At 34.4% G+C, this 144,179-nt stretch overlaps 4 protein-coding genes and 4 long non-coding RNA genes across 17 annotated transcripts in view; 1 reads left to right on the top strand and 7 right to left on the bottom strand.

The window, feature by feature from the left end:
• Positions 1 to 3,995, top strand: part of LOC127858444 (uncharacterized) — a 15,701-nt gene extending 11,706 nt beyond the window's left edge. Inside the window, exons 3-6 of the mRNA XM_052395617.1 lie at positions 279 to 429; positions 722 to 833; positions 1,653 to 1,734; positions 2,683 to 3,995. Of these exons, the coding sequence (XP_052251577.1) occupies positions 279 to 429; positions 722 to 833; positions 1,653 to 1,734; positions 2,683 to 2,922 (585 nt within the window). The 3' untranslated portion in view covers positions 2,923 to 3,995. The remainder of the gene's footprint in view (positions 1 to 278; positions 430 to 721; positions 834 to 1,652; positions 1,735 to 2,682) is intronic.
• Positions 3,996 to 28,650: 24,655 nt separating this feature from the next.
• Positions 28,651 to 34,761, bottom strand: LOC127857561 (uncharacterized). Its single transcript, XR_008038473.1, has 4 exons — positions 34,321 to 34,761; positions 32,476 to 32,597; positions 30,897 to 31,062; positions 28,651 to 30,111 (listed from the first exon to the last, which is right to left on the bottom strand). It is a non-coding gene; the product is annotated as an uncharacterized LOC127857561 (long non-coding RNA).
• A 4,936-nt stretch (positions 34,762 to 39,697) lies between these two features.
• Positions 39,698 to 46,891, bottom strand: LOC127857562 (uncharacterized). The gene is made up of 3 exons (XR_008038474.1): positions 46,812 to 46,891; positions 44,656 to 44,777; positions 39,698 to 41,633 (listed from the first exon to the last, which is right to left on the bottom strand). It is a non-coding gene; the product is annotated as an uncharacterized LOC127857562 (long non-coding RNA).
• A 2,490-nt stretch (positions 46,892 to 49,381) lies between these two features.
• LOC127857557 (uncharacterized) lies at positions 49,382 to 60,762 on the bottom strand. 3 transcript variants are annotated; one of them, XM_052394002.1, is made up of 5 exons: positions 60,525 to 60,618; positions 58,859 to 58,980; positions 58,351 to 58,424; positions 57,213 to 57,378; positions 49,382 to 54,921 (listed from the first exon to the last, which is right to left on the bottom strand). In XM_052394002.1, exons 3-5 carry the CDS (start codon positions 58,402 to 58,404, stop codon positions 53,327 to 53,329), a joined length of 1,815 nt encoding a protein of 604 aa, XP_052249962.1. In that variant the 5' UTR covers positions 58,405 to 58,424; positions 58,859 to 58,980; positions 60,525 to 60,618; the 3' UTR covers positions 49,382 to 53,326. The 3 variants fall into 3 exon arrangements, with proteins under 3 accessions (XP_052249962.1, XP_052249960.1, XP_052249961.1); XM_052394000.1 differs by lacking the exons at positions 58,351 to 58,424; positions 60,525 to 60,618 and adding an exon at positions 60,685 to 60,762; XM_052394001.1 differs by lacking the exon at positions 58,351 to 58,424 and having other exon boundaries at positions 60,525 to 60,616.
• LOC127857556 (uncharacterized) lies at positions 49,382 to 92,888 on the bottom strand. Of its 3 annotated transcripts, none has more exons than XM_052393997.1 (6): positions 92,782 to 92,888; positions 91,092 to 91,213; positions 89,593 to 89,752; positions 86,685 to 88,169; positions 74,834 to 75,192; positions 49,382 to 53,215 (listed from the first exon to the last, which is right to left on the bottom strand). In XM_052393997.1, exons 2-5 carry the CDS (start codon positions 91,200 to 91,202, stop codon positions 74,945 to 74,947), a joined length of 2,004 nt encoding a protein of 667 aa, XP_052249957.1. In that variant the 5' UTR covers positions 91,203 to 91,213; positions 92,782 to 92,888; the 3' UTR covers positions 49,382 to 53,215; positions 74,834 to 74,944. The 3 variants fall into 3 exon arrangements, with proteins under 3 accessions (XP_052249957.1, XP_052249958.1, XP_052249959.1); XM_052393998.1 differs by having other exon boundaries at positions 74,834 to 76,284; positions 87,777 to 88,169; XM_052393999.1 differs by lacking the exons at positions 49,382 to 53,215; positions 74,834 to 75,192 and adding an exon at positions 76,305 to 76,517 and having other exon boundaries at positions 86,399 to 88,169.
• On the bottom strand, positions 49,382 to 111,538 carry LOC127857559 (uncharacterized). 5 transcript variants are annotated; one of them, XR_008038467.1, is made up of 2 exons: positions 111,287 to 111,538; positions 49,382 to 49,924 (listed from the first exon to the last, which is right to left on the bottom strand). It is a non-coding gene; the product is annotated as an uncharacterized LOC127857559 (long non-coding RNA). The 5 variants fall into 5 exon arrangements; XR_008038469.1 differs by having other exon boundaries at positions 111,295 to 111,538; XR_008038472.1 differs by lacking the exon at positions 111,287 to 111,538 and adding an exon at positions 111,142 to 111,280.
• LOC127857558 (uncharacterized) lies at positions 82,637 to 108,316 on the bottom strand. 2 transcript variants are annotated; one of them, XM_052394003.1, is made up of 5 exons: positions 108,178 to 108,316; positions 105,670 to 105,789; positions 102,989 to 103,166; positions 95,386 to 100,274; positions 82,637 to 83,215 (listed from the first exon to the last, which is right to left on the bottom strand). In XM_052394003.1, the coding sequence occupies exons 2-4, from the start codon at positions 105,778 to 105,780 to the stop codon at positions 98,701 to 98,703; spliced, it is 1,863 nt and encodes a 620-aa protein (XP_052249963.1). In that variant the 5' UTR covers positions 105,781 to 105,789; positions 108,178 to 108,316; the 3' UTR covers positions 82,637 to 83,215; positions 95,386 to 98,700. The 2 variants fall into 2 exon arrangements, with proteins under 2 accessions (XP_052249963.1, XP_052249964.1); XM_052394004.1 differs by having other exon boundaries at positions 105,670 to 105,780.
• Positions 111,539 to 119,933: 8,395 nt separating the features above from the next.
• LOC127858449 (uncharacterized) lies at positions 119,934 to 137,401 on the bottom strand. Its single transcript, XR_008038938.1, has 3 exons — positions 137,260 to 137,401; positions 121,442 to 121,563; positions 119,934 to 120,089 (listed from the first exon to the last, which is right to left on the bottom strand). It is a non-coding gene; the product is annotated as an uncharacterized LOC127858449 (long non-coding RNA).
• Between the last annotated feature and the right edge of the window lie 6,778 nt (positions 137,402 to 144,179).

The raw sequence follows: 144,179 nt of genomic DNA, 5'->3' as shown, positions 1-144,179 counted from the left end.
TGTCGCAAAACCCATTTAGATCGCATATGGGGAAGATTTTGTATCAATTTAAGGTCAAAATAATTAAATATTTTATTTTTGTTTTGTATCTAGAAATCAAAATGAAGATGGCTTAATGAAGTATTCGTATGTGTAAACTAGAACAATACTATAATAAGTGAAATCTATATAAATTTATGTAAATTGAGTTCTACTAAACAAAACTTGCATGTTAAAAATACTAGAAACTCTGACAAGATTAAAACAATGCCCATTGTTAAAAACATTTCATACTAAAGGTTTCAAGGTATGACGCTTCCGAGGTTGAGCGCCAGATGCAGGGTGAATTGTTCGACAAGTGGCAAGAGAACTGCGAGGTCGTCAAGAACACGATGATTCGATTCTCAAATATAAACGAATATCTAGACCATCTCCAGGAAGCATATGAAGGTATTTTGATTCTTATAGCCTTTATTCAGTGGAAACGTATGTCTTAAGTTATTAACAATCCATGGATAATTAAGTGCACAAAGGTATGAGATTTGCTTAAAAGGGCTCTTTTAAAGGATTGTCAACATTCAACATAAAACGAATTATGCAAAATTGAATCGATTTATTATTATTTCTTGCTGCTCAGTACCATTAAGACAAATATAGTAAATTAAGTTGTTCACAATAAGCAATCACTATGTGCATAAATGAGTCAGTTTCTGTAAGTTTATGAGATACATTACGATTTTAGGGATAGATGAACAAACCAGGAAAAAGATGAATGGTGTGTTGTTTTCCGAAGGAACATGGGAATACAAGATGATGGAATGGAAATTTAACAAGGGCGAGACCTCCAATGCCAGGTATAGTCGCCACGCTCAGGAAGAGCACACACATTTTATGTACTATAAAACCCCATCACAGAAAAATGTAAAGGAATGCACTGGAACCCGTCTGACTTTTCGGTCGTCAATTTCTTTTTCCATTCTTATATAAGAGATATGAACATACAACTCCATAGTCATATAGTTCCAAGGGAGGGAAAGTGAATTTCTCAGGATCCATTGTTATTGATAAATAATTGTATATGTATATATTCATGTATATCTCTATTCTAACATGCAAGGTTGATGCCCTTGAATAGTTTTTTAAACTATGCATTATCAAACATAATAGGTAAACATAATAGGTATCCAAACTTCAAATTTCGTTTTTGGCGCAAGTTGAGAGCTAATGAAGACTTATTGCCAATTGTTTTCATCATATTCAATTTATGTAAAAGCTATGTTAACTTTTTGAGAAGTGAAAATGGAACTTAAAAGCCAGGAGGCTCGCATTACAGGAAAGCGCAAACAATTAATAGATCTCGCGTCAGTAAAAGCACAATCATACAATCATGCATTATCAGCTTCACCCCTTCTAAATGAAACACATTCTCTAAAACCAAACTAGAATGTCACCTGATGTGATACATCGGCTGACAGGAGATATTTAAGACATTTACCGTTCCAGTAAGTGCCTCTAGGTATGTTAAACTGTTTACGATTTGTATTTATAGTTTCAAATTAAGGTATGCAACAACAAACAATGTGCATAATATTAAATATTTGAAAACAAGTTTTTTAGCCAAATCTTTGATAAATTATCAACAATGTGTTAACACACATTAATCCGTTATTCAGGTACGGAATGATCGCTTTCGGACGCTCGCCCGACGGGCAATTTGTGGACTGCATGTATGTCATGTACAGGATGGATTTCAAGGTAAACATTGGTTGAACGTCATTCTTCTTTCAGTAAGTCTTTTATTGACATAGACCTCCTAGCATGTTGTGTACGCAATGAAGTGACTTATCGGCTTTACTTTTCTTTATTAACTTTGCGGCGGTCCAAGTACCATACCCATCTTCCGCTGCGGACTATAGCGGACTTTCTTGCTAATTTAAATTGACCATGGATCCTGTCAAAACATATGCGCATTTTGTGTCATGTGTGTCTAAACAGGATAATATCAAAGCATTACCAGGACCTATGAGCGCTTACGTTTTAAACCCAAGTGGAATCATGTAACTAGAACTTGTAATAAAACTTGCACTTGATTACCGATGTCAATACCCTTTTTAGCATTTCTGTCTGTAATCCACATGGATTTGCTGATTTGGAAGCTATATAAATTGTTAAGCATTCGTATTGACTTTATATAATTATAAATAAAGTCACGTACTGGGAGGCCTTTGTTATTATGCATGTGTTAATACGGCTTAATTAAAACTAAAATGTTAATTCGTAAATATAGATTTTAAATCACACGCCTACAAGCAATATTCATCAATTCCCTGGAAAAAGTTTAAGTCATAATTCTATGTCCGAGATAAAAATATGTGCTTTGACAATTGATCAAATATGATCCTCAATAAGTATTTATATTCGGTCGTATCATTGAGACAACGTGAATCTTGTTCAATCCTTTTTGCCCTGCCTTCCTCGGACACGCAATGCTTTAATAATAAGCTGAGTCTTAAAACGTTTCTTGTTTAACGTTAAAACGTAGCATTTTATTTATATGGTGTCTGTGATTTAATTGGAAAGCTTATTTTTATATATTATTCAAAATACAGTTATGGATTCCTTCATTTAACATGTAATGCCATTCCGGACTGATTATAGTCGCTTATAATTGTTGCGTTGTTATGCTTTTTGATCTTGTTCTAGATCGCTCCAAAGAAGATTGTCAATAATGAAGAACACTCTTTGTTGTGGGGTCTAATAACCTGGACGACCTCATCCGAGAAAAACGAGGAGCGATCTCTGGGTTTAAGGACCATAGAGCAACTGAAGAATTTCTTTCGATGTAAGGCTATGGAAGGCTTCCGCGATAATGGTGTCATCGAGACAATCAACTATGTCAAGTCCATTGAAGATGCCGCAAACGACGATATTATCAAATCGTAAATTATGCAAACCTCTAAGACCAGAGAACAATCCATGTACAAAAATTGGATCGATTGTATCGAACGGATTTTATTTTTGCATTTTTGTTGAAGTCATCTATAATTTATTTAGTAGTTATTTTGTTATGGATTCAAAATACTCGATTACCAGTGAACTTGAATAGTTCTGATATTTAAATTTATATGTAATCACTCACAAAACGGACTTGTTGAACATCTTGATAAAAGTTTAAGGAAATCACTTACAATACTGGCTTTTATAGTATGTGCATTTATAAAGTGTTCCATTAAAGTGACTGATTTTCTGGAATTAATTGAGGTATTCATGAAAGACAAAGGTTCACACAATGTCGTATATGGGTCGTTTTGGAGCAAACCTGTTTAACTTATATTTAAATTCAACTTATTAACGATGGTTATATTGCGTGCTATAATATATATAATAGATAGATACTGTAAATCTGATAAGAATTTCATTTACATATCTTTATTTGAAAGATTTAATAATCGACACTAAAGAGCTCAATCGTAATAAAAGGTGCACAAGGTATAAGAAAATAATTAAGCACATTGGACTCACCGGTTTAAAATACTCAGAGCATTTTACATGGATAACATATCGACAGTTATTCGACTGTTACTGTTTTGTAAGTTCAATTTGTATTGTCAAAGATTTTAAGAGTAAGAATAGAAACTAATTAAATAATACAACTGTCGTTCCGAGTTTGCAGCCCATTATATGTGCATCGATGTAAAGATATAACACGTATGATACAAAGTATGTCCATGTTTTATGTTTGAACGATTAATCCTCGTATATACTATTTTGTTGTTTGTTTAAATGTTTAAGTGAAATATAAAAAAAACAGTGGTCATACTGATTTACATGCCACATAGTTAAATGTATTAATGTAGACATTTTTTATGTTATGTCATTTTAACGACCGGCACCGGATCGGTACCAGTGCAAGACTTGTACTCGTATTGGCGATGCGATCAGGAGGTACAATAGTACCTTTTACAGGAGGTACAATAGTACCTTTTACGTCTTCTTTTTGTGTGAAATAAAGAGTTGTGTCGGAACATTTTGCTATTGTCAATTCATTTATATTCATTTATATATTTGTTTTTATTAGATTAAAAAGGACATTGGTTTGCGATACATGCTTATAAAACATGTAACTCAAACCAACATGGCTCTAAAGCGCTACATTAATGACGATTTCGTGATAAAGTTCAATTTACACTTCGAAACCACGAATATGTCTAATCGGCTTATGGCAAAGCGACTGTCGCCTTGTATTACATTTAAGTTTAATTTGTATAGATTTCAGGTCCACTTATCAAATATTAGGGATATATTACTTCAACATTTTATTCCAAGTGTGTAAGCTACCGATAAATATAGAAAGTCAATCTCTGAAGAAAATTTTTCTTGGGGCATCCAATTGACATGACGCCTTATCTATGATCGCTCCGCCCACTTAATCACGTGGCTCAGCGGGTAGCAAACCTAGACAAGCTAACACCAAAATGGCTTCATTGCCTATATACTGCATGTAGATTAACGCGATATTCCGGATTACTTTTATGGACTTTTTGACACAATATGACACTTGTATAAGGGGTTTGTGTCAATTAGTTATTCTGTGAATGCAAAAAATATACGTTTATAGAGAACATCAGCTAATTATAACGGGTTTTTCGGTACATGACTAACGCTCTCAAACGCTTGCGCGCTGACCGAAATCGAACCTGTTATTACGTGTGATGTTGGTATTAGCAATAAATTAACACTTCTTCAACGGCATTAACCCATGTTATTTACGAAACATTTCCACTCGTGTATTTGACACGAAATAGCGCTTTAAAATGGGATTTCGGTGAAGTTTTACACGCTTTCTGACACCGAGTGTACCAAAATCCCACATGTTATTACGTATTAAAGTGATATTAATAATATTAAACATTGCTTTTGGGACATTTATCAATCACAATAATTGAAAGTGCAAGACAGAACAATAAGTTTGGTCATTGTCATATATATAGTAGCCTTGTATGAAGGGGAATTCAGTAAAGCTACCTATATCAGACGCTGGCGCAGGTACCGACTTCTCCAAAGTTCGGCATTTATTGGTTATATCAGTAATAATAAATCTTATTATGTGGCATTTATCGATTCGATTCGATTAAAATAAAAACATATAATCGTTTTCACTTGTTTCTGACACACACAAAACTCGATTTTTAACGGGGATTTCGTTAAGTTACGCAAAGTTGGTACCAATCTTTTCTATTATTCTACAAGCACACGTGATATAATTCATACTTAATAATGCGTAGTTATTTCTAACATAACATTTCAAGTTTTTAAATAAGTAAATGCTCCATAATGGTGATCTTGGTAATTCGACACATTGAAGCTTCCACTTGCTCTTGTCAAGACCGCATTTCCGCGTTTGAAATGGTATATATTTAATTAATCTAACTTATGGATACCGAATGTCAGAGTTACATATAACCTATTCACACCGTTTTTGCCTTATTTCATTTCCGGTTTTTTTCGAACAAATCAAACAAAACTCGTTGAAAAAAAAGAGAACTAGGCATTCGATCTCAAAGGTGGATTAAAAGCGTTCATTGGTGACATCACATGTCTGCACATGTGTAGATACCGTTATTAATATAATATATCACGTGTCACCTTCTAATAACCTGTATAATGGCAATAAAGTGCATTACTATCAGAGTAATAAAATACAGCACGAATTAGGCTTCATGCTGGGTTTTATTTCTCTTTAAGTAATGCAGATGAACATCGCTTCTGTATATTAATGACCTAGTAACTGATAAACTATTTAAAAAAAAACGTGAAATATTATGTGATAATCAGATCGATAACATAAACTATTTAAATCTGCTAGTATATCCGATAAAAATATATTATAATTGTCTTTGACAGTGTTGACGTTCAGTTGTTCGTGGTGACGACCGCGTGCATTTATACATCTCTTACACTTCTCAAGATATCTTTTCGGCTTAGGAAACGATATAAATTAAATGTCACCAACTAATCTTTCAGGATATCGATTGTCCGAGTTACATAGTCCCCATCGACACCGTTTAACCATTTTTAATCTACTTTTTTAAAGAGGAAAACTAAAGAAACTGGCTAAAGTAAAAGTGAACCTATACATAGCTTGTCTAGAAAATGGCGGACAGTGCGTTGCTAACTAACGTGCCCGATTAATCGATCGCTGATTGGTAGATCAGTTCTTAGATAAGAACTTGATTGACAGGCGGCGTCATGTCAATTGTGTAAGAGTGTCATCGAAAAATATAACAGTGTGTTAAGTCAGACTTGCTAAGCAAATACAATTTATTTTAAACATAAATATACATTTAATATAATGCACAATCATAGACTGTTAAGATGACTTTCAACCATAAATGAAATAAAACATAGATTATACAAATATATTAAAACAAAAGAATCTCAATTGAAAAACAGTTTTTACTATTTCTTAATGAAACAGAAAATAAACACTCGAGTGAATAGAAATTAAATATAGAAGTTTACTATTTCATACGTTTAATGCGAGATATTTTTACAAAATGTGTATATGAAACATATCTAAGAGAAATATTAAAAAAGTGTTTGCAAATCAGGCTACTGTATGCTTTATTTTACGATTGAAACCAAACTTTTATTCACACTTTCGATTGAATGTTATCTTAAAACCCACAGCTGCATCGGCGTAAATAATTTTACATTATCTGTTCATATAATTATTATTGCGCGGTATGTGAAAGTAATTTTTGGTACTGCATAGATGGCAAAGGAGACAATAGTCGTTATACGGGTAAAAGTCTTGTATTTCAGAAACGGTAATGTACAAGCAGTCAGAAATAAGCATACAAGCAGCATTTTTATTGCCATCCTTAATACATGTCTCCTATACGAATAGCAATAGTCAAGTTTATAAACAGTTCATTAATATCCATCCTGAGAAAGATTGGTAAACAAGAAGATATCTTTGTTTTAATGAAATGGGTACCTTAAAATAAGCATTCCATCAATTTTTTATCTCCACCCTGCCTCTGTTCCAAGCGCAAAAACATAAATACGACTGAATATCACTTAGTCAGAATTTCTTAACACACCTTGCTAAGTTTACGAGATTACTTTTATATTAAGGTCATTCAGCTGTGAGATATTAAGCGACATCCTCTCAGCAGTTTAAGAGGAGGTGAAAGCACACAAATCGGGACGGACGGATAAATGAATGAAGGGACGGACAAGTTCGATGCTTAATGCCTACCACGTGTAGCCGACACAAGGTATCAGGGAGTGCGTCTGGTGAGTCCATACAGAAAACCACTGCATTAAACTGTACAAAATCCTTTATGTGTATGCCACAGGATGCCTTTTTACACCATAACATATTTTTGAATATGTAAACGCACATCATTGGCCTACGCAGCCAGTTCATATCAGGAAGATCCCGAGATTCAGATACTGCTGAGTCAGACAGAGGAGTTGTACTTTTCCATTCTTAAGGGCGAGACGACGCAGAGGCTTCATGCTCTGAGATTTTGATCAAACTCCAGACAGCTACAGAGGAGAAGTATTATGAACTTGCCTAAACCACAAAGACAAGCCAATTATGGCTGAATTATCATGTAATGTTAAGCATGACAAGGATGTTGATCAACTGGTTGTTGAATGTTGGATTTGCATACAGTATCAAAAAAATTATTTCGTCTTTGCTGCAGCTGGGTAACTCACTTATGTGCGATCTGCTTATAACTATATTCAGCCAATGAGCAACCTTTATGAAACGCACCCAGAAGTTTATCGAGAGTTCGTTAATGGTTTTCACGTTTTTCGTATGAGAAATCAGTGCTGGGCTGGGCTAAGCAGTGATTTTGTCATTGAGAAAACATTGAGCAAACATTGATTAGGTCTCTAAAGAACACAGGTGGTCTCACTCGCGGCAGTGGGACCTTGCCTTTACTTAAAGTCAACAATATACAAGCTGACTGATCTAAACAAAATGCCTCTGATTTCTAGAAAATGCAGATAAAGATTACAACCTGCCAATTACACGCATTAAAGATATTTGTTTTGAAGATAAAACATGCTCTTAATTCCAATTACTAATATTTAAGCGTGTTATTATTCTACATAAGCCAAACACGAGAGTCTTTATCCTTTAATTTCAAGGAATTATAGTGTATACGAAATTAAATTCCTCTGTATTTGTTGCAATATTACGTTTTAAATGTACATGCATATAATTCAATGTGTGCAGATATTTACATTTGGTTACGTATAATATACACTTGATTGGACGTTAAACGTATTTTATCCCACTTTTACAGCGAAATCGGTTGATTAAAGCCCCGTTTATTAAATTTCATCTATAATCAACGGCAAGGCTATAATCAATGGCACGAAATGACGTCATCAACTGCCGAACCGGGACTACTTTTTCCCACGCACCTCGTCACCTGTATTTGCCAAGTGCATCAATAATAAAAACAATCTCAAATGTTTGTCAATCTTAATGACATTAAAACAAATACAAGTAGAAAAAACGTGTTTGTTGTCATTTATTGTCACTAAACTTCTAGTATTAGGTAAATTTAACACTATGTTACTTTTTCTTCTTTATATAAATGACTTACCTAAATCTATTACTTCTCAAATTCGCTTATTTGCAGATGGCACTGTCGTTTATCTAACAATCAACAATATGCATGACTGCCATACTCTACAAGAAGATCTAGATAAACTAATGAAATGGGAACATCTTTGGGACATGGAGTTCAACCCAAGTAAATGCCAAGTTTTAAACATAACCAGAAATAAATCAAAATTCTCTTTTAATTACAGACTCCATGGACAAATACTAGAAACTGTTGACAATGCAAAATACTTAGGCGTGGACATCTCAAAAGACCTTTCCTGGAACACCCATATAAATAGAATTAAAAATAACGCTAATGAATCTCTTGGTTTTCTACGCAGGAACATACAGACAAGAAATTCCAACATTCGCCAGCTGGCATAAAAGACAATAGTTAGACCACAGGTTGAATATGCTTACTTCCGTTTGGAGTCCTCACACTTTACAAAATATACAAACAATTGAAAATGTACAGCGTCGAGCAGTCCGCTGGGTCAAGCATAATTATCCTTCATATGACAGTGTCGCCTCCATGCAACATGAACTTGGTTGGCAGACCCTACAAGACAGACGAAATGACACTAAATTAATCATCTTTTTCAAAATTGTTCAAGGTTTAGTAGCCGTGCCGCTACCATCATATATCGAGCGACCCACCAGATTCACTCGTCACATGCACCCCCTCTCTTTCAGACAGATCCATACCACTGCAAATTATTATAAGTTTTCATTTTTCCCAAGTGCTATTGTGATGTGGAACAACCTCCCTGCCACTACAGTATTACATCCTGATCTTGAAGGGTTTAAGCGGTCTCTGCTTTCCCCTTCTGCCCCTTGAACTCCGAGAGACATGTTTTATCAGCTTTAAATTTAAATCACTTCACCATGCATGATTAATCGAACATACTTTTATCCTTTCTCACTTATTCACTTTAAACACTTTTATCCTGCACTGACTGCGCACCTGTCAATAATACCCGCAAGGGGAGTTAGACAGTATAGATAGATAGATAGATGTTGCAAAAAGGTTCTGTTGTTGTTGCTCCCCTTTGACGGAGTCAGTTCGAGTTGCTCCCCTTTGACTATAGAACACAATCGGCTGCGAAATAGTAAACCCCTCAAAATGCCTGAGGAATTTGACAAAGTCAATTTCTCATTAACTTGGGATGAATTAAATAATGAACATGAGCAACAAGCAACTGAAATGGAATTAACACTGAACCAGTTCCAGGAACAATATGGGTTTGATCCATCTATTTTGTTCACAAATGAAATCGAATTGACCATTGAGAATGAATCCAGCCCCAGTAGTAACGCACCATCCAGTAGCAATGTCTTCCCCCCAACTTTAGATCTGCATGAGAATAAAGAGTTCTTAGATATTAACCTCACTGATGCTGGTGATTTCATTGTCCAAAATGAAAATAAAAAGACTGTAGCGAAGACCTTGTCTGACATAAACAAATTTCAAAGGTTTCTAATGCTAAAAGCTGAATCAAAAGAAATCCACCACATAGAACCAACTCTTCTTGATAAGTATTTGGCCACTTTCCTGTTGTCCCTTAAAAGGTCAAATGGCACAGATTTTGAACCAAGCTCCCTCCGTGGCATCATTGCTAGTGTTGACAGGTACCTGAAACGACATCGCTATGGATGTTCAGTCATGACAGGGACTGGAGCCAAATTTGCACTCACAAGGGACACCTACAATGCAAAGAAAAAAAGTCTATAGAAACAGCTAAAATTGAGATGAACGGTTATAACTAAAAGAAATGTGGCAAAATAACATATGTAACAGAAAACGTATCATTTATGACAAAATTTGGAAAAAATCCCAAGTGTAGTCTGTACGAAACTAATACCCTGTCGACATAAAGTTGCAATTAATAAATACAAGTCGAAAAGTCACATTAAAAGTAATAATGTAAGCCTACGAAAGATAGAATACTAAAAAAAATAAATTTGAATTAAAAAATATAGTCGAAAAGTTAAATGAAATAGTATATTAAATATAAATCACCAATTTAGTGTATGGGAAACCGTCCTAGGGAGGCCCATCCGCTGAGTGATACCGACATCAATCTGCTCTGGGAGAAGGGGATCCTTGGCACCGAGTCTCAGAAGGCCTTGTTAAATACAATCTGGTTGAACAACTGCCTTCATTGTGGCTTGCGAGGAACAACGGAGCAATACAATTTGCGGTAAGAAACATTTTTAACACACAAACACAAAAAATATGTATCAATTTTTCTCATTATTTTTTCACCCCATTCACAAAGTACATCCGCTTCAACTTAAATGCTGTATTTTATTATTGTTCATTTCTGACATTAAATTAATATTCTTGTATTTCGGTAGGTGGGGAGACGTCCGCCTCCGTGTAGACTCGAATGGTGTCGAGTATCTCCAGTAGAACGAGCGGCAAACGAAAACGCGCACAGGAGAGAACATCGCTGACATAAGAAAAGTGTCTCCAAAGATGTTTGGCACTTCTGGACCAAGAAATCCGGTGTTAATTTACAAGCTGTACTCGAATATGCGTCTGATTTTTCTTCAGATCAGCACCCTTTCTACATGACAACACGCACAATTGACACTGCATCCCAGTGGTTCTTGCGTCAACAATTGGAAGTCAACAAGCTGGGTCAGATGCTGAAGGCCATGGCGGGGCTCGACATTAACTTTTGAAGCAACTTGTCCGGTCGGACAAGTAGACCAAAATTTCACATGTCCTGACCAAAACGCAACTTGTCCTGACCATTATATCTTATTCTACTCAGTACTTTGCAAAATAATGAAATATTACAAAATGCTCAAAACATAAAGACTTTAATCTTTCAAAATACACATGTTCATGTTAACATAGTTCTGGCCACCATAACTTTAAATGTCGCTTTTTATGATTTTTGACTGGCGCGACTTTATAGTTATGGACCAACCCCATTAGGAAAGTCAACCAGATATTCCCGAAAAGTTGACAGTTGACAAAGACCGGTCCAAAACAGCTTTTAAATGCAGTTGTTGGCCCAAATCAACCACTTGATTGGAAAGATTGACATTTTTCACATTTAACTGATATATTCTTACACAAAATACTATCTTAAACATTTTAAATGTATCTATTCTGCTCTTACATATCGAGAAAAACAGCGATGTGACTGACTTTCTTGAAATGCGAATCCCCCGAGATTTCACGGTCATATGACGTTTTTTCTATTTTTAGTAACAAACCATGTGCTCAAGTGTTTTCAAATTCAGAATGACATTTCCCGGTATTTTAATTATTCAGGCTTATTTTGTAAACAAATTGTAATGTCAATACAAAGTCAAAGTAAATATTATATAAAACTACCTGATTCACAATGAAATCAGTCTTATAATCCACCAGACGTAAGTTGTTAATCACAAATAATAGATTTCAGAAAACGAAAGTAATGTTTACAATTTCAGCATAAAATGTCAAGGTCGATCCGAAAGTATCCAAATGAAAACTCGTCACGTGACAAAGCGACAATGGCGTCAAAATTGTGAATTTCAGACTGATGAGAGTTATTTTCATCTATTGTAAGATGTATTTGAAACATTTGAACCTTAAAATATTCCCCGATGTAGTAATTTATATTCATTAACCAATATATGTAGAAATGTATCCAAGAAAATGAGCTTTCTTTGATTTATAGCGTGACATAAATATGTTACGACTCTGGTTGACTTTCGATACGGGGTTAGCTTCAGCGTACAGGTCTGTCAATACTATATAAACTGTACGCTGAAGTTTCTTTAGCTAATGTTAACATAGTTATAGGCAATTTCAATACAAAAAGAACTGACCAGAATAACAGGAAAACTCGAGATTGTTCATTTTTAAACATTATACAAAGCCATAATACCAGACAATAACATGTGTTTTGCCACCATAAAGCAGAAAATGTTCAAAGTGATGTATATGTACAGTACTGGACTGATATTTTAAACAACATTAACACAACTCACTGACCAAATGTTCCCTGAAAATGTCCCCTCGCCTTAGGCCATTTACAAAATAGGTCGTCACTACGGTAATTGTCTGTAAAATCAATGTGTACCGGTGTCCTTAAATGCATATTCTTTACAAGGGAGAATATTCTTGTTATCTTAGCAAAGAAACATGTTAAGGGTTGCTTCCCTTGTGAACTGTATGGTGTAGTATCAATGGAACTATCGAAATGCTTTGTCGTTTAAACTTAAACAAAATACAATCGAAAAAGTTTTGTAGTAACTCCACAGAAATAGATTTAAAGGCATTTTTCCTCATTAATTAAATTATAATGACGGATTGTCCCGTCGGACTAGCAAATTCTTTATTTACTTGTCTGGACTAACAATTTGGTTGTCCCGGACAGTCGGACTACCGTTAATGTCGAGCCCTGCATGGCAAAAGACGCTGGCTTTCCCGAGCACAAGAGAATAACAAACCGATCAGTTCGCACATTCCTGGTCCAAAAACTTGGAAATGCAAACATTCCACTGAAATCATGGCCATAACAGGGCACAAAATGTCCAGTCCATAACCAATTATTCCATCATATCTGTTGAACAGCATCAAAAGTGTTCCAACATTCTTGCTCAGTCCAGTAAATGTAACAACCAAACAGCTTCCTCTTGTTCACCTTCATGCACTGAAACTATGGTCGAAATGCAGCCTACACAACCACTGTCTACCGTTGAACAAGTTGATCTTGATGTTCGCCCCACCCAGTCACTTCACCAGCAAATGTCTTTCTCTCGTTCGAACAACTTTGCCTCACAATTCTTTGGTGCCACTTTCCACAATCAAAATTTTAATGTTAATAATTAGATTAAATCCAAGTTGTTATTGTTATTTCGTCACGAAATAACCACATATTACAATAAAGAAGCAAACATTTTGCACCTCGTGTTCTAGTTGATAGTTTGAACATCGAAAGTGAGTTGTGTGTGGTGTTAGGCTACGTTGTATACAAATGTAGTTCCTTGAATATAACAACTAAATGTTATATTGATGTTTTAAAACTTTTAGATTTGCAATTTAATATGAATAAAATTGTTATAAGTAACGCACGACTCTTTTTCACAGAACGATATTCTGATTTTTTTAAAATGACAATTTGATCAGCGGTTATTTTTGGAACGCAGAGTAAAACACTGACCTTGTTTACACTACAGTCATTATCAAAGTACGACAAACACTCATGAAAACTAATTTTGTTAAAATAAAAAGGTTTACTGAATAAAAAAGTGGGATAAATAGAATAATAGGTTAGTGTTGATTATACCAAGGCTCGTGCTTTTTGTTTTCTAAGCCTCGCATGATAAACCTGATCTATAATCAACACTAACCTATTATTCTATTTATCCCACTTTTTATATATGAATTTATGTATAACGTTCTTAATTTGCTCTAGCTCTTGTTAAACGTTATTGGAATAAGCAATGGTTTTGGCGTAAACACATCAAAGGTTAACATTGCCTTCCAAAAACGCCTTATCATATCACTTATATTGAGTTAGTGAAAAATAATAAACTTGTTAGTCATTTATTATGCAAAACATTATACCTTGTTAAACAGCCTACTGCTTCGGACCATATACAGTTTGTGGCTGCCTGGCTGGTCACTATAATGCCATAGGGACCTCAGTGGAGTTTACTATTTCTTATATTACACCGAAGAGTTTCCCCTTTACCATTGTACAGTGTTGTACAATTGTTTATGGTTTAAAAGAGATAAACTGAAGAATTTCGCAGAAATAATGACGTCATTTCGTTAAAAAATGACGTCATTTTACAGTAAACAGTGCAAATTTAGTGGTGTGTAACCCCGAACGGTCCATACACAAAAAATAGTGACCGGTCCATATACTATTAGGTTCCTCTATCGCATTTTACAGACTGAAACCGGTCATATAGATATAGAAGGACCAATATCTCTGAGGTGTAATATATAGAGTTAGTGAAAAATAATATTTTACTTGTTAGTAATATTTTGTTACATTGGTGGTTTTTCGTCGTTTGAAAGCAAAATCTTTTAATCAATGCTTCATGACTTTTTTGGATATGCTTTTAATTGTTTTGTTCCGTTTGTTTTTTTGGTCTACTTTCACTTATAGATTGGCCACGTAACCTTAAACAACAATAATTTTATCAGATGAAAAGCGATAACAACTACAATAATGTCGTACCGTAATGCAATTAAAATAACATATTATTTACATATTATATATATAAATCGAAAGTTTCAAATGATAAAGGGGACACAACACAATAGTTTTAAGAAAATACAGCAGTTATAGTACATCTCTACAAGGCACTATCTTATGAGAGTTTTTAGATATTAGAACCGTACACTGATAACTTTAACGACTGCCTACATGAGAAAAATATGTATAATTAGCACATCATTTCATCCAGTTAAATATATATATGACATATCAAATCAGCAAAAAGCTGACAATCTGTCTTCAAACATCTGGGTAAAAGTAAAACTTGCAAGCGAAGGCCAAAAACTGACCCAAGACGTAAAGCGTTCATCTGTTGAATTCTCCGCTCTGACATTTTCAGCTGACTCTTGTCTTTGGTCGACGTAATCCAATATCAGTTTTTCACTTGCACATTGAGACGAAGTATGCATGGGGACAGTGGATACTGGGATTTCGGTAACCGTCTGATGTTCTAACTTCACCAAGTTCGTTTTTATTGTTTGGTTTCATGTTCACATCAGTTCATTTGCTAATAGCAGTCGTACTTTTCTGCACGTTGTTATGATTGGTCTGTTCTTTGTTTAAAGCTTTCGGGTGGTCATTTAAATTCATTTGTTCGAGCATTCATTCATACCATAAGTGTCTGCTCCCAAGGTGTTACCCTCTGAAATTAGACAAGCATTCGTTGATATAAGGTACTCACCGGAATTCACAGCGCTACCACTTCCTTCAAAATCTGAAACAAAACTTTAACCATATTCGACTTCATCTTCCCCATTTTATCGGCATTTTTCGTGTCCCTCTTTCGGATTTTATTATTCAGTTTAACATCGTCTCGAATGTACCTTCGAGAAATTTAAAACACATTCCTGTCGTATAGTCTCAAAATGTTTAACGCCAATTTCAGTATCAAACTTGTTTTTATCGCATCCGATCGAAAAGAAAATTTCATCTTACTTTCTGCCTCTTTCTGTTCATCATTTGTAATCGTAGATTTTATTGTGATCTCACTTGAAGAAAATCTAATACGAGTTGCATAATTGTCGATATTTATTCCACTTTCTTTTGGGATGCCAACCTCTGAAAGCATTTGCGAAATTTGCTGTGGTCATTTAAGCGTAGTCGCGATAGAATCAAAATCCGTTCATTAATATGGATTGACTGGAACATTTTTTTTTATCGGCCATTCTTCAATTGGATTTTTCTTCTTTGCGAACTTCTTTATTTGTCAGTCTTGACGCGGAGCCAGTGTTTTCCTGGTGAATCGTATCTTCACTTGAATTATAATCTGGTATAAGTACAATATTCTATTCCTTTTCAATATGTTTCTTAACTGTACATTCTTCAACACAATCTTCATTTTCATAAGATATTTCCAAGTTAACAAAAACGATGCTTATATTCGGTGACCCATGTATCTTTAATGGTTCCATAGATAGTTATGTACCTTGCAGGTAATTTTGAAATTCTTGCGTGCTAGAAGCAGAACAGGAAGAGGATGTATCTTATGTTCTTATCAAACAAAATCATGACTGCTGATGATTAACATTAGAGGCTCCCGGAAGGGTACTAGGCGGAACACGATATTGGAAGTTAAGAACCGTGGTACTGCCTGTTACATATGGCTGGAAAGCAGTCGGATTCTGGTTTCTTGGCAAATCATAACTATAAAGATATATATGGTTATCCTCTGGAATATTTTGAGGTCCATTCCTGTATACATTACAGACATTTATCTGTTACATTTACCATGTATTAGCTTTTTCCAACTCGTAAAATGTTTATTGGCTTGTCATGGTGTCAGTTCTCATTTTGTCAGTTACTTCAGATACTCACTCTAAGAATGCTAAGTGTTTAGTCAGTTTGACAGTTCTGTGTATGTCCCCAAACCTCACAATTATAGTTTAGAATTGATGATACATATGCGTTAAAAAGATTTAACATGACATTTATAGGTACGTCCATATCTTTTGTTAAGTTGAACAAAGAATGCATCGCTTTTAAAGATTTGCCATACAATGTATTTGTTGCGGGTACAAAAGATCCACCGCTTGACATGACAATTCCCAGATAATTAAAATTATTCACAATTTCTAGTTCTTGACCTTTGTATGTCCATTTCAATGTTCTACTGATTGTACCTCCTTTCCGGAATACCATCACCTTAGTTTTTTCAATGTACACATATATAAACATCAGATTCTATATTAAAAAATAACGTATCTAGTTTAAGCCAAACAATACAATCAATATCATTTTTAGCATAGGTGCGTTTACGCACCTATGCTTATGGTATATACCACATTTCGAAAATCCACATCGATCGGTTGCCTTTTATGAAGCCTTACCTGATCAAAAATCAGACGAAATATCTATTTAATTTAGTATATGGTCATTCTTACAATTTTTTTGGGGGAACGTTTTTCTAACGTTTTCTTCCAAGAATATTGCTGACACCGTTTTTAGTGAATTTTTCTAAGACCGTTTTATGTTAAAAAATCTTCTTATAACCTAAAACAAATTTCGTTCGTAAAACAATTTTTTCTGCACTATAAATCTCAATCTCCTACGCAGTGGCCTCCCTTATACTAGAAGTTACTGACCGGGCGAAGCAAGGGAAGTAACTGCTGTGAGGAGTTTCTATAAAAAATCTGCATTCAGAAATCTGTATTCAGAACTCAATCTGTTGTGCACGTCTGCATCTAACGCTTACCACAAGTTTTACGACAAATTCTTGACGCAAACGAATAGGGTAGCGTCTATTTTCATTTGTGAAAAGAATAGTTCGATACAGATCTGTCCGTGCTTAAATTTTGAAAGGCTTGGGTAATTATTTTTCATAAGCGTTTCAAACACTGATGTAAATGGAAAGATTATCTATTTAAATAGTCGGTAATTGTTTGAAATTATTGATTTGAGAAATTCGCGGATGGCGATATCGAACTACATTATACCACGTGACGCCATTCTTCCCTGTATCTTGCACCTATGCTTTTAACGCCATCGGCGCTCTCGTTAACTAATGTTACACCTTTACGAATAGAGTCTTTTATATAAATTACAATACCACCACTCGAGCGTTTCGCTCTTCGGTGTTGTAAACGTCTATATGAGTTAATAGGTTTGCTATATCCTTCAAGATCTATGGTAGAGTCTTTATGTGTCCAAGTTTCAGTAAGACAAATGATATCGTGACAATTTAGAAAAGATAAAAACTTACTATCAGAGCATTTAAGCGCTGTTAGTCCTTCCACATTCCACGTGACAAATTTTATGACATTCTCACAAACGTCATATTCCTTATACAGTTGTTTGTTTATATACAGCTTGTCAATTTTGAGATATGCCTCCTTTCCCTCGGATCTCGCGTTTTTCATGATGGGTATGAGCCTTCGTCGGACATCCATTACTTCCCGTGGATACTGCTCGGATATTCCGAATGGGGTACCTTTAAGTTGTTTCGACTCCTTGCGGACCCTCTCCTTATCCGGGTAGTATGCGAATTTTGCAACAATAGGACGCACTTTATTCGGTTGATATCGTCCTATACGATGTGCCCTGTGCAACTTTATTTCAGATTGGTAAATAAATGTTGGGCTAACGTTTTTGGAAAATTTTACCGGTGAACTGATGTTTTCAGCAATATGACCGGTTAATTTGTTACATCTCTTTTTAATATTTCAGTTAATATTATGAAATTAATTTACATAATTAATTAATGTCTACATCAATACATATGCACAGTTATGACATTATATTTATTTGCTAAAAGTGTTCAATATTAGTGTTTTGTGGGATTGAGTATTGGTTGGTATTACATGATATGTTATGAAAGTCCGAAAAGATAGTATGCTAGGAATGGCAACGATTCTTATATGTACCTTGTTGCGGTTCTATCTCATTAGCTACATCGGTATTCCTACTCTGACGAAGGGTATATGCAGCTTGTTGTAAACCATCTGGACGACACTTGAGAGCTTCGAACAGTTTCTGAGCTGCCAAGCATCTGTAGTCATTATGTCAAATTTGGGCATATCTGATCAAGTCTTGAAAATAACAAAGACTTGTAAGCATCTTTACTAGACCGCAAAACCACACAATTTGTTTACTAAAGGAAATCTTACTAAAAAGTAATAAATAATGAATAAATATATAATACTTCGATAAAAACTTAAATGCTGCACACACTTAAGTTAACAAATTTATTTTGTAAATATTGGAGATGTGAGCTTTGATTTAAGAGATTTAGTTAGAATATAATACAAGAAAAATGATAACAAGAGTGACGACAAAGATGTACATCGTCCCTATTTATCTGTGAGTAAAAGGTGCGAGGACAGTTCCTAACAATAAGGTCTTTGTAAAAAAAAAAGTTGCCTGCTGTCATAAGTATTACATTTATGATTTGAAAATCGGACAAAGCAGATCAGACGCAAATTTTATAACACAAAGCCAAGTAAGCTTAACTTGATCACATCAAGCTTTATATGCCTCTAACTTCGCACCATAGTAACCACTACACCAATTTTCAAGAGCATTGTGCAGAAATAAATCTTATGTTACACTCCCCTATGGCATTGACCTTTGACCTGTTGACCTCAAAATCAATTGAAGCCATTCTTTCCTCCAAAGTAATTAGCATACCACTTAAAACGATTGTAGATGTAATTCTACATGAATCATTCAGAAACTCATGTTTCGATAAAGCTCATTTAAAAACATTTACCTGCGACATTGTGACCCTAAAATCATCTTCTTTTCCTCCCCTATATCATGAATACTTATTAGCATGATCACATATAAACGTTCCAAAACTACTTTCCAGTTACAAGCCACTGTGACCATGATCTTTGATTCAATGACCTCAAAATCAAATGGCATCATCCATTTAACCCAAGTAACACCTTCGACAATTTTCATGATAAAGGAACAAATCATTTACAACATATTAAGCGGAAACTAATATACTGCTACAAGACCTTGTGACCTTGGTCTTTGACATCGATCAATATCGATGGGCGTCATCATTTTCTCTCGAGTAACCATTATATTAATTCGAATAGTTATACGTCAAATTAAGCGTTCTCTTTAATACCGCGCAGAAACAAATCTTCAACGGACTGACCTCTCGGCTCATCTACCGACCAACCCATGCAGAGGTTCAAAGCAATATATCCATAAAGGCCGTAATAAATAGTATTACTCTATAAGCTGCAATATATGTAAAAGTCTGTAAGATATGTCCAATAAACTGAATTACGTGATGTTAATGTAGAACTATTCCAACGTTTGACAATTATCAAACTTCTGAATGTTAACATGGTTAAAAAACCAACAAATATTGCTGCTTTGACAATGAACCTTACATTTGAGTTGAATTATTATACGTGTACTAATATATCGCAATATGAAGGTAATATGTGCACACTGATTTTTTTTTATAAAGGACTCCTGTATAGTCTATTGTGTAACATTATGCACAAGCCTTGTTTTCTCCTAAAATATCTACATCCATACATCCACTGTTGATTAATTTCTTTCACTGCTTTTGTATATGGAGAAATTCAGTTTTGAAAAACCCCCAGCTCGTATCCGTCTGTTAATATAAAATCTACTTACCCTTGTATGGTCTGTCAGACATGTTATATTTTCCAACATTTCTACGGCATCAACCCTCTCCACAAAGCGAAGATAAATCTCTTCAAACAGTATTCTCCTTGACTCGTCCATCCTTCAAATAACCGAAAAGAAGATTGCAATTTTACATGTCAGATGTAACTATATTTCTTTTACAGTAATCACTAATCAGTAAACTCAAGATCTGGACCAGTCTCTGTGAAAGTCCGCCCATCATCAGACAAAGCAAGTAAAACTGCATGAGGCCTAACAATATTTGCGAGAATACTGGCTCTCATGACCAGTACACGTTGTTCATGTAATGTGCATATTTATAGTTTTCTTTGTTGTAAATTGGAATTTGGTTCTGTAATAGGAATACATCAAACCTTGTTTTAACTAGCGTTTTGGGGGCTTTTGCATAGGTGGTGGAGATATGGAGGACGCGTATTAGTGTAAAGCACCGGTAACCTCTGTTTTCTGACATTAAACCCAAATAATAATAGCGTCTTCTCTCTTGAGAAAGAAGAAAGCACATCCACTTAAATACGCGTTGCTTTTATACACTGTTTTAACAGCGGAATCATTATAATTATTATATGTAACGTTGGATTTCGACGATCAAGTCAAACTAGCATAAGACGAGTTGCGTTAAAAAAGTTTATTACATGTATTATACAATATTTCAGTCGTCGAGGTAAAGATTTGTCAGTTTTCCAATATACCTGTCGGTATACATGTCGGCTAGTGTGTAACTATCGACAATCCTTACCAAACGAAAGTAAACATAATACATTTTTTTCTGTATATATATTTATTTATATATATGTATACATATGATTACATATAACGTTAGAGACGCCTTTAGAATTCAAACATTCTTGCTAGTTTTGTCTCGATATAAAATATAGTGTTCATTGTATTTGCGAGAACAAAATATTCAATTGCTTTAATGAGTGTTATTGCTTTAAATCTCACCGACATTTCAATAATGTACAGTTATTAAAGTACCTAGCAAGTTATCTTATAATCGTGTAATACAGTTTTGAGAACATGCGCGTTACATCAATACTGTAGAGATCTTCATTGCATATTTATGAAATCAGTATTTCCTTACCTGTCTTTTTCAAATCGTAAGAGGGCGTGATATATCGAAAGTTCTCAGCCCAAATATTCCTCCTTCATTTGTGGCGTTTGAATGCGAAAGTACAAATACATATATGGTTTGATACGAAAAAATTAGTTGCCTGATAAGGCTTTACCAATGTTTGAGTTTATATCTATGGTCAAACATTAAACACGAAATGTCCTGAAAATGTTATAAACAGTTTTTTTTTTTACTCAAAAATCAACACTTCAACAACAAAAAACAACACAAAACAACAGCAAAAACGTTGATATCGATAAAAACCAAGAATTCGGTGATTCGTTGTTGAACGTTTTCATTAACGGACTGAATGAATTAATTAATAAAGTACATGAATTAATAAACCATCATTTTCGTGCCCATGACCTGTAAATGACGGAAATTAAATGTTCACGTGGTTCCTGTAACAGATATGTCCTAAATTAACACCACTGTCACTGGTTTGTCTCCGAAACAACTTTGGGTGTATGAGGATCTGTTTTGGTGAGATGAGAAGCGCATTACTCATGATTTCTTGGAATATTCAAGGATCTGCGGTCCTTACATGATGCGAGTTTAACACATGATCGGTTGTAATATTTAATGATCTGAGGTCCTTAGATGACGTGCGTTTACTCATGATTTGTTGGGATATTTGAAGGCGCAGTCCTAAGATAATGCTAGTTTTACTCATGATTTGTTGAAATATTAAAGTATCTATGTTTCTTAAATGACGAGCGTTTTATTCACGATTTGTTGGAATATTTTAGGATATCCGGTCATTAGATGATGCAAGTTTTACTCAAAATGTATTGGCGTATGTAAGGATCTAAGATCCTTAGAAGACGCGAGTTTTACTCATGTTATTTTTTTAAATATTTAAGTATCTGCGTTCATGAGAATATGCGAGTTTTAGACACGATTTGTTCCAATATGTAATGATCTGAGGTCCTTAGTTTATTCTAGTTTAACTCACGATTTATTGGAATATTTAGGGATATAATGTCCTTAGAAGACGCGAGTTTTACTAATGGTTAGCCGAAATATTTAAGCATCTGCATTCCTTAGAAGACGCGAGTTTGACTGGTGATTTCGTGGAATAATTAATCTGCTTTAGTTAGATGATGTGTTGGAATATTCAATGAATATTCAAGGATCTGTGGTCCTTAGAAGACGCGAGTTTATTGTTTCGTCTGCGTAAAGTTTGATCGGATGTTTAAGGAGCTGTGGATGACCACCCCCGGAAACCCGATATGCTGTGAAAAGTTGAATGTGCTTTGAAAAGTTGCCGATAGATTTCGCTGAATTTCGGTAGGGTAAGTAAATCCAGTTCTATAATTGTTTAAAGGCATTTTTTAATAAAAATATATTTTGGTATATGCAAAGGAGGTATAACCATGTATGTAAGAAAAATCCTGGTTATTAGTATTCAGGATTTATTGAAATATGGCTATTTTAAGTCGACGATGCAGAGATGTGTCCCATATTTCGCACTTTATTTACAAATTTCTTTAAAGGTATGCCAGTGAAAAAGTGTTTACAACGACAATTATATCAACCAATGTCCCCGGGTAACATATCCGCCAGGGTTTCTTAAAAAAATCGTATTGGTGGAAAAAAATCGACTTTACATTCAATATGTTGGTGAAAAAATGATATGACCTAGTGGTGGAGTTCAAAGATATGACATGAGTGCAGCTCGTTTATAAACTTAAAAGCTCACTATTACAGCTGATTTATGCGCTTCGCATGCTTTTTCCTTGCACTGAGACTTTTCATACTTAATATTTGGTTACTGTTTGAAAAAAATTGTGGAGTAAATGATACTCTTACGAAGAAACCCACAAGTATATATTAACACCGTAAGAGCGATTTTTACGGAATGAACCTTATTGTGTCAAGTTGTGTACAGAAAATCGGACATAAAGAACCCCCTACTGTAGATCTTATATGTACGGACAGACAGAAAGGCACAGGTAGAGACAGACACAGAGGAGAGAAGCAGAGTAGAGAGATTCACGACATGTATGCGAGAGCCGTTAGTTAATAATCTACCTTTAGTGGGTTGCGCGACTTGCAAACAAACTGTAGTTCGTACTTAATATTCAATACGATACATACCTTGTATCTATGACGTGAAATTTTAAATGACTTGTAAAGTAAAAAACGTATACTATGACTTCATTTAATGAGTATACTGATAAAAGACGAGAGCTATATAATTTAAATGCAATCTTGACGAGTTCTCTCAATATGCATTTTACGTTAAATGGTATAATTTGCTGAAATCTGGCTGAATATATTCAAGGCTCGAGGATTCAACAGATGAGAACTTCGTGTTATCTATGAAAATGCACATAAGAAGGAGGCGTGAATTGGGTTTTGAAAATAAAAGTTTACATTTTGCATATATCTTTACCAAAAACCCCGAAAAGAAACAGACATTGACACACGTGAATTGTCCGGGATGTTTGCAAGGCTGTCAACTTTAAGCCATGTATCATAGACCCTAATGTAATTCAGATTAATGAAAGTCTACCCATAATTGAAACAATAGGCAGAAAATATTATTACAAATGTTTTTATTGCCTAACTGACGTTTATTTTTATCTGTTTGAATCAATTGCTTTACATTTACAATGATTTTCAAACAATAAAAAAGATAAAAATAAACTGGAAATTAACTAAGCTTTAGAACGGATATTATTATGAAACCTCAAAGTTCAATGAAAATGATCTAAAATGCATCAGAGTTGGCATATTTCAGATGTAATAGTGAGCTTTTAAGTTTATAAACGAACTGCACTCCTGTCAAATCTTGACATCTTTTGAACTGCACCAGGTCATATAATTTTTACATCAACATGTGGAATGTAAAGTCGAATTTTTCCACCAAAACGATTTTTTTTAAGAAACCCTGGCGGATATGTTACTCGGGGACATTGGTTGATATAATTGTCGGTGCAAAAACTTTTTCACTTGCATACTTTTAAAGAAATTTGTAAATTAAGTGCTAAATATGGGACAAATCCCTGCAACGTCGACTTTAAATAGCCATATTTCAATAAATCTTGAATAATAGTAACCAGGACTTTAGTAACATACATGGTAATACCTCCTTTGCATATACCAAAATATATTTTAATTCAAAAATGCCTTTAAACAATTATAGAACTGGATTTACTTACCCTACCGAAATTCAGCGAAAAATATCGGCAACTTTTCCAAGCACATCCAACTTTTCACAGCATATCGGGTTTCCGGGGTTGATGACGCGAGTTTTACTTTTTCGTGTCCGTTTCCAACACATTTTTTTGTTGGAATTGTGAAGTATCTTCATTAATGGAACCAGTTTGAATGTTCATATTAAATGTCTTGATATTCAAGGATTTGTAAGTTTTGTCTTCGTCAGGAGGTCTTCTACGAACATATGTTCCTTAAAAAGTTGGAATTGTGATACGTTATTTTTCGTAAAAACTCGACGGGTTCGCTACTCGTACATAATGTTGTTTTGTTGTTTTTCATTACTAATCTACGTTAATTATTACGTTTATCTGCTATTTCCTCTATTGTTTTGTTTCATAGAAATACCGGATTTAATATTCGATATTTGTTCACCGTACGCCTACGACGATTGATTACCCGATCATGTTCTCAATTTAAACCATCGCAAAAGCAAAGGTTGCTTTTAAGCTAAAATAATGTCGTAGCCCATACTGCATTCCCTGGGTATTATCGTCTACCGATTATAAATCGATGCAAAGCGTGACGCGACAGTTTTGAATGTTAATGAGTTATGCAGAATATTCGAATTGTATTTAATGAAATACAACAAGCTAGTTTTGTGAGACGTATGATATTGTTATATTATCATGAGTTTTTCCTTTGACGGTTTAAAACTTAAAATCCGATAATGTTAATGCATTAAACTGTAACAAGATTTGACAAATATATCGAAGTACGCTGTATGAGTAGGTCGAAAGGTGTATAGAAAAGTTGTTTGTTTCTACGATGGACTTAGTTTTAGATACAGACCATAATCATTTTGTATGGTATTCGAGCATTATTTTTGAAACATTTTTATGTTTGATAATAATTAAATAAAATCGTACATTAATCTTTTACATATATACAAAGAGAGATATTTTCACAGAGATTTGGGATTGACTTTCCTTAATAACTTAAGTATAAGTGCATTTAAAAAGTAAACGATAAAACGTGTGTACTACCCACCTATCGTATTTTTTGTAAATGTTAAAGGAAAGGAACAACTGTTTTGGGCGTTAAAGTGCAGACCATTTTCAAAACTTGTATTCTATTATAATATTTTCAAAAAAGCTAGTCTTGATTTTCGAAAACCATATCCGAAACGTAGTTTAATTAAACATGGGAATGTAAGCACATTTCTCAGTGGATAAAAATGCGGACAAATGTTACAAACTACTAACTTCAAGCATCGGATATACCATTGAATCGAAAGGTAATAAACTCACTTTCGTACGTTTCCTCTCATAATAAAATCGGACGTGACACTGAACATACCAGGATAAATCAGAACTTCAAGCAAAGTATAGATGATTAAATCGAAAGGTCAACAACATATTTCACAAGTTTTCTCTTCTAATTAATTCAGACTTATTTAAGGGGACAGAATATTCAATTAGAATTGTCTCTGCATTTATTGTTAAGTTACGGTTTAAATGTCTCTTATTTAATTAAAATAGACCTTTACGAACGTCTATATATACTATTCAAACTCGCGGAATTTAACGTGTCATTTATTAATATTTTCCTATCTGAGTATTATCTTGTTCTTTACAAAAGTATTACAATAAAATGATCAGAGGTTAAACACATGTTTGCATTATACTGTCTAGTCTTAAAAAACAGTCCGACAATAGAACTTATTTTGAGTATTACAATGGACAGTCATTACAACTTCAATGAGTCGTACCAATTAAAACTACACATTAATTCACATATTGTAGATACAAATCGTTGTTTATTGATGATAAAAGTTGCAGAGCAAAGTGATATTCAAAGTAACACAACAGTTACATTACACCGCTAAAATGCAACATCTTATGAAATATATACTGATAACTCGCATGACTGGAAATTTAAAACAAACTGAATTCAGAAATAATTTTATACAAACATCTCATCTTAAAGAAAAAAAAAAGAATCAAGGAACATAACACAATTTTAAATACCATAACAGTAACAGAAATACAATATATTAATCATACAGAATAATGAATGTCAACGGAATGACATAATCTTCTTGTGCTTGTTTGGTTTTACAATCACATTACAAGTATGACAATCAACAACAAAGCAAGTCACATAGAGCTTACTTAGGTCAAGGTTGAAGATGAGGTCCATTAACTAGATAGAATCATACAGGAATATTACTCAGACTGTTGGGTCTTAAAAATAATGGGAGCACTATTAAAATTGTCTCACATACTACACATTGTTTTCTTTGAAATACAGCCATTACGAAATTTGTAACATCTTAAACATGTGTATTTGTAGCTTTTTGAGAATTTTCGTACGCTTCATTTTGCTTGAATGACCAATCGTGTTACGCTTTTTTTCCGTAAATGACGTTGCAATGTAAAGTCATTAACTTTGCCGGTTTTATCATAAAGCTTACATAATCGTTTTTTGGCTAATTTATTTGTTTGTGCTAAATAAGGTATACACGTTGTCATTTCATGCCATGATTCATTCAACTCGTCAAGGACATGTGTTCCTTAGGCTCGATTGGTCATTGTCGGCCCGGGTTCTACTTACACGTACCCCGGGTACTTTTCAGTATACTTACATGTACCCCGGGTACTGTAAATATACTAAAACCTCCCCGGGAATTTTAACGCTAAATCGGTCATTTTGGGCTATTTTTTAAATTACTTATGTTCATTTTTTATGTCAATTTTCTGTTAAATGGCCTCTATATAATCGGAACTCATACCCAAAAAGCATGTTGATGCAGTTTTTATTAAACGAGAAGTTTGTTTAAGATAAACAATATCGTTTACGGTAATCGGTAGCGTGTTTTACAACATCGGGTTTTGGGAGGGAACACAACTCGGGAACAGTTTAATATCGACCGGGTACGTTTAAGTATATTTACCGTACCCGGGGTACATGTTAGTATACTTAAGAGTACCCGGGGTACATGTAAGTTGTACCCGAGCCGAAAATGACCAATCGAACGTTACTTAGGACGCTGAGAAAGACTCCATTTCAAAAGTCTTGCTCTAAAACAAAATTCCTGACATCTTTAAATAAAATATGGCAAGCAGTGAAAACAATTGTCGGAACTATGTTAATGACACAAAATCCTGATAAACACTCATTATAAGGAACACACACAATGGAAAATTTAAGGCGGTCTGCTTGAAATGCACGCTGGGAGGTGTTCCTTTCATATCAAAATATGTGGGGAAAATCCAGGCTAACGATGAAGCTAATATTCTAAACAATTGAAACGCAGTTCAATTTGGTTTGTTGTAACTGTTTTAGTATGTATCAATGCTAAAAAAAGTTGACTAAACGTATTTTGGGTAAACAATAACAATTAACTCGTTATCACAGAACATTATCAATAGAGATATTTTTTTTTGGGGAGGGGGGGGGGGGGGGGGGGGTGATATCAAATGTGCAAATACACGGTATAAAAACAAGAATTTTTTTTTGTTATGTTTACGGTACATTTGCTTCTTCTTCCTTTTCTCGCGATCATAGAAAATAATTGTACTCATGGCTCACTCATGAAAATATGCAATTCTCCGTTCACTAATGAATGAAAATCGATAATGTACAAAAACTATTTTTAAATGCTCTATATAGTACAATAATATATGGTTGTACACAGAAAATACACAAACCAAAGACCAGAAGTATCACATATCGCACAGGTATATATATATATATATATATATATATATATATATATATATATATATATATATATATATATATATATATATATATATATATATATATATATATATATATATATATATATATATATATATATACATATATATTGGAAATAAATACACGACTATTACGACCCGATTAGTTTACTGAATGATATATTAAGTATGATGAAATTACTAAGCAAAGAATCACATACTACTTGATCGTTTACAGACCATGTGAATCAAATACTCTATATCATTAAAATACTTTGTTTTATTCATTAATATTACATTAAAACAATATTTGAATGTGATACACATTCTTTGGTTTTGATTTCAATACTGTACCTTACATACCCCGCTGATATTTTGCATATTATGTTATTTGAAATTAAAATATATATAAACTAGCATTGCATGCAAACTCTTAATAAATAGCAGCACAAAAGCTGACAAACTGTATTCAACCGTCGGGAAAGAGGTCGGTAAGAGACATGAAGGTAGAGCTTAAAAGAGAAGACCCAAAACTAACCCATGACGTTAAGCCCAATCTGATATTTTCAGCTGCCTCTGGTCTCTGACCGATGTCATCCAATTCACGTCCGTCACCTGCTGATTGGGCAGAATTATATAAGGGCGGACATTGAATACTGCGAATTGGGTTATTGTCTTGTTCCATGTATTCATTCATGCCATTACTGTTTGCTGCCACGGTGGTTGGAATAGCATCAGTTGAAATAATGTTTTCATCGGAATTCCCAACGCTAACACCTTCTTCCATATTTGAAACAATACCATCTTCGGATTCATTCTCCCTATTAAAACTGTAAATTTCAAAGATACTTGCCTTGTCCTTCTTCCTCATAATACTATTCAGTTCAACATCATTAAGGGCATTCTTGCATCTTCAAGAGAGTGGTCGATTGGTTGCTTTGTCGGTTCAGCAATAGCAACTGTTTCTGTTGACACTTCCGGATCTGAAAGCAAGTGTGAAGCAGTTTGTGAAAAGACATCTGAAAAACAGTCCGGTCGTATATTCTCAAAATTATCTTTCTTCAGGTCGGTTTCGAACTTGTTTTTTTTTTACTGCTTCTGGTCGCAACGAAAGTTTAATCTTAAATTCAGCGTTGGAAGCATCTTCATGTTTATCATCTGTTATCGGGGATTTATTGACCATTCTAAAACGTTCTGGCTTTTCAATGCTAACTTCATTATTCGTAAGTGTTGGCATAAATTCAGTGTTGTCTTGGTGGTATATAATTTTACTTGAATCAGAATCTGATACAGATGAAATATTTTCTTCTACTTCAATATTTTTCTTTACTGTAAAATCAGTATATGAATCTTCATTTTCTGTATCAGATTTATTCAACTCGTTTTCCTGTTCAATTACACTGCATTTATTATGTGACCCATATATCTTTAATGGTTCCGGTTCCATGGATGGTTCTTTACCAACAAAGTTGCGTAAAGCTTGATCATCTTGAGGAAAATTGTGGTAATCCGACATGGACACAGAATTTGCTCCATTAGAGGGAGAATTATGAACCGATGGTACCGGAGGGCTGTTAGAGCGTTGTGTTTCGTGAAAGTGGTGCTGTGCTGATGCTGAAAATGTAATATTATAGAGATAGTAAGTTACCTCTACCATGTTATAGCTTTTGTTAACATTTAGCATACTTAATGGTTTGTCAGTTTCTCCAGATTATAATCAAACTTATTGTATAAAATGCAACGATCAAGAGTCTTGACTTAAGATAGCATTGTTACAAGAGTCATTTTTATTTTACTTGTGAACAGTCTAACACGTTAGACACAGGTACATGCATCAATTTGTTTCTAGAGTCAATCAGTGTATTGAAGTTCATATATCTATGCCTTTTGTACGCTTTTTAAATTTCTTTAAAATCTAAAGACCTGTTCCCGTTATCCCGTGCATGAAAACATACTCGCTCCTCTTCAACCTATTGTAACGGCATTGATAATGCTCAATGTATGATTAAATATTTTTTATAAATTGCATCGCTTTGACTTAAGCTTTTGTTTTCTTATAGCTTAATTAGGTTTTCATGTATGTGTATTTGATTATTTAGGATATATGTATAATTTCTAAAGGTTAAACTAAAACATTATAATTGAATGAACAAAGATATATGTGTGTGCTGAACATACAGCCATGCTTAATGTATTTAATATTTGAAAAGTGGTACATTATTTGAAAATTATTATAATGTCATGATTGTTTACATAAAAATATGTCTACATTAATGAGAGAATATTTGTTTGCTAAGTGTTCAATACATGTATATGTTTTTGTGTGGCATGAAGTATTATTAAGTGAGACACGATAGTATGATACATCTGATATGATAGCCAAATATTCTAAAATGTACCTTGCTGCCGTTCTATCTCACTAGCAAGATCTTTATGCCCACACTTACGAAGGGCATACGCAGCTTGCTGTAAACCATCTGGAAGGCACTTTAGAGCATCAAACAATTTCTGAGCTGCAAATGGCGTGGAGCCATTGTGGCAAGTTTGGGAATTTGTTATAGTATCCTGAAAGTAACAAATACTTGATTACATCTATACTTGATATAAAAAAACACATTTTTGCATATTATTATTAAAAATACCCACAGATTATTATATCAATAGCATTTCAATACAAAATAATTGAAATAATAAAACATAAACAAGAAGTAAAAAGTTGGGTGACTGTTCTAAGCCATGATATGTTTTTAAAACCTGTTTATCTCCGATTTGCAGCAAAGTGTATTGTGTCATTTACCTAAAATCTCTGATTTGAAAATCAGTATGGTCATTCTTCGCCAAGACTTTCCAGCCTACTAACTTATAGTATCTTAAGAATTTCATTTTGTAGAAGAATGTCTATGTTACAAGCACATGAGACCTCAATCTTTGACCTGTTGACTTCACAATCAATGGGCATCTTTATATCCTCAAAAGAAATGACCTAAGCAATTTAGATTATAGGTCAAGGCGTTCTTTAGATAATTGGCAGACACTAATTTCATGATATGACCTTGCTATTTAATCTGATAACATAAACTATATAGTATTTGTCCTAATACCTATGCACCCAAGTAACCACTATATCAATTGTCATTATCAAAGGTCAAAGCATAATCAAGACATTGTTCAGAAGCAAATTTTCCGTTACACTCCCATGTGACCTTGACCTTTTACTTCAAAATCATTAGAAGTCATACTTGCCCCCCCCCTTACACACAAAAGTACCCATTTATACGATTGTAGGCGTAGTTCTCCAGATATCTTTCAGGATCTTAAATGTCTTGATACAAGCTCATGTGAAATTGACCTTCGACCTTGTGACCTCAAAATGAAAATACATTTTATTTTCATCCCATATACCCTTTATACCAATTTGCATGATTATATTTCAAAACGTTTTCAAAGTATAGTTCCAAGACGAATTTCCTGTTGCAAACCAATTCGCCTTTTTTTTTAAATACATCGTAAATGTACTTAGCTGTCGGCCAACCCAAGGACAGATGCAAAGCATGTATCGCAAAGTGGACCATATATAATATTACACTAAATTCTGCAACAGAGTTTAAAGTCTGTAAGATATAATCAAGAAACTCGGTATACACATGAGCTATGTTAAGTATTAGATATTTTTGCACAACATTTGTTTCAACTTTTTACAAACACGAAAATTCCGAATTACATGGTTAACAGACCGACACAAATTAAAGCTTCTTTGTCATATAGATATATTGCAATATTCATTTCATGTATGTGCACTCTTAATTTAATAGAGAACTTGTGTTAAAATAATGCCATAATGCCCAAGCATTATTTTCATTAAATATAAGTATACATCTATACATCCACCTCTTTTTCACTGGCTTTGTACCTGGAGGAATTCGGTTTTGAAAAAGTCACTTAATGTATTTTCTGTCTGTAAATACAAAATCTACTTACCTTTGTATGCTTTGACAGACATGTAATAAACCCCAACATGTCAATTGAATCAACCCTATCTACAAAGCGGAGGTAAATTTTTTGAAACAGTCTTCTGTCGGACTCGTCCATCCTTCAAATTACTGAAAAGGAGAGTGTCATTTTACATGTTAGATTTAACTACAATGAAGCAATAATTCGTGAGTGTTTAAACTCAAAATCTAGAGCAACCCGTCTCTGTGACAGTCCGTCATTAGAAAAAGCAAATGAAACTGCACGAGGTCTAAAAGTACTTGCACGAATACTGGCTCTCGTGACCAGTAAACGTTGTCCAGGTAAAGTGCCAATTTGTAGTTGAGTAGGCAGAACTTTGGATTTTGGGCCTGTAAAAGAAATGCACCAACCCTTTTGTAAGTAGCGGTTTGGAGACTTTCGCAGAGATGTTAGAGAAATGCGGGACGCGTATTTGTATACAACACCGGTAAAATATGTTTATTGACATTTAGCCTGAATACGTATAATGTCATCGCGGCATCGCCTATATAAGACATTAACCTTTTTTTCCCTAGAACTTCAGGAAAACACCCGATGGCATTGTGACTTCAATGTTGTTCTATTTTCAGCCTTCATAGGCTGGTAGCGGTATTGTTATTTTTATTATTGTTGGGTGTATATAAAAAATGCAATACTGCTGTAGCAGCTGGAGTTTCACTTCTCTATATTGAACCTTAGACCTCTTGTTTACGGGATAAGTTCTGTCCATACAGATCAAACAATGTTTAGTGGTCAGTAATTTGCTGATAAGCAACAGCTTCTCTTTGAAAAGAACTAATTTGGACATAATATGGATCAATTACAAAGAGTCAGACTTATCGTGAAATATTAGTCATATTCAAAGGTAGAATCAGTATGTGGCAGTTATGAAAAAAGTCATTAAACACTCCATGTGCAGCAGTAAAGGAGAATTCGGAATTATCAGTACCATTACTGACATCATATCAATTAAACTGTTTTAAGTAGTTAAGCTTTGTGAAGCATAACAGCATAGCAATAACATGAAACATGTTTAATTGACAGGTCAAGTATTGACCACTCGCCATCTGTCAATCAATGGAGCTTATAATTATACAATTACAACTCATCTTCGTACATTAGCATTATATTCGATTAACAACTTTTTTTTAACAACTTTTTTTATTTTTTGTTTTTCTTAATATTTATGGTGTGATGTATTATTGGCTTACAGTAACTAGACGAGAACAAGTCGTATGTAAGGTAATGGACGTTTAGTTTATAATACCTGTTTGCCATTCACTTTACTTATTAAATATATTTATGCATGGTAACAGCCATTTGATGCTTTAAAAATTGCAGAAATACTTAAATACGCTTTAAAACACTGTTTTAACAGCGGAATCATTATCATATATACCGTTGATTACACATTTAAGACACTATTACAGTCGACGAGGATTTGCAGCTTTCTAATACACATATTAAATGTCAGCTAGTGTGTAAGTTACACCGTAACTATCAACAATCCGTAGCAAACGAAAGTAAACATAACACGTTTATTTTTCTGTAATTATATTACAGGTATTACATATAACGTTAGAAACGCCTTTTGAATTCAAACATTCCTGCATATTCTTCTTGATTTAAAATATAGTTTTTATTCTATTTTCGAGAACAAAATAGTCACTTACACAAACACGTGTTCATGCTTTAATTTTCACCTACATTCCAAGAATGTTCAGTTAAAAAGCACCTAACAAGTTTTCATAGTATCGTGTAATACAGTAATCAGAATGGGCGAGTAACTGTAAAGATGTTTATTGCATGTTTCTGAAATCAGTACTTCCTTACCTGTCTTTTTAAGTCGTAAGATGGTGTGCTATATCAGAAGATCAAAGGTAAACATTCGCATTTATGTTACTTTGAAAGCGAAAGAGGAAGTACAAATGTTTACATGGTTTTATACGAAAAGTTATTTTCTTGATTAGGTTTTCCCTTCGTTTGAGTTTAAACATATGGTTAAACATTTCTCAAAGAATGTCGTGAAATTGTAATTAAAGTGTTTAACTTGAAAAAACCCAGCAAAAACAACAAAAACAAAACAGCAACACCAACGTGGATACCGATAAAAACAAGAAATTTGGTTGTTATCCGTTGTTGAACGTTTTAATTAAAAAAGTATATTTGGCACATGAATTAAATATCAAACTTTTATTGAACATGGCGGAAATGTCGGGTTTGGGTTAGGATAAGCCTTAACCTATACCTTAACCCTAATTAACCCGACCCGTAACACTAACCCTAACCTAACCACAACTCATGGTTATCTCCCCTATACCATACCTCGCTCGTTGTACTTCCCATATTTATTTCAATAGCAAAGGATCGTTCCTTCGATGACGCGAGTTTTTGTTACGATTTGTCGGTGTTGAAGGATTTGCGCTCCTTAGATGACGCGAGTTTTACTCATGATATTTTTTAATATTTAAGCATTACAGTCATTTAATGACGCGAGTTATATGCAACATTCGTTCGATTATACACAGTTTTGCGTGTCTTCGATTAGGCGAATTCCACTAATTATGTGTCGGATTTTAAGGGTCTGCAGTCCTAAGATTATGCGAGTTTTACCCATGATTTCTTTAGATATTTCAGGATCTGCGGATCTTCGATTATATGGTAAATATTAGGAACTGCGGACTTCAGATAAAGCGAGTTAAACTCACGATTTGTTGGAATATTCAATAATCTGCGGTCCTTAGATAACGCTTGTATATTGTTTCGTCTGCTTAATTTTCTATTCGATGTGTAAGGATCTCCGGTCATTTGGTGACGTGAGTGTTGCTGTTTCGTCTCTGTGTCTAATAAAACGTTTCTATATACTTTTAGTACCGACCCGATACACTTGTTTGGTATTCCAGGATGAGTTTTCGATCATTTTTTACATGGTTAATTATAGTCGAACATTGAACTTTAATGTATCAAACGAAAGATATGTTGCAAAGAGATTTAGCATTATCATCATTATTTATTTGAGAAATATCTTGAGAATAGGCAGTAAAAAAGTAAACGAGAAAAACGTTTAGCCAACCTACGTTGTGTATTTTGTGTAGTTGTTATAGTTGTCGTAAAGGAAATGGTCAATTCCCAAACTTATATTTTTATGTTTCCAAAATCAGCACGTTTTGATTTTCGAAAAACAAAATCTCAAACGTAGTTTTAATTGACAAGAGCCGTCAGAGGACAGCGCGCTCGACTATTCGATTGCTTAACAGTATAACGTAAGCCATCATGGGGTAATTGTTCAAATTATTCAATAAGGTCAAGGTAAGTTCAGGTATATTTTCCACAATCTATTGAACATGTGTAAAGACATAAAACAAACTAATAAGATTTTATTTCAAGTTTGATAGCAATAGTTTGGGTGGGAAGTTTGGACGGTCCTTCAAAAGTAAAGTAAATAAATATCTGTTGTTGTTTTTGAACCATGTTTAAAGAAAAAATATTCTTTTTTGGTTGATCGGGGGGGGGGGGGGGTTAGGGGGGGGGGGGTTAATGTGGGGTGTGTTTATTTATTAGACGATCTTTCAAAAATAAAAAAAGGAAAAAAAATAACTTTTTTGGGGGGTGGGTGAGTAGGGTGGGGGGTGAGAGGGGGGGTATAATGTGGGGGGTGGTCATTTATTAGATGATCTTTCAAAAATAAAAAAAAGGAATTTGGGTGGGGGGAGGGGGGGGGGGCAGGGATTCTGTGTTGGGGCGTGGGGTATTGTTTGGGTGGAATCAATTGTGGTATTCAGGTAAGTGTTGTTTTTTCAAAGTATTAATACAATCTGATCATAAATAAAAAAACAGTTATGGCAATTTAACTAAAATTTACTCTTGACCTTGAGAGTCAATGTCATTCAAAGGTCAAGGTCAAATTGAACTTGGCAGGTACAGAACCCTCATGATAGTAAGAAAATATTTGAAGTTTGAAAGCAATAGCTTTGATACTTTAGAAGTCAAGTGGATCTAAACACATAATTTAACAAAATATTCAGTTACTTAGACAAAAAAAGGTCATAATTCTTACAGAATGCTTGATACAGTTGTCTGCTCTTGTTTATAGATTGAGGTCATGTTGGTTAAGAAGTTTGCAAAATATGAAAGCATTGTCAAGGGACATTGACAATATTTGAGGTGGTATGCAAACTTTAACATAGATTTATCAATAATATGCATATTCTAAATGGAAAAAGGGTCATTATTCTTACAAAATGCTTGATACAGTTGTCTGCTCGTGTTTATAGATTGGGGTCATGTTGGTAAAGAAGTATGCAAAATATTAAAGCAATATGTCAAGGGACATAGGAAATATTTGGTGTGGTACGAAAACTTTAACATTTGCACGCTCAGGCTCACACCGACGCCGGGGTGAGTGGAATAGCTCCATTATTATATATTTCATATATAATAGTAGAGCTAAAAATGGGAATTTAAGTAAGGTGACCAGGGATTATACATGCGGAAACGAAGAAATTTCAATTATGTGAAAGAAACTATTAACTTCAAGCAAGCATTGGATATACTATTAAATCGAAAGGTAATCAACCTACGTAACATATATTTCTCTAATAAATCATTTAATATTTACAAGAACTCGAACGGACCATATCAGATTATGACAATATTTGACGTAACCAAACTTGATTTGAAGATTTGATTGGTTCCGCTTTCCAATTACTAAATACTTAACCTTGCCTTATGAGCATCGCTCTGGGAAAACGGGACTTAACTCAGATTAGTCCACGGTCCACTGGCCAATCACGGACGAGAAATTCAGCAGTAACTGGAATCGTTAAAAAGAGACATCCTTTAACATTCCATACAAGCTGAAAAGGTTGTCCCCGATTAGCCTGTGCGGCCTGCACAGGCTATAGCGGGAAGACATTTTATTTTACGCACATGCTTCAAGCTCTGTTTTCTCAAGGTATAAAAACATAAGGAGTAATTATTCTACACTAGTCAAACATGACGTATTTTTTCCATTATTTTCATGGATTTAACAATGGCTTGTATTATAGACAAAATAATATTCAATTAGAAGTTCCTCTGTACTTATTGTAATATTACATTTGAAATGTCTATCATTTAAGTAATAAATATCATTACAATCGTCTATTATCGGAATTTTAACGTATATCATATTAATATATTCCTTTTTCAGTATGGTATAGCTCTTGACAAAGGTAATAAGAATAAATGATGATTAAGGGGTAAACACATGTTTGGTTTAAGTTACCCCGCCTAAGCTGGAAAAACTGTCCTACCACAGAACTTACTATTGAGTTAGTCAAGCAAATGTTATTTACCTGGTACGTGTTAATATTGTTTTGTTATAAAGGTGGACTGGTTTTGACCATGTAAACCTCAATTATGTACCGTAATGAAATGAAAACTACATATTAATTCACAATATGGAGCTATAAATCGCGTGTTTCTAAATGAAAAAGGTGATACAACACAGCGATTTCTAAAAAATATAAACACAACAAAGAAACATATTATAAAGTGTTCAAGATATTTCAAACAAATACTAATAGGGTATATAAAAGACTGGCTACATAAAACATACTGAATTCAAAACCAACTTTAATTAACAAAATAATACTGAAAGGATCAAAATCCATGAAAATGAAATAATTACAAGCGAGTTGCATCATACGGAATAATGAAATACAACATCTTAATGACAACATGCCATTGTCCTTGTTTGGTTTCAATCACAACAAATGTGTAAAATTCGAAAACATTGCAAACGTCATTGAGAGCTCACATCGGTCAAAAGTCCACAAAACAGATAGAATCATACAGGAATATCATTCAGACCGTTTGCTTTCAATAAAATGTATGAAATATTTTAATTGTATCACATGTTACACCTTGTTTTCTAAGTAATGTTATCATCATGTATATTTGTCTTAAAAATGGGTTATGTAGCCTTTTGGAGCATTTGTTGGCTTTTTTGTAAGACTGACGAAATCATGTTGAAACGTCAACTGACGTCAAGCTTTGTAAAGCAACTTTTCGGGTTTTCATGACGTTTACATAAATGTTAATTTCGTGGGCTAATTTGATATCTGACATTAGTTGTCATTCCAAAGCATCATTTATTAAACCCGTCTAGGAAATATGTCTGTTAGACCTGTTAGAATTTCTTAAAAACACAATTCCTGAATAAGTTGAATAAAATATGGTATGAAATGACAACACGTGTAAGATCTAAAAGTCATGAAACAAAGTCCTGATATACACACTCAACATGTGTTGTTACACACATACTGATAACTCTTCTGCATTCTGATTAAAATGCTCGTTGAGATGTATTGCTTTCTGACAAAAATATTTGAGAAAAATTGATGATAACAATCATGAAGTATACATTTCTATCATACATTAAATTAAAATACACACATTTAATGTTAATTTCAAATAACTTGTATTGGGTTTGTATGAAATGCTAATAAAATAAAACTAATAAGATTGTATAAACAGTAACAAACAAAACAGAACATTATACCTAAATAAATTCATCATATCAATCTGATGCTTTTATGTGCTTTTAGGGTAATAAAAACGATAATTCGCTGATAATTACCAATAACAATTTAAGATATCGAGAATCAACCCTGATTTACAGTGAAATGAAATCGTTGTTTTGCGTCATGACGTTATTATCCAAGGAAAATTATCCAGTTTAAATCTGTTAAAATGTATATAAATGTTGGAAAAGAGATTATCGATTTTTATGCACTCGTGTTATATAATGTTAAAATATGTTCACTCATGGCTGCGTCAGATGTGAAAATATCAAATGCTATTATCAAGTCTTAATGAAAATTGATAATCTATTGAAACCAGCAAATATCCTCTATATAATACTAGTTTATGGTTGTAAAAAGGTAGCGCGCAACAATTAACAACAATGAGGTCACCATGTGTGTAGTTGATATGGTGTCGGCATATCGACCGTTAGGTCAAAGATTCGATCCCCACTGTGGGAGCGTTCTGGCGACCTCCCCAATAGACACCAAGTACTGGTTCTTGTCCCAGGAAACGGACTCGATGGCGTTTCAAATAAGTCATATGCTTACGATGCAATCGAGCTTAAATAAATAGCTATCAGCTTAACAACATAGTAATATCACAGATAATCATGAAATGTATAACTTAAGACTCGCAAATTATATGAGCGCTTATAAACGGCCTGCTTCGATTTATCTGTATCATCAATCAATCAATAAATATATCAATCATGTTCATAATTGTTTTATTCGTTTAACTATGTTATACAAATATATGTTTATTGGATACACATTCTTCGATTTGACGATATTCCTGGACCATACACAGCACAGCACGAGCTGATATTTTGCACTTTATGTTATCCAATTTAATATACATAAACAAGCATTGAATACAAATTCTTATATGAAACCAGCGTTAACGTTGGCAAAGTGTCCTCAAACATCTGGGTGCAAACCCTTGTAAATTAAACTCGCAAACGATGACCCAAAACTGACCCATCTAAATCGTTCATCTGTTGAATTCTCCGCATTTACATTTTCAGCAACCTCTGGCCTAATAGCAATCATACCTTTCTGGACACTGTTGTGTTTGATCTGATCTTTGGTCAAATCTTTAGGATGGTCATTCAGTTGTTCAAAGTACTCGTTCATGCCATTTATCTCAGCTCGCACGGTATTGCCTTCTGTAGTACGAATACCATCCGTTGAAATGTACTCATCGGAATTCGCAGCCATATCTCTTTCTTCAGAATCTGACACAAAACTTACCCCATCCTCGGTTTTACCATCTTTTCTATAACTAGGAATCCCAAAGGCATTCGCCTTCCCTCCTTTCTTGATTATACTTTCGAGTTCAGCATCGTCTTGAAGGATCCTTATTTCCGGTATATTAGCATCTTCCAGAGAGTTGTCGATTGGTTGCTGCGTTGCTTCAACGTTATCGGTTCTTTCTGTTGACACTTTTTGAGTTGAAGGCAATAATGAAGCAGTTGTGGAATAGACATTTGAGAAACATCCCTGTCGTATATTCTCAACATGTTCTTGGGTGATTTCTGTTTCAAAATTGATTTTATCAGCTTTTGATCTTAACGAAAGTTTGATCGTACTTTCTACGTTGGACGAAACGTTTTGTTCATTATCTGTTATCGGGGATTTAAGTGTGGTCTCACTTGAATCAAATCCAGCATGAGTTGCATTATTGTCCTCTTTTTTTACATTGCCATTGGGTTGTAAAACTCTTTAAGCGTAGTCTCGCTTGAATCAAAACCAGTTGCTTGTAGTTTAAATGGAACATTTTCACAACTTTCTTCGGTCATTCTTAAACTTACTTGCTTTTTTATTCCAACTTTATTATTCGTCATTGGTTGCCTCCATTGAACGTTGTCCTGGTCCTGAATAATTTTACCTGAATCAGAATCTGGTACATATAAAATATTCTCTTCTGTTTCAATATTTTTCGTTACAGTAAAATCTGAATCTTCATTATCTGTATCAGATTTATTCAAATCGTTGTCCTGTTCAGAAACGATGCCTGTACTCTGTGACACATTGATCTTTAATGGTTCCATAGATGGTTCTTTACCACCAAAGTTTTGTGGAGATTGATCATCTTGTGGGTCATTTTGAAATTCCGACATGGACGCAGAATGGGCTGACGGTGCATACACAACTCTGACCGGCTGATGTTGCATATGATTAACACCCTGCTGAGGCTGTTGTGATATATACCGTTTTGGCACAGGAAAATCAACATTCGAGGCTCCTGAGTATGTAGCAGACATACCAATATACTGGAAGTTTTTAACCGTGTACCTGCCTAGAACATATAACTCGCGAGGAGTCTGATTCTGGTTGAATGGTGAAGCATAACTATTGGGGTATCTATTGCTACCATATGGAGCCTCATTCCTGTTTGTTTCGTTTGGCCCATATGAAGTTTGGTTCTGCTGGATTGTTGAAGCACCGGCCATTTGTATTCCATGGTAAGTACATGGAAATTTGAATAATTGGCTTCCATTGGCGGTAAATTAGCTTCCATTGGCTCTTGTACTATGTGAGACCATCCTGGTTTGACACGAGTTTGGTGCCCTGGTGCTGAAGTATAAACATGAACAACATTAACCACTGATATTTTTCGTTTTTTTAATTATTTATACATAAGTAAGACACAATCGCATGCGTTGTAATTGAACATCATTGGGTTACAGTGGGGGAAATGGTTCAGCTTTTATTCATCATCCGTTGATCTCTGTTGAAATATCTGTCAAGAAAATATATAAAAATATATAATGCTGTGATATATGCATATGGATTGTAATTCTTACTTTAAATTTAAAATAATCTTTTATTGATCAGCAACAATCCTTAAACATAGGAAAAAAAGTTGCCTCAGACATGTTTGTTATTTAAAAATGACAAGTGTAGTCAAGCGATCATGCAAATGGAGGTTACGGAAAATCGAACGTAGCTCGAGGCGGAAAGACTGGACAGTGTTTAAATATAAAGCTATATTTTAATACTAAAAAACACCGAATAAAACTCAAAAATATAAACAAATTATCAGAAAAAAACAAAAGAAGAATATAGTGTAACGAATACATATTTTGTTAAAAGTACTTTTGAACCATTTCTGATTACAAATTGCGTTGTATGTGATATTGCTTTCACACTAATGTTTGCATTAACGAGTTGAGAGGTCTGTCATGTATAATTGTATTTATTTTATATATTTGAATCATTTCTTTAAGGAAACTTTTCTTGAGGGTAACTCATCAACAACATAAAACGTATTTCACTGTACAACAATATATGTATTGCATATATGTATTGTACGTACATTTGTGCATTCTCAAAAAATGCATTAATATAAGAAAATAATACAATTGAATAAATATAGACATACATTTGATAAAAAGATTGAATACCGACAAGTATAATTTGATAGAATGATGATATATTCAAAGAATTATATTTTGTACCTGTAGTTCATTAGCTAGATCTTCACATTTACACTGACTGAGGGCATACGCAGCATATTGTAAACCATCTGGACGACACTTGAGAGCTTCGAACAGTTTCTGAGCTGCCAAGATTCTGGAGCCATTGTGACAATTTTGAGAATTTCTTATACTATCCTGAAAATAGTGCGATTCAGCGGAGATTAATTCATCCAAAAAGCACAGAAACATAATTCTCAACCTATTTAAAAACTTGAGAATCTTGATAAGTCGTGGCATGGTAGAGTTTAGAAAAGCATTTCGATTAGTTTTTATATATATATTAGATCGGCTAGAAGCCGGTGTTTTTTGGTCATGCATTTACGTGTTCAAAGCAATCGTTTAATATAATGAGCGCTTTAATTGGCTGGGAATGTGCTAGTCAGATGAGCAAAATACATTGATTTGCTTTTACGAATTATAACATGCCACAACTTATAAAGGTCCTCATGTTTCCAAATAGCTTGTGATTGTATGTTTCTGTACATTTTTGGATGAGTTTATCTTCGCTGAATTGCACTACATTGTTCAATTAAAATTCAAACCAGTTGAAAAAAATTATATAACCTAATCACCCTGTAAAATTATCCGTTAAATTTCAAAACATCCGGGCCTGGGCCTCGGATGTAGCATTGGCTCAGTTATTAATACATCTCAAAAATTCACCCCCGTGATTAACGGCCGTGAATAGATGTTTGTGAAAATTGTATGCCTTTACTTGCAGAAAATTAGTCTCGTATCATTGACCTAAAATATTTGATTAAAAGTCATTTGATGTCACATTTATTTATATGATCCTAATAATTATCTCTTTATTATGTATTATGTAAACGCATGCGATATTGATCTTTGACCTCTTGACTTCAAAATCGAAAGGCTTTATGCTTTCCTCCAACCAAATCAGGATAGCAATTTAGATTATAATAGGTCAAAGCATTCTCTCGATATTGAGCAGAAACCAATTTTATGATACAGGCCCATGTGACATTGACATTTAACCTGATAACATCACACTTTATAAGAGTTTGCCTTTGCAACCAAGTTCAAAATTACCCATTTTCGTCATCATAGGTCACATTTTTGAAGATATTGTGCAGAAACAAATTGCCTGTAACACACCCTTTACATTTCACCTTATGACCTTAAACACAAAAGAAGTAATTTTTGTCTCCCAATTTACCAGCATACCAATGTAGATGATTTTAAGTTAAATCTCTAGAAACCTGGTGACCTTAAAATCAAAATGCATATTCTTTTCGTCAAATACAACCACTTAACACATTGGCATAATCTCATTTCAAACCTTCTCAAGATAGAGTGCCGAAACAAATTTCCTATTAACAAACTACTGTGACCTTAATCTTCAACATGGTGACATAAAAATATGCTGGCCGCTCCCCTTTCACCAACATAACCACTTTAACAATGTGCATGATCATAGGTAAAAGCGTTCTCAAAATATGGAACAGAAAAGAATGTGCTGTTATAAACCACTATGACATTGACCTTTGACCTCAAAATATATATTCGTCTTCAATACATCCCAAGTAACTTAAACTATCATGGTTGTAGATCACAGCGTTCTCTAGATTTCTCACGGACTGACCTATTGTCTGACCTATCGACCAACCCTTGGACAGGTGCAAAACCATAACTCCTGATGGAATGGGGCATAAATATTATTACCCCATATACTGCAATAAAGTAAAAGTCTGTAAGATATCATAAAACACTTGGTTTACATGTTAAGAGATATGTTTATTAGGTGATGCGCATACACAGTGTTTTATTTACTTTTGACAAACGTCAAAGGTGAATGTTACATCGTTATCAGACAAACGCATAATAATGAAACATTGGCAAATAGTCTTAAGATTTGATTTGATTATGAAACCTTCAAGTGTATAATTTCATGACAATACAAGTGATGTTTGTACAACTGTAACAAGATAGAGAACTCCTGTATTGAACATTAATGTCCGAGCCTTATTTTCTTATAAAATATATATATATCCAAACATCCACTTTGACTCATTTTTTCACTGTTTTTATATATGGAGGAATTCAATTTCGAATAACAAACACACCTCTTGTCAGTCAGTAAATACAAATCTACTAACCCTTGCATGCTCTGTCAGACATGTTATAGATCCCATCATTTCACTTGGATCAACCCTCTCCACAAAGCGAAGATAAATGGCTTGAAACAATTTTCTGTCCGACTCGTTCATTCTTTAAATTACTGAAAAAGAGAGTGCCAGTTTACACGTAGATGTAACTACAATTTAGCATCCACTCACGAGTGTACAAACTCAAGATCTAGACCTGTCTCTGCGAAAGTCAGTCCACCCTACAAAGCCATCGAAACTGCATAAGGTCTAGGGATACTTTCCAGAATACTGGCTCTGATGGCCTGTAAAAAGTGTTATGTCAAGTATCATTGGGTACTTGACTGGCCAGTTAATTGGACTTTGGGTCTGTAATGAGAATGCTCCAAACCTTGTTGTAACTAGCGGTTTTGGGACTTTCGCAAAGATGGTGGAGAAATTGAGGGCATTTGTGTAAAATACCGATAATCACCGTTTTGTGACATTTAACCTGAATACTAATAATGCCACTATCCTATGTCAGACAATATATTACAAATCACGAAGACCTTTGTGAAACCAGCCTTGGCCTTGTGAATTGAACCTTAGAGCTCTTGTGAATGGGTTATTTATCGTCTAAACGGATCAAATTATTAATCGTGGTCAACAATTTGATGATAACTAATACTAGTATCTACTATTGTAAATAACTATTTAGGTCTTTAAGCTAATTATAAATTACATCTTCTAAGGTGGAATATATATGTTTCATTTTCGTAGAAAGTCATTTAAACACTCCCTGTGCAGCAGCAGGGGTGGGTTAGGAACATTCAGTACCATTTAACACATCAGTTCTATCTGATAATTGCCAGTAGTTGATTTTGTAATGAATAACATCAAAGCAACAACAAAACACTATTTTCGATTGACAGGTAAATTATTAACCACTCCTCATGTGTCAATCAAATTAGCTAGTCATTATAAAACACGAACTCATCTTTATATATATCATGGTTTTATGGACATATATTGGATTAAAGACATTTCATAACTTTCGTACCTTGGTTTTATTAATAATGTGAAGTATCATGGGCTAACAGTAACTAGAAGAGAACAAATAGTTAGTAAGGTACTGAACGCTAAGTTCATAATACCTGTTTTCATTTCACTCATACACTTTTTAGTGTGAGCGTTAGCTCACACTTATGTTACAGACTATATTTTGCAAATCAGTATGTGCTTAGAAGCCTTAGGTACGGTATGGAAAGACAACCACTGCCTGTTGCAGCAGACGACAAATGCCATTCTCCTAGCAGAGTTGTGGTTCGTGCCTCAACATAAATGTGCATGTGATGAACCGCTGTGTAATTGGTACACTGCAGAGGGTTTATATGACTAATAGTGTTTAACAGCTTGTAAAACGAGATTTGCCAGTCTGGTGTTTATCATTGAAATATGTACATATTGGCTGCTTTCGGGGAAAACGGTGCTTAATGCATGTCAAATAAGATTAGCCTGTGCGTACTGATTAGCCTGTGCAATGACATTTTACAACAGCGAACACCTACAGTGCTTTCAGCGCTTTGATTTAATGCATGATAACAGCTACTTCAAGCTCTACGCATTACAAAAATACTTTAAAAGGGGATCCCGCGATCACTAAAATACGCTTTTACTTTATACAGTGTTTTAACAGCGGACTTCTTAAAATTATTATATATACCGCTGGGTTTCGAAGATCAAGTCAAACTACAATAAGACGAGTTGCGTTAACAAAGTTGTTTGTTAACACTTATTACACACAATTACGGTCGACGAGGATTCGATTTTGCAGCTTGCCAATGTACATGTCGACTCATGTGTAACTGTAAACAATCCTTACAAAACGAAAGTGAACAAATTCAATTATTTTTTCTGAAATTATATTATTACAGATAATGTCACAGATGCCCATAGGATTGAAACTTTCCTGCAAATTCGTCTTGTTATCAAATAGTGTTCATTCTTTATCCGATCAATTTTTTTATAGAAAGTAGTGTTTGCGCTTTAATTCTCACCGACATTTTAGTTATATTAGCACCAAAAAAGGTATCGTATTATCGTGTAATACAGTAATAGGATGGACAAAATTTAAATATCAATACTGCACATATATTTATCGGATGTGTATGTAATCTGTACTTTCTTACCTGTCTTTGTCAAGTCGTAAAAGGGTATGCTAAAAAAAGATCTCAGCCAAATTATTCCGTATCTTTTCGGACTTTGAAAGCGAACGAGGAAGTACAAATGTATATATGGTTTTATAGGACGAACTAAGTAACCTGAAACGGTTCCTAAAGTTTGAGTTTATACATTTGGTTGAATATATATCACCGGGAATTTCGTGAAATTGTGACTAAAACGTGTTTTACTTGAAAATAGCAACATCAAAATCAACAACAAACAAACAACAACATTGAAACCGATTAAAGTACATTTGCTGAGCAGGTTTAATTAAAGGACATTTGGTGCATGCATTAAATAACCATCATGTTCTTGCCTATGACATGTAAATGACGGAAAATACATGTTCATGTGATTAACGTAACAGAGCGTGTCCTTAAATACCATCATTATCACCGTTTTATCTTCGAAACGAAGGACCATTGTTGCGGAGTTGATGCGAGGTTTACTTTATACGTATTTGTTGTCATACTTTCGGATCTGCGGTCCTTAGCTGACGCGAGTTGTACCTATGATTTTTTGAATATTTAAGGATCTGCGGTCCTTAGCTGACGCGAGTTGTACTCATGATTTGTTGGCATATGTAAGGATCCGCCGTCCTTAAATGACGCGAGTTTTACTCATGATTTCTTGCAATATTTATGGATCTGCAGTCCGTAGATGACGCAATTTTTACATCGACGTGTTAGAATATTCAAGGAGCTATGGTCCTTACATGGCTAGATTTCTGCTAATGACTTGTATGGTTTTTAAGGATCCGAGGTCTTATGATGACGCGAATTTTACTGTTTCGTCTTCGTGATAAATTGTCGAATTTTTAATTATATGTGGTCCTTAGATGACGCGAATTTTACTCGTTATTTTTCAGATTTTCAAGGATTTGTGGTCCTTCGATGATGCGAGTTTCATTCATGATTTATTGGCATATTTTAGGATCCGCGGTCGTTAGATGATGTGAATTTTACTCACGATTTTTCGGAACAATCAAGAATCTGCGGTCTTCAGATAATGCTAGTATACTGTTTCGTCTGCTTAGTATTTTAATCGACATTCAAGATCTCCAGTCCTTTGATGATGCGTGTTTGCCGTTTCGTCTTCGTTTCTAATATAACGTATTTTTTGTGCCGACCCGAAACATTTTGTTAGGTATTCATGGATGATTTTTCGATAGTTTTTTATATTGTTAATTATAGTTGCATATTGTACTTTTACGTATAAAACGAAATATATTTTGCAAAGAGATTTGACAGTATCTTAATTATTTATTAGAGAAATATCTTGAGTATAAATAAAGTAAGTAAACGAGAAAAGGTTCGGCCAACCTTATTATTGTTTATTTTTGTAGATGTTAGTTGAAACCACAACATTTTTGCCGTGAAGAAAAACCCAATTTCAAAACTTGTATTTATTTGTTTATGTTTCCAAAAAAAAGCTCTTGATTTTCGAAAAACTAAATCTGAAACGCAGTTTATTTAACATGGGAATGTAAGCACACTTCTCAGTGAATATAAATGTGAAAACCACCAAATTTCAGTTTATTTAACAAACTATTAACTTCAAGCAAGCGTCGGATATACTATTGAACCGAAAGGTACCAGTAATCAACTTACTTAACATATTTGTTATCAAATAAATCATTAAATATTTAGAAAACTCGAATTACCGATATCAGAGTATAACAATATTGGAAGAAACCAATCTTTATTTGAAGATCAAACTGGTTCCGCATTCCAATTACTAAATACTTAACCTTGCCTTATGAGCGTCGCTCATGGGAAACGGGACTTAACTCAGATTAGTCCACGATCCAAAGGCCAACCACGGACGAGAAATTCAGCAGTAACTTGATTTTCTTTAACAAGAGACTTCCTTTAACCCAAACATTCCATAAAAGCTGAAATAGTCGTCCCCGATTAGCCTGTGTGGCCTGCACAGGCTATACCGGGACGACACTTTACGCACATGCATTTAGCTCTGTTTTCTCAAGGTATAGAAAACATAAGGAGTAATTATTTTACACTAGTCAGACATAACGTATTTTGTGCTTTATTTTCATAAATCTAAAAATGGCTTGTATAATAGACAAAATAATATTCAATTAGAAGACCCTCTGTACTTAATGTAATATCACATTTTAAATGTCTATCATTTAAGTAATAAATACCATAACAATCGTTTATTATAGTATACGTTCGGAATTTCAACGTATATCATATTAATATATTAATTTTTCAATATGTTATAGCTCTTGGCAGAGGTAATAAGAATAAATGATGATTAATGGGTAAACACATGTTTGGTTTAAGTTACCCCGCCTAGCCAGAAAAACTGTCCTACCACAGAACTTACTATTGAGTTGTCAAACAAATGTTATTTACTTGTTAATATTGTTTTGTTACAATGGTGGTTTGCTAATGACCACGTGTTCTTCTAATGAATGCTCGATGGTTTTATTGATATGTTGTGAATAATGTTTTCTTTGAAAAATATTTTATTTTTCATTCCATTATAACAAAAACAACAACACATATTGGTCTCCTATGAATCATGTATTGGCCATGTGACAAAAAGCGAAAATAATAAACACAAATACAAAGTCCTTACAACCTCAATGATGTACCGTTATGCAAAAAACAACATATTAATTTACAATTTGAAGCTATAAATAGCGTGTTTCTAAATGAACAAGGGCTGTTTGTAAAACACGCATGCCCCCCATATGGGCTCTCAGTTGTAGTGACAGCCATTGTGTGAATATGTTTTTTGTCACAGTGACCGTGACCTTTGACTTAGTGACCTGAAAATCAATAGGGGTCATCTTCGAATCATGATCAATGTACCTATGAAGTTTCATGATCCTAGCCATAAGCGTTCTTGAGTTATCATCGGGAAACCATTTTACTATTTCGGGTCACCGTGACCTTGACCTTTGACCTAATGACCTGAAAATCAATAGGGGTTATCTGCCAGTCATGATCAATGTACCTATGAAGTTTCATGATCATAGGCATAAGCATTCTTCAGTTATCATCCGGAAACCATTTTACTATTTTGGGTCACCGTGACCTTGACCTTTGACCTAGTGACATGAAAATCAATAGGGGTCATCTGCCAGTCATGATCAATGTACCTATGAAGTTTCATGATCCTAGCCATAAGCGTTCTTGAGTTATCATCCGGAAACCATTTTACTATTTCGGGTCACCGTGACCTTGACCTTTGACCTAGTGACCTGAAAATCAATAAGGGTCATCTGCAAGTCATGATCAATGTACCTATGAAGTTTCATGATCCTAGGCATAAGTGTTCTTGAGTTATTATCCGGAAACCATTTTACTATTTCCGGTCACCGTGACCTTTGACCTAGTGACCTGAAAATCAATAGGGGTCATCTGCAAGTCATGATCAATCTACCTATCATGTTTCATGATCCTAGGCATAAGCGTTCTTGAGTTATCATCCGGAAACCATTTTACTATTTCGGGTCACCATGATCTTGACCTTTGACCTTGTGACCTGAAAATCAATAGGGGTCATCTGCATGTCATGATCAATTTACCTATCATGTTTCATGATCCTAGGCATAAGCGTTCTTGAGTTATCATCCGGAAACCATTTTACTATTTCGGGTCACCGTGACCTTGACCTTTGACCTAGTGACCTGAAAATCAATAGGGGTCATCTGCGAGTCATGATCAATCTACCTATCAAGTTTCATGATCCTAGGCATAAGCGTTCTTGAGTTATCATCCGGAAACCATTTTACTATTTCGGGTCACCGTGACCTTGACCTTTGACCTAGTGACCTCATAATCAATAGGGGTCATCTGCGAGTCATAATCAATGTACCTATGAAGTTTCATGATCCTAGGCCCAAGCGTTCTTGAGTTATCATCCGGAAACCACCTGGTGGACAGACCGACCGACAGACCGACCGACATGTGCAAAGCAATATACCCCCTCTTCTTCGAAGGGGGGCATAAAAAGGGGATACAACACAGCGATTTCAAAAATAAATATAAACACAACAAACAAACATATTATAAAGTGTTCAAGATATTTCAACCACATACTAATAGGGTGTATAATAGACTGGCTATATAAAACATACTGAATTCAAAACCAACTTCAATGAAAAATATAATACTGAAACGATCAAAATCCATGAAAAATCGAATTATTACAACCGAGTTGCATCATACGGAATTATGATATACAAAATCTTAATGACAACATGTGATTGTCCTTGTTTGGTTTCAATCACAACAAATTTGTTAAAATCAACAACATTGCAAACGTCATAGGAACTCATATCCACAAAATAGATAGAATCATACAGAAATATTAATCAGACCGTTGGCTTACAATATAATGTATGAACTATTTTAATTTTATCACGTGTTACACCATGTTTTCAAAGTAACTTTACCATTACGAATATTTTACTTAAAATGGGTTGTGTAGGTTTTTGGGCACATTTTGTTGGCTTTTTTTGTAAAACTGACCAGTCATGTTGTCTAATTTTGTTGAAATGAGGTTGAAACGTCAACTAACGTTAAGCTTTGTAAAACCACTTTCCGGAATTACATGACGTTAACATAAATGTCAATTTTCTGTAATTATTTGATATCTGACATTGGTTGTCATTACGAAGCATAATTTATTAAACTTGTCCAGGAAAAAAGTCTTTTAGGCTTCCGTAGAAACACAATTCCTGAACTCGTTAAATAAAATATTGGATGAAATGACAACACGCGTCAGATCTTATAATAAAGAAATAAAATACTTATATATACACTCATAACATGTTGTTACACACAAAATGATAAGGCTTACGCATTCTGATTGAAATGTTCACTGTTATGTATTGATTTCTGATACAAAATATTTGAGGAAAATCAGTGATAACAATGATGAAGGATACATTCATATCATACATTCAATTAAAATACAAAATATTTTATTTGAATTCGAAATCACTTTTCTTAGGTCTCTATTAATACTAATAAAATAATACTAAATACTAATTATATTGTAAATAACAGTGATACACATAACAGAACATCACACCTAGAATGCTTAAGATAAACAAGAGATGTGTTTGTCAAAAACGCAATTCCCCCTTCTGCGCCGCTTTGAAGCCGTATATTTGACTTTTGACCTTGAAGGATGACCTTGACCTTTCACCACTCAAAATGTGCAGCTCCATGAGATACACATGCATGCCAAATATCAAGTTACTATCTGAAGCGACATAGAAGTTATGAGCATTTTTCAAAACCTAAACGTAAAGTTTGACGGAAAGACAGACGGACGGACGGTCCGATCACAATACTAGTATGCGCTCCTTTGGGGGCATAAAAATTCATTCAACATATTAATCTGATGCTTTTCTGTATTTTCAGGGTTATTAAAACGATAATTCACTGATTATTACCAATAACAATGAAAAAATATCGAGAATTGACTCTGATATACTGTGAAATGAAATCGTTGTTTGGTGTTATGATATTATTATCCAAGGAAAATTATCCATTTTATTTTTTTTTAAATCAATATATATGTTTGAAAAGCAAACACAAATGTGTTGGGTAAGATAATCGATTTTTTTTCACGTGTGCTTAAATGTAAAACAATATATAATATTTTCACTCATGGCTGCGTCAGATGTGAAAATATCAAATGCTCTTATCAAGTCTGAATGAACATTGATAATCTAGCAACACCAGCAAATATCCTCTTCACAATACTATTTTATGGTTGTAAATAAGGAGTGCATCACTTAACAGCATTGATGTCAACATTGCGTATTGGATATGGTGTCAGCCTGTCTACCGGGAGGTCACACGTTCGTTGATTCGATCCCCACTGTGGGAACGTTCTGACAACCTCCTAGAAGTGCTAAAGACATCAAGTATTGGTGGTTGTCCCAGGAAACGGCCTCGAGGGCGTTTCAAATAAGCCTTAGGCTTTATATTCATTTTAGATAAAATAAATTAGTATAAGCTTAACAACATAATAATATCACAGATATATATATGTTAATAATCATAAATACATTCTCTCTTGTAGCACTGGCTAACAATTCTAATGTTACAAATCCAAACGCGACATGAATGCTTAGTTTAATTGTTTTTTATGACAACAAACCAACATTATGACCCATATTGTGTTTTTGTTTAAATTTTATGAAATTTATAACTCAAGACTCACAAATTATATGAGCTCTTATAAACGGCCTGTTATCTGTATCATCCATCAATCAATCAATCAATCAATCAATCATGTAAATAATGGTTTTATTCGTTTAACTAGGTTATAAAAATATTTTATGGGATATACATTGCTCGATTTGACGATATTCCTGGACCTTACACACCACGAGCAGAGATTTTGCACTTTATGTTCAAATAAATAAATATACACTAGCAATTAATACAAACTCTTATATCAAACCGGCGTAAAAGCTGGCAAACTGTCTTCAAACATCTGGGTGCAACCCCTTGTAGATTAAACTCGCAAGCGAAGACCCAAAACTGATCCATGGCGTCAATGGTTCATGCGTTGAATTCTCCGCATTTACATTTTCAGCAACCTCTGGCCTCATAGCAGTAATACTTTTCTGGACATTGTTGTTTTTGGTCTGATCTTTGGTAAAATCTTTAGGATGGTCATTCAGTTGTTCAAAGTACTCATTCATGCCATTTATCTCAGCTCGCGCAGAATAATCTGTGGCAGGAATACCATCTGTTGAAATAATGTCCTCATCGGAATTCACAGCGCTACCACTTTCTTCAGAATCTGACACAAAACTTGCCCCATCCTCGGTTTTACCATCCTTTCTATAACTAGGAATTCCAAAGGCATTTGCCTTGCCTCCTTTCTTCATTATACTTTTGAGTTCAGCATCGTCTCGAAGGATCCTCATTTCTGGTATCCTCGCATCTTCCAGAGAGTGGTCGATTGGTTGCTGCATTGCTTCAACGTTATCGGTTCTTTCTGTTGACACTTCTGGAGTTGAAGGCAATAATGAAGCAGTTGGGGAATAGACATTTGAGAAACATTCCGTATGTATATTCTCTACAGGTTCTTGGGTGATTTTTGTTTCATAATTGTTTTTAACAGCTTCCGATCTTAACGAAAGTTTTATCATACTTTCTACATTGGACGAAACGATTTGTTCATTATCTGTTATCGGGGATTTAAGTGTGGTCTCACTTGAATCAAATCCAGCATGAGTTGCATTATTGTCAATATTTTTAACATTGCCTTTTGGGTTGTCAAACTCTTTAAGCGTAGTCTCGCTTGAATCAAAACCAGTTGCTTGTAGTTTAACTGGAACATTTTCACAACTTTCTTCGGTCATTCTTAAACTTACTTGCTTTTCTATGCGAACTTCATTATTCATCAGTGTTTGCCTGAATTCAGCATTTTCCTGGGTATTTATAATTTTGCTTCCATCAGACTCTGGTAGAGATGAACTATTCTCTTCTTGTTCAATTTTTTTCTTTACTGTAAAGTCGGAATCAGAATCTTCATTGTCTGTATCAGATATAACTGTATTCAAAAGTTCTGTAAAAGACATCGCTCTATTCAAATTGTTTTTCTCTTCGATAACGGTGCCTGTACTCTGTGACTTATACATCTTTAAAGATTCCATTGATGGTTCTTTATCACCAACGTTTTGTGCAGCTTGATTACCCTGAAGGTTGTTTGGAAATTCCAACATGGCAGGAGCTGAATGAGCTGACGGTGCATTCCTATCATACACAACGCTGATCGATTGATGCTGGTAATCAGGCTGTTGTTGCAATGGATTAAGACCTTGCTGAGGCTCTTTTGACATGGACCAGGTGGGCCTTGGCAAACCAACATTCGAGGCTTCCGGATGGAAGTTTGGAACCGTGTCTCTGCCTGGTACATATGACTGGAAAGGAATCGAATTCTGGTTGCTTGTCATGGCATAACTATTTGGGTATCTATAGCTACCATCTGGCCGGTTTGGAGCCCCATTCCTGTATGGTGCTTGAAGGTTGTGAGGCCGTTGGGGATTGTGAAACATGTGGTGTGATGATGCTGAAAGTAAACATGATAATGATTAATAAATTACCTCAAGCATGATTCAGCTTTGTATGTTTGATAGTTTGCCAGTTTGTCAATTTCTTCAGATTTCATCAAATTTATTGTATATAATTCAATTGTAAAGCATCTCATACGAGAGTAGTTTTTAATTGCGTATCATCTAACACTCAATACATGGGTAAAGGCATAAATTCTTTTTTTACGTCAATCATGTTTAAAAGGTCACCAAGAAATGCCTTTTGAATTGGTTTCACATACATTTAAAATATAAAGACATATGCCCTATATGCAACGCATTAAAACCCACAACATCACTTCATCCTCATGTTAGGACGTTAATAATGCATTTTTTTTATCTAGCTTATTATTATTTGCATTGCGGTGGCTATTTCTTTGACCTACGCATTTGTGGGCATTGACACTTTATTTAAAGTTATCATGAATGTTTGTTAGATTTAAAGAAAAATCTGTATCATTTCTAAAATACAACAAGAGCACCGCTTGCGGGTGCAGACCGCTCATCTATTTTTCTTTTTAAAGGTGTAGGGACCTATCTCAATTTTAATCACTTAGGAGGAATGGGTGGAGTGGAGAGGGGTGTATAGTGTGGGGGTGTGGTCATTTATTACATTATCTTCCAAAAATGAAAAAAAAAATGCGAAAAAAAAATATATTTGGGGGGGGGGGGGGGTTTCTTGGGTGGGATGGATGGACGTTATTTCAAAAATAAAATAATAAAAATAAATATTTGTGTTTTTTAACCATGTTTGAAAAAAACAAGAGATGTGTTTGTCAGAAACACAATGCCCCCTATTGCGCCACTTTGAAAATTTTTATTGTTTTTTTTTAACCTTTGACCTTGAAGGATGACATTGACCTTGAAATTCCACCACTCAAAATGTGCAGCTTTATGAGAAGGCCGCTTTGAAATATTATTTTATTGACCTTTGACCTTGAAGGATGACCTTGACCTTGAAGGATGACATTGACCTTGAACTTCCACCACTCAAAATGTGCAGCTTCATGATAACGCCGCTTTGAAATTGTTATTTTTTTTAACTTTGACCTTGAAGGATGACCTTGCCCTTGAAGAATGACCTTGACCTTGAACTTCCACCACTCAAAATGTGCATCTTCATGAGAACGCCGCTTTGAATTTTTATAATTTTTTGTGACCTTTGACCTTAAAGGATGACCTTGATCTTGAAGGATGACCTTGACCTTGAACTTCCACCACTCAAAATGTGCAGCTTTATGAGAACGCCGCTTTGAAAATATTTTTTTTACCTTGAAGGATGACCTAAACCTTGAACTTCCACCACTCAAAATGTGCAGCTTCATGATAACGCCGCTTTGATTTTTTTATTTTGTTTGACCTTTGACCTTGAAGGATGACCTTGACCTTGAAGGATGACATTGACCTTGAACCTACACCACGCAAAATTTGCAGCTTCATGATAACGCCGCTTTGAATTTATTTTTACCTTTGACCTTGAAGGATAACCTTGACCTTGAAGAATGACCTTGACCTTAAACTTCCAACACTCAAAATATGCAGCTTCATGATAATGCCGCTTTTAATTTTTTTATTTGTTTTTTTACCTTTGACCTTGAAGGATGACCTAGACCTTGAAGGATGACCATGAACTTCCACCACTCAAAATGTGCAGCCTCATGAGAACGCTGCTTTGAATTTTATTTTAGTTTTTTTTCTAACACTTTCTAGAGTCAATCAGTGTATTGAAGTTCATATATCTATGCCTGTTGTACGCTTTTTAAATTTCTTTAAAATCTAAAAACCTGTTTCCGTTATCCCGTGCATGAAAACATACTCGCTCCTCTTCAACCTATTGTTACGGCATTGATAATGCTCAATGTATGATACAATATTTTTTATAAATTGCATCGCTTTTACTTAAGCTTTTGTTTTCTTATAGCTTTATTAGGTTTGCATGTATGTGTATTTGATTTATTAAGGATATATGTATAATTTCTAAAGTTAAACTGAAACATTACAATTAAATGAACAAATATATGTGTGCGTGTGCTGAACATACAGCCATGCTTAATATATTTAATATTTAAAGAGTGGTACATTATAAGAAAATAATAATAATTTCATGATTGTTTACATAAATATATGTCTACATTAATGAGAGAATATTTGTTAGCTAAAAGTGTTCAATACATGTATATATTTTTTGTGTGGCATGGGGTATTATTAAGTGAGACATGATAGTATGATAATATAGTCTGATATGATATTCAAAGATTCTAATATGTACCTTGCTTCCGTTCTATCTCATAAGCAAGATCGTCATGCCCACACTTACGAAGGGCATACGCAGCTTGCTGTAAACCATCTGGACGGCACTTTAGAGCATCAAACAATTTCTGAGCTGCAAATGGCGTGGAGCCATTGTGGCAAGTTTGGGAATTCGTTATAGTATCCTGAAAGTAACAAATACTTAATAACATCTATACTTGATAGAAAAAACACACATTTTGAACATAAATGCATATTACTCTTAAAAATACCCACATATTATTATATCAATAACATTTTAATACAAAATAATTGAAATAATAAAACATAAACAAGAAGTAAAAAGTTGGGTGACTGTTCTAAGCCATGATATGTTTTTAAAACATGTTTATCTCCGATTTGCCGCAAAGTTTATTGTGTCATTTACCTAAAATCTCTGATGTTGAAAATCAGTATGGTCATTCTTCGCCAAGACTTTCCAGCCTACTAACTTATATTATCTTAAGAATTCCCAAGACATTTTGTAGAAGAATGTCTATATTACAAGCACATGAGACCTCAATCTTTGACCTGTTGACTTCACAATCAATGGGCATATTTATATCCTCAAAAGAAATAACCTAAGCAATTTAGATTTTAGGTCAATGCGTTCTTTAGATAATGTGCAGACACTAATTTCATGATATGACCTTGATATTTTATCTGATAACATAAACTATATAGTCTTTGTCCTAATACATATGCACTCAAGTAACCACTATATCATTTGTCATTGTCAAAGGTCAAAGCATAATCAAGACATTGTTCAGAAGCAAATTTTCCGTTACACTCCCATGTGACCTTGACCTTTTACTTCAAAATCATTAGAAGTCATACTTGCCCCCCCCCCCCGCACACACAAAAGTACCCATTTATACGATTGTAGGCGTAGTTTTCCAGATATCTTTCAGGATCTTAAATGTCTTGATACAAGCTCATGTGAAATTGACCTTCGACCTTGTGACCTCAAAATGAAAATACATGTTTTTTCACCCCATATATCCTTTATACCAATTTGCATGATTATATTTCAAAACTTTTTCAAAGTATAGTTCCAAGACGAATTTCGTGTTTCAAACCAATTCGCCTTTTTTTAAATACATCGTAAATGTACTTACCTGTCGGCCAACCCAAGGACAGATGCAAAGCAATATATCGGCAAAGTGGACCATATATAATATTACACTTAATTCTGCAACAGAGTTTAAAGTCTGTAAGATATAATCAAGAAACTCGGTATACACATGAGCTATGTTAAGTATTAGATATTTTTGCACAACATTTGTTTCAACTTTTTACAAACACGAAAATTCCGAATTACACGGTTAACAGACCGACACAAATTAAAGCTTCTTTGTCATATGGACATCGGATTTTATTTTTATTCTGAAACATCACAAATATAGATATATTGCAATATTCATTTCATGTATGTGCACTCTTTATTTAAAAGAGGACTAGTGTTAAAATAATGCCATAATGCCCAAGCCTTATTTTCATAAAATAAAAGTATACATCTATACATCCACTGGTGACCTCTTTTTCACTGGCTTTGTACCTGTAGGAATTCGGTTTTGAAGAAGTCATTAAATGTATTTTCTGTCTGTAAATACAAAATCTACTTACCCTTGTATGCTTTGGCAGATATGTAATATACCCCAACATGGCAATGGAATCAACCCTATCTACAAAGCGGAGGTAAATTTTTTGAAACAGTCTTCTGTCGGACTCGTCCATCCTTCAAATTACTGAAAAGGAGAGTGTCATTTTTCATGTTAGATTTAACTACAATGAAGCAATCATTCGTGAGTGTTCAAACTCAAAATCTAGAGCAACCCGTCTTTGTGACAGTCCGTCATTAGAAAAAGCAAATGAAACTGCACGAGGTCTAGAAGTACTTGCACGAATACTGGCTCTCGTGACCAGTAAACGTTGTCCAGGTAAAGTAACAATTTGTAGTTGAGTAGGCAGAACTTTGGATGTTGGGCCTGTAAAAGGAAAGCACCAAACCTTTTGTAAGTAGCGGTTTGGAGACTATCGCAGAGATGTTAGAGAAATGCGGGACGCGTATTTGTATACAACACCGGTAAAATATGTTTTTTGACATTTAGCCTGAATACTTATAATGTCATCGCCTATGTAAGACATTAAACTATTTTTTCCCTAGAACTTCAGGAAAACACCCGATGACATTGTGACTTCAATGTTGTTCTATTTTCAGCCTTCAAAGGCTGGTAGCGGTATTGTTATTTTTATTATTGTTGGGTGTATATAAAGAATGCAATACTGCTGTAGCAGCTGGAGTTTCACTTCTTTATATTGAACCTTAGATCTCTTGTTTACGGGATAAGATCTGTCCAAACAGATCAAATCATGTTTAGTGGTCAGTAATTTGCTGATAAGCCACAGCTACTCTTTGAAAAGAACTAATTTGGACATAATATGGATCAATTACAAAGAGTCAGGCTTATCGTGAAATATAAGTCATATTCAAAGGTAGAATCATTTTGTGGCAGTTATGAAAAAAGTCATTAAACACTCCATGTGCAGCAGCAAAGGAGAATTCGGAATTATCAGTACCATTACTGACATCATATCAATTAAACTGTTTTAAGTAGTGAAGCTTTGCGAAGCATAACAGCGCATAGAAATAACATGAAACATGTTTAATTGACAGGTCAAGTATTGACCACTCGCCATCTGCCAATCAATGGAGCTTACAATTATACAATTACAACTCATCTTTATACATTAGCATTATATACGATTAACAACTTTTCTTAATTTTTGTTTTTCTTGATATTTATGGTGTGATGTATTATTGGCTTACAGTAACTAGACGAGAACAAGTCGTAAGTAAGGTAATGGACGTTTAGTTTATAATACCTGTTTGCCATTCACTTTACTTATTAAATATATTAATGCATGGTGACAGCCATTTGATGCTTTAAGAATTGCAGAAATACTTAAATACGCTTTAAAACACTGTTTTAACAGCGGAATCCTTATCATATATACCGTTGATTACACATATAAGACACTAGTACAGTCGACGAGGATTTGCAGTTTTCCAATACACATATTAAATGTCAGCTAGTGTGTAAGTTACACTGTAACTATCAACAATCCGTAGCAAACGAAAGTAAACATAACACGTTTATTTTTCTGTAATTATATTACAGGTATTACATAAAACGTTGGAAACGCCTTTAGAATTCAAACATTCCTGCATATTCTTCTTGATTTATAATATAGTTTTTATTCTATTTTCGAGAACAAAATATTTACTTACACAAACACGTGTTTATGCTTTAATTTTCACCGACATTCCAAGAATGTTCAGTTAAATAGCACCTAACAAGTTATCATAGTATCGTGTAATACAGTAATCAGAATGGGCGCGTAACTGTAGAGATGTTAATTGCATGTTTATGAAATCAGTACTTCCTTACCTGTCTTTTTAAGTCGTAAGATGGTTTTCTATATCAGAAGATCAAAGCTAAACATTCGCATTCATGTTACTTTGAAAGCGAAAGAGGAAGTACAAATGTTTACATGGTTTTATACGAAAAAGTTATTTTCTTGATTAGGTTTTCCCTTCGTTTGAGTTTAAACATATGGTTAAACATTTCTTAAGGAATGTCGTGAAATTGTAATTAAAGGGTTTAACTTGAAAAAACCCCAGCAAAAACAACAAAAACAAAACAGCAACACCAACGTGTATACCGATAAAAACAAGAAATTTGGTTGTTATCCGTTGTTGAACGTTTTAATTAAAAAAGTATATTTGGCACATGAATTAAATATCAAACTTTTATTGAACATGGCGGAAATGTAATGTTTACATTACTCCAGTATCATTGAAGGTTCTGTGTGTTTGTGACCAGTGTTGCAGAGATGATGCGAGTTTTATTGTATATATATTGGGAAGCGGACAACGACAACGAGCGAGGCATGGTATTGAAATTCGCATGGGGGGGGGGGGGTAGACGGTAAGGGTTAGTGTTAGGGGTCGGGTTTGGGTTAGGATAAGCCTTAACCTATACCTTAACCCTAATTAACCCGACCCGTAACACTAACCCTAACCTATCCACAACCCATGGTTATCTCCCCTATGCCATACCTCGCTCGTTGTACTTCCCATATTTATTTCAATAGCAAAGGATCGTTCCTTAGATGACGCGAGTTTTTGTTACGATTTGTCAGTGTTAAAGGATTTGCGCTCCTTAGATGACGCGAGTTTTACTCATGATATTTTTTAATATTTAAGCATTACGGTCATTTAATGACGCGAGTTATATGCAACATTCGTTCGATTATACACAATTTTGCGTGTCTTCGATCAGGCGAATTCTACTAATTTTTTGTCGGATTTAAAGGGTCTGCAGTCCTAAGATTATGCGAGTTTTACCCATGATTTCTTTAAATATTTCAGGATCTGCGGATCTTCGATTATTTGGTAAATATAAGGAACTGCGGACTTCAGATAAAGCGAGTTAAACTCACGATTTGTTGGAATATTCAATAATCTGCGGTCCTTAGATAACGCTTGTATATTGTTTCGTCTTAGATAACGCTTGTATATTGTTTCGTCTGCTTAATTTTCTATTCGATGTGTAAGGATCTCCGGTCATTTGGTGACGTGAGTGTTGCTGTTTCGTCCCTGTGTCTAATAAAACGTTTCTATATACTTTTAGTACCGACCCGATACACTTATTTGGTATTCCAGGATGAGTTTTCGATCATTTTTTACATGGTTAATTATAGTCGAACATTGAACTTTAATGTATCAAACGAAAGATATGTTGCAAAGAGATTTAGCATTATCATCATTATTTATTTGAGAAATATCTTGAGAATAGGCAGTAAAAAAGTAAACGAGAAAAACGTTTAGCCAACCTACGTTGTGTATTTTGTGTAGTTGTTATAGTTGTCGTAAAGGAAATCGTCAATTCCCAAACTTATATTTTTATGTTTCCAAAATCAGCACGTTTTGATTTTCGAAAAACAAAATCTGAAACATAGTTTTAATTAACAAGAGCTGTCAGAGGACAGCGCGCTCGACTATTCGAGTGCTTAGCAGTATAACGTAAGCCATCATGGGGTAATTGCTCAAATTATTCAATAAGGTCAAGGTAAGTTCATGTATATTTTCCACAATCTATTGAACATGTGTAAAGACATAAAACAAACTAATAAGATTTTATTTCAAGTTTGATAGCAATAGCTTGGGTGGGAAGTTTGGACGGTCCTTCAAAAGAAAAAAGTAAATAAATATCTGTTGTTGTTTTTGAACCATGTGTAAAGAAAAAATATTCTTTTTTGGTTGGTGGGGGGGGGGGTTAGGGGGGGATCTTTCAAAAATAAAAAAAGGAAAAAAAAATAACTTTTTTTTTGGGTGGGGGGGAGTAGGGTGGGGGGTGAGAGGGGGGTATAATGTGGGGGGGGGGGGGGGGGGGGTCATTTATTAGATGATCTTTCAAAAATAAAAAAAGGAATTTGGGGGGGGGGGGAGGGAGGGGGGGGGGGCAGGGATTCTGTGTTGGGGCGTGGGGTATTGTTTGGGTGGAATCCATTGTGGTATTCAGGTAAGTGTTGTTTTTTCAAAGTATTAATACAATCTTATCATAAATTAAAAAAAAGTTATGGCAATTTTATATTGAACTAAAATTTACTCTTGACCTTGAGAGTCAAGGTCATTCAAAGGTCAAGGTCAAATTGAACTTGGCAGGTACAGTACCCTCATGATAGTAAGAAAATATTTGAAGTTTGAAAGCAATAGCCTTGATACTTTAGAAGTCAAGTGGATCTAAACACAAAATTTAACAAAATATTCAGTTACTAAGACAAAAAAGGGTCATAATTCTTACAGAATGCTTGATTCAGTTGTCTGCTCTTGTTTATAGATTGAGGTCATGTTGGTAAAGAAGTTTGCAAAATATGAAAGCAATATGTCAAGGGACATTGACAATATTTGAGGTGGTATGCAAACTTTAACATAGATTTATCAATAATATGCATATTCTAAATGGAAAAAGGGTCATTATTCTTACAAAATGCTTGATACAGTTGTCTGCTCGTGTTTATAGATTGGGGTCATGTTGGTAAAGAAGTATGCAAAATATTAAAGCAATATGTCAAGGAACATAGGAAATATTTGGGGTGGTACGAAAACTTTAACATTTGCACGCTCAGGCTCACGCCGACGCCGGGATGAGTAGGATAGCTCCATTATTATATATTTCATATATATTAGTAGAGCTAAATATGGGAATTTAAGTAAGCTGACCAGGGATTATAAATGCGGAAACGAAGAAATTTCAATTATGTTAAAGAAACTATTAACTTCAAGCAAGCATTGAATATACTATTAAATCGAAGGGTAATCAACCTACGTAACATACATTTCTCTAATAAATCATTTAATATTTACAAGAACTCGAACGGACCATTTCAGATTATGAAATATTTGACGTAACCAAACTCGATTTGAAGATTTGATTGTTTCCGCTTTCCAATTACTAAATACTTAACATTGCCTTATGAGCATCGCTCTGGGAAAACGGGACTTAACTCAGATTAGTCCACGATCCACTGACCAATCACGGACGAGAAATTCAGCAGTAACTGGATAATCGTTAAAAAGAGACTTCCTTTAACATTCCATACAAGCTGAAAAGGTTGTCTCCGAATAGCCTGTGCGGCCTGCACAGGCTATAGCGAGACGACATTTTATTTTACGCACATGCTTCAAGCTCTGTTTTCTCAAGGTATAAAAACATAAGGAGTAATTATTCTACACTAGTCAAACATGACGTATTTTTTCCTTTATTTTCATGGATTTAACAATGGGTTGTATTATAGACAAAATAATATTCAATTAGAAGTTCCTCTGTACTTATTGTAATATTACATTTGAAATGTCTATCATTTAAGTAATAAATATCATTCCAATCGTCTATTATCGGAATTTTAACGTATATCATATTAATATATTCCTTTTTCAATATGATATAGCTCTTGACAAAGGTAATAAGAATAAATGATGATTAAGGGGTAAACACATGTTTGGTTTAAGTTACCCCGCCTAGGCTGGAAAAACTGTCCTACCGCAGAACTTACTATTGAGTTAGTCAAGCAAATGTTATTTACCTGGTACGTGTTAATATTGTTTTGTTATAAAGGTGGACTGGTTTTGACCATGTAAACCTCAATTATGTACCGTAATGAAATGAAAACTACATATTAATTCACAATATGTAGCTATAAATCGCGTGTTTCTAAATGAAAAAGGTGATGTAATACAACATCTTGATGACAACATGCCATTGTTCTTGTTTGGTTTCAATCACAACAAATGTGTAAAATTCGAAAACATTGCAAACGTCATTGAGAGCTCACATCGGTCAAAAGTCCACAAAACAGATAGAATCATACAGGAATATCATTCAGACCGTTTGCTTTCAATAAAATGTATGAAATATTTTAATTGTATCACATGTTACACCTTGTTTTCTAAGTAATGTTAAGATCACGTATATTTGTCTTAAAAATGAGTTATGTAGCCTTTTGGAGCATTTGTTGGCTTTTTTGTAAGACTGACGAAATCATGTTGAAACGTCAACATGTTAAAATATAAAGCTATATTTTAATACTAAAAAACACCGAATGGAACTCAAAAATATAAACAAATAATCAGAAAAAACAAAAGAAGAATATAGTGTAACGAATACATATTTTGTTAAAAGTAATTTTGAACCATTTCTGATTACAAATTGCGTTGTATGTGATATTGCTTTCACACTAATGTTTGCAATAACGAGTTGAGAGGTCTGTCATGTATAATTGTATTTATTTTATACATTTGAATCAATTCTTTAAGGAAACTTTTCTTGAGGGAAACTCATCAACAACATAAAACGCATTTCACTGTACAACAATATATGTATTGCATATATGTATTGCACGTACATTTGTGCAATCTCAAAAAAATGCATTAATATACGAAAATAATACAATTGAATAAATATAGACATACATCTGATCAAAAGATTGAATACCGACAAGTATATTTTGATAGAATGATGATATATTCAAAGAATTATATTTTGTACCTGTAGTTCATTAGCTAGATCTTTACACTTACACTGACTGAGGGCATACGCAGCATATTGTAAACCATCTGGACGACACTTGAGAGCTTCGAACAGTTTCTGAGCTGCCAAGATTTTGGAGCCATTGTGACAATTTTGAGAATTTCTTATACTATCCTGAAAATAGTGCGATTCAGCGGAGATTAATTCATCCAAAAAGCACAGAAACATAATTCTCAACCTATTTAAAAACTTGAGAATCTTGATAAGTCGTGGCATGGTAGAGTTTAGAAAAGCATTTCGATTAGTTTTAATATATATATTAGATCGGCTAGAAGCCGGTGTTTTTTGGTCATGCATTTACGTGTTCAAAGCAATCGTTTAATATGATGAGCGCTTTAATTGGCTGGGAATGTGCTAGTCAGATGAGCAAAAGACATCGATTTGCTTTTACGAATTATAACATGCCACAACTTATAAAGGTCCTCATGTTTCCAAATAGCTTGTGATTGTATGTTTCTGTACATTTTTGGATGAGTTTATCTTCGCTGAATCGCACTACATTGGTCAATTAAAAAAATTCAAACCAGTTGAATTTTTTTTATAACCTAATCACCCTGTAAAATTATCCGTTAAATTTCAAAACATCCGGGCCTGGGCCTCGGATGTAGCATTGGCTCAGTTATTAATGCATCTCAAAAATTCACCCCCGTGATTAACGGCCGTGAATAGATGTTTGTGAAAATTGAATCCCTTTACTTGCAGAAAATTAGTCTCGTGTCATTGACCTAAAATATTTGATTAAAAGTCATTTGATGTCACATTTATTTATATGATCCTAAGAATTCTGTCAATATTATGTATTATGTAAACGCATGCGATATTGATCTTTGACCTCTTGACTTCAAAATCGAAAGGCTTTATGCTTTCCTCCAACCAAATCAGGATAGCAATTTAGATTATAATAGGTCAAAGCATTCTCTCGATATTGTGCAGAAACTAATTGTATGATACAAGCCCATGTGACATTGACATTTAACCTGATAACATCACACTTTATAAGAGTTTGCCTTTGCAACCAAGTTCAAAATTACCCATTTTCGTCATCATAGGTCACATAATTTTCAAGATATTGTGCAGAAACAAATTGCCTGTAACACACCCTTTACATTTCACCTTATGACCTTAAACACAAAAGAAGTAATTTGTGTCTCCCAAGTTACCAGCATACCAATGTAGATGATTTTAAGAGTTAAATCTCTAGAAACCTGGTGACGTTAAAATCAAAATGCATATTCTTTTCGTCAAATACGACCACTCAACACATTGGCATAATCTCATTTCAAAACTTCTCAAGATAGAGTGCCGACACAAATTTCCTATTAACAAACTACTGTGACCTTAATCTTCAACATGGTGACATAAAAATATGCTGGCCGCTCCCCTTTCACCAACATAACCACTTTAACAATGTGCATGATCATAGGTAAAAGCGTTCTCAAAATATGGAACAGAAAAGAATTTACTGTTATAAACCACTATGACATTGACCTTTGACCTCAAAATATATATTCGTCTTCAATACATCCCAAGTAACTTAAACTATCATGGTTGTAGATCACAGCGTTCTCTAGATTTCTCACGGACTGACCTATTGTCTGACCTATCGACCAACCCTTGGACAGGTGCAAAACCATAACTCCTGATGGAATGGGGCATAAATATTATTACCCCAAATACTGCAATAAAGTAAAAGTCTGTAAGATATCATAAAACACTTGGTATACATGTTAAGAGATATGTTTATTAGGTGATGCGTATACACAGTGTTTTTTTTTTACTTTTGACAAACGTCAAAGGTGAATGTTACATCGTTATCAGACCAACGCATATTAATGAAACATTGGCAAATAGTCTTAAGATTTGATTTGATTATGAAACCTTCAAGTGTATAATTTCATGACAATACAAGTGATGTTTGTACAATTGTAACAAGATAGAGAACTCCTGTATTTAACATTAATGTCCGAGTCTTATTTTCTTATAAAATATATATATCCAAACATCCACTTTGACTCATTTTTTCACTGTTTTTATATATGGAGGAATTCAATTTTGAATAACAAACACACCTCTTGTCAGTCAGTAAATACAAATCTACTAACCCTTGTATGCTCTGTCAGACATGTTATAGATCCCATCATTTCACTTGGATCAACCCTCTCCACAAAGCGAAGTAAATGGCTTCAAACAATTTTCTGTCCGACTCGTTCATTCTTTTAATTCTGAAAAAGAGAGTGCCATTTTACACGTAGATGTAACTACAATTTAGCATCCACTCACGAGTGTACAAACTCAAGATCAAGACCTGTCTCTGCGAAAGTCGGTCCACCCTACAAAGTCATCAAAACTGCATAAGGTCTAGGGATACTTTCCAGAATACTGGCTCTGATGGCCTGTAAAATGTGTTATGTTAAGTATCATTGGGTACTTGACTGGCCAGTTAATTGGACTTTGGGTCTGTAATGAGAATGCTCCAAACCTTGTTGTAACTAGCGGTTTTGGGACTTTCGCAAAGATGGTGGAGAAATTGAGGACATTTGTGTAAAATACCGATAATCACCGTTTTGTGACATTTAACCTGAATACTAATAATGCCACTATCCAATGTCAGACAATATATTACAAATCTCGAAGACCTTTGTGAAACCAGCCTTGGCCTTGTGAATTGAACCTTAGAGCTCTTGTTAACGGGTTATTTATCGTCTAAACGGATCAAATTATTAATCGTGGTCAGCAATTTGATGATTACTAATACTAGTATCTACTATTGTAAATAACTATTTAGGTCTTTAAGCTAATTATAAATTACATCTTCTAAGGTAGAATATATATGTTTCATTTTCGTAGAAAGTCATTTAAACAGTCCCTGTGCAGCAGCAGGAGTGGGTTAGTAACATTCAGTACCATTTAACACATCAGTTTTATCTGATAATTTTTAGTAGTTGATTTTGTAATGAATAACATCAAAGCAACAACAAAACACTATTTTCAATTGACAGGTAAAGTATTAACCACTCCTCATGTGTCAATCAAATTAGCTAGTCATTATAAAACACGAACTCATCTTTATATATAGCATGGTTTTATGGACATATATTGGATTAAAGACATTTCATAACTTTCGTACCTTGGTTTTATTAATAATGTGAAGTATCATGGGCAAACAGTAACTAGAAGAGAACAAATAGTTAGTAAGGTACTGAACGCTAAGTTCATAATACCTGTTTTCATTTCACTCATACACTTTTAGTGTGAGCGTTAGCTCACACTTATGTTACAGACCATATTTTGCAAATCAGTATGTGCTTAGAAGCCTTAGGTACGGTATGGAAAGACAACCACTGCCTGTTGCAGCAGACGACAAATGCCATTCTCCTAGCAGAGTTGTGGTTCGTGCCTCAACATAAATGTGAATGTGATGAACCGCTGTGTATTGGTACACTGCAGAGGGTTTATATGACTAATAGTGTTTAACAGCTTGTAAAACGAGATTTGCCAGTCTGGTGTTTATCATTGAAATATGTACATATTGGTTGCTTTCAGGGAAAACGGTGCTTAATGCATGTCAAATAAGATTAGCCTGTACATACTGATTAGCCTGTGCAATGCGCACAAGCTAATCAAGGACGACATTTTACAACAGCGAATACCTACAGTGCTTTCAGCGCTTTGATTTAATGCATGATAACAGCTACTTCAAGCTCTACGCACTACAAAAATACTTTAAAAGGGGATCCCGCAATCACTAAAATACGCTTTTACTTTATACAGTGTTTTAACAGCGGACTTCTTAAAATTATTATATATACCGCTGGGTTTCGAAGATCAAGTCAAACTACAATAAGACGAGTTGCGTTAACAAAGTTGTTTGTTAACACTTATTACACACAATTACCGTCGACGAGGATTCGATTTTGCAGCTTGCAAATGTACATGTCGACTCATGTGTAACTGTAAATAATCCTTACAAAACGAAAGTGAACAAATTCAATTATTTTTTCTGTAATTATATTATTACAGATAATTTCACAGATGCCCATAGGATTGAAACTTTCCTGCAAATTCGTCTTGTTATCAAATAGTGTTCATTCTTTATCCGATCATTTTTTTTATAGAAAGTAGTGTTTGCGCTTTAATTCTCACCGACATTTTAGTTATATTAGCACCTAAAAAGGTATCGTATTATCGTGTAATACAGTAATAGGATGGACAAAATTTAAATATCAATACTGCACATATATTTATCGGATGTGTATGTAATCTGTACTTTCTTACCTGTCTATGTCAAGTCGTAAAAGGGTATGCTAAAAAAAGATCTCAGCCAAATTATTCCGTATCTTTTCGGACTTTGAAAGCGAACGAGGAAGTACAAATGTATATATGGCTTTATAGGACGAACTTAGTAACCTGAAACGGTTTTCCTAATGTTTGAGTTTATACATTTGGTTGAATATATATCACCAGGAATTTCGTGAAATTGTGACTAAAACGTGTTTTACTTGAAAATAGCAACATCAAAATCAACAACAAACAAACAACAACATGGAAACCGATTAAAGTACATTTGCTGAGCCGTTTTAATTCAATGACATTTGGTGCATGCATTAAATAACCATCATTTTCTTGCCTATGACATGTAAATGACGGAAAATACATGTTCACGTGATTAACGTAACAGAGCGTGTCCTTAAATACCATCATTATCACTGTTTTATCTTCGAAATGAAGGACCATTGTTGCGGAGTTGATGCGAGGTTTACTTTATACGTATTTGTTGCCATATTTACGGATCTGCGGTATTTAGCTGACGCGAGTTATACCTATGATTTTTTGAATATTTAAGGATCTGCGGTCCTTAGCTGACGCGAGTTGTACTCATGATTTGTTGGCATATGTAACTATCCGCCGTCCTTAAATGACGCGAGTTTTACTCATGATTTCTTGCAATATTTATGGATCTGCAGTCCGTAGATGACTCAATTTTTACATCGACGTGTTAGAATATTCAAGGAGCTATTGTCCTTACATGGCTCGATTTCTGCTAATGACTTGTATGGTTTTTAAGGATCCGAGGTCTTATGATGACGCGAATTTTACTGTTTCGTCTTCCTGATAAATTGTCGATATTTTAATTATATGTGGTCCTTAGATGACGCGAATTTTACTCGTTATTTTTCAGATTTTCAAGGATTTAAGGTCCTTCGATGATGCGAGTTTCATTCATGATTTATTGGAATATTTTAGGAACCGCGGTCGTTAGATGATGTGAGTTTTACTCACGATTTGTCCGAACAATCAAGAATCTGCGGTCTTCGATAATGCTAGTATATTGTTTCGTCTGCTTAGTATTTTAATCGACATTCAAGATCTTCAGTCCTTTGATGATGCGTGTTTGCCGTTTCGTCTTCGTCTATAATATAAAGTATTTTTTGCCGACTCGAAACATTTTGTTTGGTATTCATGGATGATTTTTCGATAGTTTTTTATATGGTTAATTATAGTTGCATATTGTACTTTTACGTATAAAACGAAATATATTTTGCAAAGAGATTTGACAGTATCTTAATTATTTATTAGAGAAATATCTTGAGTATAAATAAAGTAAGTAAACGAGAAAAGGTTCGGTCAACCTTATTATTGTTTATTTTTGTAGATGTTAGTTGAAACCACAACCTTTTTGCCGTGAAGAAAAACCCAACTTCAAAACTTGTATTTATTTGTTGATGTTTCCAAAAAAAGCTCTTGATTTTCGAAAAACTAAATCTGAAACGTAGTTTATTTAACATGGAAATGTAAGCACACTTCTCAGTGAATATAAATGTGAAAACCACCTAATTTCATTTTATTTAACAAACTATTAACTTCAAGCAAGCGTCGGATATACTATTGAACCGAAAGGTACCGGTAATCAACTTATCAAATAAATCATTAAATATTTAGAAAACTCGAATTACCGATATCAGATTATAACAATATTGTAAGAAACCAATCTTTATTTGAAGATCAAACTGGTTCCGCATTCCAATTACTAAATACTTAACCTTGCCTTATAAGCATCGCTCTGGGAAAACGGGATTTAACTCAGATTAGTCCACGATCCAAGGGCCAACCACGGACGAGAAATTTCGCAGTAACTTGATTTTTGTTAACAAGAGACTTCCTTTAACCCAAACATTCCATAAAAGCTGAAATAGTCGTCCCCGATTAGCCTGTGTGGCCTGCACAGGCTTTACCTGGACGACACTTTACGCACATGCATTTAGCTCTGTTTTCTCAAGATATAGAAAACATGAGCAATTATTTTACACTAGTCAAACATGACATATTTTGTGCTTTATTTTCATGAATCTAAAAATGGCTTGTATAATAGACAAAATAATATTCAATTAGAAGACCCTCTGTACTTATTGCAATATCACATTTTAAATGTCTATCATTTAAGTAATAAATACCATTACAATCGTTTATTATAGTACACGCTCGGAATTTCAACGTATATCATATTAATATATTCCTTTTTCAATATGTTATAGCTCTTGACAAAGGTAATAAGAATAAATGATGATTAATGGGTAAACACATGTTAGGTTTAAGTAACCCCGCCTAGCCTGGAAAAACTGTCCTACCACAGATCTTACTATTGAGTTATTCAAACAAATGTTATTTACTTGTTATTATTGTTTTGTTACAAAGGTGGTTTGGTTTTGACCACGTATTCTTCTAATGAATGCTCGATGGTTTTATTGGTATGTTGTGAATAATGTTTTCTTTGAAAAATATTTTATTTTTCATTCCATTATAACAAAAACAACAACACATATTGGTCTCCTTTGACTCATGTATTGGCCATTAGACATAAAGCGAAAATAATAAACACAAATACAAAGTCCTTACAACCTCAATGATGTACCGTTATGCAAAAAACAACATATTAATTTACAATTTGAAGCTATAAATAGCGTGTTTCTAAATGAAAAAGGGGATACAACACAGCGATTTCAAAAACAAATATAAACACAACAAACAAACATATTATAAAGTGTTCAAGATATTTCAACCACATACTAAAAGGGTGTATAATAGACTGGCTATATAAAACATACTGAATTGAAAACCAACTTCAATGACAAATATAATACTGAAACTATCACAATCCATGAAAAATCGAATAATCACAACCGAGTTGCATCATACTGAATTATGATATACAACATCTTAATGACAACATGTCATTGTCCTTGTTTGGTTTCAATCACAACAAATTTGTAAAAATCAACAACATTGCATACGTCATAGAAAACTCACATCCACAAAATAGAAAGAATCATACAGAAATATTAATCAGACCGTTGGCTTACAATATAATGTACGAACTATTTTAATTGTATCACATGTTACACCTTGTTTTCAAAGTAATTTTACCATTACGAATATTTTTCTTAAAAATGGGTTGTGAAGCTTTTTGGAGCATTTTGTTGGCTTTTTTGTAAAACTGAATTTCATGACGTTAACATAAATGTCAATTTTCTGTAATTATTTGATATCTGACATTGGTTGTTATTACGAAGCATAATTTATTAAACTCGTCCAGGAAATACGTCTTTTAAGCTTCCGCAGAAACACAATTTCTGAACTCGTTAAATAAAATATTGGATGAAATGACAACACGTGTCAGATCTTATAATAAAGAAACAAAATCATTATATACACACGCATAACGTGTTGTTACACACAAACTGATAACGCTTACGCATGCTGATTGAAATGTTCACTGTAATGTATTGATTTCTGATACAAAATATTTGAGGAAAATCAGTGATAACAATGATGAATGATACATTCTTATCATACATTCAATTAAAATACAAAATATTTTATTTGAATTCGAAATAACTTTTCTTAGGTCTCTATTAAATACTAATAAAATAATACTAATTATATTGTAAATAACAGTTATACACAAAACAGAACATTACACATAGAATGCTAAAGATAAACAAGAGATGTGTTTGTCAGAAACACAATGCCTCCTTCTGCGCCACTTTGAAGCCATATATTTGACCTTTGACCTTGAAGGATGACTTTGACCTTTCACCACTCAAAATGTGCAGCTCCATTAGATACAAATGCATGCCAAATATCAAGTTGCTATCTGAAGCGACATAGAAGTTATGAGCATTTTTCAAAACCTAAACGCAAAGTTTTACGGTAATACAGACGGACAGACGGTCCGATCACTATACTAGTATGCGCTCCTTCGGGTGCATAAAAATTAATTCAACATATTAATCTGATGCTTTTCTGTATTTTTAGGGTAATAAAAACGATAATTCACTTATTATTACCAATAACAATGAAAAATATCGAGAATTGACTCTGATATACTGTGAAATGAAATCGTTGTTTGGTGTCATGACATTATTATCCAAGAAAAATTATCCATTTTAAATCTTTAAAAATGAATATAAATATTGGAAAAGCAAACACAAATGTGTTGGGTAAGATTATCGAATGTTTTTTTACTTGTGCTTATGTAAAACAATATATAATATTTTGACTCATGGCTGCGTCAGATGTGAAAATATCAAATGCTCTTATCAAGTCTGAATGAACATTGATAATTTACCGAAACCAGCAAATATCCTCCACACACTATTATTTTATGGTTGTAAATAGGGAGTGCATCACTTAAAAGCATTGCGGTCAACATTGCGTATTGGATATGGTGTCAGCCTGTCTACCGGTAGGTCACACGTTCGTTGATTCGATCCCCACTGTGGGAACGTTCTGACAACCTCCTAGAAGTGCTAAAGACACCAAGTATTGGTGGTTGTCCCAGGAAACGGACTCGAGGGCGTTTCAAATAAGCCTTAGGCTTTATATGCATTTCAGATAAAATTAATAGGTATAAACTTAACAACATAATAATATCACATATATATATATATATATATATATATATATGTTAATAATCATAAATACATTCTCTCTTGTAGCACCGGCTAACTATTCTAATGTTACAAATCCAAACGCGACATAAATGCTTAGTTTAATTGTTTTTTATGACAACAAACCAACATTATGACCTAATTTGTGTTCATGTTTAAATTTCATGAAATTTATAACTCAAGACTCACAAATTATATGAGCTCTTATAAACGGCATGTTTCGATTTATCTGTATCATCAATCAATCAATCAATCAATCAATCAATCAATCAATCAATCAATCAATCAATCAATCAATCAATCAATCAATCAATCAATCAATCAATCAATCAATCAATCAATCAATCAATCAATCAATCAAACAAACAATCAATCAATCAATCAATCAATCAATCAATCAATCAATCAATCAATCAAATAATGGTTTTATTCGTTTAACTATGTTATAAAAATATTTTATGGGATATACATTGCTCGATTTGACGATATTACTGGACCTTACACACCACGAGCAGATATTTTGCACTTTAAGTTCAACTAAATATAAATACACTAGCAATTAATACAAACTCTTATATCAAACCGGCGTAAAAGCTGGCAAACTGTCTTCAAACATCTGGGTGCAACCCCTTGTAGATTAAACTCGCAAGCGAAGACCCAAAACTGAGCCATGGCGTCAATCGTTCATCTGTTAAATTGTCCGCATTTACATTTTCAGCAACCTCTGGCCTCATAGCAGTAATACTTTTCTGGACATTGTTGTTTTTGGTCTGATCTTTGGTCAAATCTTTAGGATGGTCATTCAGTTGTTCAAAGTACTCATTCATGCCATTTATCTTAGCTCGCGCGGTATAACCTGTGGTAGGAATACCATCCGCTGATATAATTTCCTCATCGGAATTCACAGCGCTACCACTTTCTTCAGAATCTGACGTAAAACTTGCCCAATCCTCGGTTTTACAATCCTTTCTATAACTAGGAATCCCAAAGGCATTTGCCTTGCCTCCTTTCTTCATTATACTTTTGAGTTCAGCATCGTCTCGAAGGATCCTCATTTCCGGTATCCTCGCATCTTCCAGAGAGTGGTCGATTCGTTGCTGCGTTGCTTCAACGTTAGCAGTACTTTCTGTTGACACTTCTGGAGCTGAAGGTAATAGTGAAGCAGTTTGGGAATATACATCCGAGAAACATTCCCGTATATTCTCAACATGTTCTTGGGTGATTTCCGTTTCGAACTTGTTTTTTACTGCTTCCGATCTTAACGAAAGTTGAATCGTACTGTCAACATTGGACGAATCTTTATGTTCATCATCTGTTATTGGCGATTTACGTGTGACCTCACTTGAATCAAATCCAGCGCGAGTTGGATTATTGTCCATAAATGTCACACTGCCTTTTGGGTTGTCAAAGTGTTTAAGCGTAGTCTCGCTGGAATCAAAACCAGTTGCTTGTGGTTTACCTGGAACATATTCGAAACTTCCTTCGGTATTTCTTAAACTTTCTTGTTTTTCTATGCCAACTTCATTATTCGTCAGTGTTTGCCTGAATTCAGCGTTTTCCTGGTTATTAATAATTTTACTTGCATTAGACTCTGGTAGAGATGAATTATTCTCCTCTTGTTCAATATTTTTCTTTTCTGTAAAATCGGAATCGGAATCTTCATTGTCTGTATCAGATATCGCTGTATTCAAAAGTTCTGTAAAAGACATCGCTCTATTCAAATCGTTTTTCTCTTCAATAACGGTGCCAGTACTCTGTGACCTATACATCTTAAAAGATTCCATCGATGGTTCTTTATCACCAACGTTTTGTGCAGCTTGATTACCTTGTAGGTTGTTTGGAAATTCCGACATGGCAGGAGCGGAATGGGCTGACGGTGAACTCCTATCATACTCAACCCTGAACGACTGATGCTGGTAAACAGGCTGCTGTTGCAATGAATAGAGACCTTGCTGAGGCTGAGGTATCTATTGCTACCATATGGAGCCTCATTCCTGTCTGTTTCGTTTGGCCTATATGAGGCTTGGTTCTGCTGAATTGTTGAAGCATCGGCCATTTGTATTGCATGGTAATTGCCTAGGACATTTGAATAATTTGCTCCCACTGGCGGTAAATTAGCTGCCATTTGCTCTTGTGCTCTGTGAGACCATCCTGGATTGACACGATTGTGTTGCCCTGGTGCTGTAATATAAACATGATTAACATTAATCAGTGATATATATCATCGTTCAACTGTCTATATATAAGAGCGAAACATTCGTATGCGTTGGAATCGAACATTCTAGGGTAACCGTGGAGAAATAGTTCAGCTTTCATTCATCATCCGTTGATCTCTGTCAAAATATCTGCCTAGTTGTCAAGAAAATATATTAAAATGTGTATCCGATTCCGTTTATAATTCTGTGATAGATGGATATGGATTGAAACTCCTACTTTAAAATTAAATAATCATTTATTGATCAACAACGATCCTTAAACATAGGAAAAAAGTTGTCTCAGACATTTTTGTTAATTGAATATGACAGCGTGTAGTCAGGCGATCATGAAAATGAAGGTTACGGAACATCTACGGAAAATCGAACGTAGCTCGAGGCTGAAAAATATTATTAAGACTGGAAAGTGTTTGAATAAATAGCTATATTTGAATACTAAAATACCGAAGGAAACTCAAACAAAAATATACATACCAAAAATAAAGAATATAGTGTAACTTAACATATTTATATAAAAGTTGGCGATAAATTTGAACCATTTCCTCACGTGTTTGATTACAAATTGTGTGGTAGATGATATGGCTTTCAGACTATTATCAGAATTAACGAGTTGAGAGGCCTTCTATGTACAATTTTCTTTATTTTATATATGTGAATAATTTCTTAAGGGACATTTTTTTTTGAAGGGAACTCATTGATAGCATAAAAACGTATTACACTTCACAACTTTATATGTATTTCACGTACATTTTTTGCATTCTTTAAATATTTATTAGTATAAGAAAATAATAAAATTGAATAAATATAGACATACATTTGATCAGAGGATTGCATACCAACGAGTATATTTTGATAGAATGATGTTATATTTAAAGAATAATATTTTGTACCTTGTTGTAGTTCATTAGCTAGATCTTCACATTTACACTGACGAAGGGCACTCGCAGCATTTTGTAAGCCATCTGGACGACACTTGAGAGCTTCGAACAGTTTCTGAGCTGCTAAGTTTCAGGATCCATTGTGACAAGTTTGAGAATTTCTTATAATATCCTGAAAATAATAAAAATACTTTAAAACAGCTAAAAAAAGATAGCATAAGCATACACATTGAATATAAAGCGACATCCACTTGAAATAACACAGACATCAAATCAATAACATCTCACTAAACGTGTTACATACACTTAGGTTTACAAGATTTTATACAAGTTGATATGCGTTTTGATTGAACAGATTAATTGTGAACAGCAAACAATAGAAACGATGACATAAGAGATGACAGTATTGTGTATGACCCATTATTTCTCAGTAGGTCAAAAAGTGTGTGACTGTTCTTAAACAATAGATGTTTGTGGGAATTGTTTAACTTTACTTGCAGCAAAGTTGTATCGTGTCCTTGACCTTCAATATTTGATTTTAATTTATCCGATCCTAAAAATTCTCTGTATAATGACCTGAAAATAAAAATGCATATTCTTTTCCTCAAATACAACTAGTTTACCCATTTGCAAAATCTTATTGCTAATCTTCTCAAAAAAAAGTTCCAAAACAAATTTCCTGTAAACAAACTACTGTGACCTTGATCTTCAACCTGGTAACCTCAAAACCTGTTGGCATCTTCCCTTTCACCAACACAACCATTATTACAATTTACATGTTCATAGGTAAAAGCATTCTCAAAATTTTGAGCAGAAACAAATGTACTGTAACAAACCACTGTGACATTGACCGTTGATCTTAAAATATATAGTCGTCTTTATTTCCTCCCAAGTAACCATAATACAACTTAACATGCCTGATGATTGTAGGTCAAAGCGTTCTCTAGATATTCTGCAAAAATATTTTGTCAATGGACTGAGCTATATTCTGACATATCGACCAAGCCATGGACAGGTGCAAAGCAATAACCCCTGATGGGTTTGGGGCATAAATGGTATTACCCCAAATACTGAAATAAAGTTCAAGTCTGTAAGATATCCTAAAAAATGGTGTACATGTAAAGAGATATGTTAATTATGTGATACGTATGCACAGTATTTTCTTTTGACAAACGTCAAACTTCAGTTGAATGTTACATCAACTTACATGGTTACCAGACCAACACATACTAATGATACATTGACAAATGGATTTAAGATTTGATTATGAAACATTTCAAGTGTATAATTGCATGACAAAATAAGTACTGATTGTACCATTTTAACTAGATAGAGAACCCCTGTATTGTCTATTAATGTCCAAACCTTATTTTCTCATAAAATATCTACATTCAAACATCCACTTCGACTCATTTCTCTTTGTATATTGAGGAATTCAATTTTGAAAAACAATCACATTTCTTGTCTGTCTGTACGGACACATCTACTAACCCTTGTATGCTCTGGCAGACATGTTATATATCCCAACATTTCACTTGGATCAACCCTTTCCACAAAGCGAAGATAAATGGCTTGAAACAATTTTCTATCCGACTCGTTCATTCTTTAAATTACTGAAAAAGAAAGTGCCATTTTACACGTAGACGTAACTACAATTTAGCATCCACTCACGCGTATTCAAACTCAAGATCTAGACCTGTCTCTGCCAAAGTCCGTCCACCCTTTGACAAAGCCAGCAAAACTGTAAAAGTATCATTGGTTACTTGACTGGCCAGTAAATTGGACTTTGGGTCTATAATTGGAATGCACCTAACCTTGTTGTAACTAGCGATTTTGGTACTTTCGCAGATATGGTGGAGATATTGGTGACTCATATATTTGTGTAAAATACAGATAATCACCGTTTTCTGACATTTAACCTGAATACTAATAATGTCACTGTCCTATATGTAAGAGATTATATTATAAATCTCGAAGACCTTTGTGAAACCATCCTTGGCCTTGTGACTTGAACCTTAGAGCTCTTGTAAACGTGTAAAGTATCGTCCAAACTGATCAAACTATTTATAGTGGTCAGCAATTTGATGATAACCCATATCTTCTTTTGTAAATAACTATTAAGGACTTTAAGCTAATTACAAATTACATTTCCTAACGTGGAATAAATATGTTGCATTTTTAGAAAGTCATTTAAACACTGCCTGTGCAGCAGCAGGGGTGGGTTAGGAACGTCCAGTTCCATTTAACACATCATATCTATCTAATAATTGCCTGTAGTTGTTTTTGCGAAGAATAGCAACAAAACAACAACAAAACACTATCTTTAATTGACAGGTAAATTACTAACCACTCGTCAGGTGTCAATCAAATTAGCTAGTAAACATAAAATACGAACTCATCTTTATATATAGCATAGTTTTACGGAAATATATTGGATTACAGACATTTCATTAGTTTCGTTCCTTGTTTAAAAAAAATAAATATGTAGTATCACGGGCTTACAGTAACTAGAAGAGAACAACTTGTAAGAAAGGTACTAAACGCCAAGTTCATAATACTGTTTTCATTTCACTCATACACTATTTTAATGCATGGTAACAGCTACTTCATGCTTTACGCATTACAAGAAACTTGAAAAGGGATCCCAAAATCACTAAAATACGCTATGGCTGTATACAGTGTTTTAACAGCGGAATTATTAAACCGCTGGGTTTCGACGATAAAGTCAAACTACAATTAGACGAGTTGCGTTAACAAAGTTGTTTGTTGAGACTTATTACACACAATTACAGTCGACGAGAATTCGATTTTGCAGCTTGTCAATGTACATAGTACATGTCGACTCATGTGTTATTGTAAATAATCGTTTAATACAAAACGAAAGTGAACATATTCAATTAATTTTTCTGTAATTATATTATTACAGATAACGTCACAGATGTCCATAGGATTAAAACTTTCCTGCAGATTCGTCTTGATATCAAATAGTGTCTATACTTAATCCGATCACAAAAATGCTTTATAAAACGAAGTGTTTGCGCTTTAATCTCACCGACATTTTAGTTATAATAACACCTAACAAGGTATCTTATTACCGTGTAATACAATGGAATTGACAAAGGTTTAATATCAATACTGCACATATATTTATTGGATGTGTATGCAATCTGTACTTTCATACCTGTCTTTGTTAAGTCGTAAGAGGGCATGCTATAAAAAGATCTCAGCCAAATTATTCCGCATCTTTTTCGGACTTTGAAATCGAAAGAGGAAGTACACATGTATATATGGTTTTATAGGACGAAGTTAGTAACCTGATAAGGTTTTCCCAAAGATTAAGTTTATACCTTTGGTTAAATATATATCACCGGGAATGTCGTGAAATTGTAACTAAAAAAGTTTAACTTGAAAATAACAACAGCAAAATCAACAACAAACAAACAAACAACAACAAAGTTAATACCGATCAAAGGGAAATTTGCTGAGCCGTTTTAATTAAAGGACATTTGGTGCATGCATTAAATAACCATCATTTTCTTGCCCTTGACCTGTAAATGACGGAAAATACGTTTTATTTTCGCAACGACTTTGTGTTTTAGGATCATTGTTGCTAAGATGATGCGAGGTTTACTTTATAAGTATTTGTTGGCATATTTACGGATTTGCGGTCCTTAGCTGACGCGAGTTGTACCTATGATTTTTTTAATATTTAAGGATCTGCGGTCCTTAGCTTACGCGAGTTGTACTCGTGATTTGTTGGCATATGTAAGGATCCGCCGTCCTTAAATGAGGCGAGTTTTACTAATGATTTCTTGCAATATTTATGTATCTGCAGTCTGTAGATGACGCAATTTTTACATTGACGTGTTAGAATATTCAAGGAGCTATGGTCCTTTCATGGCTCGATTTCTGCTAATGACTTGTATGGTTTTTAAGGATCCGAGGTCTTATGATGACGCGAATTTTACTGTTTCGTCTTCGTGATTAATTGTCGAATGTTTAATTATATGTGGTCCTTAGATGACGCGAATTTTACTCGTTATTTTTCAGATTTTCAAGGATTTGTGGTCCTTCGATGATGCGAGTTTCATTCATGATTTATTGGAATATTTTAGGATCCGCGGTCGTTAGATGATGTGAGTTTTACTCACGATTTGTCGGAACAATCAAGAATCTGCGGTCTTCGATAATGCTAGAATATTGTTTCGTCTGCTTAGTATTTTAATCGACATTCAAGATCTTCAGTCCTTTGATGATGCGAGTTTGCCGTTTCGTCTTCGTCTCTAATATAACGTATTTTTTGTGCCGACCCGAAACATTTTGTTTGGTATTCATGGATGATTTTTCGATAGTTTTGTATATGGTTAATTATAGTTGCATATTGTACTTTTACGTATAAAACGAAATATATTTTGCAAAGAGATTTGACAGTTTCTTAATTATTTATTAGAGAAATATCTTGAGTATAAATAAAGTAAGTAAACGAGAAAAGGTTCGGCCGACCTTATTATTGTTTATTTTTGTAGACGTAAGTTGAAACCACAACATTTTTGCCGTGAAGAAAAACCCAACTTCAAAACTTGTATTTATTTGTTGATGTTTCCAAAAAAAGCTCTTGATTTTCGAAAACTAAATCTGAAACGTAGTTTATTTAACATGGGAATGTAAGCACACTTCTAAGTGAATATAAATGTGAAAACCACCAAATTTCAGTTTATTTAACAAACTATTAACTTCAAGCAAGCGTCGGATATACTATTGAACCGAAAGGTACCGGTAATCAACTTACTTAACATATTTGTTATCAAATAAATCATTAAATATTTAGAAAACTCAAATTACCGATATCAGAATATAACAATATTGCAAAAAACCAATCTTTATTTGAAGATCAAACTGGTTCCGCATTCCAATTACTAAATACTTAACCTTGCCTTATGAGCGTCGCTCATGAAAAACGGGACTTAACTCAGATTAGTCCACGATCCAAAGGCCAATCACGGACGAGAAATTCCGCAGTAACTTGATTTTTGTTAACAAGAGACTTCCTTTAACCTAAACATTCCATAAAAGCTGAAATAGTCGTCCCCGATTAGCCTGTGTGGCCTGCACAGGCTATACCGGGACGACACTTTACGAACATGCATTTAGCTCTGTTTTCTCAAGGTATAGAAAACATAAGGAGTAATTATTCTACACTAGTCAAACATGACATATTTTGTGCTTTATTTTCATGAATCTAAAAATGGCTTGTATAATAGACAAAATAATATTCAATTAGAAGACCCTCTGTACTAATTGTAATATCACATTTTAAATGTCTATCATTTAAGTAATAAATACCATTACAATCGTTTATTATAGTATACGCTCGGAATTTCAACGTATATCATATTAATACATTCCTTTTTCAATATGTTATAGCTCTTGACAAAGGTAATAAGAATAAATGATGATTAATGGGTAAACACATGTTAGGTTTAAGTAACCCCGCCCAGCCTGGAAAAACTGTCCTACCACAGATCTTACTATTGAGTTAGTCAAACAAATGTTATTTACTTGTTATTATTGTTTTGTTACAAAGGTGGTTTGGTTTTGACCACGTACTCTTCTAATGAATGCTCGATGGTTTTATTGATATGTTGTGAATAATGTTTTCTTTGAAAAATATTTTATTTTTCATTCCATTATAACAAAAACCACAACACATATTGGTCTCCTATGAATCATGTATTGGCCATGTGACATAAAGCGAAAATAATAAACACAAATGCACAGTCCTTACAACCTCAATGATGTACCGTAATGCAAAAAACAACATATTAATTTACAATTTGAAGCTATAAATAGCGTGTTTCTAAATGAAAAAGGGGATACAACACAGCGATTTCAAAAACAAATATAAACACAACAAACAAACATATTATAAAGTGTTCAAGATATTTCAACCACATACTAATAGGGTGTATAATAGACTGGCTATATAAAACATACTGAATTGAAAACCAACTTCAATGAAAAATATAATACTGAAACTATCACAATCCATGAAAAATCGAAAAATTACAACCGAGTTGCATCATACTGAATTATGATATACAACATCTTAATGACAACATGTCATTGTCCTTGTTTGGTTTCAATCACAACAAATTTGTAAAAATCAACAACATTGCAAACGTCATAGAGAACTCACATCCACAAAATAGATAGAATCATACAGAAATATTAATCAGACCGTTGGCTTACAATATAATGTATGAACTATTTTAATTGTATCACATGTTACACCTTGCTTTCAAAGTAATTTTACCATTACGAATATTTTTCTTAAAAATGGGTTGTGAAGCTTTTTGGAGCATTTTGTTGGCTTTTTTTTGTAAAACTGAATTTCATGACGTTAACATAAATGTCAATTTTCTGTAATTATTTGATATCTGACATTGGTTGTTATTACGAAGCATAATTTATTAAACTCGTCCAGGAAATACGTCTTTTAAGCTTCCGCAGAAACACAATTCCTGAACTCGTTAAATAAAATATTGGATGAAATGACAACACGTGTCAGATCTTATAATAAAGAAACAAAATCATTATATACACACGCATAACGTGTTGTTACACACAAACTGATAACGCTTACGCATGCTGATTGAAATGTTCACTGTAATGTATTGATTTCTGATACAAAATATTTGAGGAAAATCAGTGATAACAATGATGAAGGATACATTCTTATCATACATTCAATTAAAATACAAAATATTTTATTTGAATTCGAAATAACTTTTCTTAGGTCTCTATTAAATACTAATAAAATAATACTAATTATATTGTAAATAACAGTTATACACAAAACAGAACATTACACATAGAATGCTTAAGATAAACAAGAGATGTGTTTGTCAGAAACACAATGCCTCCTTCTGCGCCACTTTGAAGCCATATATTTGACCTTTGACCTTGAAGGATGACTTTGACCTTTCACCACTCAAAATGTGCAGCTCCATGAGATACAAATTCATGCCAAATATCAAATTGCTATCTGAAGCGACATAGAAGTTATCAATCTCTTGCACGACGGTTACATTACATTCACCTCTGTGTTGGGCTCAGAACGGACTATTGTTATGAAAGCGTCTCATTCATGTCATGATCGAACCAAGCGTTCATCATTGAGGTTACAGTATACTAAACAATCTCTTGCACGACGGTTACATTGCATTCACTGCATTAAAGAAAACCATCTCATACCATGATATCTTATATCAGTCTTAATGCATTATTATAAAATTGATATGGTTTTTTGTTGTTAAGAAACCAACATACATACACAAGTCGAAGCAATTCCTAACGTCACTCAATAAACATTATGTTCAATTATTTACATATGTAAAGTGCGTGGAATGATTCCATCTGCGTAAATGGGCAATAAAATAGTTCCAAAAAGTTGCATTAAAACTCGCAAGTATTTGCACGATTTATCGTACATTTAAAAGTCATATTTCTTAATTTAATGCATGCGATCTTAAATATCCAATCAAATATACATTGAATGCGTTTGTTCGGTTTTAGCTATTTTATAGACAAAATGGCGTGCTGAGCCTTTCGCAGAGTTGTATGTGAGAGCAAGGAACGACAACTCTGCGTGGAGATTGAGAAGTTATGAGCATTTTTCAAAACCTAAACGCAAAGTTTTACGGTAATACAGACGGACGGACGGTCCGATCACTATACTAGTATGCGCTTCTTCGGGTGCATAAAACTTCATTCAACATATTAATCTGATGCTTTTCTGTATTTTTAGGGTAATAAAAACGATAATTCAATTATTATTACCAATAACAATGAAAAATATCGAGAATTGACTCTGATATACTGTGAAATCAAATCGTTGTTTGGTGTCATGACATTATTATCCAAGAAAAATTATCCATTTTAAATCTTTTAAAATGAATATAAATATTGGAAAAGCAAACACAAATGTGTTGGGTAAGATTATCGATTTTTTTTTTTTACTTGTGCTTATGTAAAACAATATATAATATTTTCACTCATGGCTGCGTCAGATGTGAAAATATCAAATGCTCTTATCAAGTCTGAATGAACATTGATAATTTACCGAAACCAGCAAATATCCTCCACACACTATTATTTTATGGTTGTAAATAGGGAGTGCATCACTTAAAAGCATTGCGGTCAACATTGCGTATTGGATATGGTGTCAGCCTGTCTACCGGGAGGTCACACGTTCGTTGATTCGATCCCCACTGTGGGAACGTTCTGACAACCTCCTAGAAGTGCTAAAGACACCAAGTATTGGTGGTTGTCCCAGGAAACGGACTCGAGGGCGTTTCAAATAAGCCTTAGGCTTTATATGCATTTCAGATAAAATCAATAGGTATAAACTTAACAACATAATAATATCACATATATATATATATATATATATATATATATATATATATATATATATATATATATATATATAACATATATATATATGTTAATAATCATAAATACATTCTCTCTTGTAGCACCGGCTTACTATTCTAATGTTACAAATCCAAACGCGACATAAATGCTTAGTTTTATTGTTTTTTATGACAACAAACCAATATTATGACCTAATTTGTGTTCATGTTTAAATTTCATGAAATTTATAACTCAAGACTCACAAATTATATGAGCTCTTATAAACGGCATGTTTCGATTTATCTGTATCATCAATCAATCAATCAATCAATCAATCAATCAATCAATCAATCAATCAATCAATCAATCAATCAATCAATCAATCAATCAATCAATCAATCAAATAATGGTTTTATTCGTTTAACTATGTTATAAAAATATTTTATGGGATATACATTGCTCGATTTGACGATATTCCTGGACCTTACACACCACGAGCAGATATTTTGCACTTTAAGTTCAACTAAATATAAATACACTAGCAATTAATACAAACTCTTATATCAAACCGGCGTAAAAGCTGGCAAACTGTCTTCAAACATCTGGGTGCAACCCCTTGTAGATTAAACTCGCAAGCGAAGACCCAAAACTGCGCCATGGCGTCAATCGTTCATCTGTTAAATTGTCCGCATTTACATTTTCAGCAACCTCTGGCCTCATAGTAGTAATACTTTTCTGGACATTGTTGTTTTTGGTCTGATCTTTGGTCAAATCTTTAGGATGGTCATTCAGTTGTTCAAAGTACTCATTCATGCCATTTATCTCAGCTCGCGTGGTATAACCTGTGGTAGGAATACCATCCGCTGATATAATTTCCTCATCGGAATTCACAGCGCTACCACTTTCTTCAGAATTTGACATAAAACTTGCCAAATCCTCGGTTTTACAATCCTTTCTATAACTAGGAATCCCAAAGGCATTTGCCTTGCCTCCTTTCTTCATAATACTTTTGAGTTCAGCATCGTCTCGAAGGATCCTCATTTCCGGTATCCTCGCATCTTCCAGAGAGTGGTCGATTCGTTGCTGCGTTGCTTCAACGTTAGCAGTACTTTCTGTTGACACTTCTGGAGCTGAAGGTAATAGTGAAGCAGTTTGGGAATAGACACCCGAGAAACATTCCCGTATATTCTCAACATGTTCTTGGGTGATTTCCGTTTCGAACTTGTTTTTTACTGCTTCCGATCTTAACGAAAGTTGAATCGTACTGTCAACATTGGACGAATCTTTATGTTCATCATCTGTTATTGGCGATTTACGTGTGGTCTCACTTGAATCAAATCCAGCGCGAGTTGGATTATTGTCCATAAATGTCACACTGCCTTTTGGGTTGTCAAAGTGTTTAAGCGTAGTCTCGCTGGAATCAAAACCAGTTGCTTGTGGTTTATCTGGAACATATTCGAAACTTCCTTCGGTAATTCTTAAACTTTCTTGTTTTTCTATGCCAACTTCATTATTCGTCAGTGTTTGCCTGAATTCAGCGTTTTCCTGGTTATTAATAATTTTACTTGCATTAGACTCTGGTAGAGATGAACTATTCTCCTCTTGTTCAATATTTTTCTTTTCTGTAAAATCGGAATCGGAATCTTCATTGTCTGTATCAGATATCGCTGTATTCAAAAGTTCTGTAAAAGACATCGCTCTATTCAAATCGTTTTTCTCTTCAATAACGGTGCTAGTACTCTGTGACCTATACATCTTAAAAGATTCCATCGATGGTTCTTTATCACCAACGTTTTGTGCAGCTTGATTACCTTGTAGGTTGTTTGGAAATTCCGACATGGCAGGAGCGGAATGGGCTGACGGTGAACTCCTATCATACTCAACCCTGAACGACTGATGCTGGTAAACAGGCTGTTGTTGCAATGAATAGAGACCTTGCTGAGGCCCTTGTGACATGGACCAGGTGGGCCTAGGCAAACCAACATTTGAAGCTCCTGGATATGAAGCAGACATACCATTATATTGGGAGTTTGGAACCGTATCCCTGCCTGGTACATAAAGCTCGCGAGGAGTCTGATTCTGGTATCCTGGTGAAGCATAACTATTTGGGTATCTATTGCTACCATATGGAGCCTCATTCCTGTCTGTTTCGTTTGGCCTAAATGAGGCTTGGTTCTGCTGAATTGTTGAAGCATCGGCCATTTGTATTGCATGGTAATTGCCTAGGACATTTGAATAATTTGCTCCCACTGGCGGTAAATTAGCTGCCATTGGCTCTTGTGCTCTGTGAGACCATCCTGGATTGACACGATTGTGTTGCCCTGGTGCTGTAATATAAACATGATTAACATTAATCAGTGATATATATCATCGTTCAACTGTCTATGTATAAGAGCGAAACATTCGTATGCGTTGGAATCGAACATTCTAGGGTAACCGTGGGGAAATGGTTCAGCTTTCATTCATGATCCGTTGATCTCTGTCAAAATATCTGCCTAGTTGTCAAGAAAATATATAAAAATGTGTATCCGATTCCGTTTATAATGCTGTGATAGATGGATATGGATTGAAACTCCTACTTTAAAGGGATCTTTTCACGGTTTGGTAAATTGACAAAATTGAAAAAAGTTGATTCAGATTCGCAAATTTTCTGTTTAGTTATGATATTTGTGAGGAAACAGTATAACTGAACATTTTCCATGGTCTAATATAGCCATTATATGCATCTTTTGACGATTTAAAAACCTAAAAATTATAAAGCGTTGCAACGCGAAACGATTGAATAATTTGGAGAGTTCTGTTGTTGTCGTTTAAATTTGCGAAACTACGAAAATTGCTTATATAAGGTATAGAATACGCATCATATGTAAGCAAGGCAGGATAGCTCAGTTGGCTAATGCGTTTTTACTTCAGGATTCCGGGGGTCACTGGTTCGAGCCCTGCTGCGGGTTACTTTTTTTCCTTTTTTAAATTTTATTTTTGATTTTTTACTGGAGCTTTTAAAATTTAATGTTTACATTTATCAATATAAAGCATTTAATGACAAACTTCCAAACATGCAAAAATCTGTGAAAAGGCCCCTTTAAAATTAAATAATCATTTATTGATCAACAACGATCCTTAAACATAGGAAAAAAGTTGTCTCAGACATTTTTGTTATTTGAATATGACAGCGTGTAGTCAGGCGATCATGAAAATGAAGGTTACGGAACATCTACGGAAAATCGAACGTAGCTCGAGGCTGAAAAATATTATTAGGACTGGAAAGTGTTTGAATAAATAGCTATATTTGAATACCAAAATACTGAAGGAATCTCAAACAAAAATATACATACCAAAAATAAAAAATATAGTGTAACTTAACATATTTATATAAAAGTTGACGATAAATTTGAACCATTTCCTCACGTGTTTGATTACAAATTGTGTGGTAGATGATATGGCTTTCAGACTATTATCAGCATTAACGAGTTGAGAGGCCTTCTATGTACAATTTTATTTATTTTATATATGTGAATAATTTCTTTAGGGAAAATTTTTCTTGAAGGGAACTCATTGACAGCATAAAACGTATTACACTTCACAACTATATATGTATTTCACGTACATTTTTTGCATTCTTTAAATATTTATTAGTATAAGAAAATAATAAAATTGAATAAATATAGACATACATTTGATCAGAGGATTGAATACCAACGAGTATATTTTGATAGAATGATGTTATATTTAAAGAATAATATTTTGTACCGTGTTGTAGTTCATTAGCTAGATCTTCACATTTACACTGACGAAGGGCACTCGCAGCATTTTGTAAGCCATCTGGACGACACTTGAGAGCTTCGAACAGTTTCTGAGCTGCTAAGTTTCTGGATCCATTGTAACAAGTTTGAGAATTTCTTATAATATCCTGAAAATAATAAAAATACTTTAAAACAGCTAAAAAAGATAGCATAAGCATACACATTGAATATAAAGCGACATCCACTTGAAATAACACAGACATCAAATCAATAACATTTCACTAAACGTGTTACATAAACTTAGGTTTACAAGATTTTATACAAGTTGATATGCGTTTTGATTGAACAGATTAATTGTGAACAGCAAACAATAGAAACGATGACATAAGAGATGACAGTATTGTGTATGACCCATTATTTCTCCGTAGGTCAAAAAGTGTGTGACTGTTCTTAAACAACAGATGTTTGTGGGAATTGTTTAACTTTACTTGCAGCAAAGTTGTATCGTGTCCTTGACCTTTAATATTTGATTCGAAAATCATTTGAGGTCACATTAATTTATCCGATCCTAAAAATTCTCTGTATAATGACCTGAAAATAAAAATGCATATTCTTTTCCTCAAATACAACTAGTTTACCCATTTGCATAATCTTATTGCTAATCTTCTCAAAAAATAGTGCCAAAACAAATTTCCTGTAAACAAACTACTGTGACCTTGATCTTTAACCTGGTAACCTCAAAACCTGTTGGCATCTTCCCTTTCACTAACACAACCATTATTACAATTTACATGTTCATAGGTAAAAGCATTCTCACAATTTTGAGCAGAAACAAATGTACTGTAACAAACCACTGTGACATTGACCGTTGATCTTAAAATATATAGTCGTCTTTATTTCCTCCCAAGTAACCATAATACAACTTAACATGCCTGATGATTGTAGGTCAAAGCGTTCTCTAGATATTCTGCAAAAACATTTTGTCAATGGACTGAGCTATATTCTGACATATCGACCAAGCCATGGACAGGTGCAAAGCAATAACCCCTGATGGGTTTGGGGCATAAATGGTATTACCCCAAATACTGAAATAAAGTTCAAGTCTGTAAGATATCCTAAAAAATGGTGTACATGTAAAGAGATATGTTAATTATGTGATACGTATGCACAGTATTTTCTTTTGACAAACGTCAAACTTCAGTTGAATGTTACATCAACTTACATGGTTACCAGACCAACACATATTAATGATGCTTTTACAAATGGACTTAAGATTTGATTATGAAATATTTCAAGTGTATAATTGCATGACAAAATAAGTACTGATTGTACCATTTTAACTAGATAGAGAACCCCTGTATTGTCTATTAATGTCCAAACCTTATTTTCTCATAAAATATCTACATTCCAACATCCACTTTGACTCATTTCTCTTTGTATATTGAGGAATTCGATTTTGAAAAACAATCACACTTTTTGTCTGTCTGTACGGACACATCTACTAACCCTTGTATGCTCTGGCAGACATGTTATATATCCCAACATTTCACTTGGATCAACCCTTTCCACAAAGCGAAGATAAATGGCTTGAAACAATTTTCTATCCGACTCGTTCATTCTTTAAATTACTGAAAAAGAAAGTGCCATTTTACACGTAGATGTAACTACAATTTAGCATCCAATCACGAGTATTCAAACTCAAGATCTAGACCTGTCTCTGCCAAAGTCCGTCCACCCTTTGACAAAGCCAGCAAAACTGTAAAAGTATCATTGGTTACTTGACTGGCCAGAAAATTGGACTTAAGGTCTATAATTGGAATGCACCTAACCTTGTTGTAACTAGCGATTTTGGGACTTTCGCAGATATGGTGGAGATATTGGTGACTCATATATTTGTGTAAAATACAGAAAATCACCGTTTTCTGACATTTAACCTGAATACTAATAATGTCACTGTCCTATATGGAAGAGATTATATTATAATCTCGAAGACCTTTGTGAAACCATCCTTGGCCTTGTGACTTGAACCTTAGAGCTCTTGTAAACGTGTAAAGTATCGTCCAAACTGATCAAACTATTTATAGTGGTCAGCAATTTGATGATAACCCATATCTTCTTTTGTAAATAACTATTAAGGACTTTAAGCTAATTACAAATTACATTTCCTAACGTGGAATAAATATGTTGCATTTTTAGAAAGTCATTTAAACACTGCCTGTGCAGCAGCAGGGGTGGGTTAGGAACGTCCAGTTCCATTTAACACATCATATCTATCTAATAATTGTCTGTAGTTGTTTTTGCAAAGAATAGCAACAAAACAACAACAAAACACTATCTTTAATTGACAGGTAAATTACTAACCACTCGTCAGGTGTCAATCAAATTAGCTAGTAATCATAAAATACGAACTCATCTTTATATATAGCATAGTTTTACGGAAATATATTGGATTAAAGACATTTCATTATTTTTGTACCTTGTTTAAAAAAAATAAATATGTAGTATCACGGGCTTACAGTAACTAGAAGAGAACAACTTGTAAGTAAGGTACTAAACGTCAAGTTCATAATACTGTTTCATTTCACTCATACACTATTTTAATGCATGGTAACAGCTACTTCATGCTTTACGCATTACAAGAAACTTGAAAAGGGATCCCACAATCACTAAAATACGCTATGACTGTATACAGTGTTTTAACAGCGGAATTATTAAACCGCTGGGTTTCGACGATAAAGTCAAACTACAATTAGACGAGTTGCGTTAACAAAGTTGTTTGTTGAGACTTATTACACACAATTACAGTCGACGAGAATTCGATTTTGCAGCTTGTCAATGTACATAGTACATGTCGACTCATGTGTTACTGTAAATAATCGTTTAATACAAAACGAAAGTGAACATATTCAATTAATTTTTCTGTAATTATATTATTACAGATAACGTCACAGATGTCCATAGGATTAAAACTTTCCTGCAGATTTGTCTTGATATCAAATTAGTGTCTATACTTAATCCGATCACAAAAATGCTTTATAAAACGAAGTGTTTGCGCTTTAATTCTCACCGACATTTTAGTTATAATAACACCTAACAAGGTATCTTATTATCGTGTAATACAATGGAATTGACAAAGGTTTAATATTAATACTGCACATATATTTATTGGATGTGTATGTAATCCATACTATCTTACCTGTCTTTGTCAAGTCGTAAGAGGGCATGCTATATATAAAAAGATCTCAGCCAAATAATTCCGCATCTTTTTCGGACTTTGAAAGCGAAAGAGGAAGTACACATGTATATATTGTTTTATAGGACGAAGTGAGTAACCTGATAAGGTTTTCCCAAAGATTGAGTTTATACCTTTGGTTAAATATATATCACCGGGAATGTCGTGAAATTGTAACTAAAAAGTGTTTTACTTGAAAATAACAACAGCCAAATCGACAACAAACAAACAAACAACAACAACAACAACGTTGATACCGAAAGGAAATTTGCTGAGCCGGTTTAATTAAAGGACATTTGGTGCATGCATTAAATAACCATCATTTTCTTGCCTATGACCTGTAAATGACGGAAAATAAATGTTCATTTGAATACCGTAACAGAGCGTGTGCTTGAATACCATCATTATCACTGTTTTATCTTCGAAACGACTTTGTGTTTTAGGACGATTGTTTCTGAGATGATGAAAGTTTCACTTTATAAGTATTTGTTGGCATATTTACGGATCTGCGGTCCTTAGCTGACGCGAGTTGAACTAATGATTTGTTTGAACATTTCAGGATCTGCGGTCCTAAGCTTACGCGAGTTGTACTCATGATTTGTTGGCATATGTAAGGATCTGTGGTCCTCAAACGACGGGAGATTTACTAATGATTTCTTGAAATATTTATGGATCTGCAGTCCGTAGATGACGCATATTTTACCTTGACGTGTTAGAATATTCAAGGATCTATGGTCCTTACATGACTCGAATTCTACTCATGACTTGTAGGGTTTTAAGGACCCGAGGTCTTATGATGACGCGAATTTTACTGTTTCGTCTTCGTGATAAATTGTCAAATTTTGAATTGTATGTGGTCCTGAGATGTCGCGAGTTTTACTCTTTATTTTTCAGATTTTCAAGGATTTGTGGTCCTTCGATGATGCGAGTTTCATTCAAGATTTCTTGGAATATTTAAAGAATCGCGGTCTTTAGATGATGCGAGTGTTACTATTGTTTCGTCTGCTTAGTATTTTAATCGATGTTCAAATCTCAAGTCATTTGATGATGCGAGTTTTGCCGTTTCTTCCCCGCTTCTAATACAACGTTTTTTTTGTTCCGACCCGAAACATTTTATTTGGTAATCCAGGATGATTTTTCGATTGTGTTTTTATATGGTTGATTATAGTCGAATATAGTACATTTACGTATAAAACGAAATATATTTCGCAACGAGATTTGACAGTATCATTATTATTAATTAGAGAAATATCTTGAGTATAAATCAAGTAAGTTAACGAGAAAACGTTTGGTCAACCTAATTATTGTTTATTTTTGCAGATGTTAGTGGAAACAACAACTTTGTTTCCGTGAAAACGAAACCAATTTCAAAACTTGTATTTTTTTTGTTTATGTTTCCAAAAAAATGCTCTTGATTTTCGAAAAACAAAATCTGACACGTAGTTTATTAAACATGGGAATGTAAGCACACTTCTCAGTGAACATAAATGTGGAAACCACCAAATTTCAGTATTTTTAATAAACGACTAACTTCAAGCAAGCGTCGGATATACTATTGAACCGAAAGGTAATCAACTGACTTAAAATGTTTGTTCTCTAATAAATCATTAAATATTTAGAAAACTCGAAATTACCCATATCAGATTATAGCAATATTGGAAGAAACCAATCTTTATTTGAAGATTAAACTGGTTCCGCATTCCAATTACCAAATACTTAACCTTGCCTTATGAGCGTAACTCATGGAAACCGGGACTTAACTCAGATTAGTTCACGGTCCAAAGGCTAACCACGGACGAGAAATTCCGCAGTAACTGGATTTTCGTTGAACAGAGACTTTATTTAACCCAAACATTCCATTAAAGCTGAAATAGTCGTCCCCGGTTAGCCTATGCGGCCTGCACAGGCTATACCGGGACGACAGTTTACGAACATGCATTTAGCTCTGTTTTCTCAATGTATAAAAACATGAGTAATTATTCTACACTAGTCAGACATAACGTATTTTTTCCTTTATTTTCATGGATTTAAAAATGGCTTGTATTATATAGACACATTCATATTCTATTAGAAGTTCCTCTGTACTTATTGTAATATTACAGTTTAAATGTCTGTCATTTAAGTAATAAATACCATTACAATCGTTTATTATAATATACGCTCGGAATTTCAGCTTATATCATATTAATATATTCCTTTTTCAATATGTAATAGCTCTTGACAAAGGTAATAAGAATAAATGATGATTAAGGGGTAAACACATGTTTGGTTTAAGTTACCCCGCCTATCCTGGAAAAACTGTCCTACAACAGAACTAACTATTGAGTTAGTCAAACAAATATTATTTAATTGCTTATATTCGTTTGTTACAAAGGTGGTTTGGTTTTGACCACGTATTCTTCTAATGAATGCTCGATTGTTTTATTGATATGTTATGAATAATGTTTTCTTTAAAAAATATATTCCATTATAACAAAAACAATAACACATATTGGTCTCCTTTGACTCATGTATTGGCCATTAGACATAAAGCGAAAATAATAAACACAAATACAAAGTCCTTACAACCTCAATGATGTACCGTTATGCAAAAAACAACATATTAATTTACAATTTGAAGCTATAAATAGCGTGTTTCTAAATGAAAAAGGGGATACAACACAGCGATTTCAAAAAAAATATCAACACAACAAAGAAACATATTATAAAGTGTTCGAGATATTTCAACCAAATACTAATAGGCTGTATAAAAGACTGGCTATATAAAATATACTGAATTCAAAACCAACTTCAATGAAAAAAATAATACTGGAACGATCAAAATCCATGAAAATGAAATAATTACAAGCGAGTTGCATGATACGGAATAATGATATACAAAATCTTAATGGCAACATGTAATTGTTCTTGTTGGCTTTCAATCACAACAAATGTGTAAAATTCAAAAACATTGCAAACGTCTTTGAGAGCTCACATCGGTCAAAAGTCCACAAAATAGATAGAATCATACAGGAATATCATTCAGACCGTTTGCTTTCAATATAATGTATGAAATATTTTAATTGTATCACATGTTACACCTTGTTTTCTAAGTAATGTTACCATCACGTATATTTGTTTTAAAAATGGGTTATGTAGCCTTTTGGAGCATTTTGTTGGCTTTTTTGGAATACTGACGAATCATGTTGTCCATTTTGTTGAAATGAGGTTGAAACGTCAACTGACGTCAAGCTTTGTAAAGCAACTTTCCGGGTTTTCATGACGTTAACATAAATGTTAATTGTGTGTGCTAATTTGATATCTGACATTAGTTGTCATTCCAAAGCATCATTTATTAAACTCGTCTGGGAAATATGTCTGTTAGACCTGTTAGACTTCCTTAAAAACACAATTCCTGAATAAGTTGAATACAATGTGGTATGAAATGACAACACGTGTAAGATCTAAAAATCATGGAACAAAATCCTGATATACACACTCAACATGTGTTGTAACACACATACTGATAACTCTTAGGCATTCTGATTAAAATGCTCGTTGTGATGTATTGCTTTCTCATAATTATATTTCAAAAAATTGATGATAACAATCATGAAGTATACATTTTTATCATACATTAAATTAAAATACAAATATTTAATTTTAATTCAAAATAACTTTTCTGAGGTTTGTATTAAAAGCTAATAAACTAAAACTTATTAGATTGTATACAACAGTAACAAACAAAACAGAACATTATACCTAAATAAATTCATCATATCAATCTGATGCTTTTCAATGCTTTTAGGGTAATACAAACGATAATTCGCTGGTAATTACCAATAACAATTAAAGATATCGAGAACTGACTCTGATTTACAGTGAAATGAAATCGTTGTTTGGCGTCATGATGTAATTATCCAAGGAAAATTATCCAGTTTAAATCTTTTAAAATGTATATAAATGTTGGAAAAGAGATTATAAATTTTTATGCACTCGTGTTATATAATGTTAAAATATTTTCACTCATGGCTGCGTCAGATGTGAAAATATCAAATGCTCTTATCAAGTCTTAATGAAAATTGATAATCTATTGAAACCAGCAAATATCCTCTATATAGTACTATTATATGGTTGTAAACAGGTAGTGCACTAATCAACAAGATTGAGGTCACCATTGCGTAGTGGATATGGTGTCGGTATATCGACCGGGAGGTCAAAAATTCGATCACCACTGTGGGAGCGTTCTGACCAGCTCCCCAATAGACACCAAGTATTGGTTCTTGTCCCAGGAAACAGACTCGATGGCGTTTTAAATAAGTCATAGGCTATCGATGCAATCGAGCTTAAATAAATAGTTATAAGCTTAACAACATAGTAATATCACAGATATATATACTAATCTTAATAATCATAAATACATTTTCTTTTGTATCAACGGGTTACTATTCTAATGTGACAAATCCAAACGCGACAGGAATGCTTAGTTTAATTGTTTTTATGTCAACAAATAGTACAACCCAATTTGTGTTCATGCTTAAATTTCATGAAATGTATAACCCAAGACGCGCAAATTATATGAGCCTTTACAAACGGCCTGCTTCAATTTATCTGTATCATGTTAATAATTGTTTTATTAGTTTAATTATGTTATAAAACAAGGGCTGTTTGTAAAACATGCATGCCCCACATATGGGCTCTCAGTTGTAGTGACAGCCATTTTGTAAATATGTTTTTTGTCACTGTCACCTTTACCTTTGACCTAGTGACCTGAAAATCAATAGGGGTCATCTGCGAGTCATGATCAATGTACCTATGAAGTTTCATGATCCTAGCCATAAGCTTTCTTGAGTTATCATTAGGAAACCATTTTACTATTTCGGGTCACTGTGACCTTGACCTTTGACCTAGTGACCTGAAAATTAATAGGGGTCATCTGCCAGTCATGATCAATGTACCTATCAAGTTTCATGATCCTAGGCATAAGCGTTCTTGAGTTAGTAGTAGTAGTAGTAGTAGTAGTAGTAGTAGTAGTAGTAGTAGTAGTAGTAGTAGTAGTAGTAGCAGTAGTAGTAGAAGTAGTAGCAGTAGTAGTAGCAGCAGCAGCAGCAGCAGCAGCAGCAGTAGTAGTAGTAGTATGCATTACAAAAATGATGTTAGCCTTACATTTGGTAAAATTTAATTATATTACAAGGGAGGCAAATCTGTAACAATAAATTTAAACTTATTGCATTTGTTTCCCCTGTAGTGAATTACCTCCCCTGTCCTGCTTATATTTATACTAATCAACAAAATTAAACATTAACACAATATTTAATATACAAAATATACAAAAAATCTCATATTCTGATAATATTTTTACTGATCCACTGTATTTTACTAAAAGGATGATGTTTCATTGGACTGATAATTATAGATTTAGGATTACAGACCAGTTGCTTCAGTAATATTGTTCAGAGTGTGCCCTGTTGGCCGCGTATGCATTCTTGAATTATCATTCAAAAACCATTTTAGTATTTCGAGTCACCGTGACCTTGACCTTTGACCTAGTGACCTCAAAATCAATAGGGTTCATCTGCGAGTCATGATCAATGTACCTATGAAGTTTCATGATCCTAGGCCCAAGCGTTCTTGAGTTATCATCCGGAAACCACCTGGTGGACGGACGTACCGACACCTGGTGGACGTACCGACCTACCGACATGAGCAAAGCAATATACCCCCTCTTCTTCGAAGGGGGGCATAAATATTAAAATGGGATACACATTCTTCGATTTGACGATATTCCTGGTCCTTACACACCACGAGCTGATATTTTGCACTGAATGTTCAACTAGATATATATAAACTAGCAATTAATACAAACTCTTATATCAAACCAGCGTGAAAGCTGGTAAACTGTCTTCAAACATCTGGGTGCAAGACCTTGTAGGTAAAACTCACAAGCGAAGACCCAAAACTGATCCATGACGTAAATCTTTCATCTGTTGAATTCTCCGCATTTACATTTTCAGCAAGCTCTGGCCTTATTGCAGTCATACTTTTCTTGTTGTTTTTGGTCTGATCTTTGGTCAAATCTTTAGGATGGTCATTCAGTTTTTCGGTATTACCTTCTGTAGTAGGAAAACCATCCGCTGAAATAATGCCCTCATCTGAATTCACAGCATTACTACTTTCTTCAGAATCTGAAACAAAACTTGCCCCATCCTCGGTTTTACCATCCATTATATAACTAGAAATCCCAAAGATATTTGCCTTTTCCTTCTTCCTCATTATACTTTTAAGTTCAGAATCGTCTCGAAGGATCCTCATTTCCGGTATCCTCGCATCTTCAAGAGATTGGTCGATTGGTTGCGTCACTTCAACGATAGCGGTTCTTTTTATTGACACTTCTGGAGCTGAAGGCAATAGTGAAGAAGTTTGGGAATAGACATCTGAGAAACATTCCCGTCGTATATTCTCAACATTTTCTTGGGTGATTTCTGTTTCAAAGTTGTTTTTAACAGCTTCCGATCTTAACGAACGTTTAATCGTACTTTCAACGTTGGACGAATCTGTATGTTCATATTTTTTTATTGGAGATTTAAGTGTGGTCTCACTTGAATCAAATCCAGCATGAGTTGCATTATTGTCTTTATTGTTTACACTTCTTTTGGAATTGTCAAACTCTTTAACCATAGTCTCGCTGGAATCAAAACCAGTTGCTTGTGGTTTAACTGGAACATATTCGAAACTTCCTTCGGTCATTCTAAAACTTACTTTCTTTTCTATGTCAACCTCATTATTCGTCAGTGTATGTCTGTATTCAGCGTTTTCCTGGGTATTAATAATTTTGCTTGCATCACTCTCTGGTAGAGATGAACTATTCTCTTCTTGTTCTATATTTTTCTTCACTGTAAAATCGTAATCTGAATCTTCATTTTCTGTATCAGATTTATCCAAATCGTTTTTCTGTGAAAAGGGTGTATTAACTCTCCTAATTGTAGTGAATCCTGTCCTAGATGGTTCTTTACTACCAAAGCCGTGTGCAGGTTGATCACCTTGTGGGTATCTTTGAAATTCCGACATGGTAGGAGCTGAATGGTTTGACGGTGCATTCCTATCATACAAAATCATGACCGGCTGATGCTGGTAATAAGGCTGTTGTTGCAACTCATTAACATCAAGCGGAGGCTGTTGTGACATGGACCATGTGGGTCCCGGCAAACCAACATTTGAGGCTCCTGGATATGTAGCAGACATGTTAAGAGTTTGGAAGTTTGGAACCGTGTCCCTGCCTGGTACATATGGGTAGCTATTGCTACCATCTGGGATGTTTGGAGCACCATTCCTGAATGATGCGTTTTGCCTTAATGAAGCTGGAATTCCTTGGTTACTATGTTGAACATTTGGATCATTGGCTCCGAAGACATTAGCTACCGATTTTTCTAGAAGGCTGTGACACCGTTGTGGAGAGTGAAAGTGGTGGTGTGCTGATGCTGAAATGTAACAAGAGCTTGTCACAGTAGTGCCAAATCCACGCCGAAATATGTTTGCTTGTGTGACAACATTTGTTTTAGAGAGTAGAATAATATTTGTAAAACATGGCACCCGAGTCATCTATTCATATTTCAAGTATCAATTAGTTACATAGTGTTGGAGTTATGCCGTAAAGAATAAAATAAATGGAAATTAAAGAAAGGGAGGTAATTAAACAATAAGACTATGAACAGTTACTGTTCTTCATCACTGTATTTTTCCTCAAACTCATCTATTCATTTTACAGTGAATACTTCAATGTTCAAATTAAAATATTATTGTCAAATAAGATAAAGGGAGATATTAAAAACTGAAAAGCTAAAATATTTACAATGAAATTAAATAAAATATATTTTAAAATTATAAATAAATAAAATCAATAAATAAAAAAATACAAAAAAAATACAGGGAGATAATTCAAAAATGACTGCCAAAAGAGTTTTGGTTCATGTTCACTGCACTTCTCCTAGTTGCCATCTGTTTATATTTCTAGTTCCAAGTAAATCCCTTCAGTAGATTTAGAGTTATGCTCTGGACAAAAATTTACTTTGAAATTAAATAAAAGGAGATAATTCAAAGACTAAGGTAGATAGAGTTGTGGTTCTTAGTCACTGCACTTCTCCTACTTGCCATCTGTTTATATTTCAAGTTTCAAGTAAATCCCTTCAGTAGATTTAGAATTATGCTCCGGACAAAAGTTTACTTTGACATTATATAAAAGGGAAGATAATTAAAAAACTAAGGTTTATAGAGTTAAGGTTCTTGGTCACTGCACTTATCCTAGTTGCCATCTATTTATATTCTAAGTTTAAAGTAAATCCATTCAATAGATTTGGAGTTATGCTCTGGACAAAGTTTCGGACGGACGCACAGACGGACGGGACCAATTACTATATTCCCACGCTTTTCGGAGAAAAAGTAGCGATAGTGTGGTTATCTCCGTCTTCCGTCCGTCTGTCCTGGCCACTATCTCATCCTACACTATAAGCACTAGAACCTTGAAACTTACATACATTGAAGCTATGAGCATATGTGCGACGCTGTACTATTTTGAATTTTGATCTGACCCCTGGGTCAAAAGTTATGGGAGTTGGGATGGGGCTGAGTCAGAGAGTTTCACTCATTTTTGTATGTTATTTTACATTAACTTCTTCATTTCTACACCGATTAACTTCAAATGGATACTGAACATCTCTTATGACAATACGGTCAATCTCAACTATGCATGGCCCCATAACCAACCCTGGGGAGCCCTGCCCACATAGACCACGCCCAGCCAAAATTGCCTTTTACAATAATTTCTTTATTTCTACACCGATTCACTTCAAATAGATACTGAACCTCTCTTATGACAATACAGTCAATCTCGACTATGCATGGCCCCATTACCAACCCTGGGGCGCCCTGCCCACATAGACCACACCCACCCAAAATTGCCATTTACTATAATTTCTTTACCAAATCACTTCAAATCGATACTGAACTTCTCTTATGACAATACGGTCAATCTCAACTATGCATGGCCCCATTACCAACCCTGGGGCAGCCCCCCCCCCCACATAGGCCACACCCACCCAAAATTGCCTTTTACTATAATTCTTCATTTCTACACCGATTCACTTCTAATTGATACTGAACTTCTCTTATGACAATACGGTCAATCTCAACTACCGCTATGCATGGCCCCATTACCAACCCTGGGGCGCCCCACCCACATAGGCCAAACCCACCCAAAATTGGCTTTTACTATAACTTCTTCATTTCTACACAAATTCACTTCTAATTGATACCGAACTTCTCTTATGACAATACGGTCAATCTCAACTATGCATGGCCCCATTACCAAACCTGGGGCGCTCCGCCCACATAGACCACACCCACCCAAAATTGCCTTTAACTATAACTTCTTCATTTCTACACTGATTCACTTCTAATTGATACCAAACTTCTCTTATGACAATACGGTCAATCTCAACTATTCATGGCCCCATTACCAACCCTGGGGCGCCCCTGGGTCAAACATGCGGCGTGGGGATACTTGTTGGCCTCTGCTGCGCCATTTCTAGTTTCCATTGTATTGGGCCTACTGATTGCGTCGTGCCTTTGACAAAAACCACTCCAGAAGTGCTGAACAGTTAAATGTTTTTCCATATTTTGTAAAAGTTTTAATTTATGTGTTGTAAATTAATGACTCTAATTACGACGATCTTTTTCATGATTTCCGGTTTACATTTGAAAGTATGTATTTTTTATTCCAGGCAGATATTATGATTACACATAATTGTGTTAGTTTGTTTTTGGTTCATTAGTAAGTTTAACCAATGTTGTTTAAGACGCTTATTGAGGGAAAAAATATATAAATAATTAAAGATAAACATGAACAAGAGTTTAGTTTTTGTATAAACAAACTATTTATAGAAAAAGAACATGCGCATAGTAACAAACCTAAGCAATCGATCAGAAGGGTTGATATTATGAGAAGTTTTTGTTGTTATGTCCAAGAATACACATATGAATATACATACATAAACTTATATAACTTTATTAATTTTTATATACATATTTTTTTTAATTAAAGTATAATTATTCACAAAAATGTTGTAGGATTAAGTATTGGCAAGTATGATACGATAGAATGGCATGACAGTCTGATAATGATAGTCAAGTATTCTACCTTGAGATGCACCTTCCTGCGGTTCTATCTCATTAGCAAGGTCGTCATGGCCACACTGACGAAGAGCATATGCAGCTTGTTTTAAACCATCTGGACGACATTTTAGAGCTGCAAACAGTGTCTGAGCTGACAAGAGTTTGGAGCCATTGTGAGCAGTTTGGGAATTTTTCACAGTATCCTGAATATAACAAATACTATAAATTATTATGACATCTACACTAGATAGATAGTATACAAATATTTTAACATAAGGAAACATAATTCTAAAACAAAAAGGAATTTAATATATTAACTAGAAATGGCGCGGCAGAGGCCGACACGTATCCCCACGCCGCATGTTTGACCCAGGGGCGCCCCAGGGTTGGTAATGGGGCCATGCATAATTGAGATTGACTGGATTGTCATATTGTCATTATAGAAGTTCAGTATCAATTAGAAGTGAATCTGTGTAGAAAGGAAGAAATTATAGTAAAAGGCAATTTTGGGTGGGTGTGGTCTATGTGGGCAGGGCGCCCCAGGGTTGGTAATGGGGCCATGCATAGTTGAGATTGACCGTATTGTCATAAGAGAGGTTCAGTATCCAATTTGAAGTAAATCAGTGTTGAAATGAAGAAGTTAATGTAAAATAACCTAAAAAAATGAGTGAAAATCTCTGGCCCGGCCCCATCCCAACCCCCATAACTTTTGACCCACAGGTCAGATCAAAATTCCAAATAGTGCAGGGTCGCACATATGCTCATAGCTACCTTGTGTGTAAGTTTCAAGGCTCTAGAGCTAAAAGTGTAGGAGGAGATAATGGCCAGGACGGACGGACAGACTGATAACCGGACAGACGGCGGAGATAACCACAATATCCCCACGCTTTTCAAAAAGCGTGGGGATAATAACTATTAAATACAGAGTTCAATGTTATTCAAACTTAAGATGACAAGTCATTTTTAAAGGTTGGATAAGGGAGTATGGCTTTTAAAAATTCATTTTGCACAGAAAAAAGTAAAAAATGCGATGACAGATTGAGCATGTGCCTATATAATTTCTCCATAAGTTAAAAGTCTGGTGACTGTTGTGAACAACAAGATGTTTGTAAACCGCGTATAACCCCACTTGCAGCAAACATGTCTTTTATCCTTGACCTAAAATCTCTGATTCCAAAACAATAACAAGCCCAAGCAGCACACTAATGAGTTGCGTTCTGAGAAAACTGGGCATAATGCATGTGCGTAAAGTGTCGTCCCAGATTAGCCTGTGCAGTCTGCACAGGCTAAACAGGGACGAAACTTTCAGCCTAAATTTGATTTTTGCTAAGAGACTTCATTTATACAAAAAATGTCACAAAAGCGGAAAGTGTTGTCCCTGATAAGCCTGTGCATACTGCACAGGCTAATCTGGGACAAAACTTTACGCACATGCATTATGCCCACTTTTCTCAGCACACTCATTCATATGATCCTATGAATTATCTATGTATTGTGTAGAAGCTTCTTTGATAAATTGACTTTGGATTTCATTTCATTATGAAACATTTCAAAGTGAATAAATAATGGCAATATAAAGGTAAGGCCTGTATAATCTTTATTTGATAGAGGACTCCTATATTGTCATTTGATTGTAAAACTCTCGAACCCTTGTTTCCTCGTAAAATATTGACAACCATATATACTATATTCATTTTTGACTAATTTTGTTCATTTTCAGTTGGTCGCGCTAGCGAGCAACTAATGTAGTGAGTTTTGCATGTCAGTCTGCTGTTAAGTACGCTAGGCGGTGTGCCGTTGTTTTGGAAACTCAATATTGGCCAATGAGAGTGCACATTTTGCATAAGCGACAGTGAAAAAAAAGCATATAACTGTATAATGTGAATTTGGAAGGCATCAAACTTGGAATGGGCATCATTTTGGTGATTTTCTCTTTCAAAACTGTTGATTTCATGTTCTGAATATATTTTTGTTACATTCAGTCTACACTTTAAGTAAAACATTTTTCATTCACAATCATTGTATTTATTATTATTTTAACATTATGTTGTAAACTGTGTACATGCACAAAAAACATTCTATAAAACATCCAGTTTTGTAATAAAATCATTTTAAATCATGCAATACATATGCAAGAGTCTAATTTACTTGTTATTTGTCAAAATTAATAAATACTACAGGTTAAACTGCAGCCAAGGCATTGTTGAAAAATCACATTTTATTCCAAGATTGAAGTCTTATTCAACTTCTCTTAATACTGTGTTCACCTTTTTTCTGCTTGCAGGTTTTTTTTTCCACTTTTTGGGAAGATAGCCCATGGCTTTGGAATTGGGAATTTTATCGGCATTTTCATGAAATTGGGAAAATAAATTCATTAGCCTTTTTTCCACACGAAAAGTCCACTGATTAGGGAAATACTACATTTTATATAACCCTTTAAAATCATTCAAATTAAAAGAACAAAATCCTATAATACTTTGTTAGATGTAATTGAATTAAAATTGAGATAAAATACACATGAGATTTCTTTCTAAAAAAAAAAAAAAAAAAAAAAATTTTTTTTTTTTTTTTTTTTTTTGGAAATTGGGAATTTTTTGCCACATTTTGGGAAAAAAGTATACTTTTTGGGATTGGGAACATAGCCGAATTTCAGCTATAAAATCGGGCGAAAAAAAACCCTGGCTTGTAAATACAAAATCTACTTACCCTTGTATGCTCTGTCAGACATGTAATATACCCCAACATTTCTACTGAATCAACCCTCTCTGCAAAGCGAACTTGAATGGCTTGAAACCGTTTCCTGTCACGGTCGTCCATCTGAAATTACTGAAAAGGATAATGCCATTTTACACATCTATGAATCTACAATGAAGCATGGGTGTTCATACTCCCCGTACAATGAGTGATAACACTTTCCACCTAGAATGAATTTACCATTATAAAAGACTTCCTGTTAACAAAACAATCCATATAAGAAGAAAGTATCGTTGCTGATTAGCCTGGGCAGATACTAATCCATTAAGCATGGTTTTCACAGAACGAGGATCATTTTAACTTAATATGGCCTGTCTACAGGCTGATCATTTTCAAAGTCTATCATAAGATTAAAAAACAAGAGCTGTCACCATAGGATGACTTATGCCCCCTATAAACGATTGGTTGAAGTTATGAGCTCTTTTTCGAAACCTAAACACAGATTTCGAAACCTAAACGCGGACCCTTAGTTCAAGGTCAAGGTCACAGGGGTCAAAATTTGTGTGCGTATGGAAAGGCCTTGTCCATATACACATGCATGCCAAATATGAAACTGCTATCTGAAGCGACATAGAAGTTATGAGCATTTTTCGGAATCTAAACGCAAAGTGTGACGGACAGACGGACGGACAGTCCGATCACTATATGCCCTCCTTCTGGGGCATAAAAATGTCTTAGAATATCAAAATAAATCAGAAAGCTACATAATCTAGAGAGCGAACACCATGCTAAATCCTTGAAATGCACTAAGTGACCCCGTGACCTAATTTTTGACCCGGCATGACCCATATTTGAACTTGACCTAGATATTGTCATGGTACAACTTCTGACCAAGTTTGGTAAAGATCAGATGAAAACTACTTCAATTAGAGAGCCGACACCATGCTAAATCCTTGAAATGCACTAAGTGACCCCGTGACCTAGTTTTTGACCCAGCATGACCCATATTCGAACTTGACCTAGATATTGTCTAGATACAACTTCTGACCAAGTTTGGTAAAGATGGGATAAAAATTATTTGAATTAGAGAGCGGATACGAAAGTGTGACAGACAGACAGACAGACAGACAGACAGACTGACAGACGGACAGTGCGAAAACTATATACCCCCTTTTCTTCGAAAGGGGGCATGAAAATCAAGTTTCTTTAACTGTCTTTGATATGTACTTTAAATAATGTTTGTCAAATAAGAAGTAATCACTGTAAATTATAAAGCACTTATAATGTAAAAGAATATAATAAGTTTGAGTGGATTGGACTCATTGAAAAAGATGAAAACGTGTGAATTGCTGAAAAAAAGATAAGTCAGTTATTATGAAAGTAATTGAACCATTTAAAAGAGCACAATCATAATGCAATTGAAGTATTTCATTCCATTGTAAGTTTGACAATTATTTAGTAAAAATAGTTTATTTTGATACCACACTATTTATTATTTTTAACTATATAGGCTTGTTGCATATTAAAGAGTCAAGACCTTGAAATAACAATTGCTTTTTTTTGTTAATATTTAAGTCAGTGAATTGTAAATTGCGTACCTGACTATTCCTGAAATATATTACTTTAAAGGCACACTTTATAATCAGTTTGGAAAAATGACAATTAAAAAATGTCATAGAATCAAAAAAGAATGAATGCATTATGTACATTTCAAGAATATTAACACTATTTACTAAGACATTTTTTCAATAATAGGAATAATAGGAAGTATGTATTGAGTTTCGTTAATTTAGAGAAAAAAACAAAGACATAGCGTTCAAATAACCATTAATATTAAAAAACCTGTATGATCTTTGTTCTTGTTATTATAATCCTTCAAAAACTATTTGGAATATTATCAATTTTCTATAAAGTTAAATAAAAGTTTTCCAAATAAAAAAATTCTGTGTGCAAGTACCTTTAAATAGGATGGGTGGAACTGATGGAAATCTCATATATAAACTGCTGCCATGATAAAATTCCCAAGCATGATTTACATAATGGAAATTCAAACAGTAATATGATAAATCATAGTGATGTCATAATCAATTATAAACAAGAAAAACAAACAAAAACAACACTTCTAAATTGACAATCGAGAGTGACTTTTCATTTTTTTTTTATTAAAGCAGCTCTATTTAAATTGCACATGTCAGCCACATACAAGGGGTTAAAGACCATATGGCAAAACATTTAACGTTTTTTAATCTGTTATAAAAGTAAAACTGTCATATAATTTATTTATTACAACCTTATATTATTCTTTTATAGGGATTGCACTCTTTAACTATTTTCAATGATTAAACGAATCAGAAACCTTAATGACACACTGCGTCACCATGGTAAATACGAAGCTGTTCAACACACGTGAAATGGAATATACCCGAAACAAGTATGTCCGAAAATAACATCAGTGATTAAAATGTATAGTTTTTGGATGTCACGGGCCTTTGTCATGTTCAGTTGATGAACACGATATACCTGCAGTGTTGAAGTAAAGGGCCAAAAGTATTCACGGAACGAAAACTTCCTTCTTACAGCTGTTGATTAGTTCCACTGTTGTTATCTTGTTGTTGTTGTTCAATGGGAAAATATCTTTATCTGTAAATTGGTAGGTCGGAACGGGTGATGGACGTTTCGTGCCACTACCAGTTCGTGCCACTGATATTTGTGTAGGGAGACATTGGACGTTTCGTCCCACTGATAATATGATTATTGCTGCTACCTTATTTACGGGCAAAAGCTTTTTTGATAACCACGTATTTTTAATAAATAATATTTTACATTATTGTTTTCAAAATAGTATAATTGTTTCAAAAATGAAGTAATGCATCAAAAAAATTCAATCTTGAAGCCAGTAACATGTTCCTAGCTTTAAGATCTAGCATCTTATAATTTTGTGTGTTTTCTAGCCGCAGGAATTTAAAGCTGGTTCGGTGGCTGCGGTATAGTGGATATGGTGTCTGCTTAGTAACTGGGAGGTCTCTATATTGATCCCTTAAGTGGGAGCGTTCTTTAGATCACCCTTAAGACCCTAAGTACTGCTCATTGTCGGTTCGGGTACTACTTTAATGTACCCGGGGTACTCGTAAGTATACTTAGATGTACACCCGGTAAAGAAAATTAACTAAAATGTACCCGGGAATTCTTACGCTAAAGAAGTCATTGTCTTTCTTGGGTAAGCCGCTAGCAGAAGCATGTAAATGATGTTAGTAAATATATTCAGTACACATACAAATAATAGTTACACAATCAGTAATACTCAAACACTGTCATCAACTTACAAGAATATTTACATATATGAAGTTCCAAAGTGATGTTTTCTTTTGAAAAACTGTGGAATCAATGAAGTAACATTTGATTACCTTTTACAAAATTAACTTGAATTTATGGCGCTGCAGAGGCACACGCGTATCCCCATGCCGCATGTTTGACCCAGGGGCGCCCCAGGGTTGGTAATGGGGCCATGCATAATTGAGATTGACCATATTGTCATAAGATAAGTTCAGTATCAATTAAAAGTGAATTGGCGTAGAAATGAAGAATTATAGTACAAGGCAATTTTGGGTGGGTGTGGCCTATGAGAGCGGGGCGCCCCAGGGTTGGTATAAATGGGGCCATGCATAATTGAGATTGACCGTATTGTCATAAGAGAAGTTCAGTATCAATTTGAAGTGAATCGGTGTAGAAATGAAGAAATTATAGTAAAAGGCAATTTTGGGTGGGTGTGGTCTATGTGGGCGGGGCGCCCCAGGGTTGGTAATGGGGCCATGCAATGTTGAGATTTACCATATTGTCATAAGAGAGCGAGAATATAGATGCCAACTATAATGTGTAAAACAAATTATTTGTTTAACAAGTGTTTGTGATTTGTCAGGATAATAATAATTCGAAATCGAAAAGAACTCAGCAAATAAATTCGAAAGAAATCGGAGATTCAGGTAAAACATTTTAGACGGGTTATATTTACCAAAATTGTGTTTGGTTAAGACTGTCTCTATATGTAGTGAACCAGTCTATGAGACAGAACATGAAGAAGATGAGTATTCAGGGGAGATAATTGTGTAATCTAAATTCTGAAACGGTCTCATGTAGCGGACAAAAACATATAATGCGATAATATTTAGTGCGATTCGCTTCACAATTATGATGCCATTTGTATACTTTTTCCTGAGGTATGTTTTTACATGTGTTTTAGCATATGTCAAAGTGTTTTTGATTTGTTCAAGGTCATAAATAACATCGCGAAAATATATGTCGCGTGGCAATTTTTTTTAGATGCATCCCTATGTCTATTTTTGTCTACATTTCCATGTGTATGAACGGTTTACGCCCGCTACGCGGCCTTTTGCCCGTAATATATAGGCGGATAGGTGTGAATCTTCACGGGAAACTTTCACAACTTTGATTATCTCCTCTGTGCAACGTAAAAACATAATTGTTTTCTTTCAAGATTTATTTATTTATGTTAAATGTATTTTTTACATTCTTTTTTAGCGATTTCAAGATATAAAAGACATAAAAATGTATTTCAGTTAAACTGTTTAAGAGTGTACATGTTTCATATTATACATTTACAATATCGTGAGTGATTACATAAATATATTCAAACATTTTCAATAAATTGACAAAATTTACAATACCAGGAACATAAAGAAACATCACAAGTTATATTTCATTTTAAGATTTAGATCTATTTCACTTTTTACATTATACATTAACCATTTCAAAAGTGAATACATAAATATATCTATTCATCTACGTCTTCTTATTACTATTCTTAACAGGTTCTGATATGTTTTTATATTGCGATGAAGAACTAATGAAGCCAACTGATCTGCAAAAAGTTAATATTCAAATTCATTAAATTCGAGTTTGATTTCTGATGGACGCATATTAACCTTCAATAATCTGTGAATATTAAAGGGGCCTTTTCACAGATTTGTGGCATGTATTGAAGTTTGTTATTAAATGATGTATATTGATACATGTAAACATTAGATCTAAAAAGCTCCAGTAAAAGAACAAGAATAAAATTTAAAAAAGAAAACAAGGGCTGTTTGTAAAACATGCATGCCCCCCCATATGGGCTGTCAGTTGTGGTGGCAGCCATTGTGTGAATACGTTTTTTGTCACGGTGACCTTGACCTTTGACATAGTGACCTGAAAATTAATAGGGGTCATCTGCCAGTCATGATCAATGTACCTATGAATTTTCATGATCCTAGGCGTAAGCATTCTTTAGTTATCATCTGGAAACCATTTTACTATTTCGAGTCACTGTGACCTTGACCTTTGACCTAGTGACCTGAAAATCAATAGGGGTCATCTGCCAGTCATGATCAATGTACCTATGAAGTTTCATGATCCTAATCGTAAGAATTATTGAGTTATCATCTGGAAACCATTTTACTGTTTCGAGTCACTTTGACCTTGACCTTTGACCTAGTGACCTGAAAATCAATAGGGGTCATCTGCCAGTCATGATCTATGTTCCTATGAAGTTTCATGATCCTAGGCGTAAGCATTCTTGAGTTATCATCCGGAAACCATTTTACTGTTTCGAGTCACTGTGACCTTGACCTTTGACCTAGTGACCTGAAAATCAATAGGGGTCATCTGCCAGTCATGATCAATGTACCTATGAAGTTTCATGATCCTAGGCCTAAGCGTTCTTGAGTTATTATCCGGAAACCATTTTACTATTTCGAGTCACTGTGACCTTGACCTTTGACCTAATGACCTGAAAATCAATAGGGGTCATCTGTCAGTCATGATCAATGTACCTATGAAGTTTCATGATCCTAGGCCTAAGCGTTCTTGAGTTATTATCCGGAAACCATCTGGTGTACGGACCGACGGACCGACAAGTGCAAAACAATATACCCCCTCTTCTTCGAAGGGGGGCATAAAAAGTAACCCTCAGCTGGGCTCGAACCACTGTCCCCTGGGCCCGTATTCACCAACAATTCTATACTTAAGAATAAAGAATAAAGAAATAGAGGATATTTGTTCATGTCAGTGTAAGATCATTTGTTATTTCACGAGTGATCATATAAAATATTTTTTGACGAGTGGCGCAGCCACGAGTGAAAATATTTTTTTTCTATGATCACGAGTGAAATAACAAACGATCTTACACTGACATGAACAAATTTTCTGTTTCTTTTATGCCCCTTTTTCAAGAAAATAATTAACAGCTGTTTCCCTTACGCTGAAAAGTTACTCCTTCTCCCCTGGCGTGCCTATATGCAGTTCAAAACAAAAATGACGTCATTAGTGTGACGAAATGTCGTCATTATACCAGCGAAATTCTCCAGTTAAACTCTTTTAAAATGTAAATAAATGGTGAAAAAGCATAAAATAAAAAGAAAATGTGTTGGATTCGGTGGAATGTCGATTTTAATTCACTCGTGATCATAGAAAAAATATATATAATTATTTATGATAATCTAAAAATAGAAAAGGGAGTTCCGAAAATTTGTTCTTTTTACCGGTGAAAAGAACAATTTGTTTATTTTCACTGCTGTTATTTCGCTGCAGAAATGTCATATTTTATCATAAGGTATAAAAGAAAATTCTTTATTCTTTACTTTTCTAAGGACGTTCTTAGGTCGATTCTTTATCGGTATTCACTTTTAGAGCGCACAACCTCACACTTGGCCCAGCAATATTCATGATACATACAAAGACCTATCAATATACAGTATATTGATAGGTCTTTGATACATTTTAAAAGTGTAAATAAAATTTAACATCATAGCATTGCAACTCAAATTAAACAATAATAAAAGGGAATTAAATCGCATTCAATTTAATTACTATTTAATTACTAAATGGTAGGAAGGAGTACAGAGCAACAGAGTTACAACTTTTTGAGGAACGATGAAATGAAATTACGAACAAGTGTCAACTATATCCCTTCTTTTTAGATTTAAAAAAATATATATCATCATATAGTTAATATTTCAGATCATCAGTACGAATAAAGGAAGAAGCAGTAATAATTGGTGTAAAAGATCAATATTACATAGCTTGGTTGTTTATGTGACTGTTAAAAAAATAATTATACAAGAAACGCCCGTCCGAGAGAAAATATTAAAACAGTTTGACGATATAAAAAAATAACCCGATGACCTATGCATGTAGACCAAAACAGTGAAAGTGTGTCGAATGACATAATTTACAAGAGATGACACGATGACGTAAAAAATCCAATATAATTAAAGGGACAGTACTGTAAAATCAAATTACAAATAAAACCAGTTATGATTATTGACTAAAAATTCACTTGAATGGGGTATAAAAGACTGTAGCGTTTGATGGCTTACTCACATGGCAAATATAAATATCTTTATCGTCAGATAAAAAGCTGTTCATTAATTTCTATAAAAACAATACCGTTAAAATTCTTAACTTTATTGGTATGTGATATTTTAGAAAAGTTCTGTAATAAACAGAGATACTTCCACATCATCGTCTGGGGTGTTTTGTTTTTGTCCGAATATATGGTAGCTTACAAAGTTACTTAGTTCTAGATAATTGTTATTGCAATTCAATATCTATGTTTCACTTTGAAACACGACGTCATTACAGTTAAGGTATGATAACAAGCCATCGTCCTCTAATTATCTGCCCTGTCCGTTGATGGTTCAAGCTGTGACAGTAAGCGACTGCTTTTGATACCCCTTCTGAAATAGGGTGAGCTCCTGGTTGCCTGGTCTATGTGGACTGTTAATTAAGAGATTTTTTTATGAATTAACGTTTTTGTTTGACATATCGCAGGACGTCACAAAGAGAATTTCTGGAATATTTTACTTCTTTAGGGGGCTGAACTCCGACCATCTGATACGTATTGCCTTTAAACACGACGAATTTCGTACTTGCTCCCGTTATAGTAAAATTCGACCAGATCGGTTTTACCGAGAGTGCATAAACAGTTTATTATTTATTATTTGCTGTTGTATTGCACGTGTTATTATTTTAATTTCAGTTTAGCTTGCTTAGAGTGGATACACAATACAACTTATTAACCCCGAATTTAGTCGTACAGCTCCATGTGAACCTTGTCTAAACGCAAATTAAAAGGGATTCATTAGTTTTTCAACGCTACTAACCCAGTATAAGAACCTGTAAAGATTTTATCAAGGCAGATACATGTAAGTTGATTAGTTGTTTAATGCAACCACAGTCACAGTATAAGTACCCGCAATTAGTGGACGCAGATTGACAAATGCTTTCAAATGCGCATCCACGATTGTGAGGATTTTCGGGACTTGGAAGAATAGGACAATCTCTTGCACACGTTTACATAATATGCGAGATGTGAATGTGAGAGAATGAAACGACAACTGTGCTGGGAGATCAATGAGTGTGGATCAATTACTTATACACTAAAATATAACCGTAGTTACCCTAAAATACTTCTGCGAACAAATCTTCCCTTTGACTAATAGGGCTTCTTAACACGACGTAGTACACGTTATACATTTAAAATCTGATTTCAAAATCCAAACTACCTTACTTGCCTGCATCTAGCGCGAATATGTTATATGCTTTCAATATGAATAATATATTTATGTATCAATATTTGCAGACAAATAATACTAGAGCTGGTTTTATTTAATTGTTAAGTAACATCAAATGTGGTATGCGTATTCAACCAAAACGAAAGGGAAAATCCTACCATCGAAAAACCACCGCTATTTAATCAATTTACTAAATTATAATGTCCGCTATTTAATTAACTTACTAAATTATAGTGTCATTAATTGCTTTTTTAATGATAATTGGTGCAATCCCTGATCAAATATAGGAGATATTTAAAATGATCGAATTTTTTAATATTCCGTTTTAACGAATTTTGTTGATACAAACATGATATAGAAATCTTTTGTGTCGAGATTTAATAGTGATCATTTTGAACCCGATCAAGTGTCTTGTTATGAAAAACCTTTTAACAACTCCAGATGTCATATTTATAATTCAAAATTGACGCAATTTCGTCATTATTTTATATTGAGAATATCTAAGTCAAATTCGAATCGGAGTCAAATGTGGCTAAAAATTAAGTAATCGGGGTTAACACTTAAAAAACATTATTACCATTAAAAAATCTTCATTTGTGCCACAATATCTTTATTTGGAATTGTGTGACAGTGCTTAAAATAATTTTCCGATCTGACACAGACAGTGCTGACAAGAATATTCCGAACGTCGTTAATTTAACTCACAAAAGAAGAATAAATATAATACAAACACAACAATTCTTTATTTCGGTGCAGATATACTTATTTTGGTAGAGCTGCTTAAATTATAAAAAAAAAACAGTTTTGGGATGCGAAAAAAGATTTGTTCACTCGACGATTTTACCAGGAGTTTGCCGTACATTGTTTTGTTAAATTTAAAGTACAAAATGCTCGTTATTCGTTTTTCGTGGGATCGCATTTTCCATAAGAATTTCCCGCGACGATATCCAAACATTTACGAGCGAACGCGAGATTTGCTTCGGGCAGCGTTGGAAGCATGACGTAGTTCTCATTAATAAACATTAAGTTAATTATTTGCGGAGCTCGAGCGAGGCCATCCTGCTCTTGGCGATTCAGCAAGAAAAAAAGAAGAGTGTGCAAAAATAAAAGTGTATGTGGGACACAACATAACTGAATGAAACTGCGCCAAGGAATGAATAGGTTTTTTTTTGCCATGAATTTTAAGTTTCCCGTTATCTAATATAATAGTGCACGGACATAATAGACAGCACATGCGAGTGCGCTCCTAATTATTCAAATAAACGCAAACCGAATGATACCGTTCCTGACTCGAGATCATCCGTAAAACGAAATAAGATGATATCGTGAAACGATTTTTTAGGTTTAAAAGTTGCAGAATGTTTGTATTTTAACTTCTTTTACACAAATGTTACTGTTGAAGGGATTTCCTATATTAATTAACCTTTTAGCTTTTCCTATTATAATTAATCTACTTTATTCTATAAAAATGAATACTTTTAAAGGCTTGTACACAGGGATGATAATGCTAGACCTCCAGAAGGCATTCGACACTGTCAATCATGACATTCTTTTCGGGAAGCTAGAGTTAATGGGTGTTCGGTCAATTCCATGGTTTAAGTCATACCTGACGGATAGAAGCCAAGTAGTAAACCCAGGAAAAAACAACTTCAATCCCTCTTCAAGTCACTTGTGGGGTGCCTCATGGTAGTATACTTGGTCATCTGCTTTTTTATGTTACGTTAATGACATAGTCACTAGCATTAACAATGATTGTAAACTTACTTTGTTCGCTGATGACAGCGCAATATTGTTTAGTCATAAGGACCCTGATTTTATATCTGCCAAACTTAGTAATGGTTAGAAAATTGCTCGGACTAGCAGGTAGATAATATGTTATCCTTGCACTTGGAGAAAACTATATTCTTTTCGGCCCAAAACGAACTTTAAGTAAGCAAGGGTCTACACAATATAAAGAAGTGAAACTCCAGCTGCTGGAGCAGTATTGAATTCTTATTACATACAATAAGTTGGTCCGTTATATAAGGCAAGTGACCGACATTACAAGTCACTTGTAATGGCCATAATATAAATAGTATTAAACAAGTAAAGTACTTAGGCCTACCAGTGGATTTTTTTATCAGGTGAAGCTATTGTACAAAACATAATCTCTAAGGTCAAGGGTAAACTTAAATTTGTGTACAGACGTAATAGATGTTTGGTTTTTAAAACACGTAAAATGTTATCATCTGCACTTTTACAGTGTCACTTCGATTATTCTTGTTCATCCTGGTACGAGGGTTTGAATAAAGGTATAAAATCTAAACTCCAAATTGTCCAGAACAAGATAATCAGATTATAAAAGGTTACTCCCCAAGACATTACTTGGCAGGACTTTGTTCATCTGAATATGTTATATGTTAGCAATAGAGTAAAACAGCTAAGGCTACATCACATGCGTAAAGTCTATTATAAGACATGTCCTTTACATCTTAGGAAAAACTTTGTTAATAGCTCTAGAGCAAACAAGCAATATAATTCACTTTACCTAGTGTCCATAATACTTCTTGTAAAAAGACTTTCTTATAAACTAGACCAAAAGACTGGAACTCTCTCCCTGACAATATTAAAGGTGAAAAAAATATTGCCAGGTTCAAATAATTAGTGAAAAAGCACCTTCTTGAACAACAAGTATCATAAATTAAACGTGACTTTTTATTTCATTAATACTATGTTGCAACAATCATCTGTGATAACCATGATAAATTCTGATATTATGCATATTAAGATGAACGCATACTTTTAATAATCCCGTTTTGTACCAAAATCTTAATTGTTAAGTGTTAATGTCGTTTGTTCATATGGTTAAGTATCCTTGAATTATTTTGCTTTTTCAGTGTGTGTTTTATGGACCCCATTGGATATAAGTTCAGCTTAATGGGTTATCCATGGGTCCTTAGCATTCAAGCTCATAAGCCTCATATAAACCTACTTTAGTTACAAAACTTCCGTATTGTTAAAAGTATGCATACAGCAACATCGTTTTATTTGATGCTCTTAAATTGGCATTTTTAATCACCTAGTCTTAATTCTTTGAAATCTGTGATATATTCTATGTCTCGTGTGTCATATATTTGTATGTGCTAATGACCTTAAATGTAAGTAAATATAAACAAATTGTATGACACTTTTTGTTGGTGGAAGTTTGTATATCGCATAATAGTATTTTGCATAGTTTATGGATCTTTATGACTTATTGACACGCTCTCCAGTCCGTTTCCTGGCCAATGCAATCCAATTCACGTTTTTACTTGATACAGAAGTATCTAAGGGCGGACGTTAAAATCTAGGAATTCGGTTTCCATCTGATGTGCTTACTCCACACGTTCTTGTTGATTTTCTGTTGGATTGTTTACGGCAGTTCCTTTGCTCATAGAAGTCTTACTTTTCTGAACATTGTTGTATTTGGTCTGATCTTTGGTCAAATCTGTATGACAATCATTCAAATTCACTTGTTCAATGTATGCATTCATGCCATTTATGTCAGCTCCACCGGTATTAACCTCTGCAGTCGGAATAGCATCCGTTGAAATAATGTCCTCTTTGGAATTCACAGCGCTACCTCTTTCTTCAGAATCTGAAACAAAACTTTCAGAATCTTCGGCATCATCTTCCCGATCATAACTAAAAAGCCCAAAGGCATTTGCCTTGTCCGACTTCCTACGAATGCTATCCCGTTCAGTATTGTCCTGAAGGAACATCATTCTTGGTATTCTTGCATCTTCAAGAGAGTGGTCGATTGGTTGCTGTGTCGTTTTAACAATAGCAATTCTCTCTGTTGACACTTCCGAAGCTGAAGGCATTTGTGAATCAGTTTGTGAAAATACATCTGACAAACAGTCCTGTCGTATATTCTCATAATTATCTTTGGTAAGTCCAGTTTCGAACTGGATTTTTACTGCTTCCGATCGCAACGAAAGTTCAATCTTACCTTCAGTGTTGGAAGCATCTTTATGTTCATCATCTGTTATCGGGGATTTAAGTGTGGTCTCTTGAATCAAAACCAGTACGAGTTGCATTATTGTCGATAATTTTTAAACTGTCATTTTGGTTGTTTAACTCTGAAGGCATTTGCGAATGTTCCTGGGGTGATTTAAGCGTAGTCTTGCTGGAATAAAAACCAGTTGCTTGCGGTTTAGCTAGAGCATTTTCAAGATTTTCCTTGGCAATTCTAAAACTTTCTTTTTCTTCTATGCCAACGTCCTTATTTATCATTGTTGGCTTGCAACAAGCTTTCGTCTGGAGATTTATATCTTCACTTGAATTAAAATCGCTTACAGATGAAATATTCTCTTCTTTTTTAAAAAGTTTCTTTTTTGTAAAATCGGAATCTTCATTTTCTGTATCAGACTCAATCAAACCGTTTTTCTGTTCAATAACGATGCCTGTATTCTGTGACCCATACATCTTTAGGAATTCCATTGATGGTTGTTTACCATTGAAGTTTTGTGCAACTTGAGCACCGTGTAAGTCATTTGGAAATTCCGACATGGCAGGAGCTGAATGGACTGACAGTGCATTCCTATCACACAAAACCCTGAAAGGCGCATGCCGGTAATCATGCTGTTGTTGTAATTGATTAAGATCTTGCTGAGGCCGTTGAGACATAGACCATGTGGGCGTTGGCAAATCAACATTTGAGGCTTCCGTATGTGTAGCAGACATGTTAAGATTTTGGAAGTTTGGAACCGTGTCTCTGCCTGGTACATATGGCTGGAAAGGGATCGTATTCTGGTTGATTGTCATGGCATAACCATTTAGGTATCTGTGGCTACTATCTGGCAGGTTTGGCGCCCCATTTCTGTATGGAGCTTGAAGGTTGTAAGGCTGATGGGGATTGTGAAAGATGTGGTGTGATGGTGCTGAAACGTAAATTTTTTTGAGATTAATAAATTGCCTCAAGCATGATTCAGCTTTTCGTGTTTGTTTGTTTGCCAGTTTGTCAGTTTCTCAAAATCTTCATCAAATTTATCGTATAAAATTCAAGTGTCAAGCACCTGTTATTATAGTATTTTTTAAATTGCGTATGGTCTTAAACTATAAACACGGGTAAATGCATATATTCTTTTTCGTCGGTCAATATGTGTATTTAAGGCCACCAAGAAATGCCTTTTACATGGTTTTCAAATACCTTTAAAATATGAAGACATGTGCCTGATATGCCATGCATTAAAACACACTACCCGGTACTTTACTTCATCCTCATGTAAGGACGTTGATAATGCTATGTCTTAAGGTATGATATCAATACAGTGTATTATTATTTGCATTACGGTAGCTGTCTTGCCTAACCTGTTGTGTGCATTGACACTTGATTTGAGAGGTTTTCATGAATGTTTGTTTGATTTATTTAAATATTTATTTAATTTAGTTAATTGTGTATCATTTCTTAAATAAATATTATACAATAAACTTTATTAAATGGACAAAGATATATGTGTGCAACTGCTACACAAACAGTGATGCGAAATATATTTAACATTCAAATTATACTATTAAATATTTAAAATTTCATTTTTGTAAATATAATCCTTTGCTTAAAGTGTGAAATGTATGTGGTTTTTTGTTGGATTGGGTATAATTAAGTATGATAGGATAGCATGATATGACAGTACACAGGACTGCAGCCTAAGATGATAGTCAAAGATTCTAATGTTTACCTTGCTGCGGTTCTATCTTATTAGCTAGATCGTCATGACCACACTTGCGAAGGGCTTTTGCAGCTTGTTGTAAACCATCTGGACGACACTTTAGAGCTGCAAACAGTGTCTGAGCTGCCAAGAGTTTTGAGCCATTGTGAGCAGTTTGAGAATTTCTTACAGTATCCTAAAAAATACAAATACTTTATTACATATATACTCCCCCAAAACATATTTGAACATAAATGCGTATTTGTCAAAATTAACAAATAAATAAATAAATATTAAATATATCAATAACATTTCAACAAAACTTAAATGTAACACATACTTAAATTTATAAATTTATTCACCAAGGTCTGAGAAGTCAGCTGGGATTTATTTTGCAAATAAAAAAAGAAAAAATGATGACAAAAAATACATGATTGTACATGACCCTAAATTTCTCTGGAGGTCAAAAGTTGGTGCCTCTCCCAAACCAAGAGATTGTTTTGCAAAACGTGTATGCCTCCAATTTGCAGCAGAGTTTTATTGTATCCTTGACTTAAAATCTCTGATTTGAAAACCATCCTTCCTCAACACTAACCAGCACACTTATTCATATGATCCTATGAATTCTCTATTCCATGTAACAAGCAAATGTGACCTGCCATGATCTTTGACTAGTTGACTTCAACATCAATATTCATCTGTCTATCCTCCCAAGAAAACAGCTTTGCAATTAACATTATCATAGGTCTAAGTGTTCTGTATATTTTGTGAAAATTATTTCAAGATACATGCAACCATGACATTTAACAGGATAACATTAAACCTTAAAGGCAGTTTTTTTGTACCTAGTCAAACACTTTACCAATTTTCATGTAACATTTCCCTTTGACCTTGACCTTTTACTTCAAAACCAATTGTCGTTCTTTCTTCCAAAGTAATAAGCATAACAATTTTGAGGATTGAAGGTGTAGTTCTCTTGAAATCATTCAGAAACTTATTTCTTGGTACAAGCTCTTGTGAAATTCATTTCCCCTTAAGTTACTGTCATACTGATTTGCATGGTTGTAGGTCAAGTGATCTCCAGATATGGTGCAGAATTAAATCATCAACATACTGACAAAGCCATGAAAAAGTGCAAAGCAATTTACCCCAGAAGGGTAAGAATAAATATTATTACACTTAATACTGCAATAAATGTAAAAGTCTGTAAAATAAAACCAAGACATTTGTGATATTTATGTACAACTTTTTTTTTCAACTTTTAACAAATATCAAACTTCTAAATGGTTATATGGTTAACAGCAGACACGTTAACTTTAGATTTGATTTGCAAATGAAACATAACAAATGTTTAACTACAATGCAATATGAAGGTAATCTATGTTCACTCTTTATTTGCTAGAGGACTCATGTCTTTTTCTATTGACTGAAATACTGTCAAAGCCTTGTTTTCTCAAAAAATATCTACATCAATGAATCCATTTTTACTATTGTTATCACTGTTTTTGAACATCGAGGAATTCAGTTTTTCTGTTTGTCTAAACTTACCCTTGTATGCTCTGACAGACATGTAATGTACCCCAACATTTCAATTGAATCAACCCTCTTGGCAAAGGGAACTTGAATCGCTCGAAACAGATTTCTGTCATGGTCATTCATTCTTTAAATTACTGAAAAAGGATAGTGCCATTTTACACATAGATATTGCTACAATGTATAAACCACTCATGGGTATTCAAACTCCAGATATGGACCAGTCTCTGTGAAAGTCTATCAGCCCGCAGACAAAGATAATAAATCTGCATGAGGTAAAGAAATACAATCAATTTTGTTCAGGTCACAAACCACTTTGAAGTTGACTTGCCAGTAAATCAGAATTTGGGTCTCTAATAGGAATGCACCAAACCTTTTGTAATAAGCAGCTTTTGGACTTTTGCAGAGATGGTAGAGAAATGGAGGACATACATTTGTGTTCAATAATCACTGTTTTCAGACATTAAACTTGAACACCTATAATGTCACTGTCCTATTAGACATCCTATCAGACATTAGATTATAAATCTCAATGTGAAGCCAGTCAGTGGCATTGTTATTTTAACTATGGACCCCTTGTGTATGAGGTAATTTTATGTCAACTTATCAAACCATTTTAAGTGGTCAGCAATTTACTGACAAGCCACACCTACACTTTGAAAGAACTATTAAGAACTTAAAGCTAGATAAGTTACAAAGATTGATACTTCTTGTGCCATGCTCTGTCATTTTCTTAAGTAGAATCTGCGTCTGACATTTTTCGTAGCAAGTCATTTAAACATTCCTTGAGCAGCAGCAGGGATAGATTAGCATCTTTCAGTATTATTATAGACATCATTTTTATTTAACGCTGGGCAGTAGTTTAAATTTTGCAGAGGATATCTCCAATTTTAACTGTGCTTTGATAAACTTGTTGCCGTCAGCAATCAACATAGAGAATCATTAATTTGTATACATCTTCCCATATTTGGTCATGATTTCGCAATATGGTATACAAGATCGTCACTTAAGCGACATATAACTTTTAACTTACAGTATGATATGAAGACAGCAATACTTTTTCATAGGACTATTTCAGCCACATTCTAGGAAAAATGGGCTAAATGCATTAGCATTAAGTGTTGTCCCAGAAAGGCACAGAAGCCTGAGCAGTCAGTCAACATTTTCCGCCTATACTGGTTTTTGGTTTGTTATATTGGAGACTTCTTTTAAACAAACAAATTTAATGAAATGGGAAAGTATCTTTCCTGATTTTCCTGTGCATACTGCACTGTCTGCACACGATATGGGACAACACTTTACACGCATTCATTAAGCCCCCGTTAATCAAAGCCTGTTCATGTTTTATGCTGTTTGCTATTTATCAGTATCTACATGTAAGGATTGAAAATGAAGCCTTTTAAACTTAAATTTAGTAAATAAGGTATTAATTTACATTTAACTTTCTATGGGACTATAAATGCATCAAAATATGTAGGGTAAGTCTTGCTTCTAGAGGTCCCCGTTTGGAACAAAAGGAACAGCACTTATTTTTATTCTTTTTTTTCTTTTTATTATAATTATTGAAAACTATTCCGAATATTATTTAGTTGTTTGAGAATAAATACGGGTGTCCAAAAATACAATTTTTTTCAAATAAGTCCCTTTAATACAAGATGATTTAAAAGGATGGAAGTCTCATAAATAACTAGCAACCATGATGCCATGATATATGTCACAAGCACAAATGACACACAATCATAATGGTTATTTAAACAGTGATATGATAAGTAATAAATCTGTGTAATAATTAAAAAAACAAAAGACTTTATATTGACAATCAAATCTTAAATATTAACACTTGATGGATCAAACAATAAAGCAGCTATTTTTGTACAGCATGTGTCAGCCACATAATAAATAATAAAGCTCATAACTGTTAAATCTTGTTAAACTGTCATAATTATAAAACTTTAACATTCATTCATTTTTTCATTAAAACCTTTTATTTGTAGTGAAATTGAAATAAGGAAACTACCTTTTGTTCTTCAGTGGAAGAAACTTCCCGTTCGGGAAACTAGGGGAATCCCCAAATTGGTTTCCTGATCGGAAAACTCATAGACAAAATTTGCATTTTTAATCCCGATTGGGAAATAAAACAGCAATTTTATGGTGGGTTCAGAAAATTGGCTGGGGGAAAACTTTAATATACAAAAAATATGTTTTTAACACCGCCTGTCTGTAGAGGAAATACATATCTAATTTTTTACCTTACACATTTTTTTGTAAGTCCCTGGTTTTCTTTCAATAAGGTTACAAACTTTGTATAATCTACGTAAAAATGTTAAAATCAGTGGTTTCCCGATTTAGAAACCAAATTTCCTGATCGAGAAACTATCAGAATTTACTGAATTGCTATTCATGCTTGTATACTTTATCTGGCACTGACAATTGCTCTTTACAATGAAAGCCTATTAGTACCCCTTAAATTTTAAATAAAAGAGTGCAAAAACGTATTAATGCGGAAAAAGGCGTTTCTACGCAAATAAACACGTAATATCAAAAACTAACACATTATAACGCTAATAAACGTGAAATAACGCAAAATAAAGGCAAACTACTGCGAAATAAAGGAGTATGAATGCTAAAAAAGGCATAATAACGCAAACTTAAAGGCGTGAAAACGCTAAAAAAATCGTAATAACGCCAAACTTAAAGGCGTACATACGCTAAAAAGGGCGTAAAAGGGCAAAGTAAAAGGCGTACAAACGCTAAAAAAGGCGTAATAACGCCAACCTAAAAGGCGTACAAACGTTAAAAATGCATAATAACGCAAACTAAAAGGCGTACAAACGCTTAAAAAGGCATAATACGGCAAAACTAAAAGGCGTGCAAATGCTAAAAAAGGCGTAATAACTCACACTAAATGGAGTACAAACGCTTTAAAAGGCATAATAACGCCAATTTAAAAAGGCTTACAAACGCTTTAAAAAGGCGTAATAACGCCTTGTGTACTATATTAAGTGATGGCTTCTTTGAAGACATTAATTTAAACCAAAGCGTTACGAGTACATTAGAGTTTATTGAATATGTAAAGACAATTTCATTCTTTCTGGAAATCTCCCTTGAAAGCCAGAATAGGCAACCAACATTTGTACGGAATCAACTTATTGTCATTCCCTATGAATGCATTGGTTTTATACGGAATACTCGATAATGCGACGATGCTGTTATTGCAACCATCCACATCGGAAGGCGACAGTACGATGGCGATAACACATCATAATGATGATGATAACGAAACAGTTCGATTATGAAAACGCAATATCACGGCAATGGGATAATGATAACCCGACAGTACGATAATGAAAACGCAATATATAACGACATTATGATGGTAAAAATGCGACAGTAGGATGGTGACGACACAAAGTTTTATCGCCCTATCGTCATCATACTGCCGTAATTTCGCGTGTTCATTATAAAGCTACTATCATCGTGATTACCCATTTGCATCGTAGTAATATCGAGTATTGCGTTTAAGATCAACCCGTTCATAGGCAATATCTATATCAGGATTGCATACATTTACCCGTTTGCAGTTAGTTAGACAGCTTGATTTCAATTTTCAATCTTAAGTATCATGGCTAGATTCTTTCATTTATAAACCGAAATGAAGTTTACAAGTTTATTTGTATGTGATTAATGCAAGTAAAAATTGAAAAAACGACAATTAAATCTTTGTCATCAATTTAATTATTTAGAAACTTACAGTTAAACTTAAATTTCTGAAATCAAAATATACGCAAAATATCTTTTTTGCAAATTTATTTCTTGTTAAACATAACCAGAGATGACACATTTTCAGTTACAATTTGAACTTGTGTCACTCATAATACGATACGTAATGCTGCTTGAGCGATGAAACTGTATAAACATATATTAACCAGCATGTGCACTTGCGCGTCTGGATATTTTGGATCATGTTTACGTATGCACAGTTACGGCCCATATTAAGCAAAAAAAGGACCGTAAAACTGTGTTACACGTAAAGCTATAGTAGTTTTGCTAGAGGGATGATACTTCACAAATACATTTTCAGCATGTAAATTCATGCACTTTAGTATCTTGATGCATTTAACATGGGACCATATTTAAGGACCCGTTTTGCAAAACAACAACAACAACCCAATAGCATTTAAGCCTTTTGTCACGAATAAAACACTAACTGTGTAACTGCTAGCTCGATTATATGTGTCTTATATTAATATTAATCACCACGTCGTGTTTTCCTAATTCCATGAGTGTTCAAAGCTTTGGCCTGCTGCATAAATTATCGCAAGTCATCTACGTCAAACGCGTAAAAGAGCTACGCCCAATTAAAGAAAGACTATTTATATATCTAAATCAATTTTCCAGGAACATGGCTATTATATGACATATATTTATACATTGCAAAGGTATCATACTTATTATTAAAAACATTTGAATTAATTAACAGTGGGCAAACATGAAAGATACATCACAGAAAATAAAGTGTGGTCTTTTCATGTCACAATATTATAGTCTCACATATCATTATAGACGATTTAATCCTAATCGAATTAGCTGTCGTAAATGTACACTTGGAAACTCTTATAACACAACACTTTTCAAACTTGAATATCTCAGTCACTAGTAAAATCAAAGTACTGACCGTACTGGTGTGACGATGCTTTTGAGAGGATGGATATAAAAGCATCAAGTTAAGTTTATCTACATCACCACAATCACCACAATTGTATATGTTGGTAGGAAAAAAAAATTTGGTACAAAAATTTTGCGAAAAAAATTTGGGTATGAAAACAAATTTGGGTACGAAAAAATATTTGGGAACAAAAAAATTGGGACCGAAAATTTTTTGGGTACGAACAAAAAATTGGGGATGAACAAAAAATTGGGTACGAAAAATTTTAGGTACGGAAAAAAAATTGGGGGAACGGGAAAGTAGTACCTGTGGGGAACTTGACCCACACTCGCACATTTTCGGCCCTTTCCGTCAAACATCAGATAAGTTCCTCGAAGGCAATAGTATGAATACACATTTCAGAAGCAGTAATGCGGTCCTATCTACGCGCATCAAAATGTAAGCGAAATATGTACACAAGTCTGTCAGGAATGATTGAATTAATGAAGAAAATTGTGTATTGATGTAAGTTTTTTGAAGAAATGTGCAGAAAATATATTAAACAAGAGCTGTGTTTGTGAAACACAATGCCCCCTGCTGCGCAGCTTTGAAGCCATATATTTTACCTTTGACCTTGAAGGATGACCTTGACCTTTCACCACTCAAAATGTGCAGCTCCATGACATACACATGCATGCCGAATATGGAGTTGCTATCTTCAATATTGCAAAATTTGACCTCTGACCATGACCTTGAAAGATGACCTTGACCTTTCACCAATCAATATGTGCAGCTCTATGAGATACGCATGCACGCCAATATTGAAAAAGTTATGGCCAATGTTAAAGTTTTCGGACAGACAGACAGACGCTTTATATTTGACACTTGACTTTGAAGGATGACCTTCACCTTCAACTTTCACAACTGAAATTGTGCAGCTCCATGAGATGCACATGTATGCCAAATATCAAGTTGCTATGTTCGATATTAAAAAAGTTATGGCCATTAAAGTTTTCGGACGGACGGACAGACTGACACACTGACAGACTGACTGACTGACAGTTCAACTGATATAGGCCACCCTACCGGGGGCATAAAAAGCAATGGCAATATTTTTCTCAGCCACATAATTGTTAATAGTTTGATATCACAAATGAAAGTGAAAGTCGAACTGTCAAAAATGACAACCTGTCAAAGTGTTGTTTTTGCTAGCACGAGAGGGCGATTACACTCAATGTGTTCACATTTTAACCATAGGCTTTGTCAATGACCTTTATAGTATGGGTAGCTTTGATATTATTTATTGCCATCATGTAACTGCATGATTGTGTATATGTTTACAATACACAAAGCATAAATAATGATATAAATATACTGATTGAGCTTATAATAATCTGAGAACTATAGCCAGGTCAATAAAGGACTTAAAATACAATTTTGTGTCCTGATTTCATGAAGAAATTACCATGCATGTCCTAGATTTCAAATTCAAGACCCTGGTGTGACACATTGGTAGCATTACCGTTAAACTGTTACCAGGCTTATGAAATTAGTTTTTATTGAACTATCTAAGGAAATCTAAATCAGGCACTGATTTTTCTTGTTTTAATACAGTCATAGATCAGTTGTGGCCTCTGGGTAATGACCAATTTTTGCTTACTTGTCACACCCTTAAAACTTTCCACACGTCTATAATAGCAAATCTGGATTTAGGTGATCTTCAATGGTACATTTAAACTTTAGCTCTGTTACAAGAGTGCTGGTAAAGTCCAGTCACATATTTAAATCTAGGCCATGTCAAAATCAAAGTGTCAAAGACAAATGAAAGATGCGTTCATTAATTATTGTCCAGTTGTTTACTACTGCTGTAAGTTTTTATATAATATGACTGATGAACATCATGTGAGAGAAAATTCACATTATCATTGTATATCAGGTTTAGCAGCCTTTTAGATAACAAAGTATGCTAGTTTTCAATGTCGCTTCTGGGGATCAAACTCGTAGGGCTTTTAGGAAGATTCTGAAATTTTCAATCCCTCGAGAGCAACCAAACCAAAAATTAAGTCAAATATTGCCGACTCGGTTTTTTGAGTCAGTTCATGAGGGATAATGGAGCTTGATTGGTCATTGTCGGCTCTGGTACAACTTACATGTACCCCCGGTACTCTTAAGTATACTTACATGTACCCTGGGTACTCTAAGTATACTAACATGTACCCCAGGTACGGTAAATAAACGTAATTGTACTCGGTCCATATTAGACTGTACCCGAGTTGTATTCGCGCCCAAAATCCGATGTCGTAAAACGCGCAACCGATTATCTTAAACACACTTCTCTTCAAAAAACACTGCATCAACATGCTTTTTGAGTATGTGTTTTGATAATATTGAGGCCATTCTACAGAAAATTGACATAAATGTGTATATATAATTATTACAAAAAAATAGTCGACAACTACTGATTTAGGGTTGAATTTCCCGGGTATATTTTAGTATATTTACCGTACCCGGGGTACATGTAAGTATACTTAAGAGTACCCGGGGTACATGTACGTAGTACCCGAGCCGACAATGAACAATCGAGCGATACTGGAAGGTGCAACATCTCTCATGCCCCCTAGCATCGCCTTTAGCAGTATTCAATTCTCAACAGGAAAGTGCTGGAGTCATTGATCCCGAGGGACAAGAAAAACAATTGATTAATGTTCGAAATAAATAATTTGATTAATGACAATTCTATTATTTGAGCCAGGTCACAGGAAAAGCGCAGTCAAATCAGTATCCAATTAAATTATTTGTTATTGTCAGAAAAACGCTTTTAAGCAAACAGCTTTCAAGCGACTGCAGGCTGATCTAGATCCAAACTGGCCACAATCGCCTTAATGTCTCTTTTACTGTGACACAGTTCATTTAACTTTAAAATGATAAAAAGTACTAACACTAAGAAAGAGTACTAACCAGTAAAGAGTTTTAAATCAATGTTGAATTTCAGGACAGCTTGGTGATCTGCCAATCCCCGATGAAATGTTGATATCGGGTATCATAGTCATTCAATAAGTTGCAAAATGCTCGAATACAATTTATAAAGCACAATGTGACTTATATTGATAACTAAAAATACCAGTATGCCAGTTTTGCCGTGTCAAGCTGTTACGATCCAGAAAGTCCTTCATTCACATCGAGTATATATCCTTCGAATTCCAACTATTGTTGTCATAAGCGGAGATTTAGTGAATAAATAATTTATATATCCTAAATGACAGCTTCTAAATAGCGAAACAAGCCAATGTATGCAGTAAGAAAGTTTTGAACCGAGACTCTCATGGAGGCGGCCATTGTTGAATGTTGAAACACAAACGACAACTCTGCTAGGAGAATGTTATCAATGACGAGCAATCTCCTACTCAGTGGCGAATGCAAAAGGAAAGTAACTGAAAAATGGAGTTATCTCAATCCGACTGGCTCGGTCTTTTACATAGGTCGCCATTGTGAATTTTTTTTTTATGGTTATCATACCTTGGACTATGCTGTTCCAGCATCGTCAAAAATGATTTAAACGTGTACATGTGATCATTTGACTTCATTTGACGTACTGTCACCTTCCTATGTGGATGGTTCCATTTACAGCATCGTCGTATTTTAAAGTAATTGGCATACAATCAACCCATTCCTAGGGGATTGTGCTAACAGGATTCCGTACAATTGTCGGCTGCCTATTCTGGCTTATAGGGAAGATTTCTAGTAAGACATAAATTGTCTTTACATAAACAATAAACTCAACTGTATCCATAACGTTTTGGTTTGATTTAATGTCTTCAAAGAAGCCATCACTTAAATTGTACAAAAGGCGTTATTACAACTTTTAAAAGCGTGTGTACGCTTTTGAAATTGGCGTTATTACGCCTTTTTAAGCGTTTGTAAGCCTTTTAGTTTGTGTTATTACGCCTTTTAAGCGTTTGTACGCCTTTTAGTTTGGCGTTATAGCACCTGTTTTAATGTTTGTACGCCTTTAAGTTTGGCGTTATTATGCCTTTTTTAGGGTAATCACGCCTTTTCTAGCGTTATTACGCCTTTTAAGCGTTTGTACGCCTTTCAGTTTGGCTTTATTACAAATTTTTTAGCGTTATTACACGTTTATAAGCGTTATAATGCGTTTGTTTGCGTTATTACGTGTTTGTTATCGTAGTTACACCTTTATTTGCATTAATACGTGTTCGTTATCGTAGTTACGCCTTTATTTGCGTTAATACCACTTTGAACTATTTTTTATTTTATTTTCAGTGGTACTAATGGTCTTTCGTACTTTTCCGATGTTAGTTGTTTGGACAATTTTCTGATTATGCTGAATTTTCCATTATGAATGCATATAACTAGTGCCACATTGTGTAGGAAAACGGCCAGCTTCAACTTTTGATGCAATGTTTGTGTTTATGTCTAGAAATAATACATGTATACATTAACCGGATACAAATGTACTTTTTCCTGATTATGTTTCCCAATCAGAAAACCTCTGAAACTGACAATTCCGATAGTTTCCAGATCGGGAAATTTGGTTTCTAATTCGGGAAACCACTGATTTTACCATTTTTACGTAGATTATACAAATTTTGCAACTACCGGGTATATTGAAAGAAAACCAGGGCCTTAACAAACATTTTGCACCGTAAAAATTTAGATATGTATTTCCTCTGCATAAAGGTCGTGTTAAAAAACAGATTTTGTGTATATTAAAAGTTTTCCCCCAGTCCATTTTCTGAACCCACCATAAAATTGCTGTTTTATTTCCCGATCGGGTATAAAAATGCAAATTTTGTCAATGTGTTTCTCGATCAGGAAACCAATATGGGGATTCCCCTAGTTTCCCGAACCGGAAGTTTCTTCCAATGTTCTTTAGCCACATGTTTGGAGTGTCTAACTACCACTCTGAAGACCCAGGTTCAATCCCTCTTTGGAGCTCAGGATTTTTCACTTTTATGGCGACAATTAAGGCAAAGAAGAACTGTGATAAAGTAAATGGGTCTGAGATTGTGTAATAGTTACAGGGAGCTGCTTATGTAGCGGGCATATCTGGGCCTTGAAATATCAACAGAGGGAGGAGTGTAGTGAGATAAGGTCACTTCTAACAGCCTTGCTGTTGGGCTAGCTCTTTACTGACGCGGTTAGAGTGTCTGACTACTGCTTTATACACCTCGGTTTAATCCTCCTTTGGCAGTCAGGATGTTTCACTTTATAATAATACGATTCTTTTATAGAGGTGGCAATGTTTACTTTTTTCAAATGATAACATGAGTGAGAAATTGTTCATTTCATTATAGCTTTATCATTTTATTTTTGCTATTGGAAATAAAACAATTAATGAATGTGAACAAAATTTCAATTCTAATTCTAATTGAGATTTTTTTTAAATTTTGTACATGTAATTTAGATTCAAATTTTTGGTTCTTTAAAATGGAAACAAAATTAGTAATGTCTAATGACTACTTCTGTGGACAATTTTCAATTATAATTCATATATATATAGGTGGTACATAAAGTCTCAAAGTGGTACATAAAAGGACTGGTACATAACACAGGTGAAAGTAACGTACCCTGGATAGTATATTCAAATAAATTTATAAAATCATGTTTAATGAGAGAAAAAATGGAAAAAAAAAAAGCGAAAACAAAAAATCCACCGTCTGATATTAAAATCATAACAAGGTCATTAACTAGAATTTTCATAGGCCTTACTTTGCGGGCTGCAAAAATGTCAAAAATAATAATAATCCATTATCCCTTGGTCCTCTTATGGGCAATTGGACAACCTTTCAAAAAAAGTTTACTTCAAAGAAATCCGTCCAGCCGTTCACTCACAGTCGGTCGATAACCACGCAATATTTCGAACCAAACGGTCTACAAGAATAAATGTGGGACAGATGTTCACACAATATTTATGCCCCCCTTCGAAGAAGAGGGGGTATATTGCTTTGCTCATGTCGGTCTGTCTGTCGGTCCGTCCACCAGGTGGTTGTCAGATGATGACTCAAGAACGCTTGGGCCTAGGATCATGAAACTTCATGGGTACATTGATCATGACTCGCAGATGACCCCTATTGATTTTGAGGTCACTAGGTCAAAGGTCAAGGTCACGGTGACCCGAAATAGTAAAATGGTTTTTGGATGATAACTCAAGAAAGCATACACGGCCAACAGAGCGAACTCTGAACATTATAACTGAAGCAACTGGTCTGTAATCCTAAATCTATAATTATCAGTCCAATGAAACATCATCCTTTGAGTAAAATAAAGTGGATCAGTAAAAATATTATCAGAATATGATTTTTTTTGTATATTTTGTATATTATATATTGTGTTAATGTTTAATTTTGTTGATTAATATAAATATAAGCAGGACAGGGGAGGTAATACGCTATTATATCTTTCTTATATACAGGGGAAACAAATGCAATAAGTTAAATTTCATGTTTAATGAATAGAGGATATCACCCCCCCCATTTTTTTTTTAAACATCATCTAATAATAACCACACCCCACATTAAACCCCCCTCTCACCCCCCACCCCCTACCCCCCCCCACCCCCAACCCCCCCACCCATTTTTTTAAACATCTAATAATAACCCCACCCCACATTATAACCCCCTCTCACTCCCCCTACCCCCCACCCCCCCCCATTTTTTTTAAACATCTAATAAATTACCACAACCCCACATTATACCACCCTCTCATTCCCCCCACACCCCACCCCCCCCCAATTTTTTTTCAAACATCTAATAAATTAACCCCCCCTACATTATTAACCCCTATCACCCCACCCCCCCTACCCCCCATTTTGTTTAAAACATCTATAAATTACCACACCCCACATTATACCCCCCTCTCACCCACCCCCACCCCCCTACCCCCCCCAAATTTTTTTTTTAAACATCTAATTAATTACAACCCCCACATTATACCCCCCTCTCACTCCCCCCCCCCTACCCCCCGACCCCCCCCCCCAAATTATTTTTTTTAAACATCTTATAAATTACCACACCCCCACCTTAAAACCCCACTCTCACCCCCCCTACCCCCCCCACCCAAATTTTTTTTAAACATCTAATAAAGTTACCATACCCCACATTATACCCCCTCTCAACTCCCCTACCCCCCCACCCACCACCCCCCCATTTTTTTTTGTAAACATCTAATAAATAACCACACCCCACATTATTACCCCCTCTCACATCCCACCCCCCTACCCCCCCCACCTCCCCCCCCAATTTTTTTTTTTAAACATCTTATAAATTACCCCACCCAATATTATACCCCCTCTCACCCCCCGCCCCCCTACCCCCCCCCCTTTTTTTTAAAACATCTAATAAATTACCACACCAGTGATTTTTTTTGCTTTAATTTGTTACAGCCTGTGCCTTTTGAATTGGGAAAATTAGCGCGATAAACCATGAAATTGGGAAAAATAGCGCGATAAACCATGAAATTGGGAAAAATTAAGCATTATAAATAGGATTATAAGTAACAGAAGTGATATTGTTTTTAAGTGCATGTTCAGGGAGTTTTCTAGAAAAGGAGTCTGGTCAAATTAGGATTTTTTTTAATCAATAAAAGTGGCAAGTTTGGGAATGATTTATGGACAAAAATGACTAAATTCAAGTTATATATTTTGTAATGTTTAAAAAATAAAGTTGAGACCTAGATTTAAGAAATCATAATTAAGTTATATGAGACTTCTTTCTAAAAAAAAAAAAAAAAAAAAAAATTTTTTTTTTTTTTTTTTGGAAGTTGGGCTTTTTTTGGGAAATTTTGGTCAGATTTTTGGGAAAAACGTGTATTTTTGCGATTGGGAAGCAGCCGAAAACGGCTGTAAATTTGAGCAAAAAAATCACTGCACACCCCACATTATTACCCCCTCTCACCTCCCCACCCCCCCTTACCCCCATTTTTTTTTAAACAAATTATAAATAACCCCACCCCACATTATACCCCCCTCTCAACCCCCCACCCCCCCCCCACAATTTTTTTTTAAACATCTAATAAATTACCACACACCACATTTTACCCCCCTCTCACTCCCCCTACCTCCCCTACCCCCCACCCCCTCCCCCTCCCCAATTTTTTTTTTTAAAACATCTAATAAATTACCACACCCCACATTACACACCCCCTCTCACTCCCCCCTTGATCATGACTGGCAGATGACCCCTATTGATTTTCAGGTCACTAGGTCAAAGGTCAAGGTCACAGTGACTTGAAATAGTACAATGGTTTCCGGATGATAACTTAAATTAGGTCAAAGGTCAAGGTCACAGTGACAAAAAACGTATTCACACAATGGCTGCCACTACAACTGACAGCCCATATGGGGGGCATGCATGTTTTACAAACAGCCCTTGTTTCGTTATTATTTTCCTGTTTTTACATTGTTTTCATGTTTTTGTTACATTTTGTGTTATGTTTTCATGAATGCTTATCGGGGCATGTCGGTGTTCGACTGGTTCTACAAACTTACATGGGATCTCTGGACTTGTATTCTGTTATTTACATAACTACCATATGTGTTCACCACTCATTCTCTTAAACTCTTTTATCATTCGCTCTCCGTTCAACTTGATAGGTAGATTGATCATGACTTGCAGATGACCCCTATTGATTTTCAGGTCACTAGGTCAAAGGTCACGGTCACAGTGACCCGAAATAGTGAAACTTGATAGGTAGATTGATCATGACTTGCAGATGACCCCTATTGATTTTCAGGTCACTAGGTCAAAGGTCACGGTCACAGTGACCCGAAATAGTAAAATGGTTTCCGGATGATAACTCAAGAACGCTTAGGCCTAGGATCATGAATCTTGATAGGCAGATTGATCATGACTCACAGATGACCCCTATTGATTTTCAGGTCACTAGGTCAAAGGTCAAGGTCACAGTGACCCGAAAAAGTAAAATGGTTTCCGGATGATAACTCAAGAACGCTTATGCCTAGGATCATGAAACTTCGTAGGTAGATTGATGTTGGCTGGCAGATGACCCCTATTGATTTTCAGGTCACTAGGTCAAAGGTCAAGGTCACGGTGACCCGAAATAGTAAAATGGTTTCCGGATGATAACTCAAGAACGCTTATGCCTAGGATCATGAAACTACATAGGTACATTGATCATGACTCACAGTTGACCCCTATTGATTTTCAGGTCACTAGGTCAAAGGTCAAGGTCATGGTGACCCGAATTAGTAAAATGGTTTCCGGGTGATAACTCAAGAAGCTTATGCCTAGGATCATGAAACTTGATAGGTAGATTCATCATGACTCGCAGTTGACCCCTATTGATTTTCAGGTTACTATAATGGTCAAGGTCACGGTGACCTGAAATAGTAAAATGGTTTCTGGATGATAACTGAAGAACTCTAATGGCTTCAATCATGAAACTTCATAGGTACATTGATCATGACTGGCAGATGACCCCTATTGATTTTCAGGTCACTAGGTCAAAGGTCAAGGTCACAGTGACAAAAAACATATTCACACAATTGCTGTCACTACAACGGAGAGCCCATATGGGGGGCATGCATGTTTTACAAACAGCCCTTGTTTTGAGTTTTAGTCGATAGCTCGCGTCCTATTTCTTTCAAACAACGAGACATGTCACATAATGCATGCATATGCAACCACTTACCCCTAAAAACTAATTCCAAAAGTTTATATTTTCTTTGCAACAACTGTTTTAAGTCTAAATTTGATTAACTTGAAAACGAAAGCAGCCATCGCTCTTGAACCTGGCTTACCAGTGAATTACACTGACAGAGCCAGGCACAGAAATATCCAATCAACAACAACAATTACGTTTTAATAAATGTAAATAAATGAAAAATACTTATCGTTCTGTTGGCTAGCAGATGACCCCTATTGATTTTCAGGTCACTAGGTCAAAGGTCAAGGTCACGGTGACCCGAAATAGTAAAATGGTTTCCGGATGATAACTCAAGAACGCTTATGCCTAGGATCATGAAACTTCATAGGTACATTGATCATGACTCACAGTTGACCCCTATTAATTTTCAGGTCACTAGGTCAAAGGTCAAGGTCATGGTGACCCGAATTAGTAAAATGGTTTCCGGATGATAACTCAAGAAGCTTATGCCTAGGATCATGAAACTTGATAGGTAGATTCATCATGACTCGCAGTTGACCCCTATTGATATTCAGGTTACTATATCAAAGGTCAAGGTCACGGTGACCTGAAATAGTAAAATGGTTTCTGGATGATAACTCAAGAACTCTAATGGCTACGATCATGAAACTTCATAGGTACATTGATCATGACTGGCAGATGACCCCTATTGATTTTCAGGTCACTAGGTCAAAGGTCAAGGTCACAGTGACAAAAAACATATTCACACAATTGCTGTCACTACAACGGAGAGATATCCACAGAAATATCCAATCAACAACAACGACGTTTTAATAAATGTAAATAAATGAAAAATACTTATCATTCTGATTGTATTGGAATTAGTTTTTAGGGGTAAGTAGTTGCATATGCATGCATTTTTATCACGCTTCGTTGTTTGAAACGAATAGGACACGAGCTATCGATTAAGACTCAAAAATATTGTGTGAACGTCTGTCCCACATTTATTCTTGTAGACCGTTTGGTTCGAAATATTGCGTGGTTATTGACCGACTGTGAATGAACGGCTGGACGGATTTCTTTGAAGCAAACTTTTTTTGAAAGGTTGTCCAATTGCCCATAAGAGGACCAAGGGATGCTTTGGATTATTATTTTTGACATTTTTGCGGCCCGCAAAGAAAGGCCTATGACCTTGTTATGATTTTAATATCAGAGGGTGGGGTTTTTTTTTTGCTTTTTTTTTTTTTTTTCTCTCATTATTGACATTAAACATGATTTTAGATATTTATTTGAATATACTATCCAGGGTACGTTACTTCCACCCGTGGTACATAAGGGTCACAACCAGAAATTGTGATGACACATTGCGTCACCGTGGAAAATACCAGAGACGTAGATACGTCTCTGAAAATACGTTGCTGTGCAACACTAGTGTAAAGGAAATATCCGACATAGCTTCGTCCGAAAATCCAATATATAATCCGAAAATCCAATCAGATTAAAATGTAAAGATTTTGATGTCATGGGCCTTGTATGGTTCATTTGATATACACGACATACGTACATCGTTTAAGTATAATGCATCCAATTCTTCCCGGAACGGAAACTTTCTTTATTGCGTCTGTTAGTTCAACTTGCGTTATATGGCAATCGGTCTAATTCATAACAATAGATACAGACAAAACTATTAGTTGAGAAACGCAGACTAGAAGCCAGTGTGCAATAATTTATTTCAATTCAATCTAGCAACTTTCAGGCAGGCATTTGGTCCGTAAATGATGAATATTATCAAACATTTAAAAAATATAATAATGGTAAAACATTACAAACACACTATCTAAACGCACTATCAGGTTCTACTAACTAACTAAAGGAGAAACATTTATGTGTTCAAACAACATAAACAGAAAGATTGAGTAATCTTTGTGATACAATATCAACAAAAATAACTGAAATTCAGAAAACGGAAAGCATTTGTTATGAGCGAATACCTGTGTTAAATCTGGGTCAACATGTGATACCCTTTCGTCCTCAGACACACTATGAATAGTGGGAATGCTTCTGCAACATTCTGCACATAGAAAGTGAATTTCTCTTTCGCCTCTTGTTGCTGCTTTGTACCTATGATTTAATAACAAATTCATAGTATGAACATTCAACGACAATATGGGATGACACTTTAAAGAAATAATACATGAGCCGCGTTTTGAGAAAACTGGGCTTAATGCACGTGCGTAAAGTGCCATCCCAGATTAGCCTGTACAGTCCGCACAGGCTAATCAGGGATACCATAAAAGCGGAAAGTGTCGTCGCTGATTAGCATGTGCGGACAGCTTAGGCTTATCTGGTACGACACTTTACGCACGTGCATTTAGCCCAGTTTTCTCAGAACGCGACTCACATTATTTACAGAATCATACATTTGTCAGAGACAGATCGTAATGCAAACGCATCTAGTTTTAAGATCTTTAGTAAAGTACAAATTCTAGTTTCTAACTCCTGTAAAACTGTACACAATTTGAACGCTAGTACTGTTCAATTATGCCTTTTTATGCACCATAAGAGGAGAATTCTTCCCCAACAGTTAAAGACACGGCTATTTTCAGTGAACTGATATATTGCTTGTATAAATCTATTTATCTATTTATCAATTGTCTAAAAGATAATTAAATTATTTGTGTAACTCAATTTCAGAGAACAACCTTTGACGGCTGCCGTCATTTAATTTCATAAAATCGATGCCGCAACTAATTAAAAACAGTTTTCACGCCTTACATAGGAACGTCGACTAATTAAAGAATCAAATTAGGAACCGAATTAAATAACAATTATACACATGTGTAAACGTATCTTTAAATGACACATATTTATTTATATGTTATACATGTTATTAGAGTTAAGCAGTCAAAAGTATATTTTAAAATGCCAATATGGGTGTAAGACTCGCGTTTCTGACACCTACTGTTTGATGTTATCTATTACAGTAATTGATAGAAAACACTTATTGATTAACACGTCTGTAATTCTCAATTAAAGGTAAAGTGTAGACAACATCGGTTCATGTTTGTATCTCGGGTACGCCCTATTTATGACACATATTGATTGATGTTATAATTTACACTAATTGACACTAATGGGTACTAAACACTACCGGGGTTAATAGAAGATCTATCAATATACAAAGATTCGTGCCAAATCTGAAATTTATACTTTATTAGAACATTTGAATACAGAAAATAATATGATATTTCTTTATTTAGTGTCGAGTTTTCACGCCTTTTTTGACAAAGTAATTATTTTCAAAATAAGCGACTTATGTATATACATGAAGGATATTAAATAAAAGGTTAATGTAAATTCTTATCATAAATATAAAATGCACATTTTATCATAATATTCAATCATTTCAGCAGATAGTAATGTTCAATACTAAGGATTTATACAAACGTTATACAAACGTTTAAAATATATTTGTACTGACAATAAAAAAAACTGTAAACACATTCAATATTACACCATGAGCAATAGTTTAAAGCGGTATACATCACCCAAATAACGCTAAGATAACGGTCCAGTGACTTCTGACATTTATCTGAAAGGTTTTATGATCGTTATCAGGTCGTAAAACACATCTGTTATGTGTCAACGGATTAACGGACATTGGTTGATTACCCGATAATATGCAAGTATCCAACAATTTAGATTCATTATTTATGGGGAAACAAAAGCTGCCTAACCTAAAAAAATGTAAGACACTACAAATAATTATATTATAAGTTTACTTACCAGTATCACAGCCTAAGTGTTGCCATCGCTCGCAGGCATCGCAAGAAACAGCACGTTGCCTCTGCCCAACTGTCTTTCCACAATGTATACATTGCCATTGCAGAAACACAAACACAAAACTAACTAACACTAGAAAATTATTGTATCCGACATCAAATAAGCACATATATGTTTGAACACATGGCAGATGCACTGAAACCCACACAACTATATAGCAATCGTATTCCAAGTCCCAAATAGTATTGTCCGACACAAACAAAACACATACTTTGGGCTCATTCAGATACCCTCTTTATATATAGTCAGCCCTTATAATTACTTTGCAAACAGCATTGTTGTCTGGTTAAGCGTGTTACCTTATTTATTCTTTAATCACGCCAAACTGTCATACCGTTTGTCTTATTAATAAATCTTTGACCAGACAATGAAAGCATGCCGGCTTAATTAATTTTCGTCAATTCACACGTTTTCAAAACATAACTAACACAAAGACATTTCCATTATTCTTTAATTAAACCAAACTATCATACAAAATGTCTCATTAAACAATCTTTGAACAGAAAATGAAAGCATGCCGTAAAAATAAACGTTTAACATTTCACACGTTTTCAAAACAAGACGAACTAAATGGGGCTTATTTTAATAAACACAATCATAAAAAAGCTAATAACAATTTATTATTAAAAGCAATCCGGTATGTAAACAATTATTGAATTACAAAGTTTTACAATATGAAATGAAAAAAAAACATCATACAACTACATTTACTAAAAACAATAATCACGCATATTAATACATTAAACTTAACAAATTTTATATGAACAAAATTTCTATAATACTATATATAAGAAACAAAATTGGGGCGAGTTGTCTTTCGATTGGGGCGAGTTGTCCAATACATTTGGGGCGACTTGTCCAGATTTTCGGGGCGACTTGTCCTGGGGCGAGTTGGCTTTGGGGCGAGTTGTCTGGCTCCCGTGTGTAGTACGTCATCAGGCATTGCGTACAAACTGTGAAACCAGAAAAATGCTATAATGCACGATTTTGTCAAATATTTATGAATTTATATACAATGTATAAAAAACTAATTATACATAAATGTTATATATAAAATCAAAGCTAAGAGGAACATGTGTCGAAAAATGCGAAATAAGCCAGATGTTTTATTCTGAAATCGAAAATGTCTGTATGTATCAGGGATGTATAATATAATTATGTCTATTATACATCCCTGGTATGTATACGCCCTATGTACAGTCGAATTCACCAACATGAATATCATGCATGTACAATGTGAATCTAAATTTAGTTTGAATGATCATTTAGTTGTTCGCTTACTGCCATGAAATTTCAATCGTGATACATCGGCTATGTCGGATTCCTCCGTAAGATAGGCCTCGTGGCTAACGGTCGCCATATTGCCTTGTATTACTACTTTACTACCCAAAAGGTTGTCAGTCTATTGTTATGAGGCTGTATACGATGCGCGTTGAACTAGCGCCAAACTTTTTACCGAAACTTTGATATTAATAGCACTATTAACGTTCAGTTGTGTTGCATTTTGACCTATTATCCAAGTGATTTACTTTTCCATTATTATTTAATCACCCTATCATCCAATTTTTAAGATGAAATTACGGTGTTTACAAAACCAACCAAACCGAAAGTGAAACTGGATGCATTACGTTTCGCGATGTAAACATTAAATATTTGTTCAGTTTGAGGAAGCGAATCGATAATAGACGTTGGAATATGTATGCAATACAGACTATCATTGCCGATTGTAGTACTGGCTAAAAAATACCTTTTATGACAGGTTATGTATAGAACGTTAATCAAAGAGTGACCATAAATCACTACAAATGTCTGGGTTGTTCATTAATATAATAAATAATGCACGTTTCTGATCTAATTGCCTGTATCTAGTTGTAATTACCATGATATTGATAAAATTAAAACGTTTTTTTTCATAAATTAACATTACATGTTTTATTTTTATCATTTAGGGAATATATAATTGTATCATTATCATCATTAAATATTCTGAAAACGATCTAAATTATCATGATTACTTTACAGTAGAATTTTTAAATTTTACTCATTATTTTTTATGAATTTGCACATTTGCTTGATTCAAAATAAAATGTATTAAGAAGGGTTTCAGTTGTTAGTTTTAACCCATTTTTAGTTCGATTAAATTTAAAGTACTAACTACGTACATGTATGTGGAATGCTCTTGAGTTCTTTTCCTGGGCCTAGAACCAGTACTTGGGTGTCACTTGGAGATTTCTTAAGAATGCTGCCACACTGGGGATAAACCAGTGACCTCCAGATCATTAGGTGGACACCACATCCATTACACATCAGCGACCTTTAATTAGTAAATTACTTTAGTATTGCAGCATTATATAATGTAATGTTGCTACATATTTTTGGAAAATGATTAATGTGCAGTACTAAATAAATCTAAATGCATACAATTTTAATTGTGTATATTGTGTGATTATTAGTTACAAATTCCCTTTTTACAGGTATACTGGATTATGAAAGACTGATAAACATAAAATTGACAACTCATCTCCCCAACGATACTTTGTGTGGCTCATTCTCAGAACAAACCCATAGTCAGTGAGAAAACTACAGTGTAAAAAGACCACTTGATTGTGACAATTATGGCTGACCAAGCAAATGTTATCATTTAAAATAAAGAAAACTTCCAGTTCAATATACATTTTATACCAATTATGACATTGGCCAACACAGAAATTGACTGTTACAATTGGATACTGTTTTAAGCTTCACTCTACTTTGTCTGAAAATAAAAGTCCTAAATGATGTAATAGAAACATACATATTTAATTTTTAGTTTTACAAGGATATATATATATATATATATACATATATTATAATATCTTTTTATCGATGGTCAATCAATTTAAGTTTAATTAATATATACATACACATTTTATACATGTGTATGCTTTGATTTTTTTTCTATTGAAGCCAAATTAATATCCCTTTAGATAGATAGATAATATCACAGCAGTATTCCTAGTTTGTCTGCAAGTACTGCAGAAATCATGGATTATTATTTTACTGAGTCAGTCTTAATCTTTATATTATAATTGTTAAAACAGATTAAGATGTGCATTATACAATTGAGGATGCATCAAGATTAAAAAATGGTACATGTATAAATTAATAAAGAATCAATAACAATCAGAAACTGTGCATTTTTTCAGTATTGTGTGAAAGGATTTGAAGTAATTATGTGTTTTTGAAATATGATTTATGTGAATTTGAATAAATATATAAAATTTAGTGATTTTCTCAGACAAAACTGTTAATTACATACTAAAGTATTCAGAATGTATTATTGTAATATTCATTTGAATTTTTTAGTATAAAAAGCACTTTTCCCTGGCATTTGTATTTATAGTAATTGCATATTTTATAATTCTGACAGCATTTATAAACTGTGTTCATGCAAGCATGAACACGGTTTCATTTTTTGAGAATTTAAACAAGAGGGCCATGATGGCCCTGTATCGCTCCACTGCTGAAAAAAGGCTGAAACAAATTTCTCTGCATGTGCAAATACTTAAATATAGGCCCTATTTAAGCACATGTACACTTTTGTGACCTTCTGGGCTGGGTCAAATTTAACCACAGGGGCATAATTTGAGCAAACTTTGTAGAGGACTACTATATCTCACTACATACAAAATGTGGTAGCCCTAGGTCCTAGAGTTAAGGACAAGAATATTTTAAAAGTTTTCACAAAATAAGCAAGATATAAGCGTATATAATGTTCAATTTTGTGACATGCGGGTCAGGATCAAATTTGACCCAAAGGGCATAATTTGAATAAACTTGGTAGAGGACTATAAGATGTTACTGCATACCAAATTTGGTAGCCATAGTCCAAATGGTTTTCGACAAGAAGATTTTTAAAGATTTCACAAAATAGGCGCTTTAAAAGCGTTTATTCAATTATGTGACCCCCCGGGGCAGGGTCAAAGTTGACCCCAGAGGCATTATTTGAACAAATTTGGTAGAGGTTTATTAGATGTCACTACATACCAAATTTGGTAGCCCTAGGCCCAATGGTTATGGACAACAAGATTTTTAAAGTTTTCACAAAATAGGCCCCATAAAGTGTTCAGTTTTGTGACCCCGGGCAAGGTCAAATTTGACCCAAGGGGCATAATTTGAACAAACTTGGCAGAGAACTATAACATGTCACTACATACTAAATTTGGTAGCCCTTTGCCATGGTTAAGGACAAGAAGAGTTTTAAAATTTTCACAAAATAGGCACTATATAAGCATATAATTGATTTTGTGGCCCCCGGAGCAGGGTCAAATTTGACCCCTGGGGCATAATTTGAACAAACTAAGTAGAGGACTATACAATGTCACTACATACCAAATTGTGTAGCCCTAGGCCTAATGGTTATGGACAAGATTTTTTTTAAGTTATCACAAAATAGGCATTATATAAGCATATGTTCAATTTTGTGACCCCAGGGGCAGGGTCAAATTTGACCCTAGGGATTAATTTTGAACAAATTTGGTAGAGGACTATTAGATGTCACTATATACCAAATTTGATAGCCCTAGGCCGGATTGTTATGGACAAGAATTTTTTTGAAGTTTTCACAAAATAGGCCTTATATAAGCATATGTTGTGACCCTC

Source organism: Dreissena polymorpha, chromosome 14 (assembly GCF_020536995.1).
Source record: "Dreissena polymorpha isolate Duluth1 chromosome 14, UMN_Dpol_1.0, whole genome shotgun sequence".
NCBI classification, from domain to species: domain Eukaryota; kingdom Metazoa; phylum Mollusca; class Bivalvia; order Myida; family Dreissenidae; genus Dreissena; species Dreissena polymorpha.
This window is presented reverse-complemented; position numbering and strand designations above follow the sequence as displayed.

Coding starts and splice junctions, on each gene's coding strand:
- LOC127857557 (XM_052394000.1), bottom strand. CDS start 58,969: ATGGACGAGTCCGACAGAAGACTGTTTCAAAAAATTTACCTCCGCTTT. Junction 57,379..58,858: donor ATCTGCCAAAGCATACAAGG/GTAAGTAGATTT, acceptor TGTTACTTTCAG/GATACTATAACGAATTCCCA. Junction 54,922..57,212: donor TGAGATAGAACGGAAGCAAG/GTACATATTAGA, acceptor GTTTACTTTCAG/CATCATCACACCACATGTTT.
- LOC127857556 (XM_052393997.1), bottom strand. CDS start 91,202: ATGAACGAGTCGGATAGAAAATTGTTTCAAGCCATTTATCTTCGCTTT. Junction 88,170..89,592: donor AGCTAATGAACTACAACACG/GTACAAAATATT, acceptor TTTATATTACAG/CACCAGGGCAACACAATCGT. Junction 75,193..86,684: donor GGATGGTATTCCTACCACAG/GTTATACCACGC, acceptor TTCCTACCACAG/GTTATACCGCGCGAGCTAAG.
- LOC127857558 (XM_052394003.1), bottom strand. CDS start 105,780: ATGGACGACCGTGACAGGAAACGGTTTCAAGCCATTCAAGTTCGCTTT. Junction 103,167..105,669: donor GTCTGACAGAGCATACAAGG/GTAAGTAGATTT, acceptor TGTTATATTCAG/GATACTGTGAAAAATTCCCA. Junction 100,275..102,988: donor GCAGGAAGGTGCATCTCAAG/GTAGAATACTTG, acceptor GTTACATTTCAG/CATCAGCACACCACCACTTT.